This window comes from Kogia breviceps, chromosome 3 (genome assembly GCF_026419965.1).
Source record: "Kogia breviceps isolate mKogBre1 chromosome 3, mKogBre1 haplotype 1, whole genome shotgun sequence".
Taxonomy (NCBI): domain Eukaryota; kingdom Metazoa; phylum Chordata; class Mammalia; order Artiodactyla; family Physeteridae; genus Kogia; species Kogia breviceps.
In genome coordinates, this window is record NC_081312.1 from 32,604,685 (window position 1) to 32,726,580 (window position 121,896).

The 121,896-nt window shown below is 44.6% G+C and overlaps 3 protein-coding genes across 5 annotated transcripts; 1 reads left to right on the forward strand and 2 right to left on the reverse strand.

The window, feature by feature from the left end:
- Positions 1-16,297: 16,297 nt before the first annotated feature.
- On the reverse strand, positions 16,298-47,687 carry PLEKHD1 (pleckstrin homology and coiled-coil domain containing D1). Of its 3 annotated transcripts, none has more exons than XM_067028266.1 (14): positions 47,399-47,687; positions 46,567-46,664; positions 32,918-33,011; positions 32,501-32,590; positions 32,194-32,270; positions 31,249-31,340; positions 30,199-30,251; positions 24,972-25,066; positions 22,005-22,098; positions 20,337-20,515; positions 19,675-19,807; positions 19,149-19,293; positions 18,721-18,870; positions 16,298-18,429 (listed from the first exon to the last, which is right to left on the reverse strand). In XM_067028266.1, exons 1-14 carry the CDS (start codon positions 47,531-47,533, stop codon positions 18,260-18,262), a joined length of 1,605 nt encoding a protein of 534 aa, XP_066884367.1. In that variant the 5' UTR covers positions 47,534-47,687; the 3' UTR covers positions 16,298-18,259. The 3 variants fall into 3 exon arrangements, with proteins under 3 accessions (XP_066884367.1, XP_066884366.1, XP_058912776.1); XM_067028265.1 differs by having other exon boundaries at positions 47,387-47,604; XM_059056793.2 differs by lacking the exon at positions 47,399-47,687 and having other exon boundaries at positions 46,567-46,737.
- A 7,052-nt stretch (positions 47,688-54,739) lies between these two features.
- Positions 54,740-103,850, reverse strand: SLC39A9 (solute carrier family 39 member 9). Its single transcript, XM_059056772.2, has 7 exons — positions 103,043-103,850; positions 83,838-83,946; positions 69,889-70,083; positions 62,555-62,623; positions 61,377-61,462; positions 60,711-60,845; positions 54,740-58,744 (listed from the first exon to the last, which is right to left on the reverse strand). Exons 1-7 carry the CDS (start codon positions 103,136-103,138, stop codon positions 58,514-58,516), a joined length of 921 nt encoding a protein of 306 aa, XP_058912755.1. The 5' UTR covers positions 103,139-103,850; the 3' UTR covers positions 54,740-58,513.
- A 360-nt stretch (positions 103,851-104,210) lies between these two features.
- Positions 104,211-120,530, forward strand: ERH (ERH mRNA splicing and mitosis factor). Its single transcript, XM_059056791.2, has 4 exons — positions 104,211-104,309; positions 108,234-108,321; positions 113,315-113,435; positions 120,025-120,530. The coding sequence occupies exons 1-4, from the start codon at positions 104,307-104,309 to the stop codon at positions 120,125-120,127; spliced, it is 315 nt and encodes a 104-aa protein (XP_058912774.1). The 5' UTR covers positions 104,211-104,306; the 3' UTR covers positions 120,128-120,530.
- The last annotated feature ends 1,366 nt before the right edge of the window (positions 120,531-121,896 follow it).

Genomic DNA, 121,896 nt, shown 5'->3' on the forward strand with positions numbered 1-121,896 from the left:
CTGATGGCTTTTCTGACCTCCATGAATGTTAGGCATGTTCATTAATCCTTTTACCCGTAGCCTCACAATCACAACCTTGAAGAAAAATCACTTTGAAATTTGCAACAGATTTGGCCTATGAATAATTCAGCATGCCTCTCGACTCAGGGGAAGTATTCAGTTTCTGAAGCTTCTTAAGCTACAGGAGACAGTAGATAGGATGCTGCAGGGATGCATCTGCTTAGATTTGAGTGAATGGATATGGGAGGAAGGATGGAGGGAAGGAAGGATTCAAGGAAGGAGGACACGGAGGGTGGGAGGGAGTGAAGGGGGAAGGGAAGTCAGATATAAAACAAAGTTCCTTCTTCAAGAAGTCTTAGAAGCTCCCAAGGACTTCAGCTCATGTTGGGGAACAGGCACAGGGGGAAGAATTGTGGCCAGGCTGTGGTGCCAGGCCAACCTGCCTCGAGAGCAGCTACAGGAGAGTAACCGTTGAGTGTGGAGCTTGTCTACCATGGAACCAAACTTGAACCCAGGTAGGAACCCGACACCGGCATGCAGAGCTCCTCCCTGGAATGCCCGAGCCTGTGGGACCATCCCTCATCCTCCTATTTTGTCTTGGCTTTGTCTCCAGACTAGAAGAGATAGAAGGAAAGAGATGGGGACTTGGCTGAGTTTCAGCCCCGGTTCTACTTTTCATGGCAGTGGGACCTCAGGCAGGTCACTAATGTGTGGTGTCATCAGGGTAACTTTATCCCGCTAAGGATAAAGTATCTGGCCAGAGACCCTCCCACTTTCATCACAGGTGGGGTCTCAGCTTACTATCTTGGAATTCTTTTGCTTTTTAAATAAATGCATTTTTTACTATTCACCTCCCACTCCAAGAAGGTGAAGTGGATAGAATTTTTTTTTTAATTCTATCCTGTCACAGGTCAAACAAATGCAAACTCTTTACTACTGAAGCTCATTTGCCCTGGTGGACCAGGTTGCCCCATGTAAGGGACTCCCTAATGCAGGCTGAGGGCTCACTTAAGAAGCCTATATTTTTCTCCTGTAACCCCAAACTACCTAACACTCCCATAGAAAGGAAAGGTGAGTCCCAGGAAAAGCATGCCAAGGAAAAGTGAGCCAGAATTTCTGTCCAAGATCCAGAGCAGGTCCAATCCACACACCTCAGGCTCACTCAGGGAGGGAAGTCCCCAGGCATGGAGAAGAGCCCAAGGAGGCACTCTTCCCCATCTTGTGGGCCTAGAGTGATGCCTCCTTCCCCGGGCCCTGGATCACCCCTGATATCATCCTGTTCCTTGCGGATGGGAGGAGAGGGTGGGCAGGGCTAGGAAGAGTGAGATTTCAAGCTTCTCCTGAAGCCAGCAGTCTCTGATCTCTGTTTCTTCATCTTTAAAATGGAAATTGTAAAAGCACCAGCCCTGATTCTTCATGGGCTGAGGCAATGGAGGTGAAGGTATCAACAGCGAGGAGCCTCACAATACTAGCTATCATTGTGGGCCTGCCAGCCCCCATCTCAGGAAGCCCTCGCTGGACTGGAGATAGACAACGAGCATACTCTGGCTGCAGCAGGTTCCTTGGAGGGACGCACACTGTGTATGAAATATAGTCCCTGCCTGCAAGTTGCCTAAATGCTTGTCGGGAACAGAACGTACTCCTGCAGTACCCTATTAGAATATTGGGTGTATTTTCAAACTCTGCTGCCCCCAGTCCATGTGCTGACACCCTCCCCCCTCCCAGAAGGAGGCTCCCTTCTACCCCCCACATTGTTGTAAATTACCGTTTGGGCGTCACCTCTTCAAATGGACCTTCTCACTTGTGCTGCAGGAATCAATTCTACAAGCGTTGGGAGTGCCAGGCTCTAGGCTGGTGTCGCCAGCCTGTTTGTGGGTGGACGGGGGGCGGGGAGAGGCAGAGTTTCAGAAGGAATAGCACAAAATTCAACAGTGAAAGAGCGCTGGTTTCTTTTTTCTCCGTGTTGGAGCTCTGAGAGTGGATCTGGGGGTGAGGCGTGGCATCTCATGGAATGTAAGAAGATATTTTCAGCTGTAGAAGGAAGGATAAGGACCCTCTGCAGGGAGCCCCGAGGGAATACTGGAGAAGGCTGTCTGGTGCACCTGGCTGGACCAGGCAGGTGCCGCAAACGGAGAGGTAAGGGTTGGGTGGGGTGACCCAAGACAAATAAAAACCCCTCTCCTCGGTTCCTTTCACAGCTTTGAAAAGGTGACTCAACCTGGCCACTCCTGGGCTCTGCCTCTACAGTCTATGCAAAGAGCGGCTTTTTCCCAGTTTCCTTCGGAGGACCTAATGGTCTCTTTCCTGCGGTGCTGGGAGGGCAGGTGGAGCATCGCTGGGAGTTTTCTCATTATTAATGATCCCATGAAGCCTCCAAGGCTTTGTCTCTGCTGCGAGTGAGAAAAATGAGTCGCGAGCATCCCCAACGCTGTGTGAGCCATGGGGAAGAGAGAGGCTATTTTCCCATGGGTTGTTTTTCTGGGTGGAGCCGCACTCCGGTACCAGTGTGCGCTGTGGGGAACCGGGAAGGCTGACTGGCGCTCATCTGGCCGGAATAGGTGAGAAGATAAGGTCCTCAGGTGCCACAGCAGTAGCCACGGGGAGGAGAGAAGCCAGGGAGTGGCGTTGGGTGAGGCTGCCAACAAGGGGGCTCACAGGGAGGGGCAGCTGTAGCAACGCCCCTCATGGAGTGGATCAAAATGGTGCACGGTGGTAGGGGACCCTCACAGGTGTTCCTTCTTCTCCTGGAGGCTGGAAATCGGCGGATGATCAAAGTAAAAACTTTCAACTCTCATCTCAGATTTTTATGCTTTTTTTTTTTTAAGGTCGGAGATTTGCAAGCATTGAAACACTCTAGGCCATGGCATAATAATCTTAGAGGAGAGGCTGGGATGCAACCTTGTAAGGAGGTTAACACTGGCGAGATTGGAAACCTGTCCCTGGGTCTCTAGTTCTCTGTCTCCCCTTTGTCCTCTCCTGGAATGCTGGTTCTGAGCATGTCAGCCTTGTTCTCAGTCTTTCTGGCAGGTTCCTCCTCTTGTTGGGGTGTCCCAGGATCAAACCTTTGTCCTGACCTTCACTCACTCCCTTGATGGTCTCACCTAGTTTCACAGTTTTAAATACCATCAGGATGGGGTGACTCCCCAATTTAGGTCTCCATCCCAGCCTCTCTCCCAACACCAGGCTTAAATATCCAATTACCTTCCCGATACATCCACTTGGCTATCTAGCAGTCATCTCACATTCAATATATCTAACATGGGAACACCTGCTCCTTTCCCCTAAGCCTCCTCTACCTGCAGCCTTCCACATCTTAACTAATGGTGACTCCATTCTTCCCAATGCCCAAGCCAAAATCTTGGCATCATCTTGACTCCTTTTCCTCTTCCACTCCATATCCAATTTGTTAGGAAATTCTATGGATTTTCCCTTCCAAATAGATACAGAATCTGACCACTTCTCACTGCCTCCATTCTCATCATCCTGGTCCAAGCCACTGTCATTCCTTATCTGGATTTCTGTAAGTGCGTCTTAACAGGTCTCCCTGTTTCTACATGGTCCAGTCTCCATACAGTACCAGGTGGTCATTTAAAACGTAAGTCTGGGCTTCCCTGGTGGCGCAGTGGTTGAGAATCCCCCTGCCGATGCAGGGGACACGGGTTCGTGCCCCGGTCCGGGAAGATCCCACATGCCACTGAGCGGCTGGGCCCGTGAGCCATGGCCGCTGAGCCTGGGCGTCTGGAGCCTGTGCTCCGCAATGGGAGAGGCCACAACAGTGAGAGGCCCGCAAAAAAAAATAAATAAATAAAAATAAATAAAACGTAAGTCTGATCATGCCACCCCTCAGCCCAACCTCCTCAGATGGCTCCCATCTCTCTCCCAGGAAAAGCCAGAGTTCTCATATGGCCCACAAGGCCCTGCGTGATCTGGGCCTGTCACTCCTCTAACTTCACCTCCTGCTGCTACTGTCCCCTTGCTCTCACCCCACTCTGGCCACACTGGCCTCCTTGCGATTCCTCTAACACCTGCGCACATTCCCACCCCAGGCTCTTTGCAATAGCCATTCTGTTTCCTGGAATGCTTCCCCCAAGATATTCCAACTCCCTCACCACCTTCAATCCCATCTTCAAATTTCGCCTTCTCAGTAAGACTTGTTTTGGACTGAATTGTGTCCCCCACCCTGCCCCTGAGTTCATATGTTGAAGCCTTAACCCCCAATGTGATGGTATTTAGAGATAAGGCCTAAAAAAGAGGCTATAAAGATTAAGTGACATGACGAGGGTGGGGCCTTAATCCAATAGGGCGGGTGTCCTTCTAAAAAGAGGAAGAGACACCAGAGCTCTCTTTCCTTGCACACACAAAGAGGTCATGTAAGCACACAGAGAGATGGCGGCCACCTACAAGGAGAAAGAAGAGGCCTCAGAATGAAACCTAACTTGCCTGCACCTTGATCATGGACTTCCCAGGGTCCGGAGGTGTGAGAAATAAATTTCTGTGGTTTAAGCTGCCTGATCTGTGGCATTTTGTTATGGCAGCCCTAGCAGACTGATCCTGTTTCTCTATTACTATTGCAATCTGCCCACCCTTCCTTCCTGGGGCTCCCAAACTCCCTTACCTTGTTCTACTTGTCCTATTTACCATAGCCCTTAGTGCCTCTTAATAAATTATATAATTTATTTTTTTCTTATATTTACTGTCTACTGTCTGTCTCCCCTGCTAGAGCATAAGCTCCATGACAGCAGGAATTTTTGTCTGTTTCATTTACCAGTGTATCCAAGTGTCTGGAACAGTGCCTAGTGAAACCGAAACTGTGCAACTCAGACTGGGACTTGAACCCATGGCAGGGACTCAGACCCAGCCAAAACCAAGATTGGGACTTGAACCCATGGTCTTCTAAGGAATTTTTTTTTTTTTTTTGCGGTACGCGGGCCTCTCACTGTTGTGGCCTCTCCCGTTGAGGAGCACAGGCTCCGGACACGCAGGCCCAGCCGCCATGGCTGACGGGCCCAGCTGCTCCGCGGAACGCGGGATCCTCCCGGACCGGGACACAAACCCGTGCCCGCCGCATCGGCAGGCGGACTCCCAACCACTGCACCACCAGGGAAGCCCCTAAGGAATTTTTAAAAATATATTTAAATTTATTTATTTGTTTTTGGCTGTGTTAGGTCTTCGTTGCTGTGCGTGGGCTTTCTCTAGTTGGGGCAAGTGGGGACTACTCTTGTTGCGGTGCACGGGCTTCTCATTGCGGTGGCTTCTCTTGTTGTGGCTCAGAGGCTCTAGGTGCACAGGCTTCAGTAGTTGTGGCACACGGGCTTCAGCAGTTGTGGCTCGTGGGCTCTAGAGTGCAGGATCAGTAGTTGTGGCACACAGGCTTTAGTTGCTCCACAGCATGTGGGAACTTCCCGGACCGGGGCTCAAACCCGTGTCCCCTGCACTGGCAGGCAGATTCTTAACCACTGCGCCACCAGGGAAGCCCAACCCATGGTCTTTTAACTGAGATTATACACCTGGTCTCAGGACTTAATGAAGCTCAGGTTCTTGATGTCTCATCACAGAAAGAATTCAGTGAGAGACAAAGTGATAAGTAAGAAGTGGATTTATTTAGAAAGAAACACACTCCACAGACAGAGTGTGGGCCATCTCAGAAGGTGAGAGCAGCACCTGGGTGTGGGGTTGTCCGTTTTTATAGGGACGGGTAATTTCATAGGCTAATGAGTGGGAGGAGTATTCCAGCTATTTCGGGGAAGGGGTGGGGATTTCCAAGAATTGGGCCATCGCCCACTTTTTGACATTTAGTAGTCAGCCTTGGAACTGTCATGGCACCTGTGAGTGTGTCATTTAGCTTGTTCAAGGTCTAGTGGAAGTCGATCATCCACCATCTTGGGCCTAGTTGGTTCTAACCAGTTTATGTCATGTCCTCAGGCTAAGTCATTCTTTTAAAGGTTGTGCCCTGCCCCCTTCCCTCCTGTTTCACTAGTGCATAAGGGATATTCACCAAGTCTTCCTCAAATGAAGGGATGAGTCACCTTTTTTGAAGGTGCAAAAGAAACCAAGGAACCAAGGAGAGGGTTTTTTATTTATCTTGGGTTTGCTTGTCTCTAAAGGGAAAGCAGCCCAACCTGGCCGGGGTGGGGCGCGGGGCGGGGGTTGGGGGGGGCACGTGCGCAGATGTGCTGGGCAGGTGTGGCCGTGGCCTCTGGCACCCAGAGGGACAAATGAGGCTCAAAAGGCTCAAGCATGGCCACTTGGCTGGTGCTCTCCTAGACTGAGAGTCATGCAGATGGGAGGAGCTGTCACCTACTTTGTTTAAAGAAGGAGCCAACATTCTCCAGTGGAAGCAAGAAGACAGTCCAAGCACACAGCATGTGCAAAGGCACCAAGGCATGAAGCCATCTGGGAATACAGATTTGCAAGGAGTGTGAGTGAAGGAGAGTGAAAGCAAAGCAGAGAGTCCAGAAAAGACGAGGTCATGAGGACAGGGAATGTCAGGTTCAGGCACTTGAGCTTTATTCTGTCAGGAATCAGGGACCACTATAGGACTTAAGGCAGAGAAGCAGCCTGATGGGATTTACTTGCTAGAAAGATCACTTGGGCAATAGCTGGAGAACACGAGTCTTTGTTAACCTATAACAGGCAGAGCTACCGCCAAGCCTGCCTTGAAACCTCAGGGAGGGAAAACTAAACCCCACTCCAACCCCCTCTACTCAGAGTGAGACAACCCAAATAGCTGGGCTCTGTCTTTCTTTGGCTCTTAGCAAGAGAGGGACTTATCTATAGGCAAATACTATTCAAAACACTCCAGCCTCAGTCTTTTCCTTAAAACACTCCCATCAGGCTGTTGCCATGACAACCGTTGCTGACCCAGCCTTCAGGAAGCTATTGGAGTCCTGATTGGAGTTCCTGCTCATCAGCTCCTCAGCAATGCTCGCCCAGTGATGCAACAGTCCCGCTGGCTACAGTTCACACACACACACACAGCCCTCCCACTCCTCTGCATCTGTCCTGTGCACATATTCTTACCACTCACCTCTGTACTGGTGGATTTCCTGACCAATCACAGATCCAATTCTCCCCATCTACAACAATGATTCAGCCAAGAGGTGGGCATATGACCTGAATTGCAGGACCAATTCATTCCTTGGGATGAGTACAGGGAACCTCAAAAAAGGAGCTCCCCTTCATCTAGGGTGCCAAGCTGGGGCTGGCAGCTGCCATGCCCTCTCCCAGATGTTTGCAGTGGGAAAGCAAAGTCAACACACAAATAGAAGCAAAGATAAGCAGAAAAGAGAACCAACATCCCAGTGGCAGAGTCTCCAGTTCTAGGCCCTAAGCCCTGGTTCCTCAAGCTTTGATTGAGTCCTTCCCAACCTCCAAAGCCAATATGTTCTGTCACCGGAACCAGAATTGTCCCAGATGGGCCCTCCCTCTTTCCAAGTGAATTCTTCTCAGTCACCGCCCACCCACCTCTTTGTCCCATCTGAAGAAATCCCCTCCCTCTCTGTGCCTTAATTTGCATAGCTCTACAATGGAGACAATTCATCCTGTTCCCAACCTCCCTCCATTCCAAGAACTGTTAGCGGAACAAGAGGAGACGGAAAAGGCTTGGAAGGCTCGGAAACTCAGGAATATGTCACAGGATTCAGGAAATGACAGAAATGCTTCATGCTGAAGAGAGGTGGAGGGACAGAGAGGGCCCAACCCTGCCAAGCTGGCCTGAGCAGGGTGACAAAACTGTGGGACCAGCACTGGGCGTGTGGGCTGCTCCTGGCATCTCAGCCACTGCCAGGCTGCTGCCAGGGAAGAAGGCATCCGGTTGCCACACAGGGCGAGAGGACAGCGCGGCCCACAGCTTTCCTTACCTTCCCAAGGATGTCCCGCTAACATTAGGCTTCAGTTCCTCAGCCCTGACCCAGAGGCTTTACCCTGAATACCAAAGGGAACAAGTTCCTCTCTGTGTGTGTGAGTGTGTATGAAGGACAGGGAGAGACTTTCAAACAAGCTGCATAGAAATGCTGAATCCGAGGCAGAGAGCACGAACAAGGCCATCACGATTCGCTCAAGGAGCGTTCACGCGGTCCCTCCTAAGTGCGGAGGTGGCCCTCTCACCTCAACACGATACCTGTTTGCAAAGGTTTACAGCTCCCAAAGGTCTCCCTTACTTCAGCTCTCTGGATCCTCTGAACAACCTCTGAGGTAGTAAGGCAGACCTTACAGCTACAGTTACTAGTGAGGAATGTACACTGACAACTGAGGAATCCAGCGCCTACAAACGTTAAGTCATTTGCCCAAGTCACACAACTTATAATTGGTGAAACCTCAACTCCGCCACGGGACTCCACTGCTCTGTTCTACATCCTGGAGGCTGGAGCCCCGTGTCCCGAGATACTAGCATATACGTCACTGAGCAAGCGAAACTTTCCCCTCCAGCCCTCTGGGCAGGCAGAGTGGTGGTATGGGCAGTGCTAAGTGACGGGGCTTCACAGACACTCCAGAAAAACATCTGCTCCAAAATAGCTCAAGTAGAGATCCATGGTTTAGGATAAGCACCACAGCCTCCATTAACCCCATCAGCTTATAGCTGGTTACCCATGGGGCTAATATTCTGAGTCATGCACACCTTCCAATTTGATAATGGGTCTGATATTCAGGACCAGCATCCCCAGGGCTTCCCTGGTGGCGCAGTGGTTGAGAATCCGCCTGCCGATGCAGGGGACACGGCTTCGTGCCCTGGTCCGGGAAGATCCCACATGCCGCGGAGCAACTAAGCCCGTGAGCCATGGCCGCTAGGCCTGCGCGTCCGGAGCCTGTGTTCCGCAATGGGAGAGGCCACAACAGTGAGAGGCCCGCATACCGCAAAAAAAAAAAAAAAAAGGACCAGCATCCCCAGACAGAATGTGCGAGGATAAGCAGGTTGGTGTTTTGTTTTGTTTCCTTTGGGGAGGCTCTGATCTGCTGGGACTCTCCCCGACTTCCACAATGTCGCTTAGAGTGAGGGGTACTGATCACTGGCTGCTCATCAGCATCCACATTCACCTTTTTCCCGGTGCTCAGCCAGGCTACGTTTCCCAGACTCCCCTGCAGGGGAATGTAGCCATGTGATAGTTTCAGCCAATTAAATGAGGACAGAGGTGCTCTGAGCCACTTCCAGGCCCCATGAAAAGGAGTTAGGGATGGTTGGAGACTATGACACCAGGGCACCTTTGGAAGCCTTGGGTTGATAGCGCAAAATGGACCGCTATGCAGTTTCCTGAATGACGTATATAGGACTCTCCACAGTCAACCTGCACAAACAACCAGGCTTTGTCTCTTGTTCCCTGTCATCTCCCCAGCACCAGGGCAGGGCTTGGCACGTAGTACATATCATCCAACATAAGACATCATTAGATATAGGGGACACCATTATTTTATGTACTGCTAAGAAATAAGGGGTGGGGACTTCCCTGGTGGTGCAGTGGGTAAGAATCCACCTGCTAATGCAGGGGACACGAATTTGATCCCTGGTCCGGGAAGATCCCACGTCCTGCCGAGCAACTAAGCCCGTGCGCCACAAGTACTGAGCCCGCGCGCCTAGAGCCCGCACTCCACAATGAGAGAAGCCACCACAATGAGAAGCCCTCACGTCGCCACAAAGAGTAGGCCCTGCTCACTGCTGCAACTAGAGAACGCCCGCGCACAGCAACGAAGACCCAACGCAGCCAAAAATAAATGAATAAATAAAAGAAATAAAGGGTGTTGTCAAGCTGTGACACTATACTTGCACTCGGAATTTTTTAAATTAAATTTATTTATTTGGTTGCACCGGGTCTTAGTTGTGACATGCAAACTTTTAGCTGCGGCACGCATGTGGGATCTAGTTCCCTGACCAGGGATCGAACCCCGGGCACCCTGCATCGGGAGCATGGAGTCTTAACCACTGAGCCACCAGGGAAGTCCCCCCAGAATTTTTATTTTACACTTATTGAAAGAGCTTTTTTAGATTTGGTTAGTCATAGGTTTTCATCAGATATCACTCTTGTGCATAATAAAATGGGAAATAGAAGTGAAATAAGTGAGCTAAGGCACTTCTAGAACTTCTCATCCCAAATCTGACTCCTCTCTCTTTGACTAAGCGTGACGATGACCACCTTTTTTTTGACACAATGCCATCTTCTGAAGCATCAAGAGTGTCAGAGATGCAGCGTTTCTCAAAAGAATCCGTAAAAGAACGAAGTGTCATAGGTGCTGGGCTCTTAAGCCGGTTTTACAGTTGTGTGGATCAGCTCTCTCTCAAGCACTGCCAAACAAGTCTGATTCACCAGCTCCCCATCTGATTCTTATCTGTTCCGTGCACTTCCATGAGTATTTCGGGATTTTTTTTTTCACCAAACCGTTGATGCACATTCAGCACATTTTGATGCTGGGACTTCCGATGGCCGCAGAGGCAATGACAACCTCATCAAGACTGCTGTACGGCCAGCAGCAATCAGAAGCTGCCCTCAATTTAAGATACATCCCGGGCTTCCCTGGTGGCGCAGTGGTTGAGAATCCGCCTGCCGATGCAGGGGACACGGGTTCGTGCCCCGGTCTGGGAAGATCCCACATACTGCGGAGCGGCTGGGCCCGTGAGCCATGGCCACTGAGCCTGCGCGTCCGGAGCCTGTGCTCCGCAACGGGAGAGGCCACAACAGTGAGAGGCCCGTGTAACACACACACACACACACACACACACACACACACACACAAAAAGATACATCCCAATTTCAGAGATTTTGAGTTGGGGTGCGTGTGTCATAGAATTTTAAAGAATATGATTGTAGACTCTCAATAAATATTTGTTGAATGAATGAGTAGATGAACTCTAGTTCCCTGTCTGACTGAAAAGATGCCTTGACTTTCTTAGGAAAAGGTCTTCAGACTTTGGGATCACACAACAAGTCTGATAAAGCTAAGGTGATTATGCTCTTTTTTTGCAAACAACAGAAAACCCAAAAGCAAAATGACCTAAACTATAAGGAAAGATACATCAGCTCACATAACAAGGAGTCCTGAAATAGGCAGATCTAGTGTCAGTTAACTCAGTCACAACTCAGCAGGGACCAAGGCTCCTTGCCATCTTTCTGCTCAGTTACCCTAGGCACGCTGGCTTGGACCTCAGGTCAGCTACCCCCATGGTCACAAGTTGGCTGCCTTAGTTCTAGGTGTCATATCCAGACATGAAATGTCCAGTGGAGGAAAAGGGACTGTATCTTCACTATGACTCTCTTTGAAAGTGAGAAAACCTGTCCCCCCTCAAACTTCTCATCTCATTGTCCAGCCTGGCCCACACCTAAAGCAGTCTCCAGCAGAGAAGTGGGGTCACCAGAATTCAAGAAGGGTGTTTAAAAAAATTTTTTTTATTTTATAATGGAGTATAGTTGATTAACAAAGTCGTGTTAGTTTCAGGTGAACAGCAAAGTGATTCAGTTATACCTATACAAGTATCTATTCTTTTTGCAAATTCTTTTCCCATTTAGGTTATTACAGAATATTGAGCAGAGTTCCCTGTGCTATGCAGTCGGTCCTTGTGGGCTATCCTTTTTTAAAAAAAATAAATTTATTTATTTATTTTTAGCTGCTTTGGGTCTTCGTTGCTGCGCACCTGCTTTCTCTAGCTGCCGTGAGCAGGGGTTACTCTTCGTTGTGGTGCACGGGCTTCTCATTGCGGTGGCTTCTCTTGCTGTGGAGCACGGACTTTAGGCACGTGGGCTTCAGTAGTTGTGGCTCGCAGGCTTAGCCGCTCCACGGCATATGGGATCTTCCCGGACCAGGGTTTGAACCCGTGTCCCCTGCATTGGCAGGCGGATTCTTAACCACTGTACCACCAGGGAAGTCCCAGATATCTGTTTTGAATATAGCAATGTGTACATGTCAATCCCAAACTCTAAATCTATCCCTCTCCCACAAGAAGGATTTTGAGAGCATCTAATTTCACATCCTCATTTAATCAAGGGGAGGTCGGATGGCTTGCCCCTCTCTCAGGATTAATCACTGGCTTTACAGGAACACTCGGGCCTCTAGATTCCCAGCCCAGGGCTTTCCCATTGGCTGCTTACTCCCACCCTGAGAGGATTCTTCTGTTCCAGAGGACACTGGGCTGGGGAGGGGGAAGGGCAAAGGAAGGTGAAAGTCAGGAGACGGCCAGCCTGGAAGTGGTTGGAGACAGCAAGAAAAGGCCTCGCTGCTTTGCAAAGCCCTCAGGATGAGAAGCTCTGACCCTCAGGACCTCCTATACTGGACTAGCCAGACTTTCAGAAAGGAAGAATTCTAGGGAGACTGTCAGTTACCAAGCCCCTGAATCAATCCCTTAAGAACCCTTGATAGAAAATATCTGTGTGGAGACTCTGGGCCTAGACCATAGAGGAGCTCAGTATATTTGCTGAAGGAAGGAAGGGAGGGAGGAAAATAATTTACATGTAACAATTTACATCTTTACACATAATACCTTACATACTAATATTCCACATTAATATTTACATATGCTAGAAAGAACACTGTCCATGAACTCAAATACCTGAAACTCCACTTACAAGCTGTGTGACCTTGGGGTTCATTTTTCTGTAAATCAAGGAGAGGGATGTAGTGAGGACGAAAAAGAGAAATCAGTGTGAAAGCGCATGGTTCACAATAGACTGAATGCATGTTGACTGTAGCAGAGACTTTTGTTTCATATCTTAAAGGGGAGAACAGCTGGGAGACTCACACCAATAATGCGGAACCTCGGCCTTGTCACAAAGCCCTCCCTTTTCTTTGAGAGCCTCAGTTCACACTTTCCCACTGGAATTTGCTTGCCCAGCTCAGAGCATGCTGCCATCTGCTGGGGAGAAGGAGGAGGTGAACACCAAAGCACCCCTTAACACAAAGCCACCACTAGGAGCAACCTGGAAAAAGGGAAGCATAGGGACCCAACTTCCGCTCAGCTGTGACTCTCTTACCCTTTAAGAAGGGCAGGGCCCTCACCACTGGACAGCAGTTTATAAGAAAAATAAGAGGTCTACCCATTTTTCTTTTTAAAAGTAAGTGATAGGATATTATTCAGCCTTAAAAGGGAAGAAAATTCCCACACATGCTACAACATGGATGAATCTTGAGGACGTTATGCTAAGTGAAATAAGCCATCACAAAAAAGACAAATATTGTACGATTCGACTTACACGAGGTAACTAAAGTCGTCACATTCATAGAAACAGGAAGTAGAATGGTGGTTGCCAGAGGCCCGCGGGGGTGGGGGTGGGGTGGAATGGAGAGTTGTTTAATGGGTGTAGAGGACTTCCCTGGCGGTCCAGTGATTAAGACTCCAGGCTTCCACTGCGGGGGGCACAGGTTCGATCCCTGGTCAGGGAACTAAGATCCCACAGACTGCATGGCACAGCCAAAAAAAAAGAGGTGTAGAGTTTCAGTTTTGCAAGATGAAGAGTTCTGGAGATTCATTGTACAACAATGTGAATATACTTAACACTATTGAACTATACACTTAAAATGGTTAAAATGGTAACTTATATATATATATGTTTTTTAATTAATTAATTTATTTTTGGCTGCATGTGTCTTCGTTGCTGCGTGCAGGCTTCTCATCGCAGTGGCTTCTCTTGTTGCGGAGCACGGACTCTAGGCACGCGGGTTTCAGTAGTTGTGGCTCGCGGGCTCTAGAGCGCAGGCTCAGTAGTTGTGGCTCATGGGCTTAGTTGCTCCACGGCGTGTGGGATCTTCCCGGACCAGGGCTCGAACCCGTGTTTCCTGCGCTGGGAGGTGGATTCTTAACCACAGCGCCACTAGGGGAGTCCCCAAAATGGAAACTTTTATGTTATGTATATTTTACCACAATAAAAAAAAAAAACAGTAAGTGATAGGAATAATAAGCACATAGTAGGTGCTCGACTTCATGCAATAGAATCATAATAAATATTTGTTGAAGGAAGATGGGAAGAAGTGATGCTGATAGGTGATCTCAGCTGCCAGGGTGAACATGAGAATGGACATCTTCCCTTTCCCAGGACAGCCTTCCAAGTGACCTTCTCCTTGGGGTGATAAATCAGTTATCCTTCCTGTTCTCATCTCAACCCTAAACTTTCCTCTTCTCATCCCTTCTGATGACAGCATGGCTCCAAGTTGAACCTAAGCTGGAACATCGTCCCTGAGAACTGTATCTTCCTGGTCAGTGCTGTCGGTGGCAGCCATGTCTTTGTTGATTCCATGGCTGCAAGTTCTCAGATCATAGAACTTCAAAACTGCTAGGGCTCTGAGCAGCCTCGTGAGATTTATGTCCTATCTAATAAAAATATATAAGTACAAAAAACATTTAAAACACTGGCTTATCAAAAGCTCCAGAACAGGAAGCAGTGAGACAATGCTAACCAGCCCCACGCCCTGCGGAGCAGCAGGCAGAGTGTGGGACAAGTTCCTCCCCTCAGCGCCTTGTGATGGGGGGGGTCACTGCCCTGCAAGAGGAAAGGCTCTCCTGTGGTCAGTGTCACTCCAAGGCCCATCGGTCCTAGTTTTTGCCAGGATAACAGGGCAGGTTGAATCTGTTCACAGCAGGACTCTCGGCCCAGAGGTAGGGTGTCAGATCCTCCAGGGCAAGCAAGGCAGAGAACCTGAGCCCCAGACTCACTGGCTGGCTCTGCAACTGCCTGGACAGCTCCTGGAGCCCCTGTGGCCGAGCACTGGCCTTTGAGCAGCCCCGACGCACAACAACTTCGCTGTCTGATTGTCAAGGGTCACACAGAGGGAAAGCCAAAGGACACACTGAATGCTGGACTGCATTGAAACATTTGGTGGCAGTTGCAGGTAGAATTCATCACAAGGGCATGGAGTTTATTAAGACCCTCCCACCCCCAGGATTTCTGGGCTTGGAGTGCTTCCTGAACTTCCCCTGAACAACTTTAACCCAGCGGAATGGAGAGGGAAGCTCATTTCTGGGCCAGAGGAGTTGGTAGCAATGAGCGGAAGCCCAAGTCTAGGGGAGAAAAGGGGAGATGGGATGTGCAAAGAGTCAGGAGGACCAAACCTGGGGCGCTACACCGCACCTGTCCACAGCCACGTGGGTGTTTGAACAACCAGTTTCTCCCAGTTGCTTTGGATGTCTGGGACCACTCCGGACCTCTATTTCTAAGTGGCAAGAACAAAAGGATACCACTGTACCCTCTCCCAAAGCCTTGCAAAGGACACCCCTTCACCTCTGCTCCCAGGTGTGGGATGAGATAAGAGGAGTCAGCATCTTTCCCCCCCAAGAGTCAAAGCCATAGGGTTTCTGATCTTGGAGAGCCCTTGCTGCACTCTGGGGGTCTGAGTGGCTTCATCCTGGCTTAACACAGAAGCACAAGTGTCCCCAGGGACTGCTGGCCTTTATCCGAGGGCTCCTTTGTTTAGTAGGTTTAATAACTACCTTCCAATTAGACCAAATCTGACCCACTCTGGGCTCGAGCAAGTTTCAGTTTCACCTCCATCATTCATTGTGGGCCCCAAATCTCACGTGGATGGTACCCAAGCACCCGCAGGCTGCCCAGGTCATGCTGGGCTGGGTGAGATAGGATGGATGGGGTCAAGAATCACATCCCTCCAGAGACAAATACAGGCAGTGGATCCTTCCCAGGGGCTGGGAGCTGGGGAGTAGATCAGAACACAAATGTTTTACACTTTACATATCTCTTGCCTCACCCATTAACATTTCACTGGGGAAAAGCACTAAAGCTAAGATGACCATGGAAATACCATCCAAACTGGGACCCTTGTGATAGCAAAAGGGGGAGGCATTAATAATTATGCTGGGAAGCAACATACAAAGGGCTACAATATAGATCATCTACTCCCCAGTGAAGGAACAGATCAAATAGGAGGAGAACCCAGTCATCACCATTTCTCTCCCTCCCTTACATGATTACAAAACAAAAGCATAAACCTCTCCTCATCAGAGCAGGTAGAACTGTCAGTTTCCAATAGGGACACCGAAACTAGCAAGCCATCAAACTCGGTACCTTTTGCCTGCCTGAGGCTATTCCCATGGGCGCAGTCAGCTCTGTCCCTTTTGGTCCATGCTCAAATCAGAAGAAAATCTGGCTGCTGGTCCTTGTTACAAGGGGACATCCAGGACCTCAGGGCAGGAACACAGATTTTTCAGTTAATTATTAAGAAGCCACTCCCTGGAGGTGCAGCAAGGGAGAGTACTGCCTCATAGGGAGGGAAACGTGTGTGCAAAGGAGCACAAGCAGGGAATTCCATAATTCCACATTCAGCCTGCAGGGGGAAACATCTCTCCAGCAATGACCACAGTGCAAGCGACGCTGCGGGAAACACTTTTAATCGGCCAAGGAATGGGGTTTTGTTTTTGTAAAAAATCAGATCCATATATTTCCAGTAAGTAATTTTCACCCCTACATATTTTCACATAGAGATGTTGCTCTTTTTCTATTTACAGTGCTAGGTACAGAGTAAGTTTTTAACAAATAAATACTTATGGATTGATCAGTTGGTTAAAGATAACACAGACTTGCCTGAGGTGTGGAAAGTACAGGGTGAGATAGGAGGAAAGAAATTAGAGATTGGTGAATGTGCGTGAGAAAGAGCTTTCCTCTCTGGTTCATAGCTTGCCCAGGCCGGGAAGTGCGTTTGAAAATTTCGGAAAGATCTCTCTCCAAGAACAAACCATTATTAATTTAATTCTTTAAAAACAGAAAATAAAATAGTAATCTTGGTTTCTAAAGCTTCCTCATTTTAAAGTCCATCCTACATACATGGTAGATCAACGAGTGCCAGGTTTATGCAGGTTTCTACACGTTTAAAGCTTTTACATTTAGACTCATGCCTTTCAGATGCATTGATTCTGAAGCACCTCCACCCCTATTCCCACCTAGGCTCGTAAGAGACTGGCTGAGGCCATCCAAGTCCGCCCCCCACTGAGAAGGTACTGATGAGGTTCATTTCACCAGGCAGTCCTGACCGCAGAGCAGGGCAGCCTGCCTGGCCTTGGCTGGCCCAGCCGTAGACACGCCCATGTTTTGAGCCAGTAACATTCCTTTTCCCATAGAACAGGCTGCAGGCTCCTGCCCTGCAGCCATCTGTCCACCTCTCAGACTGGGCTCCATTGTCCAAGCAGCAGAGGATCAGCACCTTTAGTACTACCCATGCCCCTGAGCACCCTGACCCCAGGGAGACCCCTTTTCTGGAGAGACCAACAGACTCAGGCAGTTTCGGAGGCAAGGCCTGGAGGGAGAGGGGCCAGACAGACAGTCTGTCCATGGGTGAGGGACACACAGTCCTTAGCACCCTGGAGGGCAGTGTCTCCCACAAAAGCTGCAAACAGATGTTTCAGCTTCACCTCTGATGACCCTGGGCCAACCAATAGCCCCCCACCCCCGCCCCATCTTCCAGGGCTCGTGGCCACATTGTTTCACTGGGTAAAGCGTCTGCAGGAGAGGAGGCAGCAAGGTGACCCAAGGAGGGGCAGCTGGGAGGGAGGCCTCTGGGGTCCCGCAGCCCAGCAGGGCCACGGCGGCCCGAGGGAACAGCCTCCCTGCCCCGAACAGGAGTCGATAATGCAGGAGCCCGGCCGCCTTCTTCCTCTCCCTGACTTGCTGCCTGTCCTCTGGGAGAGACCTCGGTTTCGCTGCGGGCCACAGCTCCCTCCCGCCAGGGCCCTCGGTGCACGCACAGGAGGAATGTCAGGTCTTCCCTGGAGGGTGCGGAGGCTGCAGGTGGGCGAGTCCCCCTGAGGAGGGCAGGGCGCGGGTGGCCCCACAGCCAGGGCCCGGCCCCAGAAACGGTGTGTCTGGCGAGGGTGGTAGGCCACCGGCCCAGAGCGGCTGTGCCCGCGCTCCCTTTCCTCCCTGCCCCGCGGTGTGGTCAGAGGGGTCTTGACAGTGGATCTCAGAAGCAAAGAGGGCTGGGAAGCCCTGGGAAGCAAGGGTCAAGGTGGGGAGGGCGGCAGAGTCACAGAGAAGTACGGCGGGCACGGCAGAAGGTGGTGGGCCCTGCCCAGCCCACTCCCCGGCCAGAAAAGTCTCTCCGTGCCGCCAGGCCCCATCCTTGCTTTACCATGACAACCAGGCGGCACCCAGCTTTGGCCTGACCTGACGCAAGGGTAGGGTCTGGGGTGAGGGTGAGGGAGGTGGCGCCCCTGTCCTTTGCGGGTGAGCCTGGCCCCCACGTGGAGCGCTGGCAGAGAGGAGCCCTGTAGAGTCAGGCCTCCCCCGCCCACTCCCTCCTGCCCCCAGCGAGGAAGGACCTGGGCGGCGGGGAGGGGCGCCCATCACTTTCCCACCGGGGGGAGCGCAGAGGGGGCTCCAGGCTGGGTCGCCATGATGTGGTAGATGGATTCGCGGAAGCGCTGGTCCCGGCTGAGCCGCTTGGCCACCTCCCTCAGCTCCTCCATGTTGTTGGCTTCCAGCTGGGAGGTCATGAAGGACTGGGACGGCTTCACTAGGGATACGGTGGCCCCACGGGCCGGCCGTGAACAGCCCTCCCTCCACTGGGGCACAGCCCTGTCCCCAACCCCAGCCCCCCTCCGTCACACCCCAATCCTCCAGCCCCTCCCGGACCATGGGCTCCCACGGCCCTGGGAGAAGCCCAAGGCTGGGGGAGCCGGGCTCGGGCCACACTCAGGGCTGGGCCGGCCCCTCTCCCTCCCCATCCGTGCTGTCCTCTTCCTGCCTGGTCACCGACAGCCCGGGACCGTACCACCCGCCAGGGCCCGGGGACAGCCACACCCACCGTCATTCCAGGAGGTGCTGGACCGGCGCCGGTGGAAGCGGCAGCTCTTGATGCGGCGAGTGGCCGCCTTGTGGATGTACACGGAATTCTTCATGATGACCGGCATCTTGGCCTCCAGCTCCGCATTCCGGATGCACTCTTCAAAGAACCCTGCGGCCGCAGTTGCACTGCACCCTCCCCTCCTGCCCGCCCCTCCCCTCCCCTCCCCTCCGCAGGATCCCGGTGGGGTCGAGAGGGAAATACGCTGACCCCCATCCCTTTGGAGACCTGAGTCACCTGCCAAAGGGGGCGGAACTTCAGGCCTTCCCCCCACCCCGGATCCAAGAGCCAAAGGCAGCCACGCCCAGGAGATGCCTATCAACACCTGTGGGTCGCCTAGTGCACACCAGGCCCCCGGGCCCCAGGCCGGCAGCGGGGGCAGGGCTTACTCTTCAGGTGGCTCACGTCAGCCCGCATCCTCTCCTCCTTCTCCTTGTTCCGCACCTTGGAGTTGAGCCCTTGCTCCAGGCTCCGCAAGGCCCCCTCTGCCTCCCGCAGGCGCCTCTCCAGGTCCACACGGACCTTCACCTCAGCCTGAGGGGAGAGGCGAGGAGAGGGGAACGGGTCCTGGCGGGGAAGCTACCATCCCTTGGAAGCCTTCCCTGATCACCCCTGGCTCAGCGGGCTTTCTCGCCTCCAGACTGGGATGGAAGTTACCGCATCCTGCCTCTCGTCTTACGCCCTCCACCCGGTGGCCGGGACTCAGGCCCTGCACGGGACAGGTGTCTCCAATGACGCCCCACCGCAGGTCAGGCTCAGGGCTTCCCCTCGTGGCGGCTGCACTGCCCGCACCTGGCTGGTCAGATTGGCGGGGCTCATTCAGGAAGTTGCCCGGTGAGGGCAGGGATGTGAGGGAAGTAAGCCTCCAGGTGAGGCGCGGGCCCTGAGCACCACACGCTCCCGGTGGCCCAGCACCTTGAGCTCGCGCTCGGCCTGCTGCTTCTCCGCTGTCAGCTCCTGCAGCGAGTTCTGCAGCGCCTGGGACTGGCTGGAATAGAACTCCCGCTCCTCCTCCAGGGCCCGCGAGCGCTCCTCGTTCTCCTTCATCCTGCCCCGGGGAGAGGCGCTCACTCAGGGCCCACTCAGCAACAGGGCTTCCAGTGGGAGGGCGGCCCCTCGTAGGGACCTGGCTGGAGAAGGCCTGAGACCCTGCTTCGTGAGCCCCAGAACTGGCTGGGTCCTGTCTCCCAGGTGGTGATGGGGGTAATGTGGTCAGTGAGGGGAGTCCTGGGTCCACGTCTCGCTAGTTCTGTGAGCTCGGGGAGGTCCTCCAACCCCTCCAAGGCTCAGTTTCCTCATCTGTAAAAAGGGGCTGAGAGGACCCGCCCAACCTGTCACAAAGCTCTGTTAGACAGGCCTAATGACTGTCTGTATGGGTCACACCATTGCAAGAGACAATTATCAAGTCAGCTTAGGATAGTGAAGGATTGCTTCCCATTTGCCTGGTGGGGAAACTGAGTCTGAGCCAAAAGGAAGTGAGTGACCCATTTGATCGAGGACAGCTAGAACCCAAGAGCCCAGGTGTCTGGTTCACGGAGAGTTACCTCTATGGACTCGGGGGTTTAGGGCTCCCTCACCGCTTCTCCGCCAGGAGCTTCTCCTCTAAGAGCTGCTGCATCTTCTCCTCTATCTGCCTCAGGTTGCTATGGAGACCCCCGCTGGGAGGGGGCTGCTCGCTCTGATTGGCCAGTGTCTGCAGCTGGTTCTCATTCTCCTCCAGCATTTCCAGGGTTTTCTTCTTCTCTATGGAGAGTTCCTGGCATGGAGGGAGGGGAAGAAGAGAAAGAGCCTAAGTCAGGTTCTCTGCCGTGGCTGCCCTCACCTGGATTTCAATTCCGGGAAGTGAGGCCCTCCTCACTCAGTCCTCTGAGGGACACCTGAAATGTCTTCATTCTTCCCTGAGGTAAAAGGCCAGCGAGGATCTCCTTCCTCCCACTGAGGCAAGGCTACTCCTCCATTGAGGAAGTCAGGGAGGAGCCCAGCTCGTGGCAGTGGACGTGGACGGGGCACCTACTACAATGGGGACCCAAGGCTCAAGGGCATCATGAGCTTCTGGGGTCCTTGTTCCTCCAGGAACAAGTGAGGGAGTGTGCTGGGCTTGTGTGAAGAACACCCAACAGGAACCAGCCCAAGAGCAGACTTAGACATCCTCCCCACTTATCAGACTGGGATCTTGCACTACTCAGAGATTCTGGAGTTGAAACTACCCATGAGGATGACCTCCTGGGGTAAGACAGGGAAAGATAAACAAATAAAGGCACCACAAAGCTGCAGTCAGTCAAGGGGGAATAGAAACCTTGCAGTCTGCAAGGCAGTTCATGAATCTGGTAACCAACACGGATCTCCCACGACACGCCAGGCTCACTCGAGGTGCTGGGCTTGGAGAGAACTTGAGATGCAACCTAGTGAAGCTCACTGTTTGGAAAACACAACCTCATGTGTCAAGTGCACTAACAGATGTACAAAGTGCCGTGGGGACCCAGAGGTCAGAGCAAATCCCTCCTTAGACGAGTCAGGGAAGCTTGACTACGGTGATATTTGAGCTGAGCCTTAGAAGGATGAAAGCGTTCTCTAGGCAGAGAAGAGGTGAGAGCACATTCTGGGGAGAAGGAGAGGTGTGGGCAGAGGTGTGGAGGTTGGAGGTCACGGCTTCCTCAGGGCACATGTGTTCAGTGGTTTGAAGTAGATGTGGGGATGTCATTGTACGGGGTGTGGAGGGGCAGCAGAGGGGGAGGGGACAGGAGGGTAGCAGAGGCTGGGGCCAGAGTGTGCACCTGGACGCCCTGCTAAAGAGCTGGCACCTTGTCCTTGACACATGCCACCTCCTCCTCCTCCCTCGCTGTTTCTGTATCAAATGGAGGTGATTTTCCCTCATGCTCAGTTTCACCGGGGAACAGCTAAGTGAATGAGCCACAAGAAGGAAGTGGTGGGTGGCCGTGCAGCCCACCCTAATCGATCCTCCATCAAGTATAAAAATATAAGCACTGAAGAAGGTGAATTTCCTAAGGCCAAGGTCATAGCCAGGGCAAACTTGAATTTGCCCTTCTGGGTCCTGCTTTGGGCCTCAAGTGTCAGCTGGAGTTCCCAATGGTGCACAGAGAAGAAACCCTTTAGATCAGCTCCCCTTCGTGCCCCGTTTCCCTTGCGGATAACTCTCTGGGGCAGCACTGCTGGAAAAAACTGTATCACGTGGCCCAACCAACCATGGCTCCCTCCAGGCAGCCAGCCCACCAGTGGCCCCTCACCTCCAGCATCTGCTGTAAGGACTCCGTGAGGTGCCTCAGCTCCTTTTTCTCCTGTTCCACACCCTTGAGGCATCTTGCAGTCAGTTCTAGCTCCCTGCAGGGACAGAGGGCTGGGTATGGCAGTGCCCACCCCTGCCAGGCCCCTTTGTGCCTTCTGCTTCACAGAAGCCTATACGGCTTCCCTATACAGCTCAGAGGGCTCTTTGGAAGGCCAGCCCCTCACATGGCTGGGTGCTGCCGGCAGCTGTAGGAGCCCAGGGCTGAACGGAGGAGATCCCAGCCAAGTGGGGCTGAAGTCACTTGCTCCAGGTGTACATGAATCTGTCAAAATAAATCCAGGGCCACCCCAAGGGCAAAGAGGAGTACTGGAGAAACAAAGGCCTCACCCTGTCCTCCCTGGACAGCCCTTGCTACAATCTGCTCACGCTGACATGGGACATGGCTGAGGCCCTTCTCTGGGGTGACAAACTCCCTGCTGCTGTCTTAACCAGCCTGGGTCCCCCTGGGCCTTTACACCCGGTTTCCCTTCCTCCTGCTTGTGATGCCTTTTCCTTCTCCCACCCATTTTCCAACTCCTACCACCCTTCAAGGCCCAGCTCAATCTAACCTCTGCTGAAGCTCACAAGGATCGCACATATATCTTAATTCCTATAAGACAGGGGGTCTGTGCTATGCCCTTGAGCACATGTTTGTACATTATTGTAAACATTGTTGATGTTTCCTGGGTGTGAGTCTGGTTTTCCCAGCCAGATCCTCAGGGGAGAGGGCTTATCTTCCATTCCAGGGTCTGGCACAATTCTGGAAGTGAGCAGGTGCTTGGCTATTAGTTGATGAGAGTCTCTGAGCTTCTCCCTCCCCAAAACACATGTCTAATGACTTTCTTTCTCTTTTTTTTTTCTGGTATGCGGGCCTCTCACTGTGGTGGCCTCTCCCGTTGCGGAGCACAGGCTCCGGACGCGCAGGCTCAGTGGCCATGGCTCACGGGCCCAGCTGTTCCGCGGCACGTGGGATCTTCCCGGACCGGGGCACGAACCTGCGTGCCCTGCATCGGCAGGCGGACTCTCAACCACTGCGCCACCAGGGAAGCCCTAATGACTTTCTTTTATAAGGTTGTTTCAAGAACACTCTTTCTGGGCTATCACTGATAATCAGTAGTGGTGATGGTGCTGGTGATGATGATGATGGTGATGGTGACAACAGCCAGCACCATCAACAGTAACCAGAGCAGTTGTCTCCAAATTCATGGATAGGCTACATAGAATGACCTGGAGGGACTTCCCTCGTGGCTCAGTGGTTAAGAATCCGCCTGTCAATGCAGAGAACACGGGTTTGATCCCCGGTCCGGGAACACCTCACATGCCGTGGAGCACCTAAGCCCGTGTTTCTCAACAAGAGAAGCCACCGCAATGAGAAGCCCATGCACCGCAATGAAGAGTAGCCTCCCCGGGCTTCCCTGGTGGCGCAATGGTTGAGAATCCGCCTGCCGATGCAGGAGACGCGGGTTCGTGCCCCGGTCCGGGAGGATCCCACATGCCGCGGAGCAGCTGGGCCCGTGAGCCATGGCCGCTGAGCCTGCGCGTCCGGAGCCTGTGCTCCGCAACGGGAGAGGCCACAACAGTGAGAGGCCCGCGTAGCACAAAAAAAAAAAAAAAAAAAAAAAAAAAAAAGAGTAGCCTCTGCTCGCCACAACTAGAGAAAGCCCGCGAGCAGCAACGAATAACCAACGCAGGAAAAAAAAAAAAGGAAAAGAAAAAGTAATGACCTGGAGAACGTTTTAAAGTACAGTAACTCCCCTACATATGAACCTTCAAGTTGCAAACTTTCAAAGATGTGAACATGCATTCGCACGTAAACTAACATAAGTTAGTTTATGTGTCTGGCGTACATTGTCACGTGCATGCATCCTCTACAAATGGTTGTGCTTTTCTGTACTTTACTGTACAGTACCGTATAGAGTACAGAGTACAGTATCTTTATCTCAAGCCCAGGAAAGAGCTACTACCCACACATCACTGGATCGTTTTTTCAAGAGGGTAGATAGAATTGAATCCAGCAAGGAACCAGAACCTGTGCCATCAGCGTCAGGTGTGAGTGAAATTGCAGTTTGCCCTCATCTCCTATTGCTGACGATCCATCAGCTCTACTATCTCCCACCTCCTCTGCCTCCTCCAGTCAGTAATTCTTCTAGCCTGTTCACTCGATGCCAGCCCCTGTATGCCAACTGTTGTACTGTACTTTTCAAGGTACTGCACTGTAAGATTAAAAATGTTTTCTTTATTTTTTGTGTTGTTTGTTTTTTATGTATTATTTGTGTGAAAAGTATTATAAACCTATTACAGTACAGTACTATACGGCCAATTGGGTCAGTTGGGTACCTAGGCTAAATCTGTTGGACTTACAAACAAATTGGACTTAGGAACAAGCTCTTGGAACGGAACTCGTTCATGTGTAGGGGACTTACTGTATAGATTTCTGGGTCCTGCCTTCAGCAGATTCTAATCCTCTCAGATGATTATAATATGCAACTGGGTTTGCAAACCATACACAGACTAAAGATCCCAAGGGACAGACATCATTAGCCAGAATGTGAAGAGACTGTGCAGGAAAGACAGGCAATGTTGGGGATTTTGGCCAACGGCACCTCCAGACCAGCCTGACCTGTCTGCCCCGGGTAAGGGAGGTTTGACCGAGGCAGGAGGGGGTCGTTGCTCGTGGGGATTTCTGATTGCACCTGCCCATGCCTCGTGCTCCAGGGTGCAGAAGTGGCCCATTGGTGTGGGGTCTGCAGCTTTTTCTGGGCACACTCCAAGACCCGGAGCGTTGGGAGGACAGATCCAAACCAAGTCATCAAGCAGTGAGGATCTCCTGGGGGGAGGCCTCTCCAGCCTAACAGGAATCATGGATCCTACGCGTCCTAGCCTGGGTGCACCTTCCCCCAGCCCCCACGCCCCCAGGCACCACCACCACCTCTTGATCTGCTCCTGTTCCATCTTCAGCTCCTGTACCACCTCCTCAAACTGCTGCTTCTCGGCCTCCAGCACCTGGTTCAGGCGCTCAAGCTCCTGAAGAGAATCGGAGAGGAAGAAAAGAGTCACAGGCAGCAAAGGGCTCCTGAGGTCAGGAAGCCCCACTCTAACCCAGGGGACCCTCTGGGGTTCAGCACAGTCTGCACCAGACTTGGAATGAAGCCCTGAGGAGCTCTGGTCCCATTCAGTGACACACAACGAAACCGAGATCTGTGATGAACTGGGCTCGCTTAAAACACACTTAGAATATATCTACATACGTACGTGTGTGTGTGTGTGCATAGAAATGAATCACTTTGCTGTACACCTGAAACTAACACAACATTGTAAATCAACCATACTACAATAAAAATTGCAAAAATAAATAAATAAAAAATACAACAAAACAAAACAAGGACACACTTAGCATGCTGAGCTAGGGTTTAGAAATGATCCCAACATTATTTCCTGCGACAGGATGTGATGATAATTCTAGATGTCTGCTCCACTGGGCAACTCCAGTCACTCACACCCTAAGGCATGTTGGCTGGCCCCCAAGCCCGGGAGGGAAACGCGTGTGTGTGTGTATATTTCCATTAAAGATCCCTGGAGTGGCATCTGTTAGAAGTGGCAAAGGAAAGCTATTCCCAATCCCAAAATCAGAGAGTAAAGCCTTTTTCCTCAAGGCATCCGGGAAACAATGAGTACAGGTGGCTGCGGCCTCCCCTGGACTCACTCCCAAGGGAACAGTACAGCCAGAAAGCCCAGGACAAGCTGGCCCAGGGAACCAGACCAGTCCCTTCAGGATTGCCTGTGAGATCAAGTGTTTTCCCAGCAAGCAGGTGCCCCACAGGGGTTCTGTTTTCCTGGGGTTCAGTGGCAGGTGGTATTGAGGGGTGCACTTCAAGCGAAGGGTGGTTAGAAGCATTTTGTGACAACCGTTTTGTTCTTCCACATTTTACGCTGTGGGAGGATATTATTTCTAGATCCACTTTCTCTCTCATCTTCTAGATCCAAATTACACCCTCATTCTTCACCCAGGGGCTTTGTTCTCAAGGATAGTGGAAACCCCACCAGGGAGTGGGGCTGCCTGTAGGGAGAAGTTGCCCTTGGCTTTGAGGAGAATCAGAGAAGGAATAAAACCCGAAGGAAAAGGAAGAGTCTGATTAGTGACCCTGGGGTCACTAAAACTAATGTTTTCAAAGAATGTTCAATGACATGGAAAACTGCTGAAGGTACAGTGTTAATGAAGGTAAAATGAAAGGTATCATGAAAAAGGCCATAAAACTGAATATCTGATATGATCCTATTATGTTTAAGATATATATAAGAATATTATACAGGAAAAAAGACCAAGGAAAAACACCAAAAAGTTGACAGTAGGGGCTTTCCTGGTGGCGCAATGGTTAGGAATCTGCCTGTCAATGCAGGGGACACGGGTTCGAGCCCTGGTCCAGGAAGATCCCACACGCTGAGGAGCAACTAAGCCCGTGCACCACAACTACTGACCCTGCGCACTGGAGCCCGCGAGCCACAACTGCTGAAGCCTGCGGGCCTAGAGCCCGTGCTCCGCAACAAGAGAAGCCACCACACCGCCACGAAGAGCAGCCCCCGCTCGATGCGACTAGAGAAAGCCCGTGTGCAGCAACGAAGACCCAACACAGCCAAAACTAAATAAATAAAATAAATTTTTTTAAAAAAGTTGACAGTAATTACCGATCAGTTGTGGGGTTAAGGATAAAATATGTTTTCTTCTTCATGTTTTCCAAATTTTCTACAAAGAGCACGATTTCTACCATTAGGGGTTAAAGTTCTATATTAAAGAGGAAAAAGAAAGAAAATCTCCTTCCTGGTTGCTCCCTTCCTTTCCACCTTCCATTTCATCTGGATGATTCTTAAATGAAGCTGATGTCCAGGTGGAGCCTAAGAATGCTGATTGGAGTGGAACACACAACCTGTAAAGCTGAAGTAGCCAGAACTTTCTGTTCATGCAGCCCAAGACAGCATGAGTGTTTGAGGCACCGCTGCCATGACTGAGGTCAGCTAAGACCCCCTGCAGCTGAAGACTTTATCCACCACATCATGCTTGTAAAGCTGAAGCAGCCAGAACTTTCTGTTCATGCATCCCAAGACGGCATGAGTGTTTGAGGCACCGCTGCCATGACTGAGGTCAGCTAAGACCCCCTGCAGCTGAAGACTTTATCCACCACATCATGCTTGTGCTTCTGACTCTTGCACTTGACTTAAGTTGCCAAAGTATGAGGTTGGAAAGAAGGCACTAGATGGCAAATTCCAGCTCCATGGAAGGAAGAGCTTCCAAATAGTGGAGCAATAATGCAAAGGATACCTCTGGAGATAGTGAGCTGCCCATGCCAGAATCATGATCAGCATCCATCAAGGAGGTCGGCAGAGAGCCTCACCTTGAAAGCGGTCATCCTTTCCAGCTCCAAGAGTCTAAGTTCGGACTGGGAGCATCCCACATGGCAGGAACCCTGCCTGACTGGCCCTGGGCATTTCTGATTTCCCATGTGCCTGCCCACATGCAAGGCTGAGCTCTCACAGTTCAACCAGAAAAGGGAAGGTAGGCAGGCTGCCCTCCTCCAGGGGATAAGAGTGATGATAAGGGAGCCAGGGACACCTGAGGGACCTGCACCCAAGGAACGGCATTGTCTTCTGACCCCAGGGCAGAAGAGCCCAGGATGGCTCCCTTTGAACTCTCAGCTGGTACCCCAAGAGTTCCCCGCCCTCTCTGCCAAGTGGAGGATGTCAGAGCTGCACCATCACACAGTGCGTATCTGCACAGGCCTTACCGGTCCACAAAGTACTCCCTGGCTTCTATTTCACTGAGCCCCTCAGCAACCTGGGAGCTAGCCAGGCATAGCCATCGCTCTTACTGGAGCATCACAGAGCCAAACTTGTCCAAGGTCACACAGTCAGTGATAGACTGGTACCAGACCCTGAGTCTCCTTTTAAACCGACTGCCTCTTGGAGACCAGAGAATCTTCAACTTCTCACTGGGCCACTGTACCAAATGCCTTTCTAAGTGGCCCATGGAAGGTACTCCCAGACCATCTCTGTGACCTGGAGTGGAGATGGGAAAGGTGAAGGGGGCAGTTGGATCCATAATATAGACGAACAAGTTAAGGAAGGAAAACCCTTGACAGAATAACTCAGTGAGTTCTATTCCCAACCTAGAGCACACAGTTGACACTGGAATGAGAACCTGAGCACATCCTCTCCCTCCTGCCAGCCCGGAGCAGCCTTCACCAAGGTGGACCCAAGCTGGACCCAAGTGAGTCTTGCTCACATTTTGTACCCAAAACCCAGGAAGTTCACAGCTGGCACGTCTCCTTCCTTCAGCGTGCTATGGCTTTAAGCAATGTCTGTGAGCAGTGGGTCCCTGCTGGCCTCATTTCCTGGCTAAAGACCTAGATAGAGTGTCTAAATTTTCCTCGGGCTGACTGCTGTCCCAGATTTAGTCTCTCTGATGGATAAGTCTGTCTCTCTCTGCCAGGCTGTGTCTGTCACTCCATCCCATCCCCTGGCTTCCTAAATTACCTGCTTTTAAGTTGCTTAAAGAGACTTCCACCAGAAGTCTCACTTTTCAAAATGTACAGAACTGTATGAAGAAAATGCCAAAATTCTAACGGGGGAAGAACCCAGATGACAGCCCGGACCCAGAGGCCCACACACTGCTGGGGGGAGAAGGCTCCATGCCGCCGTGATGCTAGTCCTCAGCTCCATGCAATCCTAATACAAATCCTCAATAGATTTTCTTTTCTGTTTGTCTGGGTTTGGGTTTTTTGTTTGTTTTGTAATTGACAAAATGATACTGAAGTCCAGCTGGAAGAAAAATTGGACAAGAATATCTGATAATCTTTTGGAAGAAGAAAAATGAGGGTGGATTGTCCTACCGGATTAAAATCAAGATGTAATGTAAAATTATAAGAATCAAAAAATTTCATTCATCGAGTCATTCCACAACATTTATCATGCACCCATCCTGGGCCAGGTGCTCTGCCAGGCCCCAGGAGTGTTTGGGGTGCTACAGGGCCATGATGTTTCTTGACTGTCGGGCCCGTTTCCGAGCCCAGTGACGGGTGGTTGGAAAGGGTGAGGAGTTTGCAAGAGTCAAGTCAGAGAGGCAGGCACTGAGCCCAGGCTGATGGGCCCAGCCCTGGACTTGCCTGGGAGAGACAAGGAACAGGCACCAGGCAAAGAGAAGTGGACCAAATCAGGCCCTCCCTCTGCAGGCACCTCAGGGTATGCCACCCTGGGGCTTGGGGCTCAGGAAGTTCAAGTGCAGGATGGGCTAATTAATGATCGTAACACTAACAAACGTAGATGTTCATTAAGCACGTACTATGTGCTAAGCACTTTCTATGTAACGCCTCACTGAATCCTCAAAACATCCCTGATAAGATGGGTTCTATTATTATCCCCATTTTTCACATGAGACTATTAATGTTCAGAGAGGTTAGGTAACTTGCCCAAGGTCACACAGCCAGAAGCAGTGAAGGTCCAATCCAGAAACAGGCAGCCTAACTCCAAGTCAGCATCGCTAACCACTACCCTACCCTGCCCTTCAGGGGTGGTCGTGATTTCTCAGAACAGGCAAGGCCCAGTGCTGCACGGAGATCCCAAACGGCATGGACTTCAGCAGCCCCCGTCTTCAAATGAGGCAAGGGTCTCCTTCACGCCACAGCCTGCCCCCAGCCAATGCTTGGCCTCCTTAGAACTGGTATGCTGACATTTAGAGGATGAAGGAACCTCTGATATCATCCAACCCAATCACCTTTATGGTGCCAGAAGCCCCGCTATGGATGAGAAAGGCCACCGCAGCCTCCTGTGAATATCACCAGTGACAAGCAGCTCATTACCTCCTGACACAGCTTATAAAATTTGTGAATGGCTCTTTCTCTAGAAAGTGATCACCCACCCTTTTTATTTTCCTCCCCCGGGACTGGCAAGGAGAAATACACTTCTTGCCAAGAAGCAACAGCAAGTCCCCAAAGCACTGTCATCTCATTGGCCTTCCTGCTCTGCTCGTCTGATTTCCCAGCAAGTTGTCTGGCTGCCCATCTCCCCGACACCACTCCCTAATGCCAGGAACACAAGTCAGTACACTGTGGCCGTGAAAGGGCCCACAGAGCGGGAGGCGGCGGGGAGCAGCCTCGATGTGCCCTTACCTCTCTCTGCTCCCTCTGAAGGCAGAGTTCTTCAGTCTCTTCCATCAGTTTGTCTGCCAAAGCAAGCACACACACTGTCACGAAAAGCTCACTCCAGATCCAGTCCTGAGGGGTCAGTGCCTGCGACCACCTCCATCACCCCCAGCTCCTCCCAAGGAAGAGGTCGGCACTGCCATGCCCAGGCCAGACAGAGGGGATGGGGCAGCTCCCGGGGATGGAAGCTCCATGCTGGCCTGAGCTGCTACACTCCTGTCCCGGCACTGTCCCTGCTTCGTGCATTCATAAGACAATGACAGCTCATCTTTGGAAGCTCAGGTGGGTCTCTGCACTCCCGGGGTGCTGTTAACCTCTGTGCTGGTGTCTGGCTAGTGAGGCAGGGCAGGTCCTGGGGGCAGAGGGTGTCTGGAGCAGGCAGAGGGGAAACAGTGCCGGGGCCCCACTTGTCTAAGCAGGGGAGAGGGTCCCAGGCAAAGGACAGACTTCCCAGGCTCACCTTCTTCTTTCTCAAACAGAGCATGCCTACCAGCCAGTCAGGAACACAGGGGCCTAGAGCCTTAAAGTGGGCTGGGGGTCAGAACTGGGACAAAGTCCAGACCTTTGGGGCCCTGGGCAGGATAACATCAATTCCATTTGTGGGACCCTTACTGCATGCCTGACACAAGTGCTTCCAGGCATTTTCTTATTTAACCTGATCCTTATACCACTTCTAAAAGCTAGGAACAAAAATGTCTCCATTTTAAGGATGAGGAAACTGAAACTTAGGCTGAGCTGCCTAAAAATGCACACAGCTGATGGATAAATGACAAAGCTAGGTCCAGAGGCCAGGCTCCTAACCACCAGGCTCTCCTGCCTCCTGTCATGCTGGCCCAGAGGACATGTATCACGCCATAGAGCCCTCCAGGCTCCGAGCCAGTCTCTGGCTCCTCATAGCCTGCTAAGCCCCACCCAAGACACGCTCTCTCAGTCCTGCATCAAGCCCTGGGCTGCAGCCCCCGGCCCTGAAAGGCTACCATCAGGGAGCCTCAGTTTCCAGCCCATCCCTCAGCCAACCTAAATACTCCTGCTTCTCCTTGGCCAGCTGCAGCCCCTGGGCCTCTAGGCTTTTGATCATGGCTTCTCCCAGCTGGGCATTCTTCCAAGTCCTGGGGAGGGAGGGCAGATGGGACAGGAGAGAAGAGGAAGAAACACAAAATCGTTAAAACAGAAGGGTGGAGGAGAAAGAGAATGTGCATGGTGTGTACTCGCCATTCTTCCTCCTCCAGAATCCCAGCTCACGTTCACCTCGGCACCCGCGGCTCTGGGCACGCCACCAGCATCGATCAGTTACAGTCCCCGGAGGCTGGCCCAGGCTGCAAAGTGGGCCACCGTGGGCTGGGCCAACAGAACTTTGGGAGCAGGGAAGAGATTGCTTCCTGGGCTGCTTTCTACACCACTGAATGCCCACCACCGGGCACAAGGCCTGGCACGAGGCAGGCACTCAGCATTATTTGCGGAACTAAAAGCACGACCCAGCGTGAATAGGCAGGTGCTGGGACAGGGGTTTGTGCGCAGATGGATAGCGCTGGGCTGGAGGTTTCTGTGATCTGGACTCTGATGCACAAAGCAGCAGCTCTGGTCTGAGCTAGAGTTAATTACGGGCCTGGGGGACGAGGTGGGTGTCAGCAGGCAGCCAAGTCCTCCTAGCGATGCTGGATTTGCTCCTGAGAGTTGGAGACAAACGGTGCCCACGTCTGCCACCTGTGACGCTAGACAAGCAAGCTCACTTTGCTCAAAGCTCACTTGGGAGACCCCCCAAAGATGCTCGAAACCTGGTCTGTCTCCTCTCCCCACAATAGCCAGCTCCCACAGCCCTGTCCTCCCCACCCTGCGCTCTCTTAGGGTGCTCAGTGCCCACCGGGATCCCAGCAGAGAGGCAGGGAGATCAGGGTCGGCACAGCCCACACCCTTTCCCCTTCTGGACCCTCAGGCTGACCCCTCCTGCCTGTGTGCACTTACACCTTCCCAGACTCCTGCAGCATCTCCAGCCACTGGGTCTGCTCAAACTCTGACTCGGCAGCCAGCAAGATGTTCCCCTGCCAGGAAGAGGAGCCATGGTTGCGCCTGAGAGGAGGCCACCCTGAGGACCATGGAGGCCACGGCCAGGCCTCTGCAGGCCCTGTTCTGCTCTCCCACCCGACATCTCCAAGTCACTGACACTCTTCCCAGGCCAGCCCACTGGAGGGGTTGCCCCCAGGGAGCCTGGAGTCCCAGAGAAGCCGCTCTGCCCCTGCTGAGCCCAGGCCAAGGGGAGGGCTTTACTCACGTGGAAATCCTGGTGGGAGATTTTCATGGCGTAGGGCATGCTGGGCTCCTCCTTAGCCTCCACCAGGCAGCCCCCCAGAGGGATGACACCCTGAGAAAGAATCAGAAGAGGTGCCCACCCCCCACCCCCGCCCAGCCCAGGTCACTCAAGGCCTCTGGGAGCCCTCAGCCATAGCCAGGTGTTGCCCAGGGCCCGAGGGGAAGCCAGACCAGAACTTTCCCAGAGGGGGCACTGGAGGGCGGGGACCCAGGCCAGGAGGGGGCCAGGGTGGCTTGTGCCCCCAGAAGGACTTGTTTTCCAGACGCCCTGTTAGACCAGAGCAGGACAACAGATGGTACCCGACCCTCAGAGGATACCAGCCCCCGATGTCCCCACTGGGCCCTCCCCCGCTGTGACCTCGAGGAGAGGCCCCCTCACCTTAGGATGTATATTGAAGTACTTGTTGGTTTCAAAGCTCTTTTTTTCACTCTCAGAATAGTAAAGAAGAAAGCTCTCTTTGATGATGAAAAACCTATAGCAGGTGGTGGGGAAGGAGGGGCAACCAGGAGAGAAGGGGTGAGGTTTCTCTGGATGACAAGAGTGACCTTGAGGGGCCCACGCTCACGTAGGGAGCCCTTGGGGACACCAGCTCAGACTCACCCTCACCAACTCACGTGCCACATCCGGGCAAAGGCCTCAGCTGGTCAGTCACCCACCACCAGGCAGCCCAACCCTTTGCACCAGTGGAAGTGGGCGCAAGAGGCCTTCAGTGGCTTCCACAACTGGCTCCTCCAGTCCCCTGAGCTGCCACACAGGGGGGTACCTGTGGTCCTTCCCCTCAGGTACCTTCAGCCCCGTGAGCCATCATCTTGGTCCCTTAGGGTCTCTACCCCAGGAGAGGCAGAGGAGGGCAAGAAGGCACAGGATCCCAAGGTGGGTCTTTTGACAAGTGGTCCTAAAGACTGGCAATTAAATGGGATGTGGGTACCAGGCTGGTGAGGCCAGGCCTGCCGCCTACATGTGACACCGGCATTGCCTTTGGGCTCAGCTGCTCCACAGCCTCTTCCTGGGATTTGGGTCTAACGTAGGATCTCTGGGTCCTTGGTGCTTCCCGACTTTGACGCCCACAGGTGGGGCACTGGACCCGCCCTGGGGAACTCTCACAGACCTAGTGCTTTTGCAGCTGACTAGGATAAGACACCAGGTGCCCTCCAGGGGAAGATCCAGTTGGAACTGAGAGCCCCGAGGCTCTGGGAGTGGCTGGCTCCTTCCTCCCAGGGCCCCTGCTTTGTCACTATTGGAGCCATGGGACTTGAGGGAGCCAGAAACAGCGCTCAGATGGGCTCATGACAGCCAACAGCGTGACTCTCCCCATCTCTGTGTTCAGCGACACCGTATTGGTAGCTGGTATCAGTCATACTGTGAGTATTTACACCATGAAAATCATCAAATGCTACAAAGCAGTGCTGCACCCCACCCCCGCTCCCAAGAGAGCCAGTTGTTAAATATTTATCAGCACATCCCTGGTTGGACACACCCTCTTGGGAGGGGCTTGAAAAGTTGCTGGCGAATCTCTGAAGGTGCCACCAGCCCTGGGACCCTTCCTGAGGCCACAGCTGCAGCGGGAGGGTCGCTGGCATGGCCGACAGCTGCCATCTCACCTCCCCTAGGAAAGGAGCTCAGCTCTGTCCTCTGCTGTGCGCCTCAGCCCAACCACGTTCTTTATTTGCACCGACCCTCTCTGCCCAGCCAGATACTGAGGGGAGCTGTGGACCTCAGAGGTGACATCCTGCTAATGCCAACTCTTCCCCCAGTGGAGGAGGAACACACGAATACCACCCTCTGCAGAACTGCAGGCATCTCCTGGGTCCCCCAGCACCTGACCCCTGCCCACCTTCTTGGCCTTCCTACCACTTCCGCCCTTCAGCCTCTCCGCTCCAGGCGAACACTGAGCTCACTGCCTCCTGCCTTACTATGTTTTGCATGATCCTGCGAAGGAGACTGTGCAGCTCTCCCAGGAGTGTCCACTGGTTGAACCTGCCTCACCCTTGGTGACCAGCCCAGCCCACACTGCCGTCGGAGCTCCTCCTGCACTTGCTGACTGGCCATGCGCTTGGCACTTAGCTCCACAGCCACACCCCGTGTGCTCATCTTGTCTGGAGGGGACACTGGGCTCCTAGAGGGCGGGCCAGGGTCCCTCAGTCCTGTGGGACGAGAGAGATGTCCCCAGAGAGTTGCAAGGGAAATTCACAGGGTAGTTGAGAACACAGACCTGCCACTTCTCAGCTGCGGGGCCTTGGGCAATAAGCTCACGTCTCTGAGCGTCAGTGTGTTCACCTGTAGGAGGAGGGTGATGACACCGACCTCGTCTGGTTATTGTGAGGATCAAGTGAGACTGTGCCGATCAATCTGCCAGTTCACAGAAGACCCGGGACGGGGCTGAGTGACGCATTCCCATGGTCCCATTACCCACAGGAAAATGGGAGGCAGCCACCTCCTGGGGACCCTTCTCCTCCCTTTTCAATGGCTTCTGAAATACTGCTATGGACTGAACTGTGTTCCCCCAGATTCATATGTTGAAGCCCTAACCCCCAATGTGACTATATCTGGAGATAGGGTCTTTGGGCGGTAATTAAGGTTAAATGAGGGCAAGAAGTAGGGCCATAATCCAACCTGACTATGGCCTTCCAGGAGGAAGCATTTGCTCTCCCACTCTGCTACTTGAGAACAAAGTGAGAAGGCAGCCGTCTGCAAGCCAGGAAGAGGGTCCTTACCAGAACCTGCCTATGTCAGCACCTGATCTCAGACTTCCAGCCTCCAAGAACAGCGAGAAAATCAATTTCTGTTGTTTAGCAGAAGGGTTTAACCGTTTGACTGTTTACTCAGTCTGTGGTATTTGCCTGAGCTGACTAAGATAAATACCTTCGTACCTTCCTGATACTTCTGGAGCACCCTCCTCACTCAGAGCAAAGCATTGTGTCAGGGATGTGTGCGGGTGGCAGGCAGAAGGTCACTAGACACACGGGCAGGGAGAGAACAGGACTCTGGAGGCAAACAATCTCCATCCCTCAAGCCACAGCCTCAAGCAAGCTCCCAGCCTCAATGAGTCTTTCCTTCAAAGCTCCTCTTAAAAAAAAAAAAAAAAAAAAAAAAAAAAAAAAAAAAAAGCTCCTCTATAAAATGAGAGTGCAAATATCTGTCTCTTGGGGCAGCTATGAAGATACATTCATTGATTCAGCAAAGAATCGCTGCACTCCCACCTATGCCAGGCAATGTTCTGGGTGTTGGGGATAGAGTTGTGGACAAGAGACATGCAAATATCTGTCCCCATAGAGCTTATACTTGAGTGAGTGTGTGTAGTGGGAAGGCAGATGGTAAATAAGTAAGAAAGAAATGCCATGTACTAGACGTCGATAAATGCTATGGAGGAAAACAAAACGGGGTAAATGATGGGGTGAGGGGTGAGTCGGGGAGGTTTTGATATTAAACAGAATGGTCAGGAAGAGCCCGAAGGTAATATCTGCGGAGAGGTTAGTGTTCCAGGCAGAGGAACTGCAGGTGCAAAGGCCCTGGGGTCGGAAGTGTGCCTGGCTCTGGAAGGAACTGAGGCTGCAAGAGGGAGCCAGGTAGAAAGCAGATTGTGTAAGAGCCTGTTGGCTACTGTAATAACATTAATGATAAAGCTAATGTTTACTTAGCACTTATCCCAAGCCATGCCTTATTCCAAGCAGTTACCTCTGTTAATTCATTTAATACTCACTATTATCCTGTGAGGCAGGTGTCTGCATTTCTATGGGCAGAATTGAAGCAGAAAGGTGACACAACCTGCTGAAAGTCAGACTGCTAGTTGTTAGAGGCTGGTTTTTCCTCTAGGAGGGACAGCCACTGAGGGTTTTGAGAGGGGTAACATGATCTGACTCACACTGCAAAAGGTTCAGCCTGGCTGCTGGGCTGAGAACAGATTGTAGGTGGGGAGTGTCGGGGGTGGGGGGAAGCACAGGGATCCATTAGTGGCCACAAGAGGGGCAAGAAAGGATCTGGTGGATAAAGGCCCATAAAGTCCTCCGCACTTGTCTGCCACAAAGGATGTGTCCTGAGATATCATGGCCCTCCTCCCCTTGTCCTCTGAAGGAGGGCACAGAGAGGCAGGGGAAGACGATGTCCAGGGTAGCCTTTGTTCCACGCCAGCCAGACTTCAGCAGGCCTCAGGGCCCCCATGGATGCAGGGTTGAGAAGGGCCCATGCGCCATGCATGCCAAGACTGGCCCTGTTGCAGCTGCTCTCGGTTTGGTTTGGGTAGGGGTGAGGGTCACAGGGAGGGGAGCCAGCACGGACCTGGAGGAGAAGGGGGGCGACTCCCTGGCTGGCAAGGAAGAGGATGGCCCAAGAAAGGGCATATTTGGCAAAGCACACTTCGAGGACCCAAAGGGCTGGCTTTGCTTATAACCCCACCTTGGTGCCTGCCCGCTGCTCTAGCTGATGACTCTCAGCTTCACCTCAGCAGGTGGGGGCCCAGGACCTGAGTGCCCCTGCACAGAAGGACACTTCCTCTTCCGGCCCCTTTCTCCGAAGTCCCCTTACTCCCAGGCCTCTCATTCTGACTGCAAGCCAGGGGTCGCCTCTTTCTGGGCCCTGCAGAGTTGGGCTGGCTGAGTAAGGCCCGGAGATAGTCACTGATTACTTAGCTGTTCTCATGTACTGGCTTCCACGCAGAACGTACATATCAGTATTTGATCCATGTAACAATCCTGGAAGGTAGGGCTTTTTGTTCCCATTTTACAGATGAGGAAACTGAGGCTTAGAGGTGAAGTAACACATCCAAGGTCACACAGCCAGGGCAGGGGTGGAGCTGGGACTGGAACCCAAAGACAACAGCCCCTGCTTCTACACCCACACCACACTGTCTTGGGAGCTACTCTGGTCTTCGTGCCAGCACCTGGGCAGGAAACAGATGGGCCAAAGGCAGTAGGTGTTAAGGCTGGGGTAGCCAAGGATCAGAGCTCTTCCACTTAGCAGCAGTGTGACCAGGGCAAGACCCCTGATCTCTCTAGGTCTCAGGTCCCCCAGAGTTACTTGAGGATAATAATAGTACGTACATCTCTTAGGGTTGTCGGGATAATGAAATGAGTTTGTTCACGTAAAGACTTCAAACATTGTGAGACACATGGTAAATATTCCTTAAGTGTTTACTTTTTTTTTTTTTTGCGGTATGCGGGCCTCTCACTGTTGTGGCCTCTCCCGTTGCGGAGCACAGGCTCCGGACACGCAGGCTCAGCGGTCATGGCTCACAGGCCCAGCCGCTCCGCGGCATGTGGGATCTTCCCGGACCGGGACACGAACCCGTGTCCCCTGCATCGGCAGGCGGACTCTCAACCACTGCGCCACCAGGGAAGCCCAAGTGTTTACTTTTATTACTACTATTTTATTTATTATTATTAGGTTCAATGTCTGCCGCAGCCTCCCCTGACCTCCTTTCCCATTTGTGCTCACAAAAGCCCCTACTGGCAGGAGCTCTCGGCTCCAGCCCAGCTGGCCAGCTCCCTGTCCTCCAAACACACAGCACTTTCCTGCATTTGCCCCTCCCTCCTGTCCAAAGCCCACCCTTCTATCCAGGCCAACTTCAGTCCTGGGCGAAGCTTTGTCTCCAGCCCTAGCCCTCAGGGCCTCCCTGTCCAGCCCACTGTGCTGTGGTGAAGCCCAGAGAGTGTGCGTGAGTCTGTGTCTACCCTGGCTGCCTCTTCTCTCTGGTTTTAAAGAATTTAAGTATTTTCACCTCCAGATTAAGGAGCATTTATGAGGTACCAAGACACTCATTTTTCTAAGTGTTTTATTGACATTCTCTCATTTAAATCTCTCATAACAATTCTACGAGACGGGGGTGTTTGTTTTTCCATTTCACTGGTGAGGAAACTGTGGCACAGAAAGATTCAGCAACCAGCAAAGGGCAAACTGGGAACTCGGCTCTGTCTGCCTGTTACCGAACCAGGTTCGTTTGCCTTGACACGCAGCAAGCCAAATGCTGAGAGGCCGAGGTTTGTAGCAGAGAAAAGGGCATATGTGTAGTGGCCGGTAGCTCCTGTTATGTATATATTAATACCACATTGGAAGTTAAAACCTACTGAGAGAAAATTAGCCAACCTGGCCTCAACAAGGGTCATCACGAGAACCTGGATTCGATCTCTTGGGAAATATCTTCTTATGGATCCCATCAGGAATAAGATCTATACTTGAGGGATTACTTAAACCATCATTTTTTTGTGTGCTTGCTAGAACTTATACTCCTTCTTGCTAAAACTCTGTACTTGCTCTTTGCCACACATCCTTAAGCCCCAAGTTCTAATCCATATGATGATCATTCAACATAACGACCCAGACCACCAACCCACTCCACCATCGCCGCCCCTCCCTCCAAAAAAAAGACCCAGACTCAAAGCCTTGGTCCCATATTTGCAATCAAATGCAAAACAATTCCATTCCTCAAATCTTCTGTAGGCCTTCGCCCCTTAACAGCAGAAAGTAGGCCTCTTCCCTCAAGACTGAGGAACTGGATCAAAAGATAAGGTAGGACTGAAACTGTGCCCCATAGGGTTAAAAACCCATAACAGAAACTGGTGACTAACAGAAACTCTTGAGCTTGTCTTACAGAACTGCAGATAAGGGAACGGCTTCTTTAAAACCCCTCTGCTTGTAACACAACAAAACCTGCTGAAACCGGAGGGACCCAACCCGGCGGATCGGAGTCTGCACAGAATAGACTTGCTTGCCCCATAGGTGACCTTTTGACGTCACAGCCCCCAATTCCCCCACGGTTCATACCAAACTCACCTGGAATTTGCACATGCGTCCCATGGAGAAGTCTGTAACTCAGATACGCCTGCGCAGAACACCAATTTCCTCACCTCCTTCCCTCCAATCACCTCTCCCCATGCCTCAGACCACCCTGCTTGTTTATACCATAAATACCCCAAGCTCCTCGCCTTCACCTTCGGGGAGACGAATTTGAGATTTATTCTCCCGTCTCCTCACTTGGCTGCCTTGTGAATAAAACTTTTCTCTGCTGTAAACCTGGGTGGCTCAGTGCCTGGCTTGCTGTGCGTCGGGCAAACAAACCTGGTTGGGTAGCATGCTGACAGAGCTCAGGTTCTCAACTGCTGTGCCCTCTGATGCCTGGCCCCCTCATCACTGCACTTGTCTCCCCTCATCGCTTCAGACGGGGCATTGTTGTTTGCCTCCTTAGAGCTTCTCTCTGCAAAGTGACTGTAAGCTCCTGGCCGGCTCAGGTCAGAGAGTGTGAATGAATCACCTGGTACAGCCTGGGCCCTGGGGCTTGATGATTTCCTGCCCTCAGGGAGCAAATGCAGGAGCGTGTGCCAGGCACTTTTTTAGTAACATCAGAATGTTTGTTAGGGCTTCTCTGTTGGTGCAGTGGTTGAGAGCCCAACTGCCGATGCAGGGGACAAGGGTTCGTGCCCCGGTCCGGGAAGATCCCACATGCTGCAGAGCGGCTGGACCCGTGAGCCATGGCCGCTGAGCCTGCGCGTCCGGAGCCTGTGCTCCGCAACAGTGAGAGGCCCGCGTACCACAAAAAAAAAAAAAGAATGTTTGTTAACTACTCACTCCTCATGTGAGCTAGATGAGGTAAGTGGAGAACAGAGAGGTTAAGTAACATGCCCCAGGTTACACAGCTGGTAAGTGGGGAGCTGGGATCATTACAAAGCACCAGAGTACCCTGTGACATTGTAAGTTTGTATGAGACACCGGAAGAGTACAGACCAGTGAGGAACAAATGGTTTGGGTGTCCAGCCAAGGGAGTGGCAAGTGAGAGGAGGTGACAACTGAGCAGGGTTTGGAAGAATGAATAGGAGTATCTAGGAAACTGAGAGGAAGAGGAAAGGGGAGATGCATTCCAGACTGAAGGAACAGCAGATGCAACGAATAGTGTGTTCGAGGTTATCGGAATATGTCTGGCATTACTGGCAGGTAAGTGTCAAAGGGGTGGGCAGTGGTGTGGGGGGAGGGAGAGTAGGGGGTGAGTCAAGGTCAAAGAGAGAAGTGGGGACCAGACCAGGGTGGGGCGTGTGGTCCTTGTGAGAAGGTGGGGCTGCTTCGTGCAGATGAAGGGATCTGCCAGTGGGTTTCAAACAGGGCACTTGTGAGGTCAAATTGCAGTGGTAGACATGGAGACGGGGGCTTTGAGGGCTCCACACCCGGGCAAAGGCGCAGATTAGAGTTATTGGTTATAACAGAATTCTTGGTTATTGCTGATAAGAATCAGCAGGGCTTGTTGAATAGACAAGAGTGGGGAGAGCAGAGTCTGGGACGACATGAGGGCCAGGACACTAGCTTAGGTGACAGGGTGGACACAGGTGCAATCCAAGCTGAACTAGGGAACCTTCCTAAGCTATCCTTCCTAAGCTATCCTCCACAGTGCTCTGAAGGTGACAAGGGCTCCAGCAGAGCTTGATAGCTAACATAGGCCTCAAAGTCGATCCAGCTGGAAGTGAGGGAAAAAAATGTTACTTAGACCCACAGGTACCTTCTAGGCTGGGTGTGGGTCCTGGCAAAGAAAGGTCCATCTACTCTGCAGAGCTCCTTAATGTTTGGAGATGCAAAAGCCAAGTGTGGGCAAACGGGCTGGAAAGGGCTTTGCATCACAGAGTGAGAGAAACTTGGAGTTGGGGGAAATCCTGGAGGGCGGTGGGGAGGAGGAGTGATGGGAGAAGGCCGAGGAGAGAGGAGGCCGGAAAGATGCAAGAGCCCCGGTCCTACAGGGTCAAGAGATGGCAGTGAACAATCTGAGCTCTGATGGTGGTGAGATGTGGTGCCTGGAAAGCTCGAGAAACTAGGGAGGTGACCCTCAACTAGGTGCTTGCACCTCTGGGATTTAAATGCTTCCTCCACCCTGCTCTTTGCCAAACCTTGCCCTCAGCACAGTCTACTAGACCCCCAAAGACTTTGTGTGGAGGCTGGTGCATCTGTGTGGCGGAGGGGATGGGCGCGAAGACGGAGGAACGAGCCGGGGTCCATATCTGCTAGCGCAACAAGAAGCATCTACACTGGGCAGCCAATTCATCCACAAACAAGGAAACAAGAGTTTAGAGCCCCTCGGGGATTAGCAGAAACACTGTGCAGGCTTTACACTTCCTCAAGTCTTCCTGTGGGATGAGACCTTGGGCCAGACGTGTCACTCTCAAGAGGGCAGCCAGAGCCCAGCGGACATGCGAGCTGCCCATGGGTTACATTTCACGGAAAGGCGGGATACGCAACCTGCCCCTTCTTCCCTGGGCACACACGTCCAGAAAAGAACCAGCACGCAGGCTCCCCCATCCCTGAGCCCCTCAGGCACTGAGAACGGGGATGTGGGGTTTGAAGCCAGGTAAACCCTAGAGCCAGGGAAGGACAGCTTATCAGAAGTGTCCCTTGGGCTTCCCTGGTGGCACAGTGGTTGAGAGTCTGCCTGCCAATGCAGGGGACACGGGTTCGTGCCCCGGTCCGGGAAGATCCCACATGAGCCTGCGCGTCCGGAGCCCGCGTACCACAAAAAAAAAAAAAAAAAAAGTGTCCCTTTCAGAAGTGGCAGAAGGAAAGTAGAAATGACACAGCCCTCAGTGTGTGTCCCTTTTCATTCTTTCCGGGTGGCCTTGTATGCTCAGGGGATGCTCATCTTGGCCTCTGCCACTTGCCTGGCTCTAGGTCTGAGATGACAGGACAGGAGGAATCCTGCCTGTGAAGTATTGATACATGGGTGATGACAAGTTAGGGTTTATGCAGAGATCATCAAATCCAAGGGGCTCCAAAAAATATGAGCAGGATTCTTCAAACAACATAGTAAAGACGAGCTTACTAGGTCAAGCAGATAACAGTGCAGAGGCGCTGGGTGAAGTGGGAGGGGGCCTTGGAGCCCCGCCTTCTCTCCCCAGCCCCCTGTGGTGAAGTCGAGGCACTTGTAGAATCACCATGGAACAGAGTTTAAAAGCCACAATTTGATCCATTTCCATTCTGTGGATGAGACACTGCCAGCCAGTGAGATGTGACACAGCCACGCTTTGGCCTGAGTCATGTGGCTGGTCACCGGCAGGCAGCCGGTGGTCCTTAGAGGTCCTGCCTCTAAGCACGGGTTCACCTGCCACCACGGCCACAGCTGCTCTCCAAAGAAATGGCTTTATATTTCCAAGTCTTGGACATAAGGAAGTTGAATTGCCTGAAAGCGTTCTTGCTTGAGTTCTGGCCCCCATTTTCAAAGAGGCCATCAACAGCCTCTAAAGCCAGCTCCTTGGGAGCTGCGGGGAGAGGTAGAAGTGTGTCTTGTTTGCACAAGCAACTCATTTAACTTTGGTGCAGGTAAATCATCACAGGACCGCAGTGAAGTCTGAAATAATGGGTGTTAATTTCAGCTTACAGCTGTGCTGCGAGATCCGGAGAGTGTATCCATCTCCTTAAGCTACGGACTCAGTGTTACCTCGATGCCACCACCTGAGAAGGGGCAGGGTGCTATGGACGGAAGGATCTGGGGAGGTCCCTCAGCTGCCACCTAGCCACTGCCTACCACCAAGTGCTGTCCTTCTAAAAGAAGTTCGGAGAACACAAGTTGATTATAAAAAGAGGGGCCTGCAGGCGCCCTCCCGCTGGGATAGAACAAGCAGAAATGCTGCAGCTGTGCTGGGGGGACACCTCCCAGTCAGCTGTGAGAAACGCTACATGAGCCAGAAAGTGAGACCAAATCCCAGTGCCACTAGCGTGAGGCAGAGCCTAGTGCATGGAGGTGACATGCTAGCTCTTCCCCTCAGCCCTTTGGGACAGCTCAGTATCGCAGTGTCACCTTGAGGAAGCGGTGCTCAGAGCCAAAGATGAAACTCCCGGACCCAAATATCTGTGTGAAGAAAGTCTCCCCAAGTCTTTTTAGTATGACCACCAACTGCACAGATCCTCTTTCCACACCTGTGCAGGCTGTGACCTGAGATTTGGGAAATTGGGCCACTGTCTCCACGGTTTCCCTGGCACTTAGTGGACACCGTGAGTCTCAGCTCCCTGAGGCAGGACCCACCGATGTTCCACAAGAGTGAGCTGCTGCTCGGCTGGGCTCAGGGCCCACTGGTCACCTTACACCTGGGGGGCTGGGGGAGGAGGGACGGCAGTGTAGATGCTCCTGCTGCAGGAAGGAATGGGCTGGGCCCGCCTCATCAGCGGCTCCAGCCTTGGGAGGTGTTGGGAGGGATTTGGTAGACGGACTGGAATGCTGGGGAAAGGATGAAGCCCTGAGAGACAGCTGGCCTGTCTGCTGGACCAGCCTTACCAGGGGGCTGACACCAGCCACGGCAGGGATGCTCTACTCCCTTCCTCGTTGTCTCTGCGCACCCGCATCTCCACTGCTCACAGGTCAGGGGGAGGACAGAATCATCCACCATGCCCTCTAGACACCTCTTCCAGATCCTCTTATCTCTGCTTAGGAATGTTTTTGATTCCTTTCTCTTTTTGCTTTTCATGGGGAAAAAGCTGACCCTTCAGCTCAAAGGCACCTTCCCACCCCAGGAAGGGCAGGACTGCTGGGGCACCAGGAGCTGGAGGCACAGCCCTGAAACAGACCCTGAGCGGAAGAGGTTTTAGAGAACCCAGCTGGCCAGAGCCGCTCCCATCCTGCCCATTCGTTATTTATGTGGCTTGGGAGCCTTTCCAGGGCCCCTCCTCTTAGCTGTCCCCCTCCCAGGGCATCGATCGCCCTAATGGCGAGGCTCTGCAGTGGCGGGCCTGAGCTGCCCCTTCCCAGGCTGTCCTGTGGCTGCTAATTAGCTGGAGTCCACAGACTACAGACTCCGCTTCACAACTGGGGAAATGGGACCCAGGGGCCCCTGCTGGGCATTGAAAGGGAGCTAAGTTTAGCATCGTGCCTCCCCCGTCCCAGACCCTCTCTGGCTGGCTGTTGCTGATCCAAGGCTAAATCGTGTGTGTGTGTGTGTGTGTGTGTGTGTGTGTGTCTGTCTGTCTGTCTGTCTGTCTGTGTGTCTGTCTGTCTGTCTGGTGTGTTCCCAGAACTGTGAACATGGACAGAGGCCTAGAGTAGGCAGGGGAAATGTTAGTTCTTTCCTGAGTCCCAGGGGAAGGGGAGTCTTCACATTGGCAACTCCAGAGTTCCCACAAAGGAAGGGAACAGAAGTGACAGTCTCCTTGGAAGGGGGCTAGAGGGCTTGACTTTGCAGGGCATGTACGCTGTTCTGACTTGGATTGGACGGTTTCTGAGTGGCCGTAGGGGTTACTGGTGGAGATTCTTGGGGTGGGGGCACTACAGCTCTCCAAGGCCCCCTTGGCTCCATCACTGTGCTTTTAGCTGGAGCTTTTGTCCCCAACACCTCCCAGCCCTGGAATCAACGGTAGCTGCAGGGGCCAGGTCCCCACATCTGTGGGTGAGGGGAGCTAGGGGACAGAACCTGAGGGTTGCAGACCCCTAGCATTTACTAGGGATGCGATCAGGTGAAAATGCCTGGAAAGAGACATCTTGGATGTCTGGAGGTAATGCCAAGGACAGCAGCCAGATCCAGCGGAGGAGTGTGGGCTCCTGGAGCAGCTGAGGTAGAAGAAGTGGTGATAGGGCACTCTGCTAATGGTTCTTAAATTTATAAGCAGCCTTCCCACCACCACTCGGGTGCCCTGGTAGAGACAAGCTTGCTCCTGGCGCTTGGGAACTGCAGCTCAGACAGCATAGTCCTGGAAACCCCTCACAAGATGATCTCCACGCTACCCCAGGCCTCCATTCAGGGGATCAGAGATAAGCTGAACTTTGGAGGAACTCAAGGAGCCTACATCCCATTAAACCCTAGAGTGAAATCCAGCAGAACTAACAAAAGTATGCGAAACCAGGTATGTAAAATGTGAAACACCATCTACAGCTCCGTTTGTTCTGTGGTCTTGCAGACATATTAAATTATTCATCAAAACAGAACATCAGAACCAACCACTACCATGTCTCCGTGAACTGTGTTCCTGGGAACATATGAAGTCCCCCCAGCTTAGGGGCAGACTCATAGTGTGGGTTGGGAAGGGGCATCTAGACACAATCCTAGTTTCCTGGGCAGGATCATGCCTCCAGGGAGGGGCCGATCAGGGTCTGAGGTCCCTAGGCCATTCCATAGCAAACCTCAGAACTGAGATGGGCTTGAAGGTGAAAGCTGTCCAGAAGGTGTCCCGTTGCTCCTGAAACCAGAATTTTGGGAGCTTCCTGCAAATTCAGGGCGGTGAACTCCCCCTTCCTCCAATACCTTCCAGGCTCATTTATGAGTGGAAAGTAGCTACTGATGTCTGCGGAGTGTGGCCTCTGAGTTGGGACCAGGAAGCTGATGCTGAAAGACCCAGGCTGCTCTGACCTTCCCAACCACTCCTTCCAAGGGATCCATCCTTCTAACAGGACCAGTCCATCCTTGCCCCCACTTTCCTCAGTCTCTGCCCCATCTCTCTTGAAATATATGCATTTCAAGGGACAGTTGGCGGGGTTCACAGCATCACTCCTCCAGGGGTGGGCACAGACCCTTCTAGGCCCTTCTTCCTTCTCCTGGCTGGTGCCTTTCAGAAGCCCTCTCAGTGTATGTATGTACCAGTTGGGGGTAGGCGGAAGTGGGGTGTGGGATGTAGGACACCCATGTCCCACCTTAAGCGCACTTCTAGAAGCCTGGAGCAGGGGAGTTGTGAAGATAACGGAACCGCAGTGGGGCTCCCAGGAGGCTATCTTTGGCTGGAGACAGGGCTTCTTCCTCCGCAGCAGAGTACGGCCCAATCTGACCCAGCTGGTCTCCTACCACGGCTACGATCTCTTCAGCCCACACTGGGGAGATCTCCAGTGATCTCCCCAACCCGACTTAAATCCATTCGGCAGAGAACTCAGTGGTCCCACCCCAGCTCGACCAGCCTCGGGCAGAGATGACCCAGCCCAGGCTGGGATCCACATCTTCCAGGAGGAGCCAGCGTAGAGTGAAATGGGGCGAGGCCAAGGTCACAAAAGAAGGCAGAGGTAGGACGGCAATGAAGGGTTTGGTAGGGGGCCCTTCGGCCCTGGCTCCCTCCCCCCGGCGTTCCTCACCGGGCGCGGCAGGGTCACTCACCGTCTGGACCACTTGGCCGACGGCCTCCCGAAAGGCCGCTTCCACAGCACACCGTAGAGCTGCACTTTGGTGCTGATGTCCAGCGCGTCCGAGTCAGCCTGCTCCAGAGACGGCGAGGGCGACACCGAGTTGGACTTGGACGTGAACATCCTGCTTCAGCGGGGCTGCCCCAGCCGGGCCCACCCGCGCCCCGGGGCCGGCACGGACGCGGGGCTCCGGGCGAGGGCGGGCGCGGCGGGAGGCTGCGGGGCGGAGGCGTCGGCGGGCGCCTCCGGGCGCCGTCGGGGCGCGTCGCAGCCTGCGGAGACGCGGGGCGGCCCCGACCGAGACCTGCTGCCTTAAAGCGCGCGGGGCCCGGAGCGCCGCGGCAACTGGCGAGGGCCAAGCAGCCTGCGGCTTGGGCTCCAGGCAGCGCCGGGCCAGGCGGGAACTCGGCCGGGAGGGAGGCTCAGCCTCCAGCCAGCAGCATCGCCCACCCCCCTCCCTGAGACAGCCCCAATTCTGGTGGCCCCGATTGGCTGGGAGGGGCAGGTGAGCTGGCTGGAGGCCGGCCGCGAGCGCCAATCAGTGCGGGCGCCGGCGGGAGGGCCGGGCTCCGTGCGTCCGGAAGGTCCCGGCGGGTCGCCGGGCCCTGAGAAGAGGCCCCAGCACTTCCCCACCCCCACCCCGCGTGCCCATTTCTCCCCCGGGTTCCCTCTCGGTTGCAGCGCCCACATCGAAACCGGGAACACGTCTGCTTTGTGACGGGCTTGGAGTCACTGCTGCAGATCCCTACTCGCTGTGGCTTGGGGAGAGCAGATGATCGGGCTTGGAATCCCACCTCAGTCCTTACATGATTCCATGAAGCTGCGGTGAGCCTCAGTTTTCTTTCCTGTAGAGCGGAGACGCCTGTACCTTCTGGGGCTGAGCAGGGCCCAGGTAAGACTTCAGCCAGTGCCCGAGCGCCCGCCCCGAGAGGAGGCTCCATCGGGGCTGTCAGCCCCTCCCCGCCTGCTCTGCTGGGTCTCACTTTGTACCACCGCTGCCGCGCCCGGATCGGATTTCTTTTCCCAGAACTTGGCTGCCTGCGTCGGCATTTGGCACTCAGTGCCAATCCCGAACGGTCAGTGCAGCTACTGTCCGTGATTTATCTGCACGCCTGGCCCGTGCTCCCAGGGGCCTGGCGCTCAATCCACTTCCTCTCCTCTCGGCGCCTCTAGATGACCGTCTCACTTTCCGGCGGGTGCAGACGTCTGTCCTGCCCCTGGGGACCACCCGCGGAGAGGCTCTGTTAGCATCGCTGCGTGCAGGCACCGCTCCAAAGGCAGAGAAGTGAGTCTGCTCGGAGAGGCAGCCGGCTGGATCACGCTGCAGTCATCCTACTCTTGGCCGCAGAGTTGCAGGCCATTTCTGGACAGTCAGGATTTTTCCGCGCACTTGGGAAAAACCACTTACCTCCTCCGGGGCTCTGATGCCTCAGCTGTAAGATAAAGAAGTCAGGTTGGAGTAGAAGTTTGCAAATAGGTAGCCTGAGTGCCAAATCACTGTATAGATAGACGTTATTAATTTGCCCAAGCAAAAGTAAAAAATTGAGGTATAATTAAAATATGACAAAACGCAGAGATCTCAGGTATTTATTTGATGAATGTATACACCAAGTCACCACCACCCAAAGCAAGATGCAGAACATTTCCATCGCCCCAGAAAGTTCCCTCATGCTCCTGCTAGCCAAATTCCCATCCTCACTCCGACCCAGGCAAACCACTTTCAGACTCTTATCAACATTGGCACGCCTTTTTAAAAGTTTAAAATTTTAATGTCTAAAATGGCATTCTCTACAGAGCAACCATCCCCTGTAGTCCTTTGTTAAGCCTGCTTCGCTCATTATTACCTGCCTGGCTTCTCCTTTCAGGCATTTGAATTTGTGATCCTCACTAGATGCTCCTCCAAGGCCTTTCCAGGCCTAACACGTTATGAGTCTAGTTAAGAAGGGGCTTAATAAAGGGCTTCCACACCCCGGCACCCTTCCCCTAACCAAGTCTTGGGTTCCTAAGCCCAGGCAACATCCTCTTGTTTCACACTGTCCAAAGGGGCCCAACTGAATTCCCCTGTGCCCCTCATGGCTTGTGTTTCCCTGCAGAACATCTCAGACACAGCTTTAACACAGGGTCCAGGGCCTGGGTCCACCAGGTGGGAAGAGACAGGACTAAGAAGATGATGAGAGCCCATGAAGAGCATACAAAGTGGACATTTCACACTTTGGGAGGTTTTTTTTTTTTTTTTTAATTTTTTTTGCGGTACGCGGGCCTCTCACTGTTGCGGCCTCTCCCATTGCGGAGCACGGGCTCCGGACGCGCAGGCTCAGCGGCCAGGGCTCACGGGCCCAGCCGCTCCACGGCACGTGGGATCTTCCCGGACCGGGGCACGAACCTGTGTCCCCTGCATCGGCAGGCGGACTCTCAACCACTGCGCCACCAGGGAAGCCCTGGGAGGTTATTTTTGACACATGTTTTCATGGTTGGAAAACTTCCCACTTTAAGAGTTTTGTTTTTTTTCCAGATGGAAGCTAGAAAACTTGGGTCACAAGCTTGTGGTGTGGAGTTCACTGGTTGGGGCACCAGGACAGGACTAAGTTGCAGGTGACAAACATGAGGAAAGAGAATGCACCGCCACCAGTTTCTCAAGGGTAAGTACCGGAGGCATCTGACTTGCTTTGGGGGTCCGCTGTGGTGGTAAGGTTGCGTGCCCGACGCAGCCAGCAGCATTTGACTGGCTGCACGGACAGTCACAGGCAGGTGGGCTCCTGGCAGCACACACACGGCAGCATCAACAGCCTCCCCATCAGGCTGCTTCTGCCGCATGGTTCTGGGTAGCATTCCTGGAAGCTTCACCCCAGGTCAGCCCTGGTTCTTTAGCCCTGCCAATGTCCTTTTAATAAATTAATTCCTCTTCTGCTTAATCAGGTCAGTACCAGTTTTAGCTGCTTGTGATAAAGGACTGGGGATGAGCCATAGGTGGGAGAAAGGCGGGATGCCTGGAATCATTTTTAAGGGAGTCCTTCCCAAGGAGAAGGGCTGGGTGAGCCCAGATGGTCCCCAGGGAAGAACCATCTTCATTCTGTTTCTTCCGTGGAAGAAATAGAGCACAAGTTCCTTCAGCAGCAAAGAGAAAGCAATCTTTGCCCATTCCCTCTGCAGACAGGACATCCGAACAGACCTTAGCTACTGGTGGTTAAGGAGAGGTGAAAAGACTGCCCTGAGACAAAAAGCATGAGTCTGATGGTCCACTAGGTACTTAAGTGGCTTCTGCTTCCCTCAACTAACCAGTCCAGATCATGCTAAGTCAGCCTTGGGAGACGCTGTTTCTGCTTCCATTCTCTGCTCCAGCTGGTGGGAGTGCTGAATGCCTGGCACATAGTTCTGCGGAAGACAAAACAAGCTGGGTGCCAATCCACTGCCCCAGCCCAAGTGTGGGCCAGGGCTGCCCAATCTTCTCGGGAAGTAAGTCGGGGTGGAAACTCAGGGACCTAGTGCGCTACAGGCTCAAATACAGAGATGATGTTCTGAATATATGATTTCCGTCTTATCTATTTCATTTCCTTTTTGAAACAGCCCCGATGAGGTGTGTGTTCCTTTTAGTTTTACAGATGAAAATAATGAAGGTCAAAAAAGTCGTCTACCTAAGGTCACCCAGCTAGTCATTTCCTGGAACATGACAGACCCTCAGATACGTGTTGAATGAGGGAAAGGCAGGATGGAGATACTTGATTTGGTCTTGATTTGGTCTGAATCCTAAGCCCGTACCTGTCACACCTCAGTACACTGCCGAGTGAGGTGCAGTCTGGGAAAGTGCTGGACCTTTCTTTCAGTCTCTCCCCTTTTTTCTAGTAATTTCTCTCAATTGCCAACTCACCTTAGGCTCCAAGGTCCCGCAGAATTGAAGAGAAAACTCCTCTTATACTGTAAAATTCCAGCCTCTCAGCTGTGTTCGGGGATAGATTCCTAATAATGAACACACATTTTCTGATAGTTTTTATTTTTCCGCCAGCTTTCCTGAGATACGATTGACAAATAAAAATTGCATATATTTGGTATACAATATGATTTTTTAAAGATGTACAATATGATAGTTTAATATACATATGCATTGGGAAATGCTTACCACAATCAAGTTAGTTAATACATCCATCACCTCACAGAGTTACTGTTTCTGTGTGTGTGTGGTGAGAAGACTTAAGATCTACTCTGTTGGAAACAGACTCACAGACATAGAGAACAGACTTATGGTTGCCAAGGGGGAGGGGGATGAGAGAGGGATGGACTGGGAGTTTGGGATTAGCAGATGCAAACTAGTATATGTAGGATGTGTAAACAACAAGGTCCTACTGTATAGCGCAGGGAACTATATTCAATATCCTGTGATAAACCATAATGGAAAAGAATATGAAAAAGAATGTACATATATGTATAACTGAATCACTTTGCTGTGCAGCAGAAGTTAACACAACATTGTAAATCAACTATACATCAATAAAATAAATTTTTTAAAAAAGATCTACTCTGTTGGCAAATTTCAAGTATACAATACAGTATCATTAAGTGTACATTATATCTCCAGGACTTATTCATCTTATAACTGAAAGTTTCTACCCTTTGACCAACATCTCCCCATTTCTCCCACCTTCCAGCCCCTGGCAACCACTGTTCTACTGTCTGGTTCTATGAATTTGACTTTTTTAGATTCCACAGATAAGTGAAATCATACAGTATTTGTCTTTCTGTGTCTGACTTATGTCACTTAGCATAATGTCCTCCAGGTTCATCCACGTTGCTGCAAATGGCAGAATTTCCTTCTTTTTTATGGTAAAATAATATTCCAATGTGTGTGTGTGTGTGTGTGTGTGTGTGTATGAAATGTTCTTTTTTCCATTCAGTCATCAACAGACACTTTCAGTTGTTTCCATATCTTGGCTATTGTAAATAATGCTGCAATGAACATGGGAATGCAGATAGCTCTTTAATACACCGATTTCATTTCCTTTGGATATATATTCCAGAAGTGGAATTGCAGGATCATATGGTAGTTCTAGTTTTAATTTTTTGAGGAACCTCCATACTGTATTCCATAGTGACTGTACCAATTTACATTCCCACCAACAGTGTACAAGGGTTCCCTTTTCTCTACATCCTCACAAATACTCATCTCTTGTCTTAATGAGAATAGCCATCCTAACAGGCGTGAAGTGCTATCTCATTGTGGTTTTGATTTGCATTTCCCTGATGATTAGTGATGCTGAACACCTTTTCCTGTACCTGTTGGCCATTTGTATTTCTTCTTTAGAAATATGTCTATTCAGGTCCCTTTCCCATTTTTAAATCAGGTTGCTTTTTTGCTGTTGAGTTGTATGAGTTCCTTACATATTTTGGATGTTAACCCTTCATCAGATAAATGGTTTGCAAATCGTTTCTCCCGTTCCATAGTTTTGTGTTTCTTTTCTTTCCGTTTTGTTGATTGTTTCCTTTACTGTGAAAAAGAACATACGTTTTCATAATGTTGCTTTTATCCATAATCTGCAGGCTCATGTGATGGTCACCATTGTTCCATGAAACAGGTATTAGCATGGCTGTGGTATATGACCAGCCCATGGTAGTTAAATGTGTGAGTACTGACAGGGATCCAGCTCTCTGATCTTACACTTCAGCCAGAGCGAGCCAGACACGGAGTCTTACTTAACCCACTCCAGCCAGGGATGGGCAGGAAGACATTCTCAGACAAGAAACAGTGACAAGGGTCTCCCTGGGGTCCCATCCTGATTGGGCCTCAAAAGCTCCCAGCAACTTGGACAAAAGTAGCTCTTCCCATAGTGACATCTCCTCAGCTCCCAGCCCTCTCTGACCCTGACCCCACCCTCAGGCAAGCAGGCCAGGCTGATGCCAAGTGAAGGACCCAGGAACATTTCTACTCCAGGTTCCCTGAGCTGTCCTGGTGCCCGTGTCAGTCTGATGGCTGGGCCCAGCACAAGTATGCCTATAGGGCCAAGAAGCAGAAGAAACAGAAAAGATCTGGGCTCCAGGCCAGGCCTTGCTATAGTATCAAATCTCTTCCATAGAAGCTCTTTTCCTCCTCCAACCCTAATTCCATCATTCAGGCCCCTGTCCTGGATTCCACAGGGTATGGAACCAATTCAACTGAAACTACACTCTCCTCCTGGTTCCTGTGGACCTTTGCCCATCCCTCCATCCTAGCACGTGTCTGTCTGCCTTGTTTGGAGTTTTTCTCTCTGTGTATGTCCCTTCCAGACTGTGAGCTCCTTGAAGCTCCTGCACCTGACAGCCCTTGAAGTATCTGGTGATGGTTATCAAATTCTTGTCCCCAAGAGCATTCCGGACATAAGTAAACAATCCAGTCCCTTCTACACTGCCTCCAAGGCCCTGGCTTCCCATCCCCTCTCCACTGGGCTCCCTCCTCTGATGGCTCTAGAATTTGTCAGGATCCCTTTATGAATGCGGCAACCAGACTGGGACACATGCTTTCACTCACGTCCTCATCCAAAATTTACAGAAATGGGCAGTGGCTATCATTGCAACAGAAATCAGTAGGTAAGCCAGAAAGGAGAACCAGGTTTTCTGATCCCTAAATCGGTCACATAGTACCTTACTAACATTAGTTAGTATTGGATTAGTAACCTGAACCCAGTTAATTGCCCACCTATATGCTCAGTCTCCTGCCCTGACTCCCCGCCCCTGTGCTAACTCCCAAGCAGCCCTGGCTTCAGTGTGAGACAAAGGCGGAGCTACACATAAGGCCAGCAGCTGATTCTGCCACGAATCAGGGCAGGAGCTGGTGGGGGAAAAGGAGGGGAGAGCACAGATCAGGAAAAAAGTGCCCCCTCAGGGCAGACCAATTCATTTAACAACATATTTTTTGAGAACCTAGCTCCCTGGAGCTTATATTTCAGCAGGGAAGAGGGACAAAGCAAAGACATATATTCTAAAGCAGATTAAAAGGTGATCAGTGCTACAGAAAAAGAAATAGCAGGGTAGAGAACACTGGGGCGGGGGTGAGCAGATTACAGTTTTAAATACGGTGGTCGCGGGAGGCCTAATTGAAGGAGACTCTGGACCAAGACCTGGAGGAGGTGAGGGAGCTGGAGGAGGGGCATTCTCGACATGCGGCGACCAGAGTGGGACACAAAGCAGGCTCACTTCCTACATCGTAAAAACTACACTGCAGGATGCAGCTTTAGCGTGTAAGAATTAGAAATTAAACAGAATAAGGATTGTTGGCTATTTTGGCTAAAACTGTATATAGATGCATATGTATAAATATGTATATATACATACATATATCTATATACACTTTGATCTCAGGGCAGTAGGATGAAAGGGCTGTTACTTAATAATGCTGTGGCTTCCGAAGATTTCACAACCACTGCTTAAGGCAAAAGAGGGATGAGACACTTCATCTGAAAGCTTCCGTAAGAGATGGCAGGAATCATAAATACCATGTCCTTTTGGCCTATTTTCTTATTTATGAGGAAAGGTTTTCAGGCAATATGTAACACTCTGGGCACAATCTTTGTAACGAGCTGTAGCACACGTGATACATACAGAAAGTCAGCACAAAGTAGACCAGTAGTAATGAAATCTAATGAATAAACATAAGCTATGCATTTAAGTGATACATTGCTATACACAGTGTTTATCGGTATATCAGTTAAAAAATGAGATCTAGTACTAAAGTGCACAGAGGGAGAAAACACTTATAAAATTCACAAATTGCACTTCTACTGAAATCTCTATTTCCAGAGTCAGTTGTTCATAGCGTCTACATACTCCTATTAGTTAACTGTGCCCTTTGAAATGCACCAACTGTGACTGGGGCCTACTGGCCTGCTTCTCTTTTCTGGGATTAGGGCTACCTTCATAAATAATATTTGCTAACAACAATGGCCATGGAAAAAAACTGTCAATGAATTGCTATCTTTAGGGGCAGATGGTGTATGGAGTGCTTAATCTCCCCTCCTCCTTTCCTTCCCTCCTTCCCTAAAGGATGTACATATAGACACATCTTTCCACTGCCCTTCCAAACTTTTCATTACCTTTTCTGATGTTCGAATGTGGGTCCAGTCTGGTCATCAAACAGAACAAGAAGACTGCCGAGAGGATAAGTAATGAACCACTCACATAAGGTATGCACTAATAAAAATTTAATATCATAAAATAAATCAGAAAACAGCAAAAACATTTTTTTAAACCATTCACAATTAAAGTGGAAAGAGACAAAATTATAAGGCAGCCATCCATGGAATGATTTCATGTTTACAAAGGATCCAGAAAAGGGGATATTTAAAATCACTGTTCAGGTTACTGGACCAGGGGAACTGCAGTGTTGTCCCACGAGACTTCCAACTTGGTAGAAGATGCAATGAGAAAACAGATCAAAGCCAATCTCCTTGTGTTAGGCTGGGTATATCTAGAAAATTCCTAATGGTTGTCTAGCCCTTTCATGCAAGTCATACATTTCCCTCAGGTCTCCTCAGGTGAATCTAGATGTCTCAGGTACAAAGGAGCTACATCACTGGTTTTAATTTCATAGCATCTCCAACAGTGCTCTTGGGGTTGTTATGTGGACCATTCTGTATTGAGCAGAAGTTTTGTAATGTAAGGAAGGTACCCCTGTGGAACACCTATAGAGGGTTCTCGTCTTGCCCTACAGCAGTTTTGGATGAATCTGGTTATTATTCTCAGTCTCCCAAGGGGCTCGGGGGCCCCATGGACAGGAACATTCTTTGGGGGCTTGTGCTATTGACATACATACAGTTCCCATATTCAGTACCTGGCTACCATGTGTCTGAGAGGCTGGCATGTCCTCTGAGTTCTAATCCTTGATAAAGAGAAAAACCAGGCAGTGACACTTAGAAATAGGCCGGTAAAAAACACAATTACATTTTCTCCTTTCTACAAAGAACTGACCACTCAAAACAGCCACCTCTCCCATTTTTCTAATGATTCAAAATACAGGAACAGACTTGGCTGTTTTGAATAGGGAAATAAAAAGGTGACGAGGGGAAGAGAGAACACATAGCCTCTGTAGGTGGTACTGTTTCCAACTCTCTATACTCCAGTGCAGAAACTTTGCCTAAAAAATGAAATCTGGCAATAGCGTGCACAGGAAAGCCATCAGACCTGGAACATCGCTACTTTAGGGATATGGGAACTGACAAGCAATTCACTGGCGAACAAGTGATGGGAATGCATCAGTAGTGTTTTTCAAATTAATCTGCCACTTAAGAGAGCACTTGAGATCTGAAGAAAGTCTATCCCTACTGAGGAAAGGGAGTCACATTGCAATTCAGATGAACTTTGGTTACGAGGAAGGAAGGACCATGCTTTTCATCATCAACTGCATCTCTTTGGTAGCCAATAATTCCATCTGTAATCACGGCAGCAACTTAAGTATTGCCAAGGTTTTCAAATGTGTGAGAGCATTAAGGCATCCACATCGAAGGAGGCAGTTCTAAACAAGAGGAAAATGGAACTGAAATGTGCCAATAAGTGACCATCACTGTGACCTCTCCTGGGACACTGCCCACCATGAGCAAGTTCTTCCCCCCGTGAAGGAGGCCTCTGCCACGCTGCTCGGTTCCTTGCTGCCTGGAGATGCATTTGAGCCCTGTAAAATTAGTATGGCTATTTCTGCCTGCTGACCAGGAGGGAAATAAGTGGTCCCGAGGCAGCAGCTTTAAAATCTGGGAAAGCCCCTAGCTCTTGAGGGCTGATAGGCCGTGAAAGGTTTGCTTGTTAATGTGAGGTCCAGAGGGGAAGGCCAATTTGGAAGTTAGATGGTCTGATCCTTGCCAGAGTTCGAGGCCCTACCCAGCAAGATATTCTAGCCAAACTTTTAAGTGTGATGGCAAGGCACTGCTGAAAGAGGCGTTGGCCAGCAGAACAAATTTCTGATCATTGCACACAAAAATATGATAGAAAGTGCCACTATCCAAACCGAACCAGACACTAAACTGAGCTATTTACTTAATTAAATTTCCAGGGAGAATCAAGGCAACCATGTTATTTTGAAGGACCAGATGAAACCCTATGACTCTCCTAAGTCAGAGCTGTTATCAGGAAAGTCACTTAGACTTTCATACTGTACCTTCTGTTGGTTTTAATGTTGTATACAATGGCTGCCAGCCACTATCCAGAACCAGATCCTGTTTATGCTACTTTGGTCTACAGCCAGCAGAGGGCTCTCAAGTTCTTTTTCCCCAGCTGCTGACCCAGTAACAAATCTAGGAAGGAAATAAAGATATCCTGGGCATACTGGCTTACGTGTCATATAAAATGTTTTACAAAGTCCTAAATCCAATGCCCTGACGAAAACAGTCTTGGTTCCCCCTTTCTGTCACGTGTTTTGAAATGGTACAGAAAATCAAAATAAATTAACAATATATTATATACTTATTTGATAACACAAGGTTTACGGGGATTTTGGCAAATATGGAAAAATTATCCTAGTTTGCTTAACACTTTCACTATCTCAATTGTTTAAATTACCAGAATATTAGTGATTGTGTCATCTCACATATGAGGAAGTGATATTTTAAGGGCTTAATAAAGCTGCATTTGACACAAAGGTAACTTCACTGAAAGGAATAAAGAACAGACACGAGACTATCTTCATCATCACAGTTCAAGAAGTGGTTGTCCTGATGAGAGAACTCAACTCACAAATATTAACATCACCACCAGCAGTAAGCAGCAAATTGTAGGGAGGAAGGGCTGGAGGGAGAAGTTAGGAGAAAAGCATGGAAAAGATGAAGAGACAAAAGACATGGTTTTAATAAGCTTTAAATCAACAGGCAAACACTTCCCATTTATGATACATCCTGACTTTCTTCACTGCTACAGGTGCTTATGTGACGCTGACCTAGCAGTCCCCAAGGGGCACCAAGTATTTTGCCAGAGAGGGACTGCTGGTCTGCTAAGATAAATACTTAGAGACAAAAAAAGGAAAACATAGGTTTTGGTAACCTTACTTTTAAAAAGGTTACTACAAAGATGTAACTATCCGAATTCACTTAAAATTTAACACCCCTTAATTTCCAAAGATACTTTGGGATCTGACTGTTCCTGAAGGAAAGCCTATGCCTAAGGAAAGCCTACCTACTAGAACCTGGCTCCTCTATAAAGAAGGTGCTGTACAGGCAGCTACTCTACACAAAGGAGAACTTGAAAATAAATGTTTTAGAAAACACTAGTTACCTCTTTAAAAGCTAGTCCACCTCTGTTGCTCCATTTGATGGAATGGCAGGCTCTCTTTAAAGAGACAAGTGCAGAAGGTGTTTAAAAGACTCTCCGGACATACCCTCTTCAGTGGATCTCTCTCTAAAGTATAAAGTCAGCTTTCAATGTGTCTTGCCGTCCTTTTCCTGACTCTAGCCTCAAATGAACTACTTATCTTTAGCATCTAAGACAGTGGGCATTATGACCTTCATTCAAGGCATAGATGTGGCATAGATGCTAAAGCACCAGTCTTACACTGCGAGAACCATGTTAAAAATCAATGGATTAAAGTGGCAGAGCCTCTAAACTAAGAGATTTAGCTTAATTATAGAACACTGTACTTTCATAATTATTTCATTATGAGTATGAAGGTCTCCACTTTTCCTTTAAACTAAATTCCATCTTCCCTGAGAATAGGGTTAAGGGAAACAACAAAACTCAAAATGCCAAAGGCCCTTGAAAAGACAACACAACGGAATGTCTGTATCCTTTGCAGTGTGTTGTTTCTACTCGAAAAGCTTTCCATTACTCCAGGTTTTCATCTCACCTCCCTCCAGAATCTTTAGGGTTACGGGTGGAGATGGGCAAGGCGAGACAAGAGACTGAGAAGTGAGCAGCTGTCACGTGCTGGCTATTCTCACTGGATGGAAAACGGCCATGGCCTGAGGCTGGACCCTCAACAGTCAGTGCTGGTGTCCTACTGACAGAGCGAGCGGGATGAGGCAGCCCAGAACCAGGGCTGCTACCTCCAGGCGGCTGAGGCCTCTCCCTCCAGCGGGGTCGGGTTTGTGGCTGTGCCCCATTCCGCCCACCTCAGGGAGGACATGCACCGTGGCAACATAGAGAAATGTCCCAGCAGAGAAAAGCATGGCCACTCCAGTGGCATTGACCTCTGAAAGGGCTTCTTTACTGCTCTGTGAAGTAAGATAAAGAGAGAAGAAAAATTAAGTCAAGTAAGATCCAGAGGCAGGAAGAAGTTCCAATAAAAAAATACCCAGGGCTTCCCTGGTGGCGCAGTGGTTGAGAATCCGCCTGCCGATGCAGGAGACACGGGTTCGTGCCCTGGTCCGGGAAGATCCCACATGCCGCGGAGCAACTAAGCCCGTGAGCCATGGCCACTAGGCCTGTGCGTCCGGAGCCTGTGCTCCGCAACGGGAGAGGCCACAACAGTGAGAGGCCCGCATACCGCAAAAAAAAAAAAAAAAAAAAAAAAAAAAAAAAAAAAAAAAAAAAAAAAAACCCCAATATTCATAACTCGTGTTATCTGGGGCACCGGGGACATCCTGAGATCAGAACGATCTTGTTATTTATGGGAAGCTTCCAAATAAGGATTTAAGACTATTGGTGATGTACACAATTACTTTTTCAAACAAACTTCAAGTCTGGTTGAACAGAATTGGCCTGTATTATTAAGATGGAATCAACAGCATTAATGCAGATATCAAAGTTCATACATTCATTCATTTATTCTACTAATATTAACAAATATGCCATATGCACCAGGCTCTAGGCCAGTGCCTGAGATACAGTGGGAATCGAGACACAGTACCTGCCCTCACAGAGCCTAGAAATATCTCATAAGCTAATCTTTATACAATTCATTTCAATTTTTTTTAATGAAAAAAGTGTACCTACTAAGACAATTAATTGAAAATTTAAGAACATGCCATAAATGTAATATGTAACTCTATGCCTCCAAAATTATCATACCTTCCTCTCAAAAGTTCTAAAAACTTATATTGATCAATGCAGTAATAAATAGGGTAATATTTATTTATTTAGGCTGCACTGGGTCTTAGTTGCAGTGTGAGATCTTTTAGTCGCGGCACGCATGCAGGATCTAGTCCCCCGAGCAGGGATCGACCCCGAGCCCCCTGCCTTGCCAGAGTGGAGTCTTACTCACTGGACCACCAGGGAAGTCCCAATAGGGTAATATTTAAAAGGGAACTATGTATTGCTCATTGACTAAAAGAAGATAAAGCTCACAATCAGGTGTTAGCAATCCAGATCAACTAACCCTTGATTAACAGGAACTTAACCATCCTTTAACCATCTCATTTCTCTATGTTCCTTTCAATACAAATTTTACTATATGAAATACGAATTGAATGACGCTCAGAAGAATCAGTGACCTTCAGAGACAGTGGGGGAAAGTGGTTTCCAGGAACTAGCCCTGAGTTGGTTTGGTTCTAAGATTTTCCTCCTGTTGCCTGCCAATTGATATTTAAGTAAAATGGGTAAGGCTGCTGCTAAGAACTGCAGCCCTAGTGGAAAAAATTATAAAGCATGGAAAGGTCCAACTGGAGCAACAGAGCAGAATGTCCGGGCTCTGAGGTGACAAGCGACACATGCCACTTCAGGTCTGGAGCTACATTGAGTGCAACGATGAACACCTGGGTACTTAACATGCAGTAATATGAGAGCTGGGAGTAGAAGAATCTGAGTCTTAGCTGAATACAGAGATCTCTGCTCATCCCTTACTGCTCTCAAAGCTGCTGCAAGCTTGTCCCTCACACTTCCTGTGCCTGCTGAAACATTAAATACATTATGTTGTGACTTATTATGTATCTGTCAAATAAAATTAGCATGTCTGATAAGGTTTAAGTTGTATTATTTTAAAGATCATATATATGTGCAAGGATTTTTGGAACTGATGGGGAAGAAGTTTTCGAATTACATGAATAAGAAAATGCTCCAAATTTATGAAGAGGATTGACTTGGAATTAAGATGTATACTTTGTACAGGTTTTTAATTCGAATTTTATCTTTAGTTTGAGGGGGTAATTTAACTGAAAAATTCAATGTAAGAGACTATACCTTCTGGTAGATCACAAAGAATTAGATACTTGCCTAGATGAGCTAGGAATGAGTCAGACTTACCTTACTTAGTCCTAAGTATGTCACCATGGACATAACTGGTGCTGCCAGTGCAAAGACCAGTAAGTGCTTTCTGATTCGATTCCGCTCGAGGCCTGCATGCATTAAGAAGGAAACCAGCCCAAAAGCAGCTGGTGCCTGGAAAAGAAAAACTATCCCTTATTACTCTGGAAGTTTGGATTGCTTCTACATTATGAAGTACATATCATTTGACTGAATTCTCATACAAGAAAACTAGGCATAATAGTAAGTCTGGGCTTTGCCTTTTAGGAATTAATGTTCTAAGCTAGAAAATATCTCATTTGTGTGTGTGTGTGTGCGTGTGTGTGTGTCTGTGTAATAGTTAAGAAAAGAGTATAAAGAAAGGAAGAATATTTATGAACAAAAATTACTATGAAATGTAGAAATCTGTAGAGGACTTAACGGTTTGTGTATATGACCATAAAAAAATAAAACGCCTTCAAGTATAAGGTTAAGAAAATGGTAGCAAAAGACCCAGCTATGAACAGATTTATTCAATTCTCTAAAATGAACAGCAATTACGAAAATAAAAAAAATTAAATAAAAAAATAAAACAAAACTTTCCATTCCAGAAAAACATAATGACCAAAGAGAAATTTTAATTATAAATGCAGTCAATACCGAATCTTACACCAAAATTTTGCTTACCTTATGTAGCATTATTGCCACAAACACAATTAACTGGACACTAGTTTGTGAAGTAGAAGCTGCTGCTCCCAAAGCAACACCGTCAGCTGAATTTGGAAAAACATAAAACACTATAACTATAAATAACAACTATAATAGTGTGGTGAGTGACTGTGTGGGCTTTAGAGTCAGATAGAGCTGGACTGGACTCTTGGACGGTTACTTAACCTTTCTGAACCATAGCCTTCTCGTTTCTACAATGGGTTCAATAAAGTATGTATTCCTAGGGTTTTCATGAGGTAACATATGTGAAGAGCTTAGCACAGGTGCTATTCAATATTCAATTAGTCAGTTATTGTTGCTGTTGGAAAAGTATGATGCTCAAAAATCTACTGATTAATCAATCAAACTGTAATAACAGAAATATCAAAGAATTTCAAAGGAAGCGTCTCTGCATCTTGCAGATGAAAAACCCAAATAAAGACACCGCGACTTGGCATAGATGATTTATACGTAATGAGTAAATAGTGGTTGAAATGGATGAATTTTTTTGTTAGAAAAGCATGTTTTCCTAGAAAGTCCAGATAAGAGTGTGTCACCTTTCACATGCTTTTGTCATTTACAGAGCCCTACTACTGGGACTAGTTTTGGTTATGATTTTAAGGCATGCCCTGTCAGCAATGCTGAGACTTCGACACTCTACAGCCTACCTCTGCCTCACCTGGCACTTGGGTAGATACCCAGCACCAGGGCTACTGAGTACAAAAGTGAGCAGGCTCTTATGCAGATGAGATCCTAAGGCAGAGGTCAGCAAACTTTTTGTTAAAGGGATAGATAGGAAGTATTTTAGCCTTCGTGAGACATTTGGTCTCTTGCAACTACCCAACTCTACCATTGTGTGAGAGCAGCCACAGATAATACGTAAACAAGTGGCCATGGCTGTGTTCCACTACAACTTTACCATGGACACTGAAATTTGAATTTCATGTATTTTTCATGTGCCACAAATTATTTTCATCCATTAAGAAATACAGAACCATTCTTATTGCAACCCCAACACTGAGTATGCCAGGGCTCATGCTTCTGTTGGAAGACTTCATTAAGCAACCCTTTCCCCAAAAGGCCAGCCCTAGAGTATTTCATGTGGATGGTCCCTGTGTGACAGAAAAGAAAAGGGTTCCACTGCAATCTGACCCTACCTGCAGCATGGACGACCAGACCCAGCGTGGTGGTGATTTTGGAATTGCTAGGCCTTGCTGTTTCTGGATCTGAAGTAAAAATAAGCAAGTCAGCCATGAAGCAACATGAAACAGAAACTATTAGAACATTCACCTGTGGGTGGAAGAAGTCTTTGAAAGCTCTTAAAGTAGAAGATTATTATTTTCCTCACTATTGTCTTTTTTCTTCTGCTTCAAACACTTGGAAGTTTCCCCTGTCCTGAAGAGGTGGAAACTCTTCATTTGACCCAGCCTTCCCTGAACAGACACGATGTCACCCCAAACAGCCTCACACCTCTTAACGCTTCACCTCTCCAAGGAAAGTGCTCTGTGGCGTCTGACCACTTTTCTCTAGACCAATTTCATTGTCATTGCCTACCCCCTCACCCTCCCCAGCCTCCTACATGCAACTTTATCTGTATTCTAACATCAAAATGTCGTTCACATTTGCCTTTCTCCATTTTATTGCCACCATCCTAACCTAAATTTTCATCAACTCAAACCTAAATTAGCAGTAGGCTCCCATCTGGTTGTCTCCCCTTACTCTCATTTCTCCCTAACCTAATTCATCTTACACATCCTTGTCCGATTCATCTTTCTGAATCACCACCCTTGTGATGGGTCAGTTAAGAATCTTCTGCTTTTCAAATTCAGTCCAAACTGCTCTATTAAGTAGGTCTTGAGCCCTCTATCAACTAATATCATCTTTTTAAAAAATTTTATTTATTTTTGGCTGCATTGGGTCTTTGTTGCTGCTCACAGGCCTTCTCTAGTTGCGAGAGCAGGGACTACTCTTCATTGCAGTGTGCAGGCTTCTCACTGTGGTGGCTTCTCTTTGTTGCAGAGCACAGGCTCTAAGCACGTGGGTTTCAGTACTTGTGGCTCGCAGGCTCAGTAGTTGTGGCTCACGGGCTCTAGAGCGCAGGCTCAGTAGCTGTGGCGCACGGGCTTCGTTGCTCCGTGGCATGTGGGATCTTCCCAGACGAGGGCTCAAACCCGTGTCCCCTGCATTGGCAGGCAGATCCTTAACCACCGTGCGACCAGGGAAGTCCTCAACTGGTATCATCTTATTTCTTACTGTCCAGTCCAGTTAAACCAGTTTCTGTAACACCCTCTAACAAAACTGCCTCATTCTCCTTTCCCCAAATCTCCTCACCCCTAATTCTTGGCATGTACTAAATTGCCCAGCTCATCAATCCAAAACCAAGACGTTGTTCAAAGTCTTAATTCTAGGACCGCTTACTCTGAGAAAGAATCAAAGATTAATTCCAGCTTAGAACAACTCTCCCCTTGCCTAGAAATGTACAGCGCTATGCACAGTCTCTACATGCTACTTCAAGGTTTCTTCTATATTCCACCTTAGATATACAAAACTGTTTTCACTTAAATATGTCCCTCCCAATTGACTGTGAACTATACAGAATTAAATTTTATACTTCTTTCCATTTTTTTATTTGTCTTATAGAATGTAGCATAGCACTGGTCACCCAACAGTTGCTTAATAAATCCTTGTTGGAGATTAAAAAAAGTATTTATCTGTATTACAGGTATTATAAGAAATATATAAACAAGTAAATAATGTCCAAACAATGTAAAGTTCAAAGACATGGACATCAAAATGCCAGGTGAAATGACAGATGGACATTAGTCAGGTAAATTGCAAGGAATTTAATCTTTTGAGGGGTCTAGCCCACTGAAGGAATGGTTTACAATGGAAAAAGCATGCACAAGTAAAGTATCTTTATCTTTTTACTGACAAAATTTATCTTCTAATTAAAACACTGCAAGAAGGGAAGCTAAAGCCCCTAATCACTCTGAGACAACATATATTTCAATATCACCCCAAACTGGGAAGAACGATCATATTACACTGTGTGACAAGCTTGTTTTGGCTTTTCTTTACATAGTCTTGTGGTCTAATTATAAGTAGCATCTTAAAAAAAATTAGAGGTTTTAAAATTAAAACACAATTTCTATAAATCTATAGGAAAAGACTCTGCTTCAGAATAAATTTAATAAACGAGTTAACTTTTACTGATAATAATACATAAAAACCTGCAGGTAATAGGTAAAGTGAGGTCATCAGATACATGAAAACCAGCAAAAACAGTGACTTCTGAGATAAAACAGGAGGAAAAATAAACACATACTACATTTAATTCTTTGTATGGGGTTACAGGACACTAATGCGCCTATAAATGCATTTTAAATTTAAACTGACAAGCATTGCAAGAAAAATGTCATAAAGGCCACTGTGGACAACTATGTAATGTAGCTGGAGTCAGATTCCATCCAACACAGGGTGCTTCTCATTTGCTGTTTGGAATAAAGCACATAAGTAAAACCTTTTACTCCAAAATCAATTTCCCAGGGCTTCCCTGGTGGCACAGTGGTTGAGAGTCCGCCTGCCGATGCAGGGGACACGGGTTCATGCCCTGGTCCGGGAGGATCCCACATGCCGTGAAGGAGTTGGGCCCGTGAGCCATGGCTGCTGAGCCTGTGCATCCAGAGCCTGTGCTCTGCTACGGGAGAGGCCACAACAGTGAGAGGCCCGCGTACCGAAAAAAAAAAAAAAAAAAAAAGTCAAAATGAATTTCCCAAAAAAAGACTTGGTTAGTTAAAAAAAAAAAAGTTGCAAGAATAGTTCAAAAAGCAACCATATACCCTTTTCTCAGAATGACTAATTGTCCAACATTTTGCCCCATTTGCTTTATCACTTGGGCTTATGCTCTCTTGTTCTCTATCTACACTACACAAATACACATATTTGTGTATATCTTTTTCTCTGTACTATTTAAGAGTAAATTGCATACATCGTAACTCTTTATACTTAGATACTTCAGTGTGTATTTCTGATGATAAACGATATTTTCTTACATAATCACAGTAAAGTTACCAACTTCAGTAAATTTAACATTGATTTTTTTTTCTACTCTCTCTTGCATATTCTAATTTGTCAATTGCCCAAGAATGTCTTTCAGGGCATTTTTCCTTTTCCAGGAAGGATCCAGCCTAAGATCATATGTTGCACCTAGTTGTATCTCTTTAGTCTCCTTTAATCTGAGACACTTTCTCTGCCTTTGACTTTTGTGACATTGATATCTCTGAAGAATACATTTCCTTCCCTGCACCTTTGTTTTTTAACAGAGTGGTCCTTCCTTTTGGATTTGTCTGATGTGTCCTTAGATGATGCATTCTTGGATGGAATACTACATAGGTGATGCTCCTCAGGCTATCACATCTAGAGGCACAGGATGTACATCTGCTGCTCACTGGTGGTGTGAATTCTGGATTATATATTAGATATTGTAAATGTTATCTTGTGGATACTATGGATTCTATTATATTCCTCCAAAGAGTGTTGACTTTTTGCTTTGCTTTATATAACTTGATTTAGCTCAAACTGCAAACTCCGTCTTCTGGGCAGCTGCCTAAATCAGTTTAGTTCTTTTATGTTTAGCTGAGTTGTCTAGAGTCTGCCCAAGAAAGCATGGTTCAGAGCTTAGCCAGAGACTTGGGCAGTTTATACACAGAATTTGGGGCTGAGTTTCTCTGTCTCTCTCCTTTCTAAGATTCTCCCCTCACTTTCCAGGGGCTGGGTACCTTGAACTCTGTCCTCCAGTTCCTTAGGCCAGAAAGACTGTGTCTTCTATCAGCTAGTTACCCCACAGGCACTGATTGCTAAAAGCGGTAAAAATAGGAACTAAAAGTAGTAAAAATAGGTTCCAAGTGTAGACTCCCTTCCAGAATTTTCCTCCTTTAGGTCACTCACTCTCCAATGTCTTCAGATAGTGGTTTTCAAAATTCTGTCCAAAGTTGACAGTTATCTGTACAGAGGCTGGTCTGGAAGGAACATTCTGCCCACACTGAAAGCAGAATACCAGTGACATTAATTTTGATCATCTGATCAAGGTATTGTCCGATTTCTTCATTTAGTTACTTTTTTTTCTCCTTGCAACTAATAAGCAAATCAAAATATACCCCTTAGATTTAACATTCATTGATGATTCTGGCCTGAGCCAATTTTTACTATGAAGGTTGCAAAGATGATTGTCCAACTCCAACTGCTTCCACATTTACCAACTGGCATTTAGCATTCTGCTGGAAGCAAATGCCCTCCCTTCTCCTTTTATCTTTCTCCCATGTGGATGTGCCCACTGATTCCCATTTTTTCAATGATTTACGCTTTATTGCTGTTCTTAATTATCTTGGTGCAGAAACTGTCTGAGATCTGGCCAAGGGAAGCCCCTTCAAGCTGGTTCCTATATCCTGTGACATGTTTCCATCTTCTTTGAGCACTAGATGTTCCAAGCTCATTTTATGCTTACCCTGTCCTGTCCTAGAATCAGCCATTTCTCTGAAGAGCCCTGATATGCTCATTGCTAGTGGGGTGTCTTTACTTCTAGGCCCTCTCTGCACACAGAACTAAGACATACATACATGTATACATAGACACACATGTATATGTACACATACACATACACGTTTTAAAAATCATGATTCCAATAGCTCCAATTCGAACCCATCCCTGTAGGGGTTCTTTCTTGCTTTCCCTCATTCCCTATTTGCATGTCCCTTCTTCCTCAGTGAGGACTCTGGTTCCACCAACGGCAACACATTTACTCATTTGCTCAATCTTGTAACATATCTAAACTAGTTTCAGAACTGTTTTGCCCACACCATTACAAAAAGCAAAGCCTACTAAAAAGAGTTCAGTACTGTTTACGCTTCTTCCCCAACTCTACTCACCACTAAAGGTATATAGTCAAATACTACATTCATAAGTTACTTGAATTAGTTTTTTCTACATCCCCTTCAACGTAACTGTTATTCATTTGAAGTATAGTTCATCTGTTTCAGTTAGCTCCCCCATCCTTTGTTGATTTCATTTTATATTTTGAATATGGAAAATATTAACATATTTCCCAAAGTCAAAACTGTATCAAAACGGCATGCCCGGGGACGTGTCATGCCCTCCCCAAACCCTTCTACCTTATCCCACCCATGCCCTCACTCCTACAAGTAATCAACTTTGTTTTCTAGCTGATCCTTATGTTTCTTTCTTGTAAAGATAAGCAAATATATACACGTATACTTGTTTCCCCTTCTTTTTTACACAAAACATAATATATGATGTATAATAATTTATTTTTGCTTTTTTCCCCCCACTTAACAGTATTTCCTGGAACTCTCTCCATATTGGTTCACAGAGACCTGATTCCTTATTCTATTTCATGGCTACATAGAACTCCATTACATGGACACACCACACTATACTCAACTAATCTGCATGACTGGACATTGAAGTGTTTTTACAATGATAAACAATGCTGCACTGATTAGTCTTGTGCATATGTATTTTCATACTGGAGCCAATTCATCAGAACAGATTCCTAGAAGTGGGATTTTGGGGTTAAAGGGTAAATTCTCCACTACAGAGGCTGTACCACTATGCACACCCACAGCAACAGATGAGTGTCTGTTTCATCACAGCTTTGCCAACAGAGTATACTGTCAAGGTTTTGAATTTTTGCCTATCTGACAGGTGAGAAATGGCATCTCAGTGGAATTTTGATTTGCAGTCTTCTTATTTTAAGTGCAAGGAACATCTTTTCATATGTTTAAAGACCATTTTTATATCTTTTTATGAACTATTTGTTCATGTCTTTTGCCTGCTTTTCTACAGATTTTTTTGGTAGACCAGGGATTGTTAACCTGGGGTCTAATAGGAGGACACAGGGAGAATGCAGGGGGCGTCTGTGACCTTAACTTAAAAATATATATATTTTTACTTGTACTAACCTCTAACTGAACTTTAGCATTTCCTTTAATTATAAATATAGACAATAAAGCACAAGTAATAGTAGCACTACCTTTACCAATAGAAATCAGATAATTTCATATTATTTTATAGTTATAAGATCATATTATCACTTTCACTCATCACTACTTTATTTACTTATTATTATTTTTTTATAGATACAGATTTCACTATATTTAAAACTCAGTACTTGGTAAGGCCCTTACAATGTCCTTTACACTGCAAACTATATAAAGGAAAATTTTAACTGCCTAAGTGAGTTTAACGTATTTACGCTGTAGAACAAAATGAAGTAAACTTAAACATTTATCACTCTCTTTCATCACTACTTTAAATTAAGGGCTTATAGAAGTGCTGCCACGTTGCATGATTACAGTCTTCCTGTTTGTAGACGCTCATGAGACGGAGCTGGGAACTAACAGGCAACTCTACACCTAACAGTCATCAGCCACAAAACAGGAGAAGTCATGGGACCCCTTGCTGGTGACCAAGATATCTATGCTGCTTTCTAGCAGTTCCTATCTGCAAAATTCTCTGTCAATGTATTTGAAAAGAAATATCTGTAAACCCTTATGTCCATTATAACCCTTTCAAATGTATTTATGTCAAAAAAGTTTAGTTATATCACAATGGCATCAAAGTTGTATCATGGATCAGAAACCTTTTTTATTTAATATAAACCATATCAAAGATATTGATCTAACCAAAGATGAATTCATTGATCTCAAGACAAAAAAGGTACTATGACTGGAATTAACTTTAAAAGTCTTGGAGAATTCTAGTTGTCCTTGAAAGAAGCTTATCTTTCTCTGGAATGCAAGCTACAAATGTGTTCAAGTATATTTGTAATAAAATATCTTTGTGAATCAGGCTCTTCTACACTAGTAACCATCAAAACAAAAACCCAAATCAACTGGATGTTCAACTTGACACTCTGTTGCCTTGTTAAAGCCTATCTCAGAATTTAATGTTCTTAGTCAAGCTACTCAACAATAGCTGTTATACTGATGTCCTAAACAATTAAATTTACCTCTAACTTGCTTATGATTTAAATACATTATCTCATTATTTAATGTGCCGATAAAGACATGCATTACTATATCACAAATTTGTTTTAATGTTTTAGTAACTATATTAAATTGATTTTCTCTGTAATCCTATACTGTGCTTTATGCATTTTAAAACATTATTCCAATAAAAGGTCCACAGGCTTTAGACTGTTGAAAGGCTCCATGGCACAAAAAGGGTTAAGAACTTCTGCCATAGACCTCCATCAAATGAATTTTAAAATAACCAGGGTAATAATCCAATAAACACTCCCTTGTGCCACATGTCACAACCCACTAGCTTTCTCAAATGAATGAAATGTTCACCAGAACCTGAGAAAGTTGTAGCACTAAATAAGACCACTGATGCATATTGAATTATTCAATCATTTGTGATCACCTAAAATGCAAGTGTTTTGCACTGCCCAGAAAACCTTGGAGCTACTTACCATCAGTAGAATGCACATGGGAGCTGCCAATCTGGTCCACCAGCAACATGAAAACAAAGCCCAGTACGAGGGAAACACCGATGTAGGCATGCAGCTGTGTGTGGCCATGGCTGTGCTCATGTTCACGGGCAACCGGAATTTCTGCTTTGTCTGATGCAATCACATTCTGTGTTTGACTCGCTTGGTGGTGTTTCCCTAGAGCAGAATGAACCGTAAAGAGAAAATGTGTTTTCCCGCTCAAAACATCTTCATGTAGAAGCTTCCATTCTTCCGTATTTCAAGCTCTACAGATTTTACTGCAAAGACATTCACTCCCTGTATTATAATCTAGCCAATCATAAACTCCCTTAATTTAAAGTTCATGATGAAAAAATTCCCAAGGGTCCTCTGCTTTTGGCATGCAGAGCTCTTAACTGCCTATTATTCCCAAAACCTAGGAAGTGGAAGCAAATCACCAAGCAAGAGAGCAGTCATATTCCCAAGGGATATCATCCCCAAATCTTCCTTTCGGGCTAGAGAAATTCACACCAATCTCACCAGAAACTACAGTAAGGTTTATTTTGATGAAAATAGGCAAATGAAGAACAGTAACAGTGAAAATAATTACAATCAAATTCATCTAGTTTTACACTTAGGTTGATATAAAAATTGCAAATAAAGGGCAAACTGAGTATAAAACACTTTTAGCTTTAAAAATCTCAGGGGACAATCACTAATTAGAAACCAAAAGGGCAGAGCAGTTTAAAAGAGACATTTCCTTCTAGAAAGACGTTTGTTCTAGAAATATGATTGTTCTAGAAATATGACTGTTGGGATACTCTGAATTAGAGTAAATGACACCTGGCTAAGTAATACTGCTAGTTTATTATACTCACGTATTTAACACTCAAAACACAAACACTTCAAGGCCAGAATCCTGATCTTTGCTGTGTTTCATAAATACAGGCTAACATACTAAACACATTTATTGTTTATAATTAGATTAAGCATTTTAATCTCTGACCAAAGAAATTACATAAGTCTGTCGCAATATTTTAGAGCCTGCCTTAATTCTTTAAAAGTCATTTTTGAGAAGCACAAAGTACATACCATCTTAAGATAATAAAAACTCATGTATTTTTCTAATTCTTGAAAGATTCTTTGTTTACACAGCTTTTTCTCTTTTTTAACCTTTTTAAAAAATGTGTTAAAATACACATTACATAAAATTTACTTACCATTTTAACCATTTTTAAGCATACAATTCTGTGGCTTTAAGTACACTCACATCATTCTACAACCATCATCCATCTCTAAAACTTTTTCATCTTCCCAAAGTAATTTTTTAATCTTAAGATTTTTTTCCCTAATAGTGATTTCATTTACTTGTTTTAAAATGTCTAAATCTCTCTCTCTCTCTCTTTTTTAAAAATCAACTTTACTGAGGTATAACTCACAAATGTAAAAACTCTAGTAACTACCACCAAGGTCAAGATATGGAACAGTACTTTAAAATATCAGAAAAGTTCTCTTGTGCATCCCTGGAGTCAATATGTCACTCTTGGTCCCAAGCAGGCACTGAAGAGCTTTTTGTTCCCAGAGTTTTCCCTGATCTAGGATTTCATATAAATGGAATTATGCAATATATACTCTTTTGCATAAGGATTCTTTCGTTCAGCATAACATTTTTTTTTTTTTTTTTTTTTTTGCGGTACGCGGGCCTCTCACCGCCGTGGCCTCTCCCGTTGCGGAGCACAGGCTCTGGACGCGCAGGCCCAGCGGCCATGGCTCACGGGCCCGGCCGCTCCACGGCATGTGGGATCTTCCCGGACCGGGGCACGAACCCATGACCCCTGCATCGGCAGGCGGACTCTCAACCACTGCGCCACCAGGGAAGCCCCAGCATAACATTTTGAGATTTATCTAAGCTTTGCATGTATCAGTAGTTTGGTCCTCTTTTTTGTTGAGTAGTGTTCCATTGTATGGACATATCACAACTTGTTTATCCATTCAGCTGTTGATAGACATTAAGGTAACTTCCAATTTTGGTCCATTATAAATAAAGCTGCTATGAGCATTCAGGTACAAGTCTTTCTGTGAATACACATTTTCTTTTCCCTTGGGTAAATACCTAGGATCAGAACTGATGGGTGTATGTATGTTTAATGTTATAAAAAAACTGTCAAACTGTTTTCCGAGTGGTTGTACCATTCTACATATCCAACAGCAATGTCTGAGAGTACTAGTTGCTCCATTCCACTGTCAACATTTGATATTGTGAGGCTTTAAAATTTTTAACCATTTTTAAATAGGTGATCGTGTCATCTGCAAACAGATAGTTTTACTTCTTGCCAATCTTTATGCCTTTTCTTTCTTTTTCTGGCCTTACTTCAGACTAGCGCCTGGCCAAGACCCCAAGTACAATGTTAAGTACAAGTGGTTGAGAGGAGACAGCCATGTTTTGTTCCCCGTGTTAGGCATCTTATCTGTACGTTTTTCAAATACACCCCTTCTCAGTAAGGAAGTTCTTTCCTAGTTTGATGAGAATTTTTTTATATATATATAAAAATAGGAGTTTAATTTTGTCAAATGTTTATGCTTTTCTGTACCTGTTAAGGATGATCAAATGGTTTTTCTACTTTATTCGATTAAGATAATAAATTAAAATGGTTTTTGGATATTAATCCAACCCCTGATTTGCATTCCTAGGATAGACTCCAATTGGTCAAAATGTATTATCCTGTCTACATATTGCTGTATTCAATTTGCTAATATTTGGTAAAGCACTGTGCAATCTGCATTCATGAGGGATATCTGTCTGCAATATTTTTTCTTGTAACATCTCTGTTTGAGTTACACTGGCATCTTAAAATGAGACGGAGTGCTCCTCCAAGAGATAGGCAGAAAAAAACTTCCTCCAGCCCCCAAATTTCCATTTTATTAATTTAAACAAGTTCTACAAGTATCAGCAGTTAATGTTAATGGTGCTAATGTTAAGCAGTTTTTGAAATTGCTGACATGAGACTTATGACAATGTTTTTTTAAACTTTTAAGGACATGATCCCTAGTAAAAAATAAATTTTACATCATGATTTAGTAAACATACACATAGATGAAAAGCTAAATAAAAAGTTGCAAAAAGTAATACTTAGTCCTACAATGGTTACAATGCACTATTTCTTCATCTGTCTTGTCCCTCCTTTGTTCTCTTCTTAAATGCCAGTCACAAGTCCAACTTACTAAATTTATTTCAAGATCCAGAGTTGCTACCTTCAGTTTGGAAGCACTGCTGGAGGTAGAGAGACTTTCAGAGGAAGAAATGGATGATTTTGGAATAAAAGGTAGTTCCTGGAAATCAGAAGCCTACACTGCAGTGATCAATTAAAGAGAACTGAACGCTAGACAGGTCTAGGAGGAAAAGGTGGGCAGACAGAATGTGCCTACCCCGTCCTTCATGCAAGCAAAATTATTGTTGGCAGTAAGGATCTTAAGCCAGAGAACTTACTGAAAGCTCAGAGATGAAAAATAATTAAGTTTATGAGAGAAGCAGTCTAAGAATTTTGATCAGTAGTGTTGGACAATTAAAATGTAGCCTCATGGTAAAAGGAGGGTGTTCAGTTTGTGAAAAATCATTGAGCTATATATATATACTGCCAATATGTGTACTTTCTTGTGTGTATGACATATACTTTTTTGTATGCAATATTTCAATAAAAAATTAATAAACTCAAAATGCAGTACCCTGATGACCAACACTGAGATGGCAGAACTCATTACTTCTCAAGTAGGTCTTTGTGCACTGCAAGAATAGCTTCGCATGGCCTCAAGAATGTAAAATAAATAAACGAAGTAAAACACTTGACTTTCTCTAAAGACAAAGGCAATTTTTTTTTTTTTTTTTTTTTTTTTGTGGTACGCGGGCCTCTCACTGTTGTGGCCTCTCCCGTTGCGGAGCACAGGCTCCAGACGCGCAGGCTCAGCGGCCATAGCTCACGGGCCCAGCCGCTCCGCGGCATGTGGGATCTTCCCGGACCGGGGCACGAACCCGTGTCCCCTGCATCGGCAGGCGGACTGTCAACCACTGCGCCACCAGGAAAGCCCGACAAAGGCAATTTTTGGTATGCTTCTGTTTTAATATACAAAACCAATTCTTCATATTTATAGATATAAAGAAACTACACGTGTGAAGTCAGTCATAGAATTTAGGTAACTACGATTTTCAACACTATTTAGAAAGATGCTATTGGAAAGGATTTGAATGATTATCTTTTCATAAGGTACCCACTAAATATTTAACAAAATGGGCTCTGCTTAGACTCTGCAGGAGTTAATGAATCCATGGGCTTTCCGTGCTACTTCTCCTGGATAACACCTTGTCTTTCAAGACTCAGCTCATAAGTCCCTTCCTCCTTGAGATTTTCTGTGTCCTCCTCTAGTTATATATACACAGCATAGTAGTATGAGTCTACCATAGATTTTATATCACTATACCATAATTCAGACAGCAGCAAACTGCAGGACAAAGGCTCATGCCTAGCTTTGTAAATAAAATTTGCACTGGAACACAGCCATGCTCATTTGTTCATGGATTGTCTGTGGTTGCTTTCATGCTTTGACAGCAGAGCTGAGTAACTGCAACAGAACCATATGGCCCACAAAGCCTAAAATATTTACTATCTGGCCCTTTACAGAAAAAGTTTGCCAACCCCTGCTGGCACTGACTGTTAATTTACACATTTTCCATCGGCTGTGAATTCTTGAAGGCAGGGGCTATATTGTATATCTATGAACGGATAACAATCAATATAAGGCCATAAATTGAGTAGATACAAATTGATGCTGAAGGCAAAAAAATGGCTTTCACTTCTGTATTTTTTTTAATGTGGCATTTCATCTCAAAAGTTATGCAATTAATTACTTCCTAATCAAAAAGATTTTTTTTAATGGAAATAAAATACAATCTTTCAGTTGTATGTTTTAAGATAATTATGCACATGCTTCTTTATAAATCCAGACTTAATAGGTAACAGATGTACATGCTAAATTAGGTGAAAGGTGATGCTAAAGCGAGCTTAGGTACAAAGGTGGGTTAACACCTTATTAAAGGGTGTTAGTCATACTATTATTTGTGAACAGTTGCATAATAATTTTTAAAGATAATTACTTTTGGGGTGTCCATAGTTCTGAAACTAAATGTCAAGCCTAATTACAACTTTCAAAGGGTGGCCAAAATTATTTCCCTTCATAAGATATAACTACATCAGAATTTTAAAATTTAGATGAGTATAAGATCTTTCTATATCTTATCCTAACAATGCTTTTTTTTTTTTTAAAGAAGATGTTGGGGGTAGGAGTTTATTAATTAATTTATTTGTTTTTGCTGTGTTGGGTCTTCGTTTCTGTGCGAGGGCTTTCTCTAGTTGTGGCAAGAGGGGGCTGCTCTTCATCGCGGTGTGCGGGCCTCTCACTATCGCGGCCTCTCTTGTTGCGGATCACAGGCTCCAGACGCGCAGGCTCAGTAGTTGTGGCTCACGGGCCTAGTTGCTCTGCGGCATGTGGGATCCTCCCAGGCCAGGGCTCGAACCCGTGTCCCCTGCATTAGCAGGCAGATTCTCAACCACTGCACCACCAGGGAAGCCCAAACAATGCTTTCTTTATCTACATAATTTTGGAACTCTTGGTACAGCATTCAGAGTCAAGTTTATGAATCACAATAAAACTGTCATACTTTCTAGTATCACCAGCTTTTGATCTAAAATAATATTGAATAAACAGGTCACCTATCTTGTCAAACAGGTTGGCATTGAATAAGCTGTATATTTCTCCAAACCTAAACTACTTTCAAGGAAAATTCTGCTGCCACTGATGATTCTCATCGAAGTGTGCTGCATACTCTGGAGGTAAATTTAAAGAGTTCCAACATTTTTTGAGCATTCAGTGATACAAGTACCTAATTTCCTGACGCTTCCATATTGAAGGCATTAACACCTAATTTTATGTAAAATTGTGGCAAATAAGTTAAATGTCAGCAACATTATTTTATATATATATATATTCACATACATATATATATGGCTTGAAATAAGTGTGCTGTTGATTGAAGCTTTCCATAAAAGATCTGAATACTTATACTTAAGTGGAATTTAACTTTATATAAAAACATGAAATATTTACTGGATTATATACAATGAATGGTAGGCATTATTGGTTTTATTTGCAAGCTTTAGCCAAAACAAAACAAAAAAAACTTTTTAAAGTGAGTGATAATCCCATGATCTTATTAGTACATAAACAGATTAGTAATGGGATCCAGATATTCAGTATTAACACATCCATCCTTCCTTCTACTATAGGACATGAAACTCAACCTAGCAATAACTGAGATCTCAAAACCCAGCTATTTACTATTTACAATAGCCAAGACATGGAAACAACCTACATGTCCATCAACAGATGAATGGATAAAGAAGATGTAGTATATATATACAATGGAATACTACTCAGTCATAAAAAAGAATGAAATAATGTCATTTGTAGCAACATGGATGACCTAGAGAGTATCATACTAAGTGAAGTGAGTCAGAAAGAGAAAGACAAATATCAATACCATATGATATCACTTACATGTAGAATCTAAAATATGACACAAATGAACTTATCTATGAAACAGAAACAGACTCACAGACACAGAGGACAGACTTGTGGTTGCCAAGGGGGAGGGGGGTGGGCAAGGGATGGAGTGGGAGTCTGGGATTAGCAGATGCAAACTATATATATAGGATGGATAAACAACAAGGTCCTACTGTATGGCACAGGGAACTATATTCAATATCCTGTGATAAACTGTAATGGAAAAGAATATGAAAAAGAATGTATATATATATATACGTAAAACTGAATCACTTTGCCGCACAGCAGAAATTAACATCACATTGTAGATCAACTATACTTCAATAAAATAAAAATTTTTTAAACCATTTAATTAAAATGATTAAAATACATTATGTTGTGGACACCTGTTGCTCATTCTTGAAAGAATTTTCAGGTTGTTATCGTGTCTGTTTTACTCAGGGTACTGGTTGGTAATTCATTAGCTGAGACATGTTCCACGTCACATTCCCCACTGCAAAGTATATAAACCCAGTATTATCACTGGATATTGCTCATCAGACATATATTTCTCGTGCCACTAACAGAGTGTTCAGCAAATCATTAAGGGCTTAATTCTTTCCCTAACTATTCATATAGGAATCCTTCCAGTAAGTTCCATCAGTATAGTATGTAGCCTTTCTATGACACAGACACATACGTTAAATTAAATATAATAGAATCAATTTACCCGTTGAACAGATTTGTTGGAACTCCTTCAGATTAACATGTACAAAGGACAAAACATTCTAAGAATCAAACCTTCAGGTAATTTGGGGGGTTTTTTGTGGTTTTTTTGAGGTGATCTCCAGTTTTGATATTTATATTTTTGGCCTTAACTGGTTGTTTTAAATTTCTTAACGTCTACTCACACCTTATAACCTTCACAGATTTTTACTATATACTTTTCTTTTTCTGGCAAAGACAGACAGTTCTTTACACTTGACGTGTTTTCAATAATAGGGTGGTGTAGCTCTTAATAATGATGCATTCTGTTTCTGATGTAAAACAGAAAACTGACCATAGTCTAATGTATAAAGCTGACGTTTTAAAGGGATGTTAGTGAATCTTTTATCAAAATACTACCGGGTTTCTGAAAGACAAGAATCTCATTACAAGGTAGGAAACTTAGATTTCTTTAGCAGATAAACAGTGTTTTGGTAATGTGAAATTCCTTACAAAGTCCACCATGTAGCAGAGTGTCATTAAAAGTGTAGGCTTCACAGAAACTAACACACCATTGTAAAGCAATTACTCCAATAAAGATGTTAACAACAACAACAAAAAAGTTTAGTCTTCTGAGTAAGACAGACTGTGTTCAAATCCTGGTCCTGAGCTTACTGGCTGAGTTCCTTGGGCAAATTACGTAAGCTCTTTGTGGCTCAAAAGCCTCATCTACAAAATAGTATCCACCTCAGAGCGTTGCTGTGATGATCAGGCAATATATTCACTCAATACCTGGTATGTGGTTAAGTGCTCACTGAATGTTTAGGAACACAGTTGCACATTAAATGGAATTAATTTGGGAGATTTATTTTTAAACATCTTATATGAAATAGTTGGCCTGATTATCTGGTCAGATACAATACTGAACAATAAAACAATGCTGGCAGGGAAGGGAGAGGAAGGGGCAGGGAAAAAGCAGAGACTAGACATTTTAGCAGACAGAATAAGAGGTAGATGAGATAGGTTGTATTAGTCCAGGATCATCCATGTTTCAGAATCCTGAAAGTAAAGTATAACAAGAGCCTTAAAGAGCTCCATTTTTATTAATGAATGATAGGATAAAAGTTAATTAAATATAATAGCAGATTTAACCCTCTACTTTAAATGTAGAGCAAAATGATAGAGAAAGCCATAAAATGATAACTGTATCTCCCTAAAGAATCTGACACACGGCATTCTTGGAGAAATAAGCTGGATAATCTATACTGAACCATTTCTGACCACAACAGTTTCAATGATCATCCAGTTATGAGCACATCACATTTATATTTAGGTCTTTGGCCAACACTCTGCCTTCCTAAACATATCAATTCTCATGTTCCAAAGAATTATGGTGGTTTCAAACATTAGCTCCATAGTAAACAAGCACTGCAGTACTCAATAAACTATGTTCTCAAAACTTCTGTTTCCATAGAAAGATGGTTTTCTCACATGAACGCTGATAATCATCTAAGGCCAGTGATTTCAGAGCTATAAATACAGAAGAGTATGTGAGAGGTTCCTTTTTACATTAATTCGTATTTAATAATGCTTATTAAAGTGTCAGAGCACTTAGTTAACATGGTACACTGAGCTCTGAAAAAATATGTTTATTATTATAATTATAAGGTTCACAGAAGAACTAAACCATAGGCTGTAGTTACAGGTAAATAAACTCCTTCTTCAAAGTTTGGAGAAAAGGTGGTTTGATGTACAATAAAGAAAGAGTGTAAAAGGATGGAGGGAGAAAAAGATAAAGTAGCAGAAACTAAAGTGATGTGACTTATCAGTATAGAGAGGGATGAGGAAAATTTGGAGATAGCTTAGTTTAAAACTAACATCATGGTCGAGCTACCTCAAAATTTAATAAAGTGGAATATTAACATTTTACTTTTTAAAAAGAATGATGGGGACTTCTGGTGCTGGCCAAGGTGGAGTAAACCCACAACAGTCTCAATCACACACTGATTATGACAAAAACTCTGGACAAAACACACAAAATACAACTACATGAAGACTATAAAGAGTAAACAATAGCAAGAGGAGAGAGGGCAGCAAAAACTTCAAGAGAAACCCTGTCCTTCTAGCAGAGGACCAGGAAGGGGGACTGCTGAGAGGTGCTGGTGTGGAGGGAAGCCCTCCCCCTTTTTTCCCTTTTACTCTCCCTCTCTTTTCTTTCCCTGCCCTGCCTTGAAGGCAGCCCCAGCTGCAGAACTTCATGGCAGTAACAACAGCACTTAAAACCCCAAGAAATACACTATCTTTCTGGCCACAGTATCTAGGAAAAGGGCCCCAGTGGTCTGAAGAGTATGGGGGGAAAATAGGTTATTCTGCTCTCTCTTTTCTCCTGCCACTTTGCCCTGACAGCAGCTCAAGTTACACGGAGCTTATCAAATTTCTAAATACTAGAATATCGGAAATTGACATTTTTAAAGTAACATTTACAACTGCACAAAAATATGAAATATTTAGGTATAAATTTAACAAAAGATTTGCAGATCTGTATGCTAAAAACTACAATACTGATGAAAGAAATCAAAGAAGACCTAAATAAATGGAGAGATATATTGTGTTCATGGATTGGAAGGCACAATATTCTTAAAATGTCAACTCTCCCCAAATTAAATCTATAGATTCAATTCGATATCAATCAGGATCCCAGCATGATTTCCTTTGTAGATACTGACAAGCTGACTCTAAATTTTTATAGAAAGGCAAAGGAACTAGTTTAACCAAAACAATTTTGAAAAATAAAAACAAAGTTAGAAGGACTTCACAATCTAATTTCAAAATCTGCTATAAAGATATAGTCATCAAGACAAAATGTAGTATTGGCAAAGGATAGACAGATCAATGGAACAGAACAGAGAATCCAGAAATAGACCAACACAAACATGGTCAATTGATTTTTGACAAAGGTGCAAAGACAATTCAATAGAGATAGTCTTTTCAACAAACGGTGTTGGAATTATTGGACATCCATCCATATGCAAAAAATGAAGGACTTCCCTGATGGTGCAGTAGTTAAGAATCCACCTGCCAATGCAGGGGACACGGGTTCGAACCCTGGGCCAGGAAGATCCCACATGCCGCAGAGCAACTAAGCCTGTGAGCCACAACTACTGAGCCTGTGCTCTCTAGAGCTCATGAGCCACAACTGCTAAAGCCTGTGCACCTAGAGTCCATGCTCCTCAATAAGAGAAGCCACCACAGTGAGAAGCCCGTGCACTGCAACAGAGTAGCCCCCACTCACGCAACTAGAGAAAGCCCGCATGCAGCAACAAAGACCCAATGCAGCCAAAAATTAAAAATATAAATAAATAAATAATTTTATTTTTAAAAAAATGAACCTTTACATTGTGTTCAAAATTAACTCAAAATGGATCATAGACCTAAGTATAAAACCTAAAATTATAAAACTTTTAGAGGAAAACAAAAGAGAAAATCTTTGTGAACTTGAGTTAGGTTAGCAAAAGGTTTTTAAATATGACACCAAAAGCCCAATTCATGAAAGAAAGAACTGATAAATTCACTTCATCAAAATTAAAAACTACTCTGTGAAAGACACTGTTAAGAGAATGAAGCCACAGACTAGGAGAAAACATTTGCAAATCACATATCTCAGTAAAGGACTTGTATCTAGAATACATGAAGAACTCTCCAAACTCAATAATAAGAAAACTCAATTTAAAATATGGACAAATGATTGGATACCATCAAAGAAGATACAGCAATGGCAATCAAGCACATGAAAAGATGTTCAACGTCATTTGCCATTAGGAAATTGCAAATGAAAACCACATTGAGGGCTTCCCTGGTGGCGCAGTGGTTGGGAGTCCGCCTGCCGATGCAGGGGACACGGGTTCGTGCCCTGGTCAGGGAAAATCCCACATACCGCGGCGCGGAGCGGCTGGGCCCGTGAGCCATGGCCGCTGAGTCTGCGCTTCCGAAGCCTGTGCTCCGCAACAGGAGAGGCCACAACAGTGAGAGGCCCGCGTACCGCAAAAAACAAACAAACAAAACACATTGAGATACCACTATCCACCTAAGAGAGTGACTAATGAAAAGATGTTCAATGTCATTTGCCATTAGGAAATTGCAAATCAAAACCACATTGAGATACTACTACCCACCTATTAGAGTGACTAAAATAAAAAACTAAAACAAAATAGACATCAAGTGTTGGGAAGGGAATCAACTGGAACTCTCACACATTACTGAGGGGAATACAAAATGGTACAGGCACTTTGGAAACAAGTCTGGCAATTTCTTATGAAGGTAAACACACACTTACCATATAACCCAGCAATCCCACCTGTCAAAAGAAATAAAAATTCATGTTCACACAAAGACCTGTACACAAATGCTTATAGTGACTTTACCGATAATCACCAACACTGGAAACAACCCATATGTCTTTCAACTGGTGAAGGAATAAACAAACTATGGTTCATCCAAAAAATGGCACACTACTCAGAAATAAAAAGGTACAAACCATTGATACACAGAACAACATGATGACTCTCAACCTCATTATGCTAACTGAAAGAAGTCAGACCCAAAGGCTACAAGATTACATGTATATGACACTCAGAAAAGGCAAAACTATATATAGAGAGAAGAGATGAGAGGTTGCCCAAGGTTGGGGGAAAGGTTTGACTACAAAAGGGGATGAGGGTGATGGGACTGTTCTGCATTTCGACTTTATGCATTTGGCAAAATGCAGTCATTCATGCCAAAAAGAGTGAATGTAAAATATATAAATGAAAATAATTTTTAAAGTTTTTTTTTTCTTTTTTTTTGGTAAGGCTGGGTGGCTTGTGGGATCTTAGTTCCCCAACCAGGGATTGAATCCACACCCCCTGCAGTGAAAGCACGGAGTCTTAACCACTGGACTGCCAGGGAAGTCCCTTAAAAGATTTTTTAATGATGGCTTAGGGCAGGAGAATAAGCTATGGTGAAAAGGTTAAAGAGACCGGAATGCTTATTTTTGAAAAAACAGGTTTATACAGCACATTCATTTTCAAATGAATCCACAAAATTATTCTAGGACGAAACCAGGAAAACTATTAAAATAAAGGAAAGCAACCCAACACATAGTAGCTACATTTAACTTTAAAACTATACCTGAAATATGGTATGTAGATTATCACATAAACTGTTAAAAGACAAACAAACAAACAAAAACTAAACCTGAAGCAGTTCTTTCCTCTACCCCACTGTTTCCCAAACTTGTCTAATAAGAATCATTTGACAATTTGTTAAAATTAGACATTCCCAGGTCCCTTCCCTGGAAATTCTGATTCAGTAGTCTAGGTTGGGGGCCAGGAAACTACATTTTAAAAATGCACCCCTCCCTCAAGGAACTTTTATTATTATCAGACAAGTTTAGGAAATAACTGCCACCCATAATTCTTAGCACAAAGACAAGCAAAACAAATTTTAATTGTCTACTTAATCATAGTCTGAATGTTTCCTAGGATATCAGGATAGTAATTATCACATCCAGAAAAATTCAAGATGATCCACTAGAATATGAAAGGACTTTATATCTCATATTCCAAAATTTTCTATTTAAGGAGTGTGTTTTATAATGCAGAGTAAATCGGTACAATCGCACATGTATGTCTTTTTTCCCAATAGAATATATGATCAAAAAAAGGGTGAAAACCACTGCCCTAAGGCTCCTGATTTATTATTTTTTTCCCCTAAGGCTGACCAATCCTCAGCTTCTGTCCTACTTTGCGACAAAACCTCCACAATCCCCACTCTTTACCATTATGCCCATATTCATACCCTAGGCACAAGAGCATCATCAATCTGGATAAAAGACACAGGTATTTTCCTCTACTGACACCTGAAAGACTATTTATTATACCGTCACTAGTAAGAAATTTGGAAGGTGTTTCCCTCTTTATACTGTTCTTAAAGTCAAACAGACTCTTGGCCTTTGAAGATTCAGTTCACCAATTTGACATTTGTGGTTTCAGTCCTTCACAGGTATCTGTGAAGTTTCATGACAAGTAGGAATCTAATTTTGCTGAATCACAACTCTGAATCAAGTATGCCTTCCAGCTGGTGTGAAGGACCAAATCATTTAACAGATGAGTGAACCAAGCTGACACTGCTCAGCATTTTCTCTTATACAGCTATACTGTTCTCTGCTTGTCAGGAAAGGTCTCTAATTTTTTAGTTATCCTTTACTATAGAAGTCCTCACTACAAAGTTTACTATCCTTTACTACAGAGGTCCGCACTACAAAGTTTACCTTGAATCCAAATGTGTTTATCTATATATTTTTTTCAATTAAAAAACACTAAAAATACAATCATTATCATGTAGGACCTTGGAAGTTTTTGCATGGACATTTAAAAATGACTGTCATAAAGCCCAGAATTCATGCATTATTGCAAATAAATCTTAAGTGGTATTCATGGATTGAGGCATTCAATCACAAACTGCTACTGATGTGTTTATTGTCAAAGACGTCAAAAGATATGTTTTGGCATATATTCTATGGCAAGCATGAACCGTGTTCAGAAAAAAATACCACTAAGCTTCTCCTTTCAGCCCTCTACATCAATAACGTATCTCAAAGGCCTGTCTCTCTTTCTCACCCTCAAGAAAATCTTCATAAAGTGCATGTACTCCTTCAGGCACGATGACAGCAAGGGCAGTTCCACAGAGAAGGCCAGCACCCAAAACAGTCACCAGCTTTAGTCGCTCCTGGAAAGAAAACATAAGCTGTTGAAAAGATTGATGAATGAACGGGGTAAAGTTTCTGAAGTACCTGCATTGAAGACTGTGAGCTGCTTATCTGTGAGGCCAAAATCTACAATGGCCACTGAACATGAAAAAGCATCAGCTTCATCAATAATAATGCCAATTAAAAGAAGGAGATTCCATTTTTAAGTTTACCAGATTGGCAACAATGTGGGAAAACTTGTCTACTACCCACAATAGGGAGAAATGAGCATCCCTGTCTAACACTGGAAGAAATGTGAATTGCTGCAACCTACCTGGACCCCAATTTGGCAATTTAGATTTAAAGCCTCAAAAATGTGAATTCTTTGATCCAGCGATCTCACTTCTAGAAATTTATCCTAAGAAAGAAAGAACTATGCAAAGATGACCACTGCACATATTAAGAATGCAAACCTGAAAATAACCTAAATGTCCAAGAAAGGAGACTAGCCAATAAACTTTAATATTTCATCACAGTAGCACAAGACTCAGCAATTAAAAATATGATACAGGTCTATTCATGGATATAGAAAGTCATGATGTACTGTTATGAGGAAAAAGCTGGTGGCCAACAATATGCATTGATAATCTCATAATTCTTTTGAAAAGGTATACATACAAGTAGAACAAGTATAAATTACACATTAACAAATTTTTTACTTTATAGATTATAAACATAATGTGCAACACATTTTTAAAATTTTATTTTAAAATTTATTATTATTTTTTTGCTGTGTTGGGTCTTGGTTGCTGCATGCAGGCTTTCTCTAGTTGCAGCAAGTGGGAGCTACTCTTTGTTGCAGTGCGCAGGCTTCTCATTGCGGTGGCTTCTCTTGTTGCAGAGCATGGGCTCTAGGCGTGTGGGCTTCAGTAGTTGCAGCATGCGGGCTCAATAGTTGTGGCTCGCAGGCTCTAGAGCACAGGCCTAGTAGTTGTGGCACACCGGCTTAGTTGCTCCGTGGCATGTGGGATTTTCCCGGACCAGGGCTCAAACCCGTGTCCCCTGCATTGGCAGGCAGATTCTTAACCACTGTGCCACCAGGGAAGTCCCTACAACACATTTTTAACTTATCTGCAATGAACATGTATTATTCATACAATGAAAAAACATATTCAGTTTAAATTTATTTTATTTATTTATTTATTTTATTTTTCGCTGCATTGGGTCTTCGTTGCTGTACACGGGCTTTCTCTATTTGCAGCGAGTGAGTGAAGGCTACTCTTCGTTGCGGTGCGCATGCTTCTCATTGCAGTGGCTTCTCTTGTTGCAGAGCATGGGCTCTAGGCGCATGGGCTTCAGTAGTTGTGGCACACAGGCTCAGTAGTTGTGGCTCACGGGCTCTAGAGCGCAGGCTCAGTAGTTGTAGCGCACAGGCTTAGTTGCTCCGCAGCATGTGGGATCTTCCCAGACCAGGGATCAAACCCGTGTCCCACAACTTTATGTGTTTGAAAATAAGTATACATCTGTGAAACCATCATCACAATCAATGCCATAAATGACCTATGGTTTTAATCCACTTAATCCCAGTTTTTTCTTTTCACTCAGCTTTCTTTAAGAGACAGTATCCTGACATACAAGATATAAAAGATTAAGTTTCAAAATTTCTTGAAGCGGTGATGTACCCTATATGGCTTCCTGAAGTCTTAGCAGTATGAAAAACGATCTTTAAAACTACAGGAGGGTGGACTTCCCTGGTGGCGCAGTGGTTGGGAATCTGCCTGCCAATGCAGGGGACACAGGTTCTAGCCCTGGTTCGGGAAGATCTCACATGCCATGGAGCAACTAAGCCCGTGAGCCACTACTGAGGCCTGCGCACCTAGAGCCCCTGCTCCGCAACAAGAGAAGACACTGTGATGAGAAGTCCGCATCCACAACGAAGAGTACCCCCTGCTCGCCACAACTAGAGAAAGCCAGTGCGCAGCAACGAAGACCCAATGCAGCCAAAAAAAACAAAAAAACCCAAAAAACCTACAAGAGGGCATTTATGTTGCTTAGGAAAAAGTTTTAATAATTTAATAGTATATCATGTACTTAACTTTTCTGTTTTAGTTTCTTTTATGAGGTTAGCAAAAATAACAATGGTTGTATTAGTTCGGATATACTACTGAACTTGCAACTGTGAAGCTGTGGGAATATATATGTACAAGTACTGCCTCTATAGGAAAGTGGGTTTTTAGCTGAAAGGCTGGTTGAAACATTACCCCCTCCTAGTTTGGGAACAAAGAAGGGATCTATACCTATTGTGTATCTATGCAATGTCAGCACCAGCTAATACTTGCCCTATAGCAAGAGGGAAATCCCCTTAGCACCTAGGCCAGGTCATCCCTTCATACATTCAGGATAGCCATTAACTACTTATAAACTGAGAGTGTTCTGAATGCATCCAGTGGTTGGGGCACTGGTTTGGGAGGCAGAACTGATTCCATGTTCAAATTAGTTAACAAGTTAGCACCTCAACTCTTATTTTTAAATTAATTAATCAATTAATTTTTCGGCTGCGTTGGGTCTTCGTTGCTGTGCGCAGGCTTTCTCTAGTTGCAGTGAGCAGGGACTACTCTTTGTTGCGGTGCGCGGGCTTCTCACTGCGGTGGCTTCTCCTGTTGGGGAGCACGGGCTCTAGGCGTGCAGGCTTCAGTAGTTGTGGCTCATGGGCTCAGCAGTTGTTGCTCACTGGCTCTAGAGCGCAGGCTTAGTAGTTGTGGCGCAAAGGGTTAGCTGTTCCGTGGCATGTAGGATCTCCCTGGACCAGGGCTTGAACCCGTGTCCTCTGCATTGACAGGCGGATTCTTAACCACTGCACCACCAGGGAAGTCCCTAAACTTTTCTTCTGTAAAATAATACTTCTACAAGTCTTGTGAAGATAAAGGAGTCAATAGGAGAAAGCGGCTGAAGCATTTTGGGAAAATGACACCAGACAACTGGTGTTACTATTTTAATGCTCAATACTGAGCTATTCTAAGAGTCTTTCTCTTTTCCAAGTTACTAAACTCACCGAAATACTGCTAATCACAGCATTCATTTGAGACAAACTGTCAGAGCATGGAGAACACAAGATGGAAAAACAGCTCTATTCTGTGTAGAAGGTGACACAGTAATTAGTCTTTTCATCATTCTCTCTAAACAATTCATAAAAGTCACCTTTGTTTAAAAACAATCATGAATGTCAAGTTTTAATGCTAAGGAAAGACAAAAATGAGGGTACAACTGAACTGGACTGAGCACACCATTTCATTTGAAGGCCTTGGTTTCAGAACTCCACAATTCAAACTAATGAATAAATCACTAGGAAAGAAGATTGTCCTGTCAGCATTCTTACTATGCTCTACTCTGGGAAATGGAAATGAAAGATACCCCAGATTTGCAAATTAAGGGAAGATGAGAAGAGAGGAAAGGGATGTATGTACCAAAAAGAGAAAGAGCTAATTGCCCTCAAGAATTACTTGGGTTACCAGTAACCCAAGTTACACCTGCAACCCAGTTACAGGTGTTACTCCCAAGAGTACACCCCAATAAACTTCCTGAATGCAAATCTTCTCAGAGTCTGTTTTCTGGGGAACCCAACCTAACACACTCACATCATATACAAAAGTTAATTCTTGATGGGTTATACACCTAAATATAAAACCCAAAACTCAAAACTCAAAAGCTGTTAGAAGAAAATGTAGAATATCTTGGCAATCACAGGGTTGGCAAAGATTTCTCAGCAGGGACACAAAAAACACAAACTATTTTAAGAGAAAAAATTCAACATCAGAATTTTAAATGTTTGCTGATCCATTAAGAAAATGAATAGGCAAGCTGCATACTGGAAGAGAATACCCGCAGTACCTACATCCGAAATGGAAATACATGTATCTGTGGTAACACTGCCCACATCAGCCCCCTTCAGGTTGGAGACACCTATTCCCCCAGCTGCTGGGGCTGTTGCCTGCTGATGGCTTGCAGCTGAGTCCTGCGATACTACCCTTGGGTCAAAGGGAACTGGCTAGCCTCAAGTTATAGTCCCTCCCACAGGGCAGTCCGCATCCAATGACTAGCCCACTTGGTGCTATGTGGAGGGAGGTACAAAGCCTCATCTCCTTGTCTCAATTCCGAATATCTCAGAAGGGCCATCCAGCTTCAGAGCCTTCTGTGGGTTGATCTGAGGCCTCTAGGGCAACTGAACACAGTTCAACTTCTCCATCTGCTTAATCCTGCTCATTCTTTCACAGGTGTTACTCCCAAGAGCACTCCCCAATAAACTTCCTGCATGCAAATCTTCTCAGAGTCTGTTTTCTGGGGAACCCAACCTAAGACACTGACAAAGTGCTTGTATTTGAAATATAAAGAATGACTACAACTCAATAAGAGACAAAATTAAAATGAAAAAATAAAGACGGGTAAAACACTGAACAGATACTTCACAAAAGATATACGAATGGCCAGAAAGCCCATGAAAAGGTGCTCAACATCATTTAAGCATCATGGAAGTGCAAATTTAAACTACAGTGAGATACCTCTTCACACCCACTAGAACGGCTAAAATTAAAAAGACTGACAACACTAAATGATGGCAAGGATATAGAGCAACTGGAACTCTCATACATTGTTGGTGAGAGCATAAAATGGTACAACCATTTTGGAAAACTGGTCATCTCCTAGAAGGTTAAACCAGCAATTCCACTTTGGGGTATTTACCAAGAGAAATGAAAGCATACGTCCCCACCAAAATTTGTATAAGAACGCTCATAGAAGCTTTATCCATAATAGTCATAATCTGAATCAGATGTACAGCAATAGCAGAATGGATAAACTGTGGTAAACTTATACAATGGAATACTAATCAGTAACAAAAAGGAAAAAATGACTGCTTCATACAGCAACATCAATCTCAAAAACATCACCCCAGGGCTTCCCTGGTGGCGCAGTGGTTGAGAGTCCGCCTGCCGATGCAGGGGACACAAGTTTGTTGCCCGGTCTGGGAAGATCCCACATGCCGCGGAGCGGCTGGGCCCGTGAGTTGAAAGGCCTTACACAAAGAGAGCATGTACTGAGTCCATTTATACGAAGTTTAAAAGCAGGCCAAACTATCTACGGCAATAGAAATCAGAACAGCAGCTGCTTCTGGCAGGAGGGTTACACAGTGGCAGAAAAGACTAACTGGAAAATGGCACCAAGTTTTTTTTTTAGGATGATGGAATGTTCTAAATCTTGATTGGGATGTGAGTTACATTTATATACATTTGTCACATTTCAGCAAACTGTATTAAGATCTGTACCTTTTACTTTATAAAATTATCTGGAGAGTAATTTACTCAGCCAGGACCTCTGAAAGGATTCATTTCAGAACTATTCAATTTTAACAAGGCGTCTTCATGGCAGTTTTTCAAAACCAAGGTCAGAGGTCTATGAAGAATACCAAAAACCACTTTCAAAATGTTTTCTTGGGGAATTCCCTGGTGGCCGAGTGGTTAGGATTCTGGGCTTTCACTGCCATGGCCTGAGTTCAGTCCCTGGTTGGGGAACTGAGATCCTGCAAACTACATGCTGCGGCCGAAAAAAAAATTCTTTTTTTCTTAATCTAATTTGTCATTCAGATAGTGCTTAAAAATCATTCAGCAGAATTTTATGTAAACAACTGCATGCAGAAACCAGTGGTGTTGGGGCTTCCCTGGTGGCGCAGTGGTTGAGAGTCTGCCTGCGGATGCAGGGGACTCGGGTTCGTGCCCCGGTCCGGGAAGATCCCACATGCTGCAGAGCGGCTGGGCCCGTGAGCCATGGCCGCTGAGCCTGCACGTCCGGAGCCTGTGCTTCGCAACGGGAGAGGCCACAACAGTGAGAGGCCCACGTACCGCAAAAAAAAAAAAAAAAAAAAAGAAACCAGTGGTGTTTACAATTGTGGATCAATCCACAAATTCACAAGGCATTACCAGTTGCTTCATTATATTCTACACTGGAGTCACATGAAGCACTAGATTGAGACAAGTTTTAAAAGCAGGAGCAGAAGAGTTTTTGAGGTTTGCATACCACAAAATTAAGGTGCTGATATAGTACCATTTAAGAGAACTGAGGGATACATACCATCCAGAATAACTATGGACACTACAAAAAAACACAAAAACTTCAAATCTATAAAGAAAGTAAAAAATAATTCTCCTAAAATGCTGCCTTTTAAATTTTAAGTAATTTAAAATAATCTATTTTTATATAGAATATTTTTAGATATACTTGTTTCCAAGATGAAATTACTTATAATTCCATTCACTTACTTACATGGACCAGATTTCTGAACACTATCTATCACAACAGATTTTATAAAAATTTCCCAAAGGCCCAAGCTAGAAAACAGTCAAATCTCCATGTGTAGCTAATATCATAACAAAAAAATTATGGTAAATCTTTAAAGTACATAGTCATGAAATTACACTTCTTTGTTAATCATGTATGAACAATTAAATGCTCTCAGCTGAAGCAATGTGAACGGGAGCCTGGTCCAAATTTTTAGAAAGACAGTAAAAATTTTTATTAATCTTTAGACACATACTTTTGAAAGTGTGATACTAGCTACCAAAGTTATCAACATGGAATCCAAGTTTAAGAACTGGAAGAAATTTAAGAAATGATCCTCACTCTATGAATATGGAGAATCAAAAGCCAAAAATGGGGCTTCCCTGGTGGCACAGTGGTTGAGAGTCCGCCTGCCGATGCAGGGGATACGGGTTCGTGCCCCGGTCCGGGAAGATCCCACATGCCGCGGAGCGGCTGGGCCCGTGAGCCATGGCCGCTGAGCCTGCGCGTCCGGAGCCTGTGCTCTGCGATGGGAGAGGCCACAACAGTGAGAGGCCCGCGTACCACAAAAAAAAAAAAAAAAAAAAAAAAAAGCCAAAAATGAGGGATGATTTGCCCAAGATCACACAGCTAGGCTAGTTAGTGTAGAGGCATGATTAGATTTGACATCGTACTCTGCTGCCCTGTGCATTCCAAGATAATGTCCCTCATATGGCACAAGACATAAATCCATCACATAAAATTTACCTCTAAAAAAAAAGATAAAATCCAATCACACAACCTCTTTAAATAGTGTGTCAGAAAAATCCCTTAGCAACATCAAGAGGAAAACCAAAATTACAATTAGGTATAATTGCTCTCTGTTGACATTTTCTAAAGGTCTGTGGCAAAATGAAAAATAAGGACAATGTAATGAGCTTTACATAACATTTTATTTCTTCAATGTAGAGGACTATTCTTTATTCTAAGATTATGTCCTACATACTCTTTTATGTTAAAATATCCTTTCTTTTAAGAAATGATGGTGACAATAGTTTTTGTTTTTTAGTGTCCTTACTTGGCAAAATTAAAGCAGGCAATCCTCTATCAATTCTCCTGAATTTCAAATATATTACTGACCTGCGAAATCCAAAAGCCTGGAAAACCCTGATCTACAACAGTGTAAGCATGAGATCTGTATTACAATACCATTTTTAAAAGTCAGAAAAAAAAGAATTTGAGAATTTGTAAAAAAGAGATCATTGAGGTAAACTTGAATAAGTCATCTAGCTTTGTAATATTTCCTGAGGAAAGGCAGTGAGAGCTAAAATTACTGTATTATGTTTTCAGTCGATTTTGAAATTAAAGCACATTTATTTACCAAGTGAAGTTAAACCTCCTATGTTTAACTAAGTTAACTAAATTAAACAAACCTGTTTGTTCCTGGAACTCCTTACCCCAAAACTTTAAGTTCTATGAAGGCAGAAACTTTTGTTTTTAATTTTCTGCTGAATACTCAGTTTATAGAACAGTATCTGGAACATAACAGATTCTCCCCTAAACATATACTAAGAGAATGAATTAAATGCTCAGCATCATGTAAGGCACTGGGGACTTGGTACCTGCCACTCCACTGGCCTTTAATATCAACAAATATATGAATGCACTGGAACCTCTTTAGAATACGTGTGCTGGGAAATAGGCCTAACAAGTCTCTTAAAAGCATAACCATATCTAGAATTTTCAGTGGTTATTTAATTCAGAATTTATCCTTTGGCTCAAGGGGTATTAAAGTACATATAATGAAGAACCATAATAAGATTCCATCATAGTAAACGTGAGGCAATGCTGTCATCTGTCTCATTCATGCAAATACCTTAAATGACAACTGTTTCATTTCCAAGGAGCTCAAAACCTTGTTTCAATCTTCAGCACTGTTTCAATCACTGTTCAGTCACTGTTTCAGTCTTCAGCAAAGTGATATAAAGATTATTTATTCTACATAACTTTCATCAGCTTGATAAATGTGTACTAACTTTCTTACAGCAACCTAATTATAGAGGCAACACTCGTGCTGAAAAAAAAATCAACAGTCAAAAAAAAAGGCATAATTGTCAAGGGTTACAGTTTCAATTTTTCTTAAAAAAATTTTTTAACTACCTAAATCATTTTAGACTCAATCTTATTTATTTCAAGCACTTGAGATGTGGCTCCATGTTATTTGTACAGCTGTATTCTTTCACACAATTTCACAACTTGTTATTTAATCTCAAAACTATGTACATGTCAAAATTAAAATGCTGACATTTCGCTTATGATTCCCTCCTTTGCTTATGGTAAATCACTAAAAGCGTGTATTTAAATGAAGAACTACAAATTCCAAGTGTTGGTCCAAGATGAAAAGAGTTCCCAAAGCAATAGTTTCTGGTGGAGAAATGAAATATTTGCTCAAGAGAGGCATAAACTGTGCAATGCCATTCATTTTATGATATCTCATTTTACAATTTCACATCTGTAGCCTGACTAAGCCAAAGGATTGACCAGAAGTATTAATTAAAACAACAGTTTGTATTCAATGCCATTGGCTATCAGTGCAGTGCAAAGCTTTGAAGTCAGTTTAGTTTTCTTGGCAGACACCAAGGCAGTTAAATGGTTTTTCTTTCCTTGCTCTTAGAAACAGTCAATAAATTGTTTGGTTCAACTAAACACACGCTGATAATTTTAAAAGCTTTTAATACTGAAGATTGTTTATTCCAATCTCCCTTATACCATGTTCATGTTAGTTCTGAAAGCATCAACTATAGTTTCCTAAAAAGTCAAAGAGGCATCTCATGTTATGAGCCTGATCCCTCCAAAGCTCCAGGCACTGAAGAGATGAAATATCATAGGACACAAAGTAACTCTTGTTCAAGCAACAAAGGCTTTCTTTCTCCATATTCTTACAGATAAGCCTGCTTCAAGGAGTGATATTTCCTAATGTCAATTTAACTACTACATTATCTGCTGCTAAGTGTCAGTAACAGATAATGAAGAAAACTCAAATATGAACTCGACTCTTCAAGTCCTTACAACTGAGGCAAGATGCCAAAAAGCTTCCTGCTTCTAAGTAGTGGCTCTGTGATAACTGAGCAAGTTCAATATCCTTCAGGGCTGCCACTACTACTACGATTGTGTAGGAGTACACGATGTTAGCACGTTTAGCACAGAGTAGTTGTTATTATTACTTATCTTCAGCCTCATCAGTAGCACGCAGTAAATGCTTCTAAGCCCCTCCTCCACAAGAATCACAAAACAAAACCCAGATACTTGGAAAGAAATTCAAGTGAACAATGCTACCACAGTTGCCATTATGCCAGTGGCATATAGGCTTCCCCTTTCCTAATTCATTTGACATAGAGGTAAGAACAAGCAATACTTTATTGATGCCACTTCCTTCAATCTTGGAAAATAAGACTAACTTGTCTTTTTGTATGAGTCCTTTCTAAAAATAAAAGGAAATCCCGTAAGACTGTTCGATGTGACTACAAAAACAAACAAAAACCCATTGATGCATGGGAAAGACCTGGGAAAACACTGGCAATGAAATATTATATTATTAATACATAAGAAGTTTGATTGAACTGAGAAAATTAAAATAACAAACTACATTTTCTCTATCAAATTAGCAAAGTTTTAAAAATTAAAAATGAGAGTACTCAGTGTTTGTGAGAACACAGTGTCATTTGCATTTGTTGAAAATAAATGCATTTAAAAAAACTGGTAATATAGATTGAGAACCTTCTTGAAGATGTTTATGCTCTTTAATCCTGTCATTCTACCCCTGAAGAAATAATCTGAAATATGGTCATAGCATTAGACAAAAAAATATTCATTCAACACTATTATCATAGCAAAAACTTGAAAACAAATTAAATGCATAGTAAGAATTTCTGTATATAAAATAACTGAACATAATGAAGACATTAAAAAGTGCCTATAGGGGACTTCTTTGGTGGCGCAGTGGTTAAGAATCTGCCTGCCAAGGCAGGGGACAGAGGTTCGAGCCCTGGTCCGGGAAGATCCCACATGCCGCGGAGCAACGAAGCCCGTGCGCCACAACTATGGAGCCTGCGCTCTACAGCCCGCGAGCCACAACTACTGAGCCCACGTGCCACAACTACTGAAGCCCGCCGTGCCTAGATCCTGTGCTTCACAACAGAGAAGCCACCACAATGAGAAGCCTGAGCACCGTAACTAAGAGTAGCCCCCGCTCGCCGCAACTAGAGAAAGCCTGCACGCAGCAACGAAGACCCAATACAGCCAAAAAAACAAAAGTGCCTATAGGGAATTCCCTGGTGGTCCAGTGGTTAGGACTTCGCACTTTCACTGCCAAGGGCCCATGTTCAATCCCTGGATCCCACAAGCCACGCAGCATGCCCCCTGCCCCAAAAAAGTGCCTAGAACATGTTTTTAATAATAAAGGGAAATGTTTATAATTACCAGGTAAAAGAAGGGGAAATGTAAATTTATACATATACCACACAATCAACCATATTAAAAATGCAAACAAATAGAAAAAGAAAAGAATGAAAAGAAACAAAAATGTTACTAGAGATTCTCACTGGACAGTGGGATAATGGATGATTTTATTTTCCTTTTACACATTATCATATTTTTAAAATTTGCCACAAAGAATCCCTATTATATATAGCCAGGCTTAAAAAAATTTTTTTTGTTCATTTAATTAGAGGCTATATAAACAGTGGCTTTGAACTGAGTAAACCCTGAGGCTCAGTTTCCTCATCTATAAACAGGATAAGAATTCTTCCCTTTCAAGGTTACCGTTAAAATCAGTGCAGAACTTGACACGAGTTGATACTGTAGCTACTGTTATTATTAATTATTATACTGTGGTGGGCTTAGAGAGCACAGTGCCCTTAATATGCACGTAGAGATGTTTTCTCCTTTACCAAGTGGTTCTAAACATGTAGTAACACTTCAAATTACTACAAAACACTTAGGTTTTGTAGTGAGAACTGTGGTCAACTGTGGCACAGAAGAGCATGTGCCATTTGATGACACCAGCCCAGCTGTTGCCAAATCTTCCTACTTTTCAGAAGTTGGAAATCTAGATTCTTATATGAATCTTCTAAATTTTATACTTTGGCTACTAATTCAAATATTATTGTGTCGCTGTGTGGGTTAAAAAAACCCTGTGTTTTGGACTTCCCTGGTGGCGCAGTGGTTAAGAATCTGCCTGCCAATGCAGGGGAGATGAGTTCGATCCCTGGTCCGGGAAGATCCCACATGCCACGGAGCAACTAAGCCCGTGTGCCACAACTACTGAGCTTGTGCTCTAAGGCACACGTGCCACTACTACTGAGCCCATGTGCTGCAACTACTGAAGCCCGTGTGCCTAGAGCCCGTGCTCTGCAACAGGAGATGCCACTGCAATGAGAAGCCTGCGCACTGCAATGAAGAGTAACCTCCGCTCGCTGCAACTACAGAAAGCCCGTGGTGCAGTAACAAAAACCCAACACAGCCAAAAACAAAACCAAACACTTAGGTTTTGTAGTAATTTGAAATGTTTTTCAGTGTCCCCCCTTGTTGTCATGCTGTGACTTATTTCCTCTACTTGTTGCCCCACCCCTTCTAGTTTGCTCTTTCTACTTTACAGAGAGCTTAGAAATCAGACACTCCAGCCCCGAGGATTGAGACTGGCAGTTCAAAACATAGGGGTTTTTTTGGTTTTGTTTTTGGCTGTGTTGGGTTTTTGTTACTGCACGCGGGCTTTCTCTAGTTGCAGCGAGCGGGGGTTACTCTTCATTGCAGTGCGCAGGCTTCTCATTGCAGTAGCTTCTCTTGTTGCAGAGCACGGGCTCTAGGCACACGGGCTTCAGTGGTTGCAGCACATGGGCTCAGTAGTAGTGGCACGTGTGCCTTAGAGCACAAGCTCAGCAGTTGTGGCACACGGGCTTAGTTGCTCCGTAGCATGTGGGATCTTCCCGGACCAGGGATCGAACTCATCTCCCCTGCATTGGCAGGCAGATTCTTAACCACTGCGCCACCAGGGAAGTCCAAAACACAGGGTTTTTTTTAACCCACACAGCGACACAATAATATTTGAATTAGTAGCCAAAGTATAAAATTTAGAAGATTCATGTAAGAATCCAGATTTCCAACTTCTGAAAAGTAGGAAGATTTGGCAACAGCTGGGCTGCTGTCATCAAATGGCACATGCTCTTCTGTGCCACAGTTGACCGCAGTTCTCACGACTCCCTTAGACTCCCAGGCACTGACACTGGAGGTTAGCTGCCACACATCATGACACTTGGACCATTTTATCTTCCTCCAGGCCTGATTCACCGTTCAGCCTCAATACTTATATGATTTTATGACCCATTACCTAGCTGTATTAGTCAGGGTTCAATCAAGAAATGGAAATCATAACATAATTTGAACCAGAAAAATTTAATACAAAGAGTAACCATAAAAGGGGACTGGAATAATGAGAAATAAACCAGTAAGAAAGAACTCTAAAGAACATAAGAACTGCAGCTAAAAGGAGCAGTGACTACCTAGGACCAAAATAAGATTTGCTCAAAGAAGAGGTCTCATAAGGGTTGAGATCCAAACTCTGCTGGAGAGGGCATGGCTGGGGCTCAACAGCAGTAAAAGGTCTGGGACCAATTCCGAGGTATATGTGTGGTGGTGGGGTTTCCCTAGACCAAGCAATGTTTGGACACCAGCAGGATGTCCCACAATTCAGTTCAATTCTAACACTACCCGGAAATAGCATCAGGTCCTACGAGACTGGCCCCCTGCCATTTCAGATGCCAGTTCCAAGTCCAGGTTGTTACTGGTGCTTCTGACCAAATAGCTATAGATCGGAGGTTCCCTGGGTTCAATTAATTGGCTAGGGTAGCTCACAGAACTCAGAAAAACATTTTACCTACTAGATTACCTGTTTATTATAAAAGAATGTAACTCAAGAACAGCCAGATATAAGAGATTCATGGGCAAGGTATGGGGAAAGGTCATGGAGCTTCCATGCTCTCTGAGCATGCAACTCTCCCAGCACCTCCATGTGTTCACCAAACCAGATCTCCAAACCCTATCCTTTGGGGTTTTATGGAGGCTTCATTACACAGGCATGATTGATTAAATCACTGGCCACTGACAATTCATTCAACCTCCATCCCCTTTCCCCTCCCTGGTGGGACTGTTAAGTTCCAACTCTTGGAATCATGTGCTTGGTTCTCCAGGTGACAAGCCCCCATTCTTAGGTTACCTACTGGCTTTCCAAAAGTCACCTTATCCACATAATAAGACACCTTTACGGCTCTTATCATTTAGGAAATTCCAAGGGTTTTAGGAACTCTGTGCCAGGAAAAGGAGGAAAAGCAAATACATACTTCTTATTATAAATCACAATATCACAAGCAGAGAAGTTTCTGTGGTGCCACACTGGTGTTAACTCACTGGAAATCTGTACTCTAAGGTGTTGGGGAAACTGTTCATGGGAAAGTGTCTCACCAGAGAGACTCTCCTATAAAACCACCCAAGACGGGGTTGCCAGTGGGAATTACTGACTGCTGGGTCCTGGAGAAGCTGTGTGTTCAGCAGGCGTCTGGGGCTTTGAAAGCCACCTGCAGTGCAGAAACTGGACATTGGTAAGGCTGGCTGTGCTACAGGAATCGAGTCACCTAGGAGGCCTGCTGAGCAAGCATGCCAGAACCAAGAGGGAAAACCCCTTCTTACAACTTCTCTCCAGTATCCTCTACTGACAAAGCTTAACATTGTGCCAGGTGGCAAAGGAAAAATATTTAAAGGGCCCACATCCATTTTTGCAGCGTAGCTAATGAAGAGTGAATTTGGAGCTGAGAGGCAATAAATTGATAACTGGCACACCAGCTTATTAAAATTACATAAAAAGATACACAGGAGCCAAGTGAGAGCCAAGAACAGTACACAGCAAGTAAAATGCTTGCTCTTAAGGCTATCTATTTAGCTAATCAGAGACTTCTGGTCCTTTAGATTGCTGAGGCTTCTGGATGGACAAGTTCTACATAACAGAGGTGCTATCAATATTCTTTTCCTTCACCTCTATTAATAATAATATTCACTAAGTACTTACTAAGCCAAGCATGTTCAATTATAATCACCTTACATATATTAACTCATTTAATCCTCACAATAATCCTATAAGGTAGATACTTCTATTATCCCCACTTTGTACAACAGAGGCAGCGAAAGTTCAAGTAATTTGTCCAGGCTCACAAAGGCAGCAAATGGCAGAGATATGATCTGAACCTACAAAGTCTAGCTCCTGAATCTATACTCTTAAGCACCATGCTAAACTGCTTCTCTATAAAACCTATTTCATTGTTTCATCTTTTGCTTTTAGCACCTGTCTTCTTTCCCCAACTTGCCTTTGTCAAATGCATACAGAATTAATGAAAGGAACATATACAACAAGGTGCAGAAGCTAGGGTATAATTTTTTGGTTAATAGAAAATTGACCTCCAGATAAATACAGGGTTCACAATCGATTGTTTAATGTAATTATCTAGTAGTTAACCCCAAGACCCTGTCCCTTAAAAATCCATATAATCAGGGCAGAGGAATTTGCAGACCAACTAATACCTGCTTCTATTGAAATTAAATTAGACACTGAATATTAGTATTAAAGGAGAATTGAGATTTTTATAATTCCATCATAAGTTTTAAGAAATACCTGTACTCATGGTTAGCATTACTACTTATTACTTGGAATTCCAAACTGAGCTACAGAGGCTCTTAAACTTCACTGTCATTCAACAAAGTCTCACATCTAAATTCTTCAATGAGACGAGAGGTTAAGACTGTCATACAGAAGCATTCTGAATCCATTTCAGGTCTTCTTCCCTCAAAAAGGATGTCAATTCTTGAAGAGCACAATTTAGAACGGACTAAACTATGAAGATATCAAGATATCGTGTGTGAAGTTAATCTTGAATAGCTTAAAATAAGAACTGCTTCAGATTCCAATTTGGCAGGCGCTAATTTAAAGGGTATCTAAGACATATTCAGTCTTTCTTATAGGTTTCAATGGTATTCAGAGATTGTTTACCTCAGTAGTTTTAATTCTGCTACACTGAGTAAGCACAAGGCATGAGATGTACTCTGGAAGGTACAATGTTAGTGATGCAAAAGAGATTCCTAGTTGGGGGAGCTAAAGGTGCCGATTTAGATCCATAATATTTTCATTCCTTCTTTACAGTGTTCATTAGGAAAGAAAATATCATCTAATGGTCAAGTGCTTTGGACTGGTAATCAAACTGACTTAGTTCAAATCCCACCTCTACCAGGTATGTGATGCCTTCAAGCCTGAGTATCTATCTCATAGTCTCATCCTGAGGATTAAATAAGATAATGCACATCATTGCCTGGTACATAGAAGGAGCTCAATATGCATTAACTATTATTAATATTATTATGCAGATAAATTTCAATGATGTTTATCCATATAACTTTTTCAGGAAAATAATATTGAATCAGATTGCATCTAGATTTTATTTGATTCAAACTTAACTTTATCAAGCAAAGATACTTATGAGACAATAACATTATAAGACAATAATCTGAGGGAAGACAACGTTACTGATTGCTTTCCAGATATGAATAAACTACAGAGAATTCAAAGTCTAAAATTTAGAAATGAAATTCCAAACAACTGTAAAAGCTATTGTATTACCATAAAAGAATAAAAGGTTAATACACCAGAAAATGCAAAAGTCCTTAAAAATGCAACTTTCTCAAATCTATTTTAAAAATAATCAATTGTCAGAGAAAAAACATACTGAACAATTTTGTTCTATAGACATAAACCTTTGATTTGGTGGTAACTCAAAGCGCCAAAGAGATTTATTATGAATGAGTCAGTTATTATATTAGACACAAAATAAAAACTTTAACACATGAAAAACAAAACAAAGCTTAAAATGAGAATAAGTATAATGAAGAAGAGAAAGTTAACTACTAAGAAAAATACTATAAAGCAGGGAGACCAAAGGAAAAGCCCTGGCCTCTCCAAATGAAGCATTCATGGTGAACAGGAATGCCAACTCCTAAACAAGACTTTTTGGATTCCAAATTGCTGAGAAGTTTCATGATTTGGGAGGGGGGGAGAGTTTACCCCTTAATAGAAGTCTGTTCCAAAATAAAAGGTTTAAAAATTATAATTTAGAACAAAGTTATAAAAATGAAAATCTTAAAAAAGTTTTTACAATCAGTACTGAGAATAATCCTGTGTTCTTTAAAGTTCTTATTATGTTCTAGATACAGTGTTAAGCCCTGTGCTTATGTTATTTCCTTACATCCTCACAACAATCCTATAAAGTCATTTAAGAGAAGAGCTGGATGTTAAACAGCTTGCTCAAGCAGTGACACTGATTTTGACCTACACTACCCGTCTCAGACAGTTCCTTTTGAAATTAGTGCATTACTAATTACCTTAAAAACTTTATTGAAGTAAGAACAGCACTACTTTCATCTGCATATCTATGGATCTTTACTGTTTCAACACATGAAAAATGTGGCATTATAATCCAAACTGGTCTGTAACAAAAAAAGTACAAAATGAGAGAAAGCCTTCAAAAAGTTTTATAGCAAAAAAAAAAAGTTTTATAGCAATATGATATTTACAATTATAGGAGTAATTGTATGTCTGTTAAATCTCACAATACCGCATTTGGGCTTGTATTTTGTATGCTTTTTTAAAAAAAATATTAGTTTTATTTTTGGCTGTGTTGGGTCTTCGTTGCTTCCTGCCGGCTTTGTTGCGGCGAGCGGGGGCTACTCTTCGTTGCGATGCACGGGCCTCTCACTGTTGTGGCCTCTCCCGTTGCGGAGCACAGGCTCCGGACGCGCAGGCTCAGCGGCCACGGCTCACGGGCCCAACTGCTTCACGGCATGTGGGATCCTCCCGGACCGGGGCACGAACCCGTGTCCCCTGCATCGGCAGGCGGACTCTCAACCACTGCGCCACCAGGGAAGCCCTAATTATCTTTATTAATAGCCTAGTTAATTACACCACTCACACATTTCCTTCAGTGAGAAAAGAAGACAGCGTATACCTGCATATTGCAAAAATCACTCAAGACAGTTTGAGAAAATACTGAAGCTGGAAAAGGTCTAAGAATTTTATAGAAATAAAAAGTTCTATCAGTTCTTCATTTGAATTAATTATAATTCTTAATAAATGTTATCTCAATAAGTTTTTAAATATACACACCAACTTAAACTTCACAAATGTCAGCCCTAATAATATCAACTCAATTCTACTGTAGTTATAAGAAAATATGATTTATGCCAGAGGAGAGATAGCAGGCTCACAAAGGACTGGGCAGGCAGGTAGCCCAAATGAGTGAAGTAGGCTTCACAGCCAAGAAGGACCATGTCAATCTACCACTACTCAGCCCTAGCCAACTGTTACCTTGAGGAATAAAGACAAAAACCAATAACAATAAAATTAACATTCTGCTAATCTAATAAAGTAAGTCTGTGGGCTAGATTTGGTACATGGGCTACCAGTTTGCTACCTCCGCCACAAGGGAAAGAGTGGCTAAGAACTGCTCTGAGTCAGAAAAACCGAGACTGAAAAAACAGCTCTGACTCTAACACATTTAATGAACTCATCCAAGTTACATGATCTAAGTGTCAGTCTCCTCATCTGTACCTCACTGGGTCTTTTGCTCAAAAAATTGTAGCTCAATGTTATCATTAGATGCTGAAAGGAACGGTTAAATAAAGGAAACGGAAAAGGAGCAGCAGCAATTCAAGCCCCCCTTCTATCTGGCTGTGGGCTTTATTTCTCAAACTCCTAATGCCTAGTTCCGCCTTCTTCCTCACCCACAGGTTATTTTCTTTACCAGCAATAAATGCCTCCTCTTTCCTCAGGTTTCCTCAAGGCCTACCTCACACCTCACCTATACCTTTCCTTTATATCAACACTTCAAGACATTCTCCACTCCCCTTTTCTTTGAAAGCACTCTCAAGACTGGCAGTGAAACTATCTTACTGCTGAACTCCAATGTATACTCAAGAAATCCTGAATGTAGTCGTTTTTCTCCCTCAATCTTTGAGCGCTATGCATGTTGTGAACTCCTTATGACAACCTGAAGAACCTATCTGCACTTTCATTGAACAATGCTTTCATCATTCTTCCCTGTTAATGTCTGTTCAAGTAATGATAAAGAATCAAAGAAATTAAACAAAATGTCAAGCCATATTAACAAAAAATTCATTTCTAAACAAACATTTGAAAACAACTTCAAAAACCCATTCAATGGTCTCCTTCTTTAAAAGGAAATGTGACAAGAACAATCTAATTTAATGTTTTTCTTACTTCATTCTTATTACAGGTATCCAAAAAAATACTTTCCCCAAAAAGCTATGCTTGATTTTCTCAAAAAGAGAAGTTATACTGATTTCAACTCATATGGACAAACAACATTCTCCATTTATATTTGATTGCAATCTAGAATCTTGATTCTTTGGAACTTCTGGGTATCAAAAGAACATTATGGTGCCTCTCTCCCGTAAATTGCACAGAGTCCCACATTTTGGTATAAAATTTCAGCGAGTTCAGAGTATTCCAGAATCTTCAGTGGATCCACCCACCCCAGTTAAGAACTCTAGTGATGAAGAGGTTTGTTTCTACTATTACATGTTATGCATCTTTCGAAAAGATAGTCTTCCTTAATAAGACCTTTAGCTCTGATATTAACTGGGGAAGCAGCTTCCCTTTACAACTGTCACTACTTCCTAGCTGCCATCCTGACAGCTAACAGAAAATTGAGAACTTCTTACCTCCGAGAAATTAACAGCCAAAGGAATGATTCCAGCCACGTAACATCCCACCAACATAGCCAGAGACAGCAGACTAATGGAGATGAAATCATCCATTCTGCCCTCCTTTATTCACCCACCACCAGACTACAAATTCTCGAGGCTTCGAAGGGTGCTCAGGTTCTTAAACGCGTGTGGTTGTTCAGAGATAACAAGTGGACTTTCAGTTCTTTGGTCCTCCCCACCGGCAGATGTGTTCAAGAGGCACTTTTCTCTTGAACGTACCTGGAAACAGATCCTTTTTGCTAATACTAGCACCAGAGAGAACTTTCAGCAATTTTAGGTCCCTGCCCGTAAATTTTCGGATACCAGTCACTGGATTCCCGTGGGTTAACAGATGAGAAAAGTCAATGGGAAAATATGCGAGTGAGCGATTTCTTCAGTCGTCGGAATAAGGGTAGCACAATGGGCCTACTTCCTCCACGAACAGCGTTCCAGACGGCAGCAGAAAAGGACGAAAACCCAAGCGAACTTGTTCGTTCTTCCAGCGGCCCTATCTCCCCGGGTCCGCCCCGCCTGTGATCCTCAGGCAAGTCTGGGACTAGCCCACCAATCCCGGCAAACTCTCTTCCGAGTCTAGAATGAGGAAAGGAGTCCTGCAGATTTCTAACGATGGGCCTTAGGGGTTCAGCAGCGAAGCTGATACAAAGCTGTCTCTGCCCTATACCCAGTGCTGCCCATGTTACTCCACTCCGCTGGGCCTTGACCCGGAGCCACCGATACTACAGCTGCCATGGCCGCCAAGTGGCACCTCTTCATTACTCCACTTCCGGATTGCCTTACCACCCCCTCCTTTAGAAGTGTACTTCCGGGTTACAACTGACCTATGCCCCGGGATTCTTATACTGCCGCCATTTTTGAGTGGGGCCATTGAAAGATGACTTGCATCACTCTCTATACCAGTGATCAATTTAGCCGCATGCTTAATAACGAGAGTACGGAAAACAGCGTCTTGAAAAAAAATGATTCTTTTTCAAGTTCCTATACATTCCTCGTGGGTCTCGTTGCCCTTTTCCAAGATGGCTGAAACAGAGTCAGTATCTGCTCTAGCTGCCGGAAATATGTTAGTCTCTATGGTCCGAAAGGTTCTTTCGCGGTGTCCTTCTGACGACTTCCGGCGGCTCCTCTCGCGGGGATTGGTTGTTGGCTGCGTTGCGGCTAAACTCGTGTGCGGCGGCGGAGTCGGCGGCAGAGTCGGCAGTGACTGCAGCAGGAGTTTGGCGCGATGGTAAGGAAGGCCTAACCGGCTCCCCGAGCCCCCAGCCTCCAGGGTGACCCCAGCCCATACATCTTTTCCCCACCCAGTCCAGCGCGAGCATGCTGCTGCTCGGCCCTCCGGCGTGTGGGTCGACCCTTCCCCTTCCCGCCGCAGAGACGCTGGGCCTGGCGGTAGGCCCCGGAGCCAGGGTCCGCCCTGCGGTTCCGCGCCCGCCGTCTGGCTCGGGCAAGGAGTGCAGTGCGGAGGATGCGCTTTCTCCCGATTGCTGCTTGGTAGAGGCAGGCGTGGGGAGGCTGCCCTTTCCCTCCAAACTTTCTAGCTTCCTGTGGGAACAATGGCCGAAGGATGTCTGACAATCCTGTCCTAAAGCTGACACATTTGCGTCTACTGCACCTAGCGTCTGGGCCAGGAGGGGTCGTCTTTGCTTTGTAGCGTGCTCTCTCAGCTATTCTCTATTGTTTTTCTGTGCTCTGTTTTTTTGGAAAAATATGTAATATTTTTTCTTTTCTCTAAGACCTCCAGAGGCCTGGTTTGGTGTGGGGTTTTTTTGTTGTTTTTTCAGCCTTTAATCCTGTGCTTATCGTTATTTATATTCTTTTGGAGCTGGGGGCTGAAAAGATAGGTTCAGCTGAACGTCCAGGTTCCTTAGAATCTGACCGGGTTGGTAGTGGAGTGGGTGGGAAGGGTTGTTTGTGTTTTTTTGTATTTTGCTTGTGTGTGTGTGTTTTGTAATCCGCAAAAAGGAGACGCTCACAGGGATTCTGAAGAGTCATGGTTACTTCCACGCTTCAATTTTCGTTTTCTGGTTGCTGCAGTTACTAACAGATTATGCAGCTATTGTTAACAAGGAACTTTTTCAGGTTGTCCTTTTCTGAATTTCAATGTTTGACCCAACGTAATCTCCCAAAGAGGACTAGGAATTAGAAGACTGGGTTTCCAGTTCCTGTTTTGTTATAACTAGCAATGTAACCTTGGGCAAGTCGTTTCATCTCTGAGTTTCCTTCTTCCTCTGCCTTTTATGTCACTATTTGGTATTGTATTAAAATGCTTAGATCAAAATCTGAGAAAATGACAGCAGTTAATATCAGCAACCCATTCTCGTTGAACACATATCAGTGATAATTCCTTATCATTTCAAGTAGAATTAAAAATTGGAGTTTGTATTTAAAGTGAACAATTATTGGTTCAAAAGTCTTAAATACTTTTGCTTTACTGAAGATACCAGCTTCAATTTCTTTTTTTATTTTTGGTAGTTGGGGAGAAGCATTTGAAGGTAAAGAGCCAGTGTTATGTACTGTAGTATTTCTGCAACAGTAGAATGACTATCCTTAGGGTTCATGTTTGTGAGCCTTTAAAAAAGTTAACAAAGCCAGATTAACTATTCATTAGAGTGAATCAAAGCCACTTGGTAATCAGAGAGAGTAAGGATTTTATTAAGGTAATTCTGCATAAATTTTATTTTTCTGATTTAGGTTTCACAATGTTATCTTCCTGTTGTGGCAAATATTAATATATATATGTTTGCCTATATGTACTTATGGCTTTTTTTTTGTGTGTGTGTGTATATGTATATATATATATATATATATATATATATATATGGAACTGGTCATTCCCCTGAGAAAGAGTACCCTCAGGAAGGCCAAGACCAAATCTGTCCAGAAGAAGGAAAAAATTGATAGGGCAAATATATTAGGATTTTTAGTAAAACGAAAGGGTTCCAAAAATGGCTCCAATAAGAAGAAAGTGACCAAAATTGGTTTGAGAGGTATTATGATCTTAAACTGGTGACAGAAAGGCACTGCCACTTAAGAATAATAACCGTTTTGACTACAGTTCTGTAAGTTTAGTCATTTCTTGTTCTTAATTTTTAAGCATTGTCTTTGGGCAGTAAGTACTGAAAACAGTAAACTTTGCTCAGGTTCACTTTTAATTTTTTTTTTTTTTTTTTTTTTTTTTTTTTTTTTTGTGGTACGCGGGCCTCTCACTGTTGTGGCCGCTCCCACTGCGGAGCACAGGCTCCGGACGCGCAGGCTCAGCGGCCACGGCTCACGGGCCCAGCCGCTCCGCAGCATGTGGGATCCTCCCGGACCGGGGCACGAACCCGCGTCCCCTGCATCGGCAGGCGGACTCTCAACCACTGCGCCACCAAGGAAGCCCTCAGGTTCACTTTTTTTTTTTTTTATTTTTTTTTTTATTTTTTTATTTTATTTATTTATTTTTTTTTAGGTTCACTTTTAAGAGTAGATATGAAAAGCATCCTGTATAGCCATTTCCATATCTTTACTCTCTTAAGTGACTTAATCCTTTATTTTGCATTAGAATAAGAATAAAATTAATATAGTAGCAACTGGTATGGCTAGTGTGTGGGGCAGGCCCTTTTGCAGGAATGCTAATGTAGTTTATAAATTAATTTTCTTCTCAACATATGACCTATTGAAACTACTGGTGACTTATAAAAACTTACAAATAACAAATAATCTAATATACTGCTTTCTTTAGCTTTTACTCACTATTTAAGAAAGGCCTTGATTGTGTTCAGGTCGTTATAGGTGAGAATTACTTTTCATCTCTTGTCATCAAGTTCTGTTTTATCTCAAATCCTCAAACTTTTAATCAGAATGACTCAGTTCTTGATGAGGAGGGAGGAGTACGATAAATTCCTTTGTTTTTCATATTGTGTTCAAAGTACTGTTTCGTGAGTGATTATTCAGAAAGTCTAGGCATCAGCTATTTCAGTTGCAGATTGTTGGTGGTTAAAAATTCTGATCATTTCAAAACAGTTTGATTCCTGTAATAAGGAGATTTTATTTGTTTTTTTACTGCAAAATAATAGTACAGTAGAAGAGAAGAGAAAAGTATGAATGGTTTGATTTAGGATTGGGTTTACAGTGAGGTTATATCATACTTGAATTTAATTAATAAGCCTTACACACTTGGCAAAAAATTGGAAGGGGTTGTACCCTCAACAGATCAGTGTTCTGGAGGCATTTTTGGTTGTCACAACTTGGCCAGGAGAGGGTGAGAGTGCAGGTACTACTGGTATTTAGTGGGAATAGACCAGGGATGCTGCTGAACATCCTGCAATGCACAGGACAGCCTCTGCAACAAGGAATCTTCCAGCCTCAAATGTAATAGTGCCAACGTTGAGAAACCCTGAAATAGACGCACTAACAAAAACTTGCTCCCCAGTGAGGGTGGGATGGAAGATAAAACTCTATCTGCTGTTCTTTAGGCCTATTCACATCTCCTACAATGTGATCCTCTAGCTATTTTGTGTGATTCCAGAGTTTAAAAATACATAGCCCCTTAAGGTGAGTCATCTACTAGGTGAATAATTTAATGGATTTTCTAGGGTAATGTTAACTATTTATACTAATCTTATACTGCCAATTTATCTTACGCCTTAATGTTTAAGTCTAATCCCTGGATAAGATGTGACTTCACTGTTGTGCCAAAGTTAGAAAAAGAACATAGATTGATGCAGTGCTTGCAGTCATTATAGTGTTTTCCTTTTTCTCTCCTTTCATCAGCCCATATCTGTTTTTATTAGGGACTTAATAGGGCTAGAGCTAGAAAGTGACCAATGGAGATAGAACACCTAAGCAGGTTTATAATCTGGCTAGGAAGATAGGTGCAAAAGAGAAAAAACAGTACAGGGTAGCTTATGCTGAGTACTTGCAGCCAGTAAATGCAATAAAAGTTTGAGAAAGCACTCATTAAGGACTGGGAGGCTAAGAGAGACCTTACAGAAGGTAATCCAGCTTCTGGTGCTATACTTGGGCAAAGGCATAGTACTGTAGAAGGAGCACCCTGACTAATAGTGTTTTAATAACCAATGATCATTTGTCATGAATGGAGATTCTATCTCATACGATGAATTTCTCAAATATGAGTTGGAAACTTATATTGAAATCACTTTTCTCTCCACAGTCTCACACCATTTTGCTGGTACAGCCTACCAAGAGGCCAGAAGGCAGAACTTATGCTGACTATGAATCTGTGAATGAATGCATGGAAGGTAAGTTTAAACACTAGTCGAGAGGTAGAAATCTTTGAGTTTCTTTCGGGGGTGGGGAGCTGTTGGGGGGTGGGGGGTGCCGGGCTGTAGAGACTCCCCACTCCCATGCTAACATCAACACCAGCTGGTTGACGCTGGCCTGGGGTGAGAGTGGTAGGTGCTGCAACTCTCAGGTGTCTTGGGTTTGTTTTTTCCTCCAGATTTCTTGCATTGTTAATTTGAGCAAGGAAAGTAGATATTTAGGACCGTATTTGTTGAATATTTGAAATATAAATTATATATACTGTCATTTTCTGTTGCAATTATTACTTTACTTTTTTTAATCAAGCTCATTATATCATGACTTGTCCAAGCCTCTGATTGTTATGTAAATGTTCTTTTATTTGTTATGTTATTTTTGTTACTGCGTTATGTAAATATTTTACGGATATATATTGTGGTTAAACTCAAGCACTATAGAGTTGTTAAGGCAGGCCCGAGGAACCTAATAGTGCCTACAGAACCTAATAGTCTGCTTATTAAACAAATAAATGTTAAAAGCTGGTCCATTAGAATGTTAAAAAGTAAAAAATTAGCTCAGTGAATAAAGGCAAATTGAACCAAATCAGTATACTTTCTTGTACATTTGATAAGCTGGCACCACCCTGAAGGGAAGTATTAACCCTCAGTAAACCATTAGATGAGAGCATATAGATTGGATCATCAGAAATTGGATTCATCTTTACATTTAATCATTATATCAAGTAAACCACGCTGCACCCTGTCTAGCAGGTTGCACATTCTTCACTTCTTCCTATAAAGATTTTATAGTCTGTGTTTTTGCTGCTGGCATGTCCCTGAATTTGTTGATTATCTGAAGCTAACAGGGTTCGACTTAAAATCTCTTCATTTAAAACCAACAATGGGTAGACCTGTGGGGGGGAAAAAGCTACTTCTAGTAATTAGAGACAGCTTCTAAGCGTTCCTGATCCTGCCATCAAATTCTGCTCTAGAAGAGCAAAGCTCTTGTTCTTTTCTCAGGTCCCTTCCTCTGCTGATATCCTTACTTGCCATTAAGGTAGACTTTGTACATACACTGTCTTTTTAATGAATATACTTTATTTCTAGAGCAGTTTTAGGTTTAAAGAAAAATTGAACAGGAAGTACAGGGAGTTCCCATATACTTCTCCCTAACCCCACTTTCCCCTATTAATAAATCTTGCATTGGTTTGCTACATTTGTTACAGTTGATGAACCAGTATTGATACATTATTATTAAAGTCCATAGTTTACATTAGAGTTCATTCTTTGTGTTGTGTAGTTCTGTGGGTTTTGCCAAATGCATAATGTCATGTATCTACCATTACAGTATCATATAAAATAGGCTCACTGTCCTAAAAATCCCCTGTGCTCCACTTACCCATCCCTCTTCACCCCATCCCTGCCGCCTGGCAACCACTGGTCTCCTTGCTGCCTCCATTGTTTTTGCCTTGTCATAGAATTGGAATCATTGCCATATGTAGCCCTTTCAGACTGGCTTTTTTCACTTAGCAGTATGTATTTAAGGTTCTTCCATGTCTTTTTGTGGCTTGATAGCTCTTTTTTTTTTTTTTCTTTTAAAATTAGAAATGGTGGTTTATTTTCCATTTTCAAAGTTAAAATGGAAATACTGGAATCAGTTCTCACATGGTGATTGCCAAATGGTAATTTTCTTTCTTATTTTTCTTTGTTATAGTAGTTAATATTCCTCTGGAATACAGAGCTTTCCCTCCCCGCATCCCTTTTAAAAAATTAATAGATTTAGTTTTTTTAGAGTAGTTTCAGGTTTACAGGAAAATTGGTTAGAAAGTACAGTTCGTTCTATCATACCCCTGCTTCCTTCCCACCCCCTCCCAGTTTTCTCTATTATTTACATCCTGTATTAGTTTGATACGTTTGTTACAATTGTAGAATCAATACTGGAACATTATTAACTAAAGTCTATAGTTTACGTTAATGTTTGCTTTGAACATTCTGTGGATTTTGACATGTGTAATGACCATTTACTACCCTAAAAATCCCTTGTGCTCCACCTACTCATCCCTCTTTCCCGGCAAAACCTCTGGCAACCACTGATCTTTATAATATCTCCATAGTTTCACGTTTTCCAGAATGTTGTATGGTTGAAATTATAATATGTAGCTTTTTCAGATCGGCTCTTTCACCTAGCAATATGCTTTTAAGGTTTCTCCTTGCTTTTCATGGCCTGATAGCTCATTTCATTTTATTGCTGAATAATAGTCCATTGTATGGATATACAATGATGTGATGGTGATGGTTATCCATCACCTGTTGAAGGATATCTTGGTTGCTTCCAAGCTTTGGCAATGAATAAAGCTGCTATAAACATTACTGTGTAGGTTTTTGTGTGGACCTGAGCTTTCAACTCCTTTGGGTAAATACTGAGGAGTATGATTGTTGGATCCTATAGTAAGATGTATTTAGCTTTGTAAGAAACTGACAATCTGTCTTCAGATGTGGCTATATCATTTTGCATTCTCACCAGCAGTGAATTAGAGCTCCTGTGGCAGCATTTGGTATTGTCAGTGTTTGGGATTTTTTTGCCATTCTGATGGATGTATAGTGATATCTCATTATTTTAATTTGCAATTTCCTCATGTCATGATGTTGGGCATCTTTTCATAATGCTTATTTTCCTTCTGTATATCTTCTCTGGTGAGGTGTCTGTTCAGATCTTTTGCCCATTTTTTTAATTGAGTTGTTTGTTTTCTTATTGTTAAATTTTAGGAGTTCTTTGTATATTTTTGATAACAGTCCTTTATCATATATATGTTTTGCAAAGATTTTCTCCTAGTCTGTGGCATGTCTCTTCACTTTCTTGATAGTGTCCTTTGACGTACAAAAGGTTTAAATTTTGATGAAGTCCAACTTATCTAAGAAGCCGTTGCCTTATCCAGAGTCAAAAAGATTTGTGTCTATATTTTCTTCCAAGGGTTTTATAGTTTTGACTCTTACATTTAAGTCTCTGGGCCATTTTGAGTGAATATTTATACATGGCATGAGATGGGTGCAAGTTCTTTCTTTTGCATGTGAATGTACAGTTGTCCTAGCACCATTTGTTAATAAAACTACTCTTTGTCCATTGAATTGTCTTGGTCTCCTTGTCGAAAAGCAGTTGACCATAGATGTGAGGGTTTATTTGTGGACTCTTGCTTCTATTCCATTAATCTGTGTACCTGCCTTTATGCATAAGCAGTACCGCACTGTCTTGACTACTGTAGTTTTGTAATAAGTTTTGGAATCAGGAAGTGTGAGTCTTCCAACTTTGTTCTTTTTCAATATTGTTGACTATCCTGGACTCCTGTATTTCTGTATCAAATTTAGGATCAGCTTCTCAGTTTCTGCAAAAGTACCTCGGATTTTGATATGGATTGCGTTAAATTTATAGATCATTTGGGGGAGTATGACCATCTTGATATTGAGTCACCCATTCCATGAACTTGGGATAACATTCCATTTATTTAAATCTTTACTTTCAGTGACATTTTATAGTTTTCAGTGTGTGTCTTTTTTATTAAATTTATTCATAAGAATTCTTTTTTGATGCTATTTATTTCATTTTCAGATTATTGTTGGGATATAGAAATAATGATTTTTGTATATTGATCTTATATCATGCAGTCTTGCTGCACTCATTTATTAGTTCTAATAGTTTGTGTTTTGTAGTTTCCTTAAGATATTCTGGGGCTTCCCTGGTGGCGCAGTGGTTGAGAGTCCGCCTGCCGATGCAGGGGACACGGGTTCGTGCCCCGGTCCGGGAAGATCCCACATGCCGCGGAGCGGCTGGGCCCGTGAGCCATGGCTGCTGAACCTGCGCGTCCGGAGCCTGTGCTCCGCAGCGGGAGAGGCCACAACAGTGAGAGGCCCACGTACCGCAAAAAAAAAAAAAAAAAAAAAGATATTCTGTATATAAGATCGTGTCATTTGTGAATAGAGATAGGTACACTTCTTCCTTTCCAATCTGAATGCTTGTTATTTCTTTTCCTTGCCAAATCAGCCTGACTAGAACCTCCAATACAGTGTTGAATAAGAGTGGCAAGAGCGGATATTCTAGTGTTCTTCTCATCTGAGTAGGAAAGCATTCAGTCTTTCACCGCTAAGTATGATGATAACTGTGGGTCAGTGCTACAGTGAAATTTCCTTCATTGTAAAAGGTTTTCACTTCCTTTCCATTTCACCCTTTCTATTCAGGAACTTATGAGTGATGTTTCTGATCACAGTGTGTGTACCAGTACCAATCAAAAACCCTTACTAAGGGACTTCCCTGGTGGTGCAGTGGATAAGACTCCATGTTCCCAATGCAGAGGGCCCGGGTTTGATCCCTGGTCAGGGAACTAGATCCCACATGCATGCCACAACTAAGAGTTCACATGCCACAACCAAGGAGCTGGTGAGCCACAGCTAAGACCTGGCTCAACCAAAAAATAAATAAATAAATAAAATAAAACTTAAAAAAAAAAAAACCCTTACTAAGATAGCTTTTGACAACTCTGTGGTTGAATATTACTTTTTCTTAGGAAATTTATGAAGTCAATTTACAGGTACATGAAGACCTGTATGTATAGGATAGAACATATTTATTTATTGAAAAATCTGCTAAGACACACACTGTCGGAATTCCCCAGCAGTCCAGTGGTTAGGACACTGCGCTTCCACAGCAGGGGCCCCAGGTTCGATCCCTGGTCAGGGAACTAAGTGCCACAAGCTGTGCGTGGTGCAGCCAAAAAAAAAAAAAAAAAAGTTTTATTATTAAGGCACAAAATACCAACATTCTGGTGAATTTACAGAATTTAAAAAAATTTGCTAGTGGCAACAGTGAAAACAAAAGTGATCAACTTACTGTTCTTTTCCCAGCCCAACTTTATAAAAATAAATATTATGACATTAGCATATAACACTACTCATATCTAAAGTTCATATAATTGTAAGGTCTTGGTTTTCCCCTCCCTCTTAGGTGTTTGTAAAATGTATGAAGAACATCTGAAGAGAATGAATCCCAACAGCCCCTCTATCACATATGATATCAGTCAGTTATTTGACTTCATTGATGACCTGGCAGACCTCAGCTGCCTTGTGTAAGTATTAGCCACCATATCTCTTAAATTGTATTTTTCTATTGTTTGTTTGTTTGAGGAGATTTATGGTATTGGGAACTCACTCTGCCTGACACTGATCGTTGTGTTTTGCTTACTATGTATTAATTAATATTTCTTCTGCATGTGGCTCATAAATTAAGTTGTCAACATAAAGCTAAAGGCACAGGAAAAACTTAAGAACTTTGCTAATTGACGCAGTTAGTATGCATCAACTTTGAACTGAGAACTTTGTTCCTTAAACTTAATAATCTTTTTCTTAGGTGTTTTTTTTTTTTTCCCCCCATTATAGTCTTTATCCTAAAGCAGTTGGCTTTGGATTAAAACTAAGATTATTCTGTCTTCATGACATTAGTTTTAGAAAGTAAATATATATAGGACTGAAATGGAATTTAATTTTAATTCCACCCAGTGTTAATCAAGTATATTTTGGCACGTTAGAATGAGATTTTTTTTTTTTATAGACCCTTATGTTTTCTGTTCTCAGAGGTTTGTCAAATTAAAATGTTTTCCTGGGCTTCCCTGGTGGCGCAGTGGTTGAGAATCCGCCTGCCGATGCAGGGGACGCGGGTTCGTGCCCCGGTGCGGGAAGATCCCACATGCCGCGGAGCGGTTGGGCCCGTGAGCCATGGCCGCTGAGCCTGCACGTCCGGAGCCTGTGCTCCGCAATGGGAGAGGCCACAACAGTGAGAGGCCCGCGTACCACAAAAAAAAAAAAAAAAATGTTTTCCTAACATATTATGCTTGTTATAATTTATTTCAATAATTACTTATCACCACTATTACTAAGGATCAAGTGAGTCTGTAAATACTTAGTCTCCTCAACATTTTTGGACAAGAGCTTGAGTATAAGTACAGCTAATTTTAAAGGGGAAAATGGAAGTACCTTATAATGAGATCTTCAGTCGCCAGATGCCTTAATGTTTATTACATGCCAGACACTGTGCTAGAAGAAAAAAATATTTTTCAGTGGTGAAAAACATATAGGTCCTACTCTGAGGCACTTCCTGGATCACCACTGGAGCCAAGCCTGGACTTGCTGCCTCACCAAAGATTGCTGGTGAAAATAAGCATTTCCTTGCAATTTTTGAGTTTTGTTCTCTGCATCTCTTCATTGTGTTTCACTTATAGCCATTTCATTTTGCTCACTCAGAACATTCATGTGATCCAGTTCTGGTCTTTAATGAAATGTGTTTAATAATTTTAGTATTTTAATATAAACGCTCAGAAAACTGTTGAGGCCAATAGAGCTATACATATTACGCTATGTTGGTTTGTAATGACTATAGTTGATCTGTTTATTGCCTGACGCACACAGAAAGAGACACATGCTATTCATCCAACAAATATTTATTAAGTGCCACCTATGTACCATGTGCGTTCTAGGCACTGGGGATTGAGCAGTGAATAAATCAGGTTAAAAGGAACCCTGTGAAGCTGCAGAAGAATAAGTGAGGGGGAGAGTAGAGGGAGATGAATTTGGTGGGGCAGAGAGGGTGATATCCTAGAAGCCAACTCAAAAGTACTTCATATTATTGGTAGATCAAATTAATGAGGACTGAGAACTGACTCTTGGTTTAGCCGTATGGAAGTCTTTGGTGACTTCCAGAGCAGTTTTGGTAGTGTGACAGGAGTAAAATCTTTATATATTCCAGTGAGTTTAAGTTAATGAGAAGAGAGAAAGTGTAGGCAGCCAACACAGACAACTTTTTTGAAGAATTTAGCAGAGAAGGAGAGCAGAAAAATGGGGTTATAGCTAGAGAAAGGAATACTTTTTTTTCCCTTTAATTTTGTTTTTAAGCTGAGAGAAATAATGGTAAGTTTGCAGGCTGTTGGGATGATGTATTAGAGAGGGGAAAGTTGATGGCTTTAGGTAGGATCTTAGTACGTTAATAGTAAAGTAGGAAGGATGGGCAGATATGGTGAAAGCTTGGGGAATTTGTTTTCTAATTGCTTTAGTTACCTCAGGAAAATAGGAAGAAGGACACCATTTGAAATTAAGGGTGAGGGAGGAGGTGTCGGAGGCTTGTGAAAAGAGGTAAGAATTATGTAGGAGGGTGAAGGGATTAGGGAATATGTGGTTTAAGAGGTACTTGATAATGAATTTAAAGTTAAATTAATCATGTGATAATAGTTTTTTCCTAGTCACTCTTAACCTGAATGGTTACAGGTGAGTCTCTACAGGTAGAGAATCAGCAGAGATTTTGCTAACAGTTGAAGATGTATGCAAGGGAGTATTAATGCAAGGGACTGAATGACCATGTAGGGGTTGGGATGGGGTGGGGACAGGTAGGATCAATTAATTATAGGTCACAGTGGGGTCAGAGGATTGTTGAAGTTGGGGTATTGGGAAGTAGTGATCAGAGAACAAGGTGCTTGAAATTGGGAGATTGAAGTTGCTGGTAATGAGAAGGTATAGGGATCTGGCCAAGAAAGGGCAGGAGATGAGATCATATAAGAACTGAGAGGCCCAGATGTTGGCAGGATCATCTAGTGGATATGAAATCACCAATAATGTGTTTATTTACTTTCTAGAATTTGAGAACAGGGAGCTTTGTTTTTGTTCACTGCGGTATCCCCAGTGCCTAGAATAGTATTTGGCACATAGTTGATATTGAGTAAATATTGGTTGTTAAAATACATGTCATCAATATAATATGATTTGAGGCATAGCTTTTTTAAATTATTGGTAATCTTCCTTTTCTCTCATTTGCATTACAGAGTCAGAAATGATAGGATGGTCTAAATAAAAGTGAAAGAATCTAATGACTTCTTTCATGCTAAATTTTGCAGTGTCTTATATTCTCAGAAATCTTGGAAATTATTTGTCTGATTAAGCTGTGGGTATTTTATTTTTACACTGATGGAGGGTTTTGTTTGTTTTTTGTTTTTGTTTTTTAATATATCTTAGTTCTAGGTGTATTTGGGGAAATATTCACACTTGAACTTAAACATTGGTTGTTTCAGTTGGAACTTAAAATTTTAACAGAGCTAGTGTGCATATTCTCATTTCATTCTTTAAATGAATTGTTGATTTTATTTTAAAAATTAATGGCTGTCTTTCTGATTCTATAAAAATCACTTATTGAGACATTGGGTATCTAATCCTGATGGTTTGTGATGTGACACTCATTCGCAACAGATGGGGAATTACTTACAACCTTGGGAGGTTATGGTTAAGATCTAATTGGAGTTTTAGGATTAGACATAGCTGAGTTTGAATCCTGGCTCTGTCATTTGCTTGCTCCCTTGGGCAAGTTAGCTTAATACTGCTAAACCTCAGATTGCTTATTTGTAAAATTTAGACACATCTACCTCACAGGACTACTGGTGAGGATGCAGTGCTTACTTAGCACAGCAGTATCAGGTATATGGCAGGAACTCCGTTTTTAACTAGGTTGACATCAGGCAGGGTTTTATTTTTAATTACAGTGAGTAGGTTGGTTCTTTAAAATTTGCCACAAGTAGAATGATAGTTTCAAATTTCACAAGTGAGTTAAATTGTACTGTTAACGAATAAAGAGGTGTTATGTTGGTTTTTCGACAGTGAAAGTTACACAGTAAAATAGTAGCTTTTATAGGAACATACTACAGGTATGTCATTAGTGATAGAACATAACATTTCTAACTTTGTGCCATTAAATGTAAACCAGAAACTACGTCTAGCATGCTAAAAATGATTTCTAATACTTGCATTATTAAAGCAAAACAGAGGAAAGACATCTTCAATTATATATATTATATACAATTATATATATTACAATAATTATTATAGATTATTCTTTCTTAGCCGTAGTAGTTCAGATAGTATACAAGAGAGATTAATGGTAATCTATAGTTTTTAATTGTCTGAAAAACTAAACTGTAGCTATTTATGTTTCTATCTCTAATGTTGAACTTTTGGCCTTTGAAAACTTTCAGAATCAAATTTGGATTTAGAACCATTTTGCCCATATGACTTTGTTATTTGAATGTTCCAGAGAAATAAGATTTCCAAAATTGCTTCCAAAGAGGTCACCTATTGCCATGGCATTTCCTATGACAGCACATCCTGGCCCTCTCCTTAATCAGGGATTGTGATTTGGCCTGTTATTCCTCAGACCAAGAATTGAGTTCATTTTTGGTTTGTAATTGTTGTGTACTCGTTGCTTGTATTAAGTTTAAATGGCAAGACATTTTTTATTATTTATTCTTAAACCAGTAGAGGAAGAATGGAATAAATAAGATACTTTGTTGACATAATTAAACCCAAAACAAACTGACCGTGCATTAATAGTAAAATTTATTCATGAAGGATTTGTATTTCATATATTTGAAATCAGAGTACAAATTTCTTCACAGTTCTGTTGTGATCTGTAAGGTGGGTTTTTTTTGTTTTTTGTTGTTTCGGTTTTTTTTCTTTTTTAAATAGGCTTTTCTTAAGATTAAGATAACAGCCTTCTGGCCTTTCGAAGATGAGGGCTTTTCTTGTTTGCTTAGAAACTGAGGGACATTTTTATCCTTAGTTATTGTAATAAGGAAGGTACTCCTTCCTAATCAGGACGACAACTTGATATCAGTGAAGACCCCAGCTGATTTCCCTGCTCAGATCCACAGCTTCTGTTCTTACATAAACCTGCACTTATTTTTATTCTTTTTTGGCCATGCTATAGGGCATGTGGGATCTTAGCTCCCTGACCAGGGATCAAACCCGCACCCCCTGCATTGGGAGCGTGGAGTCTTAACCACTGGACCGCCAGGGAAGTCCCTAAACCTGCACTTACTGACCATAACAGTAGGCTAAAAGATTTATCTGTACCAACAGCTAGGGATTTTATTAATGTACTTAACATTTAATCGTCTCATTTTCAAGTGTCAATTAACAGCCATCAACATACAGCTTTCCATAAAGAAGGCATTATTAACTATTTCTTAAGTTGGAAAATAGCATGCAAGGTGATGGATTCTAAAGTGATCTTGGTGGGGGGAATGATCTAAATAAGGCTGTCCCACCCAGATATTATAGTTCTGAAAAATTATTTTCCTTTTTTATTTCTGTTCCAGTGTTAATATAAATATTGTAGTCTATTCTGCGCTACCTTGGACTAGACTAGATTAGCACTTATTTAATTAGGACGTATGAACAGAGGATAGTCAAAGAACATTAGTTTACTTTTTAGAGTATTTCTCATTGTAACAAAAGGACATTAGTAAAAAGCCAAATGTTTTGTAAAAGTAGAAAGCTTATGCATTTTTAATAAACCAGATTCTGACCTTATCATTCAGGGGAAGAATATGATAATGGTGTAAAGCATTCCTACTTTGGAGTTTGTTTCTCTTCAAAAATTGGGTCATAGGTTTCTAGCTTAAACACTATGGTCAGGAGTGTTTAAGCTTTCACTCCTTGCCTGAAGTCACTTAGCTAATACGTTACTGAACTTTTTTGAGCCTTGGTTTCCTCCTTTATAAAAAAAGGATAATAATTTTATCTACTCACAGGGTTGTAAAACAGGATTAAGTGAGTTGATTCAGATGAGTGCCTAAAGCAATACCTAGCAGTTGGCAACTTCTTAATAGGTATTTACTATCATTTGTATTTATATGTATATAATTTTTTGCTGAGAAGCTAAACAATGAGACTTTTGGGTAAAATGAAACAATAATTGATAAATTAGATATTTCATTTTTCTAGGGCATCCCTAAGGGTTTTTTGTTGTTGTTTTAAGGCAAGTTGTATCCTTCGCCTCTCTTGAATGCCTTGCAATGTTTCCACCAGATGGTGCACATGACTGAAACACTGTGATGTGCCTTGTATTTGTGCAGTCTCTGCTTACTTATTGTCTGCTTTTTTTATACTATAGCTTTAGGTTTTTTTAACTCCAAAAAAAATGAATTTATTGCTTAACCAGCTAGGTTTCAGTTGTAGGTCAGCTGGAATGTTTCTATTTTTTGAGTCCTCTAAAGATACCTTGAGTGATTTGGCTATTAAGTTGATGCCTTGTACTCCCAAAACCCTGGAATACTATTGGAGCTTCATTGTTAATGCTACTCCTTGTACTCCAGACCCTTCCCAACCTCTAGCATTGTTTATATTAAAAAGCAAATCCTAAAATATTGGCTATATAAAAGTATTTCCTTCTGTTAATACTTTTCAGGGAAGAAATCTTTGTGGCAGTAACATGTTAAATGTTTTTTTTTTAAGTTGATTCAAAGTAAATTTAGCAAATTTGAATTAGTGTTCAATTTTTGTTTTTTAATCACTAAAAGAACCATAAAAATACTAACTATGTAGGAGAAAGAACACATGGTTTCTGGTCATACTTTGTCAAGAAGTAGATGTGTAACATTACACATTTAACTTAAGATCTCTAGGCCTTGGTTTCTTTTTCTGATGTAAGATGGTACTAGGTGATCTAAACTTCATATCGCTTAAAATTCAACAGTTATGTAATCAGCTCTTTTACATTTTCATTAGGTTCATGTATGAACATGTGCACATCTGTGCCATCATTGGGCAGTTATGATTTCAGGTTTTAAAAACGTGACAGTAATCGACCATTGTAACTTTGCTTGTTACCTTTCTGTTCCTCAGTTACCGAGCTGATACCCAGACATACCAGCCTTATAACAAAGACTGGATTAAAGAGAAGATCTACGTGCTCCTTCGTCGACAGGCCCAACAGGCCGGGAAATAGTTGAGTTTGGAAGCATTAGGGGGATGGGGGTGGGCTTGGAACACAGGTGTGTACAGTGTGCTGTAGTAGAAGTTTTGTATTATAGTAATCCTGTTTCCATTTTGGTACACTCTAGCCAGGATTGAATGTATTAGATGAGATATGAGGATCTCGTTCAATCTGAAACCCCCTTTGCCCCCTTCTCTCCACTCCTTTTTTTTTTACTTAAACATTTTTATGATGATTTAGATGGAGGTTGGTTTTTGTCAGTTAATGTTGGTTCCAGTCCTTCAGACTGTTCATATCTGCTTTATAACATTCACTGTACTAACCCTTCTTCACATCAGGGTGGGGGTGGTGACGTGGTTTAGTTATGTCCTCAAGACAAAGTCTTAGTGAGAAACAAATAAATGTCCTTTAGTTATATTTTCCCCCTGAGTGATTTTTTTGTTTGTTTTTGTCTCTAAACTGAGTTGGATTTTCTTGCCAAAGCATTATCAGTTTCTAAACCAGTAGTCTGCTACACAGTGAATTTGAAGAAAACCTGTATATGTGCTGAATTTGTTTTGCTGTGGCTTATATGAAGCTAAAGAGCTTTTACCTCATTTTTCCATCCTTGTAAGTGAATCTCAATTGTATCTCCAAGGTTTGTACCTACTGTTGATGCAAACATTATGAAGCTCTTTCTGGGGACATAGCTTATCTACAACAGCAGCCAGGTTAATTCCTTAGCTTTGGTGATGTACTTCTTCTGGAAGGTCCTTGTGCCTTCTCATAGCCTTCAACAGTTGAATGCTGATTACCACCCCTGTAATAGAAGCTATGAGGGTGACGGAAAGACCACAGAAAAGTACAACATAATCTTGGTTTTAGTGTAAAGATTGTGGTCACATTGCGACTTGAACATACACTACATTGTACCTCCAGTCATATATGAGAACATTCCTTGATTCTACTATTATCACACTTCACCAATAGCTAATAATATCTTTACACACTATAAGACTGGAAGTTTTTTTGGAGGCTTCATGACTGGCCTTATATTTCCCTTGTCCCCGCCCTCACTTCCACATTAGAGCTTTAACTGTTTTGTCTTGTTTTATGCAGAATGAAATTATATGTGTAGCTGTAGTTAATATTTCACTGTGAATCAGCTAATTTTTAAAGCTAAAATATTCTCAGGAAAAATATAGATCCAAAAGTAAGTCAGAATGGGCTTCCCTGGTGGCACAGTGGTTAAGAATCCACCTGCCAGTGCGGGGGACGTGGGTTCAAGCCCTGGTCCGGGAAGATCCCACATGGTGCGTAGCAACTAAGCCCGTGCGCCACAACTCTGAAGCCCTCGCACCTAGAGCCCATGCTCTGCAACAAGAGAAGCCACCACAATGAGAAGCCCATGCACCTCAGCAAAGAGTAGCCCCTGCTCGCTGCAACTAGATAGAGAAAGCCCACACGCAGCAACGAAGACCCAACACAGCCAAAAATAATTTAAAAAAATTTTTAAACCCAACAGATTAGTCACTGCAGAATAAAAGTACAATGAACTTGAAGTTAGAGCAATAGAAACTTAAAACACTGAAGCATAGAAAGAAATTGGAAAAAAAAAAAAAAAAGCTTCAGTGACCTGTAAAAGATAATAACAGATTGTCTAAAATGTATAATTGAGAGTCTCAGGAAAAAGGAGGATGTGGAGAGAACAAAATGTTGAAGAAATAATGCCAGAAATTTTCAAATTTGATGACAACTCTAAACTCAGATTCACAAAGCTCAACTAACCCTAAGTATGATAA

Bases quoted from the DNA above. Each gene is read 5' to 3' on its own strand.
- PLEKHD1 (XM_067028265.1), bottom strand. From the start codon at position 47,533: ATGGAGCCTCCTCTCGGGGCGGGCGCTCGGGCACTGGCTGAAGTCTTA. The intron at 46,665-47,386 runs GTGGGATTCCAA...TCTCTGGAGCAG, and splicing joins GGAATCATGTAAGGACTGAG to GCTGACTCGGACGCGCTGGA. The intron at 22,099-24,971 runs GTGGTGGTGGTG...CTGTCCCTGCAG, and splicing joins GAACAGGAGCAGATCAAGAG to GGAGCTAGAACTGACTGCAA.
- SLC39A9 (XM_059056772.2), bottom strand. From the start codon at position 103,138: ATGGATGATTTCATCTCCATTAGTCTGCTGTCTCTGGCTATGTTGGTG. The intron at 83,947-103,042 runs GTAAGAAGTTCT...TTTTCTTTCCAG, and splicing joins TGGCTGTTAATTTCTCGGAG to GAGCGACTAAAGCTGGTGAC. The intron at 58,745-60,710 runs GTAAGTCTGACT...CTTACTTCACAG, and splicing joins CATACTTAGGACTAAGTAAG to AGCAGTAAAGAAGCCCTTTC.
- ERH (XM_059056791.2), top strand. The intron at 108,322-113,314 runs GTAAGTTTAAAC...CCTCCCTCTTAG, and splicing joins TGTGAATGAATGCATGGAAG to GTGTTTGTAAAATGTATGAA. The intron at 113,436-120,024 runs GTAAGTATTAGC...TCTGTTCCTCAG, and splicing joins GCAGACCTCAGCTGCCTTGT to TTACCGAGCTGATACCCAGA.